The sequence below is a fragment of the Periplaneta americana genome, chromosome 17, assembly GCF_040183065.1.
Source record: "Periplaneta americana isolate PAMFEO1 chromosome 17, P.americana_PAMFEO1_priV1, whole genome shotgun sequence".
Classification (NCBI taxonomy): Eukaryota; Metazoa; Arthropoda; class Insecta; order Blattodea; family Blattidae; genus Periplaneta; species Periplaneta americana.
This window is the reverse complement of record NC_091133.1, coordinates 9,569,619-9,691,514: the sequence shown is the minus strand read 5'-3', so window position 1 is coordinate 9,691,514 and position 121,896 is coordinate 9,569,619. Positions and strand designations below refer to the sequence as shown.

At 36.4% G+C, this 121,896-nt stretch overlaps 2 protein-coding genes and 2 long non-coding RNA genes across 7 annotated transcripts; 1 reads left to right on the top strand and 3 right to left on the bottom strand.

Moving 5' to 3' along the window:
- Positions 1–22,751: 22,751 nt before the first annotated feature.
- On the bottom strand, positions 22,752–24,699 carry LOC138693025 (uncharacterized). Its single transcript, XR_011330212.1, has 4 exons — positions 24,585–24,699; positions 24,392–24,433; positions 24,124–24,168; positions 22,752–23,724 (listed from the first exon to the last, which is right to left on the bottom strand). It is a non-coding gene; the product is annotated as an uncharacterized lncRNA (long non-coding RNA).
- Positions 24,700–34,147: 9,448 nt separating this feature from the next.
- LOC138693421 (zinc finger protein 664-like) lies at positions 34,148–66,305 on the bottom strand. Of its 4 annotated transcripts, XM_069817368.1 has the most exons (6): positions 65,933–66,305; positions 62,729–62,947; positions 50,931–51,028; positions 44,710–44,847; positions 42,592–42,674; positions 34,149–35,632 (listed from the first exon to the last, which is right to left on the bottom strand). In XM_069817368.1, the coding sequence occupies exons 3-6, from the start codon at positions 51,021–51,023 to the stop codon at positions 34,912–34,914; spliced, it is 1,035 nt and encodes a 344-aa protein (XP_069673469.1). In that variant the 5' UTR covers positions 51,024–51,028; positions 62,729–62,947; positions 65,933–66,305; the 3' UTR covers positions 34,149–34,911. The 4 variants fall into 4 exon arrangements, with proteins under 4 accessions (XP_069673467.1, XP_069673469.1, XP_069673468.1 ...); XM_069817366.1 differs by lacking the exons at positions 62,729–62,947; positions 65,933–66,305 and adding an exon at positions 63,627–63,697 and having other exon boundaries at positions 34,148–35,632; XM_069817367.1 differs by lacking the exon at positions 62,729–62,947 and having other exon boundaries at positions 65,933–66,304.
- A 2,056-nt stretch (positions 66,306–68,361) lies between these two features.
- LOC138693191 (uncharacterized) lies at positions 68,362–74,554 on the top strand. The gene is made up of 2 exons (XR_011330239.1): positions 68,362–72,980; positions 73,114–74,554. It is a non-coding gene; the product is annotated as an uncharacterized lncRNA (long non-coding RNA).
- Positions 74,555–78,622: 4,068 nt separating this feature from the next.
- Positions 78,623–117,961, bottom strand: LOC138693190 (zinc finger protein ZFP2-like). Its single transcript, XM_069816928.1, has 5 exons — positions 117,845–117,961; positions 115,089–115,189; positions 108,610–108,747; positions 106,052–106,134; positions 78,623–83,335 (listed from the first exon to the last, which is right to left on the bottom strand). The coding sequence occupies exons 2-5, from the start codon at positions 115,182–115,184 to the stop codon at positions 81,982–81,984; spliced, it is 1,671 nt and encodes a 556-aa protein (XP_069673029.1). The 5' UTR covers positions 115,185–115,189; positions 117,845–117,961; the 3' UTR covers positions 78,623–81,981.
- Between the last annotated feature and the right edge of the window lie 3,935 nt (positions 117,962–121,896).

The window sequence follows — 121,896 nt, the reverse complement described above, 5'->3', positions numbered from 1 at the left end:
ACATCATTTTATTTTTGCTTCAATTTTTATTGTACCTGAGTTTTGGAATGTACTTCACTCCCACCCCTTCTACTAGTAAACTTCCAACCGTTCACGACACAGAGTCGAGGGCGCGTAAGCAGTACTGAGTTAGTGAGTATAGTATGTTCCAGAAATATGTTCGCGTTTTCCAGTGACGAAAGAGCTTTCAATATTGAATCATATTTTCGTACAGGTACTGTCGTCCGTTTGCCTACGTCGCATCCCGGTTTCCAGCACCTGCTTCTGTTCGCACCTCTGTTAAGTATAGTAGCTGGGCTATCTTAGGTCTTTTCTGAAAACATTAATTTCTGTTAGGATTTGGACGTCTACGTAATATTATACAAGTGTTTAAAATAACTTAAATAAAAGGGCCTCCTTAAGTAATTAACTGTCATGTGATCCCCCCCTTTCTACGACCCTACGACAAAACCCCTTGAACGGACAGTAGATAGCATTTCTGAGTAATTTTATCATTTCGGATCGGGAGAAGTGAAGATTGAATTTACAGTACGTAAGGTACTCTTTTATAGAGTAGGTACAGAATTATTTCAACATGAGTTACTCGTACGAAGGACGAAACTGGTAATTGGAATTAGGTACAATAGTCTATAGTGCGATAATATGCACAAAAGAACTGAAGCCTGTATCGAAATGAACGGCCACCATTTAAAAAAAATGTGTTTAAATATCCATATTATGATTATTTTTCAATTTAACTTCATTCTCTATATTGTATGCTAATGTGCTGTAACAGTACAATATACACTGCATAATTAATACGTCCGAATGGATAGCTCAATTCGTTTGTAAAAACACTAAGTGTTAATACAGTACTGTATTTTGATTAAACAAAAATCTAATGAAATTTATCAAACTCAAAATTTCGATATTTCCTAGTTTACGTAAATGGATGAACTACTTTTCTTCCCTCCTATACCTAGTAAAGTGATTTGTATTTTACGCCACTATCATCGAACTCCAGTCGTGGAAGGGATAGCAAACGGTGTTTCCTGTTTCAATCGTTAATAGTCAGGTATAGCCAGGTTAATATTAAAAATGTTAGTAAAAATAAAATGATGTCCCTGTACTATATACACTTCTTTATTCTTGCCTAGGTATCTTTCACCGATTGTTCGTAGCAGTCCAATTGTATCTCTCTACTTTTTCTTTCTCCGAAGCCAAATTGCTTTTCTTCCAACTGTCCTTCCATCTTCGAATATAAACGTTGATTCAGTATTCGCGGAAGAACCTTCGCCGATTGTGATATCTGGCTGATAGTCCTGAACTCGTAACATTTCTTGGCATTATTCATCATCGGTATTGAAAGCAACACTGTTTCCATATAAAATCTTCAGGCCAGTCGCCTATCTCATAACACAGTATAATCACACCTGCAGTTATAATTCGTATCTGATCGTGAACTAGTAATGGTACGCAATACATAAAGTCTTTAAAGTAGAAGAGCTATAGTTCTTTAGTTGTTGAGTTTCCAAAAAACTTCACTTTCGCACATCTTCGTCTTCTTCTTCCTCCTCCTCTTCTTCATTATCATCAACGTCATAGTCGTCATCACTGCTGGTGTCGTCTAGACGTATTATGAATTCATCAATGGTGTCCTCCAATATTGCGTCATTTTTCCACTAATCTTGTTCCAAACGGATCACATGATTCCAGAAACCTGACCAGTCTTCACTCGTCACCTGATTAACAGCTGCTCTAGTCGTCTCCTGTAGGTCTTCAGTGACAGATCACTAGCAGGTTTGTGTTCACGAACGTAGTGCTTAATCTTGGACCACGCCAGCTCTATGTAATTGAGATCGCACATGTATGGTGGGAGCCGAAGTACTGAATGAACATGCTGTTCCATCAGCTGGTCAACTATGAATAATTTCTCTACTGGTCAACTCTGAAAAAATTCTATTTCAAAATTACCCTTTAATAATTCCAAATAGTAAATATAATTTCATCTTCCAAAATTTGTGTCAAATAGTTCAATCAAATCACTTTTTCTCATAGATGACGAAACAGGAATACCTTTCTTATCGAGCCATGATATCATGTCCTCCTTAACAGCATATTTCGTTGGTGTCTTATCTATCTGCTTTCCATAGTACGGCGCATTAGCCATTACCACAACAGAGCCTGGTGGTAGCTTAGGAATCACTTGTGTTGACAACCATTTTTCAAAATTGTCAGAATTTCTTTTGGCCGTGATAAACTCCTGTAGCTGCTCCGGTTTTATACATCAGCAGATCATCAGCAAGGAAACCCTTCTCAGACCCAACATGTGCTATAATAAGACTGTAACCTGAATTTCCAGTAGCCATAACGCCCTTAATGTCACCTTTCTTTTGCCAATATCTGTTAAATGTCAGGTTATTATCGACTCATGTTTTGTCGAGGTAAAATATCTCTTCCCTTCACGTCTAAGTTTCGTTATATTCCTGATATAACGCACCCTCTAGTTCACAATATCTTGCCGTTCAACAAAGACGACCTGCTTGTTTTGTAACTTTTTCCATTTGAAGCCCATGTCATGTAATACTGTTCTCAAAGACGTCATACTCCTCTTCCAGGATATTTTATCCTGCAGTATTGGCAACATCTTCGGAATGGTTGGAACAACTTTCTTCACGACATGAAACTCCCTAATTGCATCGCGAATGACGCGTCTGTCGAAGTCATCCCACTCTACTTTGCCGTGTGTTCTGCCTCTGAAAATGAAAATATTAATAATAATAATAATAATAATAATAATAATAATAATAATAATAATAATTCTATTAATTTTTGTGATAGTAACGATTAAAGTGGTATAACCTAAACTAATGTCAAAACTAACGTAAATAAATGTAGTGTGAAACAGTAACTATGGTGCCATAACTTTTCGAATGCCATAGTATTTTTAAAAATGTATAAATTAATACCATTGTGTTAACCTACCTCTTCTTTCCAGGAGATTTCAGAGTCTCGTTCGGATGTTGTTGCGAATCTATCCTTATTCTTAGTATGGATCTCAGACTGACACGTGTATATCTGGCAGCTCTCTCGGTCGCCTTATTAATGTTTATTGTTAAACATTTCTCTTTCGCCTCTTGATCACATCAAACAACCACTGACCTTATTATCTCCCTCTCCTTACTATGTATAACCTTGTTGGATCTCATATTATTACCATCCATTGCATGAACCCAAAACTATTGTAAATACAACGAATTCTACTATCACAATAAGCAGTAAGCAAGCAAATGTATTTTACCTGTCTCGCGGATTGTCCTCCCCTCTCCTGCGTCGCTACCGCTAGAAGTTACTTCTCGCTACCAGCGCACCTCTCTTTTAACTGCCCAGATAAGTTTCCTGGACAGTATGTCCGCTTTACGTTCTGAGGAATTTCGCTCTCAAAACTGGGATATTAAAAACGCGCACTTCGGAGTCAATATCATCCGATGATAACGGAGATGAAAGTGTGGACTCCGTAGTAAAGCATTTCTCAAATGTGGTTATAAAATCAGCGGAATTAACTATCTTCCGGTCGTCCTGCTGGCCAAAACGCTTCTCTGTCCCCTGGTGGACTGATGCCTGCAAAGATGCAATCCGAGACCGCAAACGTGCCTTACGCCAATTTGAGCGCCATCTGACCCAAGAAAATTTTGTCCAGTTTAAACGTCTTCGAGCCAAAGCTCGTCGCACTGTGTGCGATGCTAAGATGACGTCCTGGACAAACTACGTCAGTTCATTGAAACAAAACGTCCCACCTAATACCGTATGGGACAAAGTCCGTCGTATAATGGGGAAACATAGTTCTCTAATTCTGGGTCTTATGAACAATGCAGTAATGACTACCAGTCCCATAGAAATTGCTGAAATATTCGCTAGCTTATTTTCACAGGTATGCAGATCAAATAATTATGATCAGGAATTTCTGAAAATCAAAGATGCTACAGAGAAACAATATCTAAATTTTAAATCTCAGGACAGTGAAAACCACAATACACCATTCACATCCGAGGAGTTGAAGGTGGCACTAGACACAACCCCTGAAATCTCCCCTGTCCCTGACAAAATCCATAACCTGATGGTTCGCCATCTTCCGCCAGCTGGAAAATTTTCTCTTCCATCAATATATAACAGAATCTGGACTGAGGGTGTATTTCCCCCGCTTGGCGTTCCGCCAATGTAATCCCAGTGCAGAAAGCAGGAAAGGATCCTTCATTACCTGGCAGTTATAGCCCAATATGTCTCCCCAGCTGCGTATACAAGGTTATGGAAAAGATTATAAGTAAACGCATGATGTGGGTACTCAGATCGGAAAACCGATTATCTATATCCAATGTGGTTCTCCACAGACCATCTATTTCGGCTTGAGTCCGGCATTAGAGACGCTTTTCTCAAGAAGGAGCATCTTGTGGCGGTCTTCTGTGATCTAGAAAAGGCTTACGATACCACATGACGGTATAGCATTCTGCAAACTCTGCTAGATTGAGGACTTCGTGGCAGTCTACCAACGTTTATTGCGAAGTTCATGGCAGAGCTATATTTCAGAGTTCGAGTAGGCACCACACTTTCTAACGAACACCTCCAAGAAAATGGCGTTTCGCAGGGGTCTGTATTAATCGTTCTTCTTTTCTGCATTGCGATCAATGGCATTACCCACTGTGTGGGTGACCGAGTATCTTCTCCCTTGTACGTTGATGACTTCAGTCTGTTTTACAGTTCCCAATACCTTCCATCAATCGGTCGACAGTTGCAACTGGTCATCAACGTGCTATCGGAGTGGTCTGTTCGCAATGGCTTTAAATTCTCCACTCTAAAGACGCAGTGTGTCCACTTCCACAACCATCGTGGACTGCATCCACATCCTGAACTGCGTACAGACACTGCGAGAATTTTGGGCCTTATCTGTGATTAAATAAACGGGGGAGGCGCATTACGTGATTTGATAAAGTGTTGCAAGAAATCCTTAAACATTTTACGCCCATTTGTCAGGGGTTCGCTGGGGTGCAGATCGTACATGTTGTGTTTCATTTAACGACGCTCGCAACTGCAGAAGTTATATCAGCGTCGCCGGATGTGCTGGAATTTTGTCCCGCAGGAGTTCTTTTACATGCCAGTAAATCTACTGACATGACCCTATCACATTTAAGCACACTTAAATGTAAGCACATTTTCTCGATGAAGTGCTGGCTCATGCGGTTACTGCAACATCATCTACATTAAAATGAAAGAAATATTAATACGATGGCTGCTATTACTATAGTACAGCACATGAACTTGTGTTTTAAATATGGATTAAGCTATACATAAAAATATAATTTCAAAAGGTATAACATAAACCAAAATTAATATATAAAATATATCATTCGAAAAAAACATAAATGCAGCAAACATGAATTAATAATATATAGTTAAATGTGCTTAACACTTTCACGATGAAGGGCTAGGTCACATGGTTGCTGCAACATCATCTAAATTAAATAAAAGAAATATTTATCCAATGGTTGCTATTACAATAGTACTGTACATGAACTTGTGTTTAAAAATTAATTCACCCATACATAAAACATGATGTATAATTTCAATAGATATAAAATAAACCAAAAATGATATATAAAATATACAATTAGGAAAAGAAAAACAAAAAGTATATATAGTAAATATTAAATAAAAATATATAGTTAAACGTGCTTATATTTTCGTTATGAAGTGCTCGCTCACGCGGTTGCTGCAACATCATCTAAATTAAAATAAAAGAAATATTAATCCAATGGCTGCTATTACAATATTACTGTACATGAACATGTGTTTTAAAAATGAATTAAGCCATTCTTAAAACATAATATAATTTCAATTGATATAAAATAAAACAAAATAATATATAAAATATACCATTCGAAACAAAAAAACATAAAAAAAAATAAATATTGAAAATATGAAATAAAAGTATATAGTTAAATGTGCTTACATTTTCAGGACGAAGTGTTGGCTCACGCAGTTGCTGCAATATCATCTAAATTAAAATAAAAGAAATATTAATCCAATGGTTGCTATTACAATAGTACTGCACATGAACTTGTGTTTAAAAATGCATTAAGCCATACATAAAACATAATATAATTTGAATAGATATAAAATAAAACCAAAATAATACATAAAGTATACCATTCGGAAAAAAAACCATAAAAACGTAAATATAGTAAATATGAAATAAAAATACATAGTTGAATGTGCTTACATTTCCGTGATGAATTGCTGGTTCACGTGGTTGCAGTTACATCAACTGAATTGAAAAAAAAAAAAAAAAAAAAAAAAAAAAAAAAAGGAGATATTAATCCAATGGCAGCTATTACACTATTACTGTACATGAACTTGTATTTAAAAACGAATTAAGCCATGCATAAAAGATAATATAAATTCAATAGATATAAAATAAAACAAAAATAATAACTATACCATTCGAGAAAAAAACAGTAAATATAGTAAATATAAAATAAAAATATATAGTTAAATGTGCTTACATTTTCGTGATAAAGTGCTGGCTCACGCGATTGTTGCAACATCATCTGAAATAACAAAAAAGAAATATTAATCAAATGGTTGCAATTACAATATTACTGTATACGAACATATGTTTTTAAATAAATTAAGCCATACATAAAACATAATATAATTTCAATAGATAAAAAAATAAAACAAAATAATTTATAAAATATACAATTCGAAAAAAAAAAACAAAAAAATAAATATAGTAAATATGAAGGAAAAAACAGTTAAATGTGCTCACATTTTCGCGATGAAGTGCTGGCTCACACGGTTAGTGTAACATTATCAAAATAAAAATAAATAAATAAAAATAAAACAAATAAATAATAGAAAATTTATATATATATATATATATATATATATATATTTCCAATGGCTGCTATTACAATATTATTGTACATGAACTTATGTTTAAAAACGAATTAAGCCATGCTTAAAACATAATATAATTTCAATAGATATAAAATAAAACAAAAAGAATATATATAATATACCTATCGAAAAACAAACATAAAAAATAAATATAGTATCCATAAATATGAAATAAAAATATATTTTAAATGTGCTTACATCTTCACGATGAAGTGCTGGCTCATGTGGTTGCTGCAACACCATCTAAATTAAAATAAAAGAAACATTATTCCAATGGCTGCTATTAAACTATTACTGTACATGAACTAGTGTTTTAAAAATAAATTAAGCCATACATAAAACATAAAATAATTTCAATAGATTTAAAATAACACAGAACTAATATATAAAATATACCATTCGAAAAAAAATGAAAAATTATAGTAGTAAATAATAAATAAAAATATATAGTTGTGTCGTGCCCAGGGGTCAGATAGTAGGAGATGATACGATCGGCCTGGAGGGAGTCTGGGTGGAAGGCCTATCAATCCTAGTACCAATGCTAAGGACCTCAATGAGCGAAAAATAAAGTCAGATTTTTGGAGGAGGAGGAGTGTGGACACAAGGATTAATGCAGTAACAATCAAACTGAATAATAAAATATTTAATGTAATGGTAATAAAATAAAACATTATCAGTGAATAGTTAATAAAATAAACTGATCATAGCAGTTATATACAAATATTAAAAGTTACTGATTCCTCTCACAAGTTCGGCTACAATGAGCGTAAAATATCAATTACTAAATCTCAATAATTGTTTAGGCAGTATGTGTTAACACACAGCTTTACACTTACATGAAAGAACTGCAACTGTTGAGTTGGTCATCTTCCCTAGGTAGAAGTTGATTCACGTCTAACTAACAAATTCAGTAAAATTCTCTAAGTTCAAAAATATAAAGCTATCTACACTTTGGTACAAAGTGTTGGAGAACTTGGGCGTCTATAGCCTCAGCCTAATTACTCCTGGCGTCTATGCAAGTGATAAGCTTCTAGTCGTCGTCTTCAGCAGAGTGGTCGAACTGAACCCAAGCCACTGCTTATATATGAATTTCAAACAAAGGGTGGCGCCAAAAAGGGCAACATCCATTGGCTCTCATGGCCAGAATTGTAATGAGGAGTCAGCTTCTAATTGGTTCATACAATTTGCAAAATCACGTAAAGTCGAAACGTGTATCCATATCAGGTTAGGTTACATACTGATAAACAGGATGAGCTTGTGGGATCTGTGGTCATTTAGAATTACAGAAATATCCATCAGTTCCCATCTTGTCATAGCCAGATTGTCATACCTTGTCCTGTGACAAAGTTATGATATAATGTGTTAACATTTATGCCTTATGTGTAGGGTTTAGGTAATCAAATACGAAAGTCAAACATTGTCTGGTCCTCATTTTCATAACAAACAATGAAATATTCATAGTGATTTAGCACTGACGTGACATTGGCAATGATCATCTTAGCCTTGATAGAGCAATGGCACAACAAGGTTCCTTCACATATTTTGGTGGTCATCTCATCCTTGCTGGGGCAATAGCACAACAAGGTTAACTATTACGTCAAGCTATACAGCGTGTTTAAGCTAAGCAAGCTGGGCATTACATTACTCCCAACTTTCAAAATGGTTGTATATATGCAAACCAAACATTTTTACTAATATATAAAAAAAAGAAAATAAACAATCAAACAATATTAATACTACAAAATTCTGTTTCAAATAGTGCAAAATCGAGTAAACAAAACTTAACAGATTACTTATAACATTGGTGTAAAAATAAAAGAAATAGTTCATACATAGGTTGAATTAATTATATACTTATTTGTGATTCAACAAAGTCTAGTCATATCTTTACAACTCTTTATCAAATTACTTCTCATGCTTAAACAGGATGTGGTCAATTTTCAGTCGACCTACAACTCATTTACATACAACGTATCTTATCTGTGGCTACTTCCTTGAGAAAGCTAGCAGTTAATTAATTACAAATTTAATTCTTGAGGCATCTTGACTAACAAAATTTTGTATCAACTTCCTTGCTGGCTGCTAATGTCGAATGAAGAGAGCTGGAGGTGCTGGCTTTGATGCGGTTGGCTTCTCCGTTGTGCCTGGTACTGGGTTTGACTCGTCATGCGGTTGTTCTAGGTCAACAGTTATATTGTCCCTGGTTCCACAGCGAACTCGGGGTATCGGCCTGGCACCTCTAATCACTGAATATCGCTGATGAACGCTCTGAGAACAACTCATTAATTTTTTTTCTAAATGTCACTAATGCCAATAACACAGCCAATGCAAGTAGGATAAATGAAATACACTTATGTGATTACTTGGGGTTAAATCGGGTTTATTTTTTAACTCCGACGTTAGCCCTGACACATCAAAGTTATGACGAGATTGGACTGCTTCACTTTTTGCAATTACAGTGTTCAACGTAAGCACAGCCTCTTCCGACGAAAATTGTGGTAAGTGGTTTGTAATTATTTCTGTTTCATTATTATCTAACAGGTCTCCAATTTGTGGTAGTACAATATGTAAGTCTGTACGTATTTGAACTTCAGATCTTCCCATATAATGAGGGAATAATTAAAAATATTCTGAGTGTATGTAGCAGTTTGAACTATCGTTTAAAATGCCAGCATTCTCCAACCTTAAATTTGTAACTTTATTTTCTGATGTGTCATATTCAAATCCAGGAGTGTAACACTTGAGTGTAACATCAGTAGGCTGGTACAAGCTATAGACCCAAAACTGGTTGTTCGGTGATCTAATCCATTTAGCTGGGAATGGATGATTTAGAATCAACCTGCTACAATGCTCTCGAATTATGTGTTCTTTACCAAGAAACAATTCTATTATGCAACTGGGTTGATTTTGTCTATACAATATAATTATAATCTGAACGGCAAATAGTAAAATAACTCTGTATACATTTATTTAACATATCTGGGTTCAAAGTCGTGAAAAACTGTCTGTCCTCTGATACTGCCAAATACATATCCTCTATGTCTCTTACCATATGTTTTTGCACTGCATGGTGAAAGAAAGGTAAGGGATGGACCCTATACTACTCGAAATATCTGTCTGCTGCCTTTAGCGGAATTTCAATAAAAAGCCTAATGCTATTGCTTGTAGTGGCTGCATGAACATTAGCAATATCATAATAAATATACATATCTTCAACTGTGGTGGAAGTAATCATGGATTGTCCCGTAGTCAATTTTAAAGATATCTGCTGTAGGATATCTGATAAATTATGCAGTCATATTAAAGAGGTTGACAACTTCTCTATTGAAGTCATGTCTAGTGCGGTCAATGTGTTTGAGAGTGAGAGTTGCATTTCAAGGATAGCGAGTTCCACTTCCCGAATCATAGAACTGTACCCTGTTTGTTTTCGTATAAGCTGTTTAGTGTCATGTACGTCTGTCTGAATCCTGCCTACGGCTACTGAGAAATTTGAAATGGAATCTCTAAGTACTTCCGCTAGTCTCATTGTGTTTGCTGCGTTAGTATGTGTTTCTTCATCTAATGTCTTTATCCAAGTCATTTGGTGTTCTTCTACATGTAACATCTTTTGCTGAAAACCTTGTAGTTGGTCAACTAAAAGGTTAATATTATGCAAGTCTCTAGAGTCCATAGTCCCAAACAAATATTTTAGTGTATAGCCCACTACATCTACTAGTCCTCTTTTTGTCCGGTTCCGTGTGTGAAAGGATAAATAAAAGTTCTTGTCTGGTTCCGGTAATAGTCTGACTACGTCGATTAAGTCATCTGCTAGTTTCTCTACTAAACCACTAACTCTATATATTTCGGTCTATAATACCGTAAGTCTTCCGATCATTACTCTGTCAATTTTACTTCTGGCTTCCTGTAGTATCTTTCTTAGCTGTTCAATCAGTCTGATGTACACTTCTAAGTCTATGTTCACCACAACTGTCCACCTATCTCCTGTGAGTAAAATGTCTGTCTTTAAGAAAGATGGCACCTTTATTAAAGTCCAAGCTTCTGTCTGGTTGTCCTGGTTCCCATGCCAGTATACTTGTTATACATATGGCGATCACTGAAAAAATATACGAATACATACTAATTACACTTCATATATCTACATAAATGCTTAAGTGTTACTGAAGTCTTGTTAAATCCTACACGAGTATTAATTGATTCTTTAAACTTATAAGGGCCTAGTCACCTGTCCTATAAGGTCATTATATTATCAGTCTTAGAGCTGTTCCATGAATTTCAGTAGGTTAAACCTAAAAATATTAACATAAACATAATAATTTTTTATAAAGACTTCTACTTTCAACTTAGCTCGATGCTGCGGTGGAGTATTTTTCAAGCGAACTCTACTGGCCAGCACGCTAGTTCCAATAAACATCAATGTGTGGAATGGGCATCACACACGACTCCAAAATGTGCTCTAATGACTATGTATCTTCTGACAATTGTCGCATTCTGTTACGTAACGGGTATCTCCATTCATTATCTGCATGGCTAATACGCGGAGAGTGTAAATTATGTTCCTGTTCTAATTGTCTTACTTGCTCTGGTTCTAAATTTCCTGTTGTAACTTCATTAATTTCATTATTAACATTATCATTAATACTATTATCCTCATTAGATTCTAGTACATAATTTCTGGGCTCATTTCCTCTATCTCTTAAGTTATATGGGCTTGCAGTAGCTTCTCTATTTATTTCACGAAAATCGCGTGCATTTTCTGGTTCCCAATCTTTATCATCGTCGACATAGCGTCTTTTCGTTACTTTATTTAATTTCTTCTTAATTGCGCCAATTGCTGCGTCTGGTGACCTGGTATTTTCAGGTTCCATTAGCACTGGGTTCCTTCCCTGTTCAGTGCTTTCATCCGCTTGTGTGTCTTTATCTACTGGATGCGGAGATATTATTTCTGAAGGAACTTCATCGTCTAATGCACGTCTAGCTTTACATGCTTTTATTCTATTAATATGTACATTGATACATTTATCTTCCTTGAGTTTCACTGTGTATACTAGGTTAGATAACTTGTGTAATATTTCGTACGGTCTTGTCCAATGATAGGCAAATTTCTTAGCTTTGCATCTTCAGACTACAGGGTCGTATAAATACACTAAATCTCCTTCTTCGAAGTCGCGCTCTTTTGCTTTCTTATCATACTGAGCTTTTGATTGTTCATGTCACTTCTTAGATTGCTGCATTACAACTTGGGACGCCGTGCAAATTCTATCCGCCAATTCTTTTATATGGGATTCATAAGTGTGAACTGAATTCCGAGTAAAATTTGTAAATCTATCTTCAATGGGTAGTCTCATGTCTCTACTGTAAACCAAATAATACGGACTGTACTTTGTTACAGTATGTGGGGTCGATCTGTAAGCCATAATTGCATACGGTACGAATTTATCCCTATTACGTCTGTCTTTGTGTACGTAGTGAGATAGTCGATATGTTATCCACTAGTAACTTATGCATTCTTTCACAGACTCCGTTACTTTGAGGGTGATACAAGTATCCAAAAATAACTTAGAACAAAACTGTGAACCCTGGTCAGTTAACAATATATTGGGTGTTCCATGTCTGGCAATAATTTCAACAAACTGTTTTGCTACAGTCTCTGCTGTCTGATCAGGTATGGGAATCGCTTCACAATACCTAGTAAAATGATCAATAAAAGTTAATAGGTATTTGTTTCCTGACTCAGTTACTGGTAGAAGTCCGACTATGTCCAATGAGACTGTGTCGAGAAATTCATTTGCGTCTACAGCATTTCCTAATGGAGCTATTTGGGATTTTCCTAACTTCCTTTTTGCACATTTTTCACAAGCCTGAATATATTCACTTATGTCTTTGCCCATGGTGGACCACCAATATTTTCTCTTAATAGCAGAAATAGTTCTTTTGTGCCCTGGTGAGCCATAAACGAGCTATCGTGACAGTGTTGTATAACGGTTTGAATAAATGACTCAGGTATAACAATCTGGATGTTAGGAGTTTTTCTACAGAGTAATCCCTTGTGGTTTCTATAAAAATCATCCAATTGAATCAATCCTGAAATTTTATCATCTATTAACTGTTCTTCAAGAATGTTATCTTTGGTCAAATTGAAATGGTCAGCTACAGTCACACCTACATGTCTACTCAAAGCGTCGGCATGTGGTAATTTCTTTCCTGGTTTATGAATGACTTCATAATCAAATTCGGATAGTCGCAGACTCCATCGGGTGAGTCTCGAACTCGGATGCTTCAAGTTTAACAACCACCTAAGTGCTGCGTGATCTGTTTGCAAGGTAAATTTTCTTCCATAAATATAACATCGGAATTGTTTTTTTGCAAAAATTACAGCCAATAACTCTCTCTCAGTACAACTATAATTTCGTTCTGCCGAATTTAATTGCCTACTGCAATATGCAACAGGTTTTTCTGCACCATTAATTTTCTGTGAAAGAACAGCGCCCACCGCTTCTTGTGAAGCATCTGTTGTCACTATAAAAGGTAACGAAAAATCTGAATACATTAATAATGGTTCCACACTGAGTTTTTCTTTCAAAGTCCGAAAAGCTCCTTCTTGGGTAATTTCTCATTTAAATTCTACATCTTTTCTTGTTAATTTTGTCAATGGTCTAGCAATCTCAGCAAAATTTGGAATATGCCTTCTGTAATACGAGGCTAATCCAACAAAGGAACGAATATCTCTAACTGTTTGAGGTACTGGATAGTCTCTGATAGCTTTTATCTTTTTAGGATCTGGTCTGACTCTTTCCTTGGATACAAAGTGACCCAGATATTCTGTCGCAAAGGTACACTTGCTAGGTTCAATTTTGAAATTTACCTCTTCTAATTTTTTAAAAACCCTTTCTAGGTTTTAACATGGCAGGGATGTCTTTACCTAGGATCAAAAGATCATCTAAGTATGCAATACAAATAGTACCTTTGAGCCCCATCGATAAGAAATCAATACACCTCATGAAAGTGGCTAGAGCATTTTGAAGGCCATAGGGCATACGGTTATACTGAAAATCTCCCATGTGGCAAGTAAAAGCAGTCTTTTCTTTATCCTTTTCATCCATTGGTATTTGTAAGTATCCGGAAGCTAAGTCTAATACTGAAAAAGACTCGACACTTTCCCAGTGAATCAAGTGTTTCTACTATATTAGGTAACGGGTATGCATCAGATTTTGTGACGGCATTTAAACCTCTATAATCAATGCATAGTCGATACTTCATACTTCCAACCTGTGATTTCTTAGGTACTAATACAATTGGACTTGCCCAAGGTGAAGAACTTGGTTCGATTATATTTTTATCTAACATGTCATTTATTTGTTCCTCCACAACTGATTTGAGTGAATGCGTTATTCTATATGGATTCTTCTTTACTGGTACTGCATCACCTGTATTTATACTGTGCTTAACTGCTGTCGCACATCCGATTTCTGCGCTCCCTTCGATATAAAATAAATGGCTATAAGCTCGCAACATTTGGACCATTTGTCTTCTTTCCAAGCCCTGTAAATGCCCTAATTTTTCTGCCAAGAATTCTTCAAATTCCCTAGAATCTTGTGCATCTCTTACATTATTACTTGTTCCCTTAAAATACTTTCTGGTTTCCCTTTTTCCTTTGTCCACTGAATTCTCACACATATTTATATTATTAACGACTTCTTAGTTTCGTTCTGCAGCATCTAGTGCTGCTACACAAGCCTCTCCTATCGCTTGATGCTTAGGTATAGTTACTGATTCGGGCAATAAATTAACCATCTGTACCGGTACATAACCTAGTACGCTAGTACACTTTGCAATTTCCTTTGGTTCGTTACATATACTGCTACTACTACGAGCTTCCTGAGCTGTAGTTGATTTTACTTCTGCATTTACTTCTGATTTTACTCTCAAATTCCCTTTAAATTTCACATTTGAATTTCCCTCTGGTTTTACCTCCTTTCTAGACGATAGTGAGCATATCAATTCGGTAACAACAGGATTCTTAATTTCGTTACACTGTCTAATTTTATGGCTATCAGCCTGACATAAATTAACACTTTCACTTTGTAAATCTTCTAGAAAATCATCTACAGGATCGTCTGGACTTCTTACGGGACAGAGATTCCGTTCACTCAGCGCCGATCGGCCTACTAACGACTCCGTCGAAACAGCCGATTCTGCCGCACCATTCGCAGACAATATCTCTAGGTTGGTTTCATCCGAGCCGGCTACTTTACTAATTGAGGAATCATTACATAGGGAAACTTTAGTCTTACTTGGTGGGGAATCACATTGGCCAGGCAATTTTAAATTTTTGGAACACTCTTGGCCATCCATGGAGACTTGTCGAACATATCCCGACCTGTGCTCAACCTCAAGGGAGTTACTTCTCCGAGCATTATGGACGATCGTCTTAAAATTTCCTAGTTTACTTACACTGCGTGCCACGTAAATTCCGGGTCAGCCATCATGGTCACTTATCGGCTCTACCATAATTAATTGAGAGGTCTTTGGGTCACTTAGATTGTGGCGTCCCATAATCTTTCCTCGGACTATTTTCACTGTATGCGGAGGCAAGACTACGGAGTCTGCTAGCAAAACTGATCTGCTCCACTCCAACTGATCATTATTCAGTGACTGCGAGCTCAATGCAGCCACAGAACACGACTCTCCAGACATCACTGAAACATCGCACGACGACGGGAAGTCGCGTGGTTTCAATGTCACAGTCTGCCTGCATAATCTCAAGGAGTTAGAGTGGATGTCTATGCGTACTCCGACATAGCGTAAAATATCAACCCCTAGGATACCTGCGGCGCTGATTTGTATATCACTGGTAACAAATTTAAACTTAGATTGCTCACTTCCCAATTGGAATTGTATCTTCTGGGTACCATAAGTTCTAACTTTTTGCCTATTTGCATCCCTAATCACTATATAAGTATTTTCTAATAGCGCTTCACTAATTGTGGGCTTCACTAACGACACTGTGGCGCCAGTATCCACGACAAATTCCCAACTTTTTCTCTCGATAAACACATCCACCCGAGGCTCGCTAGTTACCTCGTTCAGAGCAGATGGCGCTATTAATACTGCGTGCGACTGTCTTTCGGTCTCTACGCTGGGGTTTTCCGCGTAGTACCGGTCCCGTTTGGGAACTGCTTGGAACTCCCCTCCTGTCCCTTTGCATATGACCTATTGTCCCACAATTATAGCATTATAGGTAGGGTACTGACTACACGCTTGAGGGGTAACCCGTGCCCTCGCGATCCATTATTCTCATAATATCCTCCTCGAGAGACAGGCATTCCGTATCCTCTTGATATCATGTTTTCGCGCTGCCCTCGAGAATAATTTTCCCCGGATCGAGATACTCGTCCGCTAGCAAAACCTCTGCCACGGTTTGCATCATCTATGCGGTTATTGCTTCACATATGATTATTATAACTACTATTATTATTATTGAAATCCTGCCTATGAACTGCTTGGGTTTGTACAGATATACTTTCTTGTCTCTATGCTCGCGATTACCGAAGGTAACTTCATCCTTTTCTGTTTGATACACCTGATTAGCTATTTTCAATGCTTCTTCCATACTGGCTGGCATCCTAACCCTAACTTCTCGTCCTACGTTTCCTCTTAACTCATGAATAAATGCTGCGACCATGCGCCTATCAGCTTCTTGATCCAGTATAGCGCGCTTTACATCGTCTTTTTCGTAAATAATTGTTTTCAAACTTAATCTTCTCACTGTATCGCAAAATTCTTCCGGAGTTTCATTCTTCTCCTGTATCGCATTATGCAACTTGGAATAGTGGTACTGCATAGTTTTCTTGTCCTTAAATCTTTCAACGAATTTTTCCTGAAATTTATCAAATTTAATTGCATTATGCAACTCAATTGTGGTATCATAATACGTCCTAGCTGTCCCCCTTAACTTCAAGATGGCTATCTGTACCATATCTTCATCAGATAATCTCCTCATAATTCCATTCCGCCTAATTTGATCGAAAAAAACTGGTGACCGGTATGCTATAAGAATCTCCCTTCCATGGTTCTACTAGCTTCGCAACGCTCAAATCCTTGGGTGCTAAAGCTGATGCAACTTCATGTTGGCTTCCTGAACTACCATCATGCGTGTCTTGTTCTGCAAAAAGAATTTTGCCACCTATTTATTTTTTAATTATTTTACAGATTATCTCTTCTCCTCAGTGTCTTACACTACGTCAATAATAAAGAAGATAATGGCGATTTTTGTGTCTGTGTGCGCGTAATCAGCTAGACTGTGGTCGAGTGGTGCATAATTATATAATACTCACATGACCTGGCTAATTATGTGCGCATGGAAATTCTAGACCCTACTGGGAAGTCTTTGTCTTGTAAATACTGGGGCAGATAGTCACTACGCTTAATTTCTAAAACTGGGTAGTCAAATATTGGAGGCACGTAACTTGTCACTAGTCTGACGTCAACTTCAAAAATAACCTCTAGTCCCTGTGAATGTTCGTACCTACACGTTTTTAACGCTGGAACTCGAAACCTTCGATGGGGTCTATCTACAAATGCTATATCAATTCGCGAATCTGCTTTCAAAGCTACAAACTTAGGACGATGTTCTTTTATTAAATCCACATCAATCTTAGTATATTTTGAAAAGAACCGTTCTAATAATCCTATAGCGAAATTACTTGATCCTTTAAGCGCTAAGGGATGGGAAACACCAATAACATGTACCAACAAAATTGTAAATTCAACGTCAGTAGAAGGGCTGCTACTAGGACAATGAGAGTAAAACAATCCATATAATACAAATAATCAATTGCAATATACTAACATGCATAAAAAAAACACAAAAAAATCAACACATGCAAATCTACACAAAATATCACAAAACAAAAGACACCACCCCCTTTTAAAAATCTAGCATTGCTGCCACCAAATTGTCGTGCCCAGGGGGTCAGATAGCAGGGGATGATAGGATCGGCCAGGAGGGAGTCTGGGTGGAAGGCCTATCAATCCTAGTACCAATGCTAAGGACCTCAATGAGCTAAAAATAAAGTCAGATTTTTAGAGGAGGAGTGTGGACACAAGGATTAATGCAGTAACAATCAAACAGAATAATAAAATACTTTATGCTCGACCATGCCGAACTGTAGTAATTATACACCTGGTAGCAGTCCTTTAATGCAAGTCATTAAAGTACACCTATTCATTAAAGTTCAGGTTTTCGATTATTCTCGGATATGCAATCGAAAGACGAGGGAAATGTCACGGAGGCTGGAAATCCAATACTGTTGCAGAAGGTTATGTTCTGTTACTATAATAATTAGCGTTAATTGTAAATAATATTCAAATAAATTCAATTTGTCATCTCGTTTTTCAATTCTAAATCAATTTCCAGGTTATATCAAAATTAGTTCATGTTATTCTGAAGATTATAACAAGGTCAATGACATTATTGTTCCTCGGAAAAAATCAATACTTTCGGGTCTGCGCACATCTCACAATTTACGAGCGATGCACAAGGTCACTTCCACTCTTCAGTTGGATACGAATAAAATGAATACTTCTCAATATTTTCAAGTTAGAAATATGGTCGAGCATAAAAAGTCGTATGCGAAGAGGTGTTGATTATATCATGGCAGATGTATATGACTTGGTGATGGAAACGAAGAAGAAATATCCGGCAGCTGGGATCGTCAGACGAAGGGACATGAACTGGAGAAAAGTGGGTCGTGTGAATAAAGCATTCGAGTGGGTAGCGGAGTGTCTTGGTGAGCGTTTCGTCGACCCAAATTCCTGGATAGACGACAGATGCTTCGGAAGAGACGGAATCCACCTAAATCGGAGGGGGGCTGCAGACATGGGCTCCCTCTTCGCGCGGGTAGTCACTACAACATGGAGCGGCGGGATCGAGGACCCATCAGCGGGCAGCGGGACCGAAGGACCATCAGTGGTTGGCGGGGGTGAGAGTCTACCAGCGGTCGGAGGGGTCGAGGGACTAACAGCGGGCGGTGCGGTCGAAGACCTATCGGCGGGCGGCGGAGATCAGCAGTGACGACCAGGTGTCACGGTGATTCCGAATGTTCAAGTAAGGACAGGCCTATTAAGACTACTGCAGGCTAATTGCCGAAGTATTAGAAATAAACTTATTCCGTTTTGGAACTTGGTCGATGTTTATAATCCAGATGTAATAATTGGGACGGAATCATGGCTTAGGGAAGACATAAATGACTCGGAAATTTTTAGGTCGGATTATAGAGTCTTCAGAAAGGATAGAAGTGAAAAGGGAGGGGGAGTTTTCGTTTGTACGAAGATAGAAATAAGTAGCAATCTTCTGTGGATACATGAGGAAGTTGCAATATTGAATTTTCAGATAAGAAATGGGCGGGAAACCTTAGATGCAATAGCATGTTACAGACCACCCAGTGAATTAAACAATTTAACTTTGCACAAACTAAATGAATATCTTAATACAGTATCAGAAGACCGAAACGTAGTAATTGCTGGGGATCTAAACCTCCCGAAAATTAACTGGAACGGGATTTCAGGTACGAATTCAGATGCACAGACTCTTGTTAATGAATTGATCTGGCGTAAAGATTTCACGCAGGTAGTAAATGGTCCGACGCGTGACAATGCCCTCTTAGATGTTTACCTAGTAAGACCTGTCTCTCTCTTTGTCAACTCTGAAAGTCTTCATAAAATAAGTGATCACAATAGCGTCTTATTAGAAATCTTCTGGGAAAACACAGTAAATCCGAGGTCAAGTCCAGTGTCTGTCTGCAACTTCAACAAAACAGACGTCCATGAACTACAAACGTTTCTACGACAAAAGCATGATGACTTTCTAAGGACTGAAGGAAATATGGAAAATGTATGGCATAAATTTAAGAGCATAATTTTCGAGGCATTAGTAAAATGTGTACCTTCTAAAATAATTAAGAAAAATCCGGACCCTGAATATTACACTAATTATATTCGCTACTTAAAGAAAAAGACAAGGCGCGCATTTAGCAAACGTAAACGAAGCCATGAGCATTGGGAAAAATATGTCGAATTAATTAAGAAACTAGAGTGTGAAAAAAGGATAGCTCAGGAAAATTTTCTAAAAACCATTTTAAAAGAAGATGAAAGTAACAATTGGAGACAGTTTTATAATTATGTACGCAGGAGAAAAGGAAAAAATGAAGGAGTAGTGCTTTTACGAAATCAAAACGGAGAAAGTATAACTGATGACAAAGAAAAGGCCGACTTATTAAATTTCTATTTCATTTCGGTTTTCAATAATAATAATAATAATAATAATAATAATAATAATAATAATAATAATAATAATAATAATAATAATAATAATAATCCCGCTGATAGGAGTGGTTGTGTCACAGACCGTAAATGTGAACCAAATTCGACATTCAAAATAACTTCCAAAGGGGTTAGAGAGAGACTAACGAAATTAAAAAGCCGGAAGTCTCGAGGACCAGATAGTATTGCTACAGAGATTCTTAAATTAGGTTCCGAGGCCATAATTCCATACTTAATGCGTATATTTCATGTTTCCATAAACAATGCAGCTATTCCATGTGACTGGAAATCAGCTATAGTGGTACCCATACATAAAGGTGGAAATAAATTAGATGTCGGAAACTACAGACCGATTAGCCTTACATCTGTCGTATGTAAAGTCATGGAGCATTTGATATCGGATTATATTCGTCATGTTCTAAATGCGAAAGACTGGTTTTACAACCGCCAGCATGGTTTTAGGGAAGGCTTCTCATGTGATAGTCAAATTACGTCGCTGGTTCAGGATCTAGCTGAAGAGGTAGATAGAGGCGGAAGAATCGATGCAGTTGTGATTGATTTTTCGAAAGCATTTGATTTGGTGTCACATGACATATTAATAGATAAGTTAAGTAGGCTAGGAATAGATAAGAGAGTGCTGCTATGGATCCAAGAATTCTTAAACGGTAGAACCCAGAGAGTTAGAGTAGGTCATGAAATATCGGAAATTGGAAATATAAGTTCAGGGGTGCCACAGGGCAGCGTTCTGGGTCCATTACTCTTTATAATATACGTAAATGACCTATGCCAGAATATTACATCACATGTGAGGCTATTTGCAGATGACTGCATTATCTATAGAAAGATTAGATATAATTCAGATGTAGATGCTATTCAAACAGACTTGAATAAAATTTATAACTGGGCATTAATGCATAGGATGAAAGTAAATGGTTCTAAAAGTAAATCTATAACATTTTGTAAAACCCGAGAGGAAACTAGTCTTAATTACGAATTCTGTGGTGTTGTAATTCCGCAAGATCAATGTTGTAAATACCTAGGAGTGTATTTAAACTCCAAACTTTCTTGGGGAGAGCATGTTGATAATGTTACGGGTAAAGCATGGAGGGCACTTCACTTTATTATGAGAATCTTGAGAAAGGCTAGCCCCAAATCGAGGGAAATAGCATATCTAACGTTAGTGCGACCGTTAATGGAATACGGAACTACATGTTGGGATCCCTATAGAATATATCAGATAAACTCCTTAGAAAGAATCCAGTATAGGGCAGCTAAATTTGTTAAAGGTAAAAGAGAAGATGGGAACGATACGATAAAAGAACTTAAATGGGAAACTTTGGAAAACAGACGTAGGAAAACTAGAATAACATCACTGTATAGAGCACATCTAGGTCAGAAAGCATGGGTAGACATAACGACTCGGTTAGAAAAGCCAACGTACCATGGTAGGAACGATCATGATTTTAAAATCAAATGTAGGAAACAGAAAACGGATGTAGGTAAATTCTCATTTTTAAATAGAACTATAAATGATTGGAATGACCTACCTGCAGCAGTCTTTGAGGGGTGTCCTTCCTTAAGAAGATTCAAGAACAATTTAAAAAGTTGTGTATAAAGTGCAAATTAAAATTAAGGTGACATTTAACATTTAATTTTTTAAGGTGACATGTATTTATTTAGCCTGACGAGTTACTTCCTTGGTTTGAATTGTAAATTATTTAAAAATAGCGTGTAAGTGGGTCTCAGACTAGAAATGTTTAGTTTAAATGTAGTTCTGTTTATAAGTACAGTATGCATAAGGGTGTAATTATTTGACTTATTTGAACTGTTGTATCAGTGAAGCGAGGTGAGTCAGTGAATTTATGGTTTTACAGTGCAGTGAATAGTTCCGATCAGTGATAATTTATAGCGTCAATGAAATGTGTTCTATAGTGTCAGTGAAATGTGTACTAAAGTGTCAGAGAAATGCGTCATAATGCCACTACAGTGAGTGAGATGAGAATAAAGTGAAAGACTATTGAAACTTATGTAGGGCCAGTACATGATGATGTAGGTTGTAATGTAAAATTAGGTGTTTTATTTATGTTTTATTATTATTGTGTTAAATTATATTGTGTATTCTTATTGTATTGTGTATAAAATTGTAGGCCTATTGTGTTGTATAATTGTATTGTGTATTGTAAATATTGCTTATCATTTCTTTATTGTGTATTGTTTATATTGTGTATACCACTGCCACCGGGTGCATGCCCACTTGCAGTGTAAATAAATACATACATACATACATGAAACTTGCCTATAATGGTAATTAAGACGCTCGTATAAAAATTATGAAACTCGCTTTCGCTCGTTTCATAAACAAACAAACTCGTGTCTTAATTACTATCATTATAGGCTCGTTGCATAATGTACTATAATGTAATCGCAATAAAATAAAACATTATCAGTAAATACGTAGTTAGTAAAGTGAACTGATCACTGCAGTTATATACAAATAATAAAAGTAACTGATTCCTCTCACAAGTTCGGCTGTAATGAGCGTAAAATATCAATTACTAAATCTCAATTGTTTAGGCAGTATGTGTTAACACACAGCTTTACACTTACATGAAAGAACTGCAACTGTTGAGTTGGTCATCTTCCCTACGTAGAAGATGATTCAAGTCTAACTAAAAAAGTCAGTAAAATTCTCTAAGTTCAAAAATATAAAGCTATCTACACTTTGGTACAAAGTGCTGGAGAACTTGGGCGTCTATAGCCTCAGCCTAACTACTCCTGGCGTCTATGCAAGTGATAAGCTTCTAGTCGTCGTCTTCAGCAGAATGGTCGAACTGAACCCAAGCCATTGTTTATATACGAATATCAAACAAAAGGTGACGCCAAAAAGGGCAATATCCATTGGCTCTCATGGCCAGAATTGTAATGAGGAGTCAGCTTCTAATTGGTTCATACAATTTGCAAAATCACGTAAAGTCGAAACGTGTATCCATATCAGGTTAGGTTACATACTGATAAACAGGATGAGCTTGTGGGATCTGTGGTCATTTAGAATTACAGAAATATCCATCAGTTCCCATCTTGTCATAGCCACATTGTCGTACCTTGTCCTGTGACAGTTATAATACATTATGTTAACATTTCTGCCTTACACATAGGGTTTTGGTAATCAAATACTAAAGTCAAACATTGTCTGGTCCTAATTTTCATAACAAACAATGAAATATTCATAGTGATTTAGCACCTGACGTGACATTGGCAATGATCATCTAAGCCTTGATAGAGCAATGGCACAACAAGGTTACTTCACATATTTTGGTGGTCATCTCATCCTTGCTGGTGCAATAGTACAACAAGGTTAACTATTACGTCAAGCTATACAGCGTGTTTAAGCTAAGCAAGCTGGGCATCACAGTTGAATGTGCTTACATTTTCGCGATGAATTGCTGGGTCAAACGGTTGCTGCAACACAATCTAAATTAACAAAAAAGAAATATTAAACCAATGGCTGCTATTACAATATTATTGGACATGAACTTGCGTTTTAAAAATGAATTAAACCATATATAAAACATAATATACCATAATTTGAATACATATAAAATAAAACAAAAGTAATATATAAAACATATCCCACAAAAAAAAACATAAAAACAAAAGAAATATTAATCCTATGGCTCCTATTACACTATTAACTATTACTGAACATGAACTTGTGTTGAAAAATGAAATAAGCCATACATAAACATAATATAATTTGAATAGATATAAAATAAAACAAACATAATATATCAAATATAACATTCGAAAAAAAAAACATAACAAGTATATATAGTAAACATGAAATAAAAATATATAGTTAAATGTGCTTACATTTTCGTGATGAAGTGCTGGCTCATGTGGTTGCTGCAACATCATCTAAATTAAAATAAAAGAAATATTAATCCAATGGCTCCTATTACGCTATTAATGTACATGAACTTGTGTTTTCAAAATGAATTAAGCCATACATAAACGTAACATAATTGCAATAGATATAAAATTAAACAAAAGAATATACAAAACATACAATTCGAAAAAAACATAAAAAAAAACAAATATAGAAAATATTAAATAAAAATATACAGTTAAATGTGCTTACATTTTCATGATGAAGTGCTGGCTCATGTGGTTGCTGCATCATCTAAATTAAAAAAGAAAAGAAATATTAATCCAATGGCTGCTATTGCAATATTACTGTACATGAACATGTGTTTTTTAAATGAATTAAGCCATACATAAAAATAATATAATTTCAATAGATATAAAATAAAACAAGAATAATATATAAATACCGTATATATAGTTAAACGTGCTTATATTTTCGCGATGAAGTGCTGGCTGAAGCTGGTGCTGCAACATCATCTAAATTAACAAAACAGAAATGTTGAACCAATGGCTACTATTACAATATTATTGTACATGAACTTGTGTTTTAAAAATGAATTAAGCCAAACATAAAACGTAATACACCGTAATTTCAATAGATATAAAATAAAGAAAAATAATATACAAAATATATAATTCGAAAGAAAAACAGAAAAACAAAAGAAATATTAATCCAATGGCTGCTATTACACTATTAATGTACATGAACTTGTGTTTAAAATGAATTAAGCCATAAATAAATCATAATATATTTTCAATAGATATAAAATAAAACAAAAATAAAATATAAAATATACCATTCGAAAAAATATATATAAATACAGTAAATATGAAATAAAACAAAAGTACATATATAATATAAATGAATAATAGTTAAGTGTGCTTATATTTTCGTGATGAAGTGTTGTCAGATATACTTGACACGTCTCAGCGCACTTATATATCGCTACTGCTGGTTCCCACAGATTAGGGTTCACATATGTTATTATATGGAGACAACTAACACACCTCTCTATATGATAGGCGTCACAATGCTGCCTGAAATTCATTGTTATGAATAAGGTTGCATTCATTGTGAAATTCCTTATATCCTAGCGTGGGGTAGACCACATACATGTCTTGTTATTGCTGTATTTTTGCATGCCTCACAAACACATATCACGTTGCAGTTTAAGTCAGAGTTTGGTTTTTTAACTAATCATTCTTCCGCTGGATTTGCACCTGATGCATCTTCTTATCCCAACCAGTGTCTAAACTTGTTCAATGTCAATTATTCTACACCACAATAATTCTCCCATTACACTATTACTCAGTAATTGCGTCTTCGAACAATCGCCGGATGTGATTTAGCAAGCGTGCTCCTGGTTGAGTGTTAGAGATCCTGGTTGAGTGTTAGAGAAGGCCGTATGGCCTTAACTCTGCCAGGTTAAATAAATCATTATTATTATTATTATTTGCACACATAGCAGAGAGCGATTATGCACCTGTAATTACATTACATGACAGTCACATCATCATTGAGCAGGTGGGCTTTTTAACATTCACATCTCAATTTCAAATATACAAACACGTCTGAACTTGTGTATTTCAACCCCCCCCCCCACCAACAATTAACTATACAAACTTGTATGAACATGTGTAATTCAAATTATTACGTCACGCTCAACTTCAATTACATACCTGCACTTGTGCATTTCAAATTTATGACATCACACATTAACCTGGCACTCTTAGATGCCCCTTTATGATGTCATTCTATAAGTTACGTCCCTTTATGACGTAACACTTTAAGCGACACCCCCTTCATGACGTCATACTGGGGAGCCTGTCATTCCCTATGAACGTGTGTAATACAAATTATTACGTCACGCCCCAAATTCAATTACATACATGGACTTGTGCATGACGTCACACTTTAACCTTGCACACTTAGATGCCTCTTAATGATGTCACACTTTAAGTTACGCCACTATGAACTTGCGTATTTCAAATTATTATCCCCTCCCCCCTTTCCAACCTCAATTACATACCTGCAATACATTTCAAATTTATGACATCACATTTTAACTTTGCACTTTCAGATGCCCCTTTATGACGTTAGACTTTAAGTTACACCCTTTTTGCCGTACCACTTTAAGGCACAACCCTTTCTAACGTCATACATTGGCCACGCCCACTTGTGACGTCACTTGATAGTCCCAATTCTGACATCAATTGCCACGCTCACCTATGACATCACATGAGGATCCATGGCAGCCATGGGACCCAGTCACTTCCCATCATTTGTATTCTACTATTGGCCACTGTCATCTGACACATGGCCATCTCCTACGCGGCGAGCCTCGGCCGGAGTGTGATATGTGCTGTCTTCCACTTACTGTGGAACATTTTTTATTGCATTGAAGAAAATATGACCGTGTCCGCAGGCATTATGGAATTCGGCCGACATTACGTGACGCTATTGGAAATGATTTTATTTGTACAAATGCAGTTCTGAGATTTTTATTGAATACAAGACTGAATAAGGTGATTTAGTTTCTTATTGACACGTTTTTCTTATCCAACGGATCCTCTACTTCTGGAGGTTACATTTCTTGTTTTATATTTGATTTTACATCGTTTACATTTCGGAATTTATACCTCGGAATATTTTATAAAAAATGTATTGCTTTTGAAATGAGATACACAATTTATCTCTGGTGGTCTTAGTTTTATTATTCTAATTGTTCGTTTTGAATACCACCTAGGGTCGTAGAACCGCTCACTTTTATGATTCAGTACAAATCACCTTGTGTATACTGCATTTATGCGCCTCGTTTTACCATGACAACACATTTTAGTTCGTTTAGCACTCTGATTGTTATGTTATTTATGTTTTTCTTTTATTAAAAATTTTAGATAAGGGCGCAAATAGCCATATTAGCTGACGCGCCCTTTTTAAACTCTACTATTACTACTATTAAAAAACTATAGACGAATACTCGTGTGTTACTGGTTGACGTGGCATGTCATATCGCCATATCAACACAAAAATTGCGCAGTTTACTTTTTGCCGAGTATGAGCTACGTTTACTGCTCGTATAGCATATTATTATCTCATAAATATGTATACCTCAGTGTAAGTTTTTAAAAACATATAAGAACTTTGTTAAAAAAATATATAAATATTAGAGTGGAATACAGGTTTCTTACTGCTTGACGTGGCATGTATTATCGCCACATAAACACAAAAATTCGACAATTTATTTGTTTCCCAGTATCAGCTACGTTTACTGCAGAAATGGCATATTATTATCTGATACATAAGAATACCTTAGTGTAAATTTGTAGAACCAAGCACTTTGATATAAAAATAAAAAACTAGAATGGGATACTTGCGTGTTACTGGTTGACGTGGCATGACAAATGGGCAAATCAACGCAAGAATTGCGCAGTTTATTGGTTGTCGAATATCTGCTAAGTTTACTGCAGAAATGGCATATTATTATCTGATACATAAGAATATCTTAGTGTAAATTTCTAGAATCAAGCAAGCACTTTGGTATAAAAATAAAAAAACTAGAATGGGATACTCGCGTGTTACTGGTTGACGTGGGATGTCAAATCGGCAAATCAACGCAAGAATTGCGCAGTTTATTTGTTACCGAATATCAGCTATGGTTGCTGCTCCTATGGCATATTTTCTGGCCATACTAACTAAACAGAACATAATCTCAAGCATACAGTGGGTGGTTAAATTATTAGGGACACTTGGTAAAAGTAGGAATTTCATCTTCAAATTCACATAAAACACACGCGTCCTGTCACAAGGCAAATAAGGGGATCAAATTCCTGTCTGACAACAAAATTAGGGTTCTGGATTGGTCTGGTAACTCTCCGGACCTTAATTCGATTGAAAATATTTGGGAGCTAATGAAGAGGCAAGTTCATTCAGAAATTACTACAAATAAGCAATCTTTAATAGAAAAACTTATTAATGTGTGGCATCACGGCCAAGAAATTAAAAACAATTGTATCCAATGCGTTTCTAGTATGCCAAAGAGAGTTAAAACTGTAATTTCTGCAAAGGGATGTGTGACAAAATATTAGTTTTCTTGTTTATTTCATTCCATATTCATTATTACACAATCAAATATGTAATAATATTGTTTATAAAACACTATTTAGAGTAATAAAGCTTTTCCAGTTGAGATAATCCAAATTACTTGTGTTTTATGTGAATTTGAAGATGAAATTCCTACTTTTACCAAGTGTCCCTAATAATTTGATCACCTACTGTAATGCATTTTAAGGTAAGTACAATTTTCATTTAGTCAAATGAAATAGAACTAACACAGAAACAAATAAGTGTCGTAGATCTTTCCTGAGTTTACTCCACATCGCTACCTTCTTTGCTATAATCCAATCAATTATTGCATGTAATGCTGCAGTGTTTTCTGCAACCGTATTTTCCACAATCGTTGGATTCCAGTTGTGTTCTGTGGCTTTTCGTCTATTCACATGTGACAAATGGCTCTCTGGCGAGCTCGTCACCTTTGGCAGGAAGGATTTTCATTGAGTTAGTAGATTTAGATTTCTTAGAGATAGCTTTATTTGTCCAGGGGGAAAGGAACAAGCTACCCTCTTCCATTATCTCTTCGACTAGTAGCCTCATAAATGGTTCTTGATATCACTTGTGAGGTTCAGACTTGTCTTCGGACAGTTGACTAAACAACAATATCTCATCACCTTTTCCAATGAAGAATTTCAAATCCTCGAAATCATCAATGTAGTCGTCTTCACCAGAATCCAAGTCAATTTCAGTCTCTCTGCTATGATCCTCCTCTGCAATTGCTGAGACTCAAACTCAATATCATCTGGATTGTTAACTGGTTCTTCCTGTTCGCTTTTCTTATCTAATTTTTGAAGGCTTCATAAATGTGATGAGAATTGTGGAATCTCGTCCTAGAGAAAGGAATGGATAAATGATCACTAGTGTTTTGTGTGATAAAAATGTCGAATCTTAGTAGAAAATGTTAATTAGTAAATTTAAAGGTAATTAATGAAAAAATAACAACAAAAATTCCTGCATATATCCAAAGCAACAACAATAAACACCAGCATAAACGTAATATGCTCACTATAATAACAGTGGTGGAGTTAATGCAAGAGATATGAAAATAATATCTAGTCGAAGCTTGTAAATTGGTGAAACGTACATAATTATTTACTAAATCCATGCGAAATACCAGCTGAAAGTAGTGAAATGTTTACTTACATTTTCCCTCAGAAGATCGACCAGTATTCACGTTTCTACTCGCAAGGCCACAGATAGCCGTCCACTCTTGTCACCTTGAACTTCACAACTGACCTGAGCCCGAATGACGTTGGATAGATGTTGGAATCGTCTCCCATCTATCGGGCAATATGTAACTAGAAAAAACTATCGTTTCCCGTTGCTCCAGCTTCCTTCGCTAAAGATTTGAGCACCTTTTTTCAAAAAGAGCGGCAGATAGCCGCCCACGCGAGCGGATGAAGGTTACGTTATCTAAAGTCACCTCAAAAAAGGCTCCATTTAACCCAGATCTGCCCAAAAATTAAATCCTCCATGTTTGTTCAAATCCAGTGTACCACGTAATAATATGCCATACGAACAGTAAACGTACCTGATATCTGGCATTAAATAAACTGTGCAATTCTTGCGATGATATGGCGATATGATATGTCACGTCAACCAGTAAAATACGAGTATTCCTTTCTAGTTTCTTATTTCTATAACAAAGTGCCTACTTGTTTTTACCAATTCACACTAAGGTATACTTATGCACGACGTAATAATATCCCATTTGAACAGTAAACGTTGCTGTTATTCGGCAAAAATTAAACTGTGCAATTCTTGCGCTGATATGGCGATATGACATGCCACGTCAACCAGTAACACATGAGTATTCCTTTCTATTATCTTATTTTTATACCAAAATACCTACTTGTGTTTACAAACTCAGACAAAGGTATACTCATTTACGACGTAATAATATGCCATACTAGCAGTAAACGTAGCTGATATTCGGCAACAAATAATCTGCGCAATTTGTGTGTTGATGTGGCGAAATAACCTGCCACTTCAACCAGCAACACACGAGTATTCCTTTATAGTTCCTCATTTTTATAACAAAGGACCTGTTTGTTTTGCACAAATTTACAGTATGCTAACATATATACGACGTAATAATATGTCATAAGAGTAGTAAACGTAGTTGATATTCCGCAACAATAAATAGCGCATTTTTTGCGTTAATAGGACGATAATAAATGCGACGTCAACCAGTAACACGCGAGTATTCCTTTCTAGTTTTATTTATTTTTATAGAAAGTGCCCACTTGTTTTTACAAATTGACACTAAGGTATACTTATGTTCGACGTAATAATATGCCATTTGAGCAGTGAACGTAGGTGATATTCGCGCAACAAAAAAGACTGCGCAATTTTTGTGTTGATATGGCAATATGAAATGCCACGTCAACCAATAACACACAAGTATTGGAGGTGGTGGTCGTGGTTGCGGCAGCAGCAGCAGTAGCAGTAGTAGTAGTAGTAGTAGTAGTAGTAGTAGTAGTAGTAGTAGTAGTAGTAGTAGCGTTTGAAAACGGCGAGAAGATGCAAATGAATGAAAACGTTCTTGTCCATAGTAAGTTGGCATTTCAAGAAAGTTTAATTTTGCTTTCACCTGAATGTCATAAATAGCGTTTGAACCCTTTTCCTGGTAGTCACACGATATGCTCTCAATTTCGATGAAAGGAAAGCACAAAATTCTTTGCCTTCACATTGTTCAACAATGATCTTTAACCGCCCAAAAGCCACAGGTGTAGCTCAGGCGGCACGTTTGCCTGCTGGTGCGGAGTTGCGCTCAACCATGGGTTCGATTCCCGCTCGGACTGATTACCAGATTGTGTTTTTTCGAGATTTTCCTCAACTGTAAGACGAATGTCAGATAATATAGCGAATCCTCGGCCTCATCTCGTCAAATGCCAACTCGCATCACATATTCCATCGAAGCTAAATAACCTAGTGGTTAATAGAGCGTCGTAAAAATAACAAATTAAAAAAATTAAAGACCCAGCAGCGGCTTGCATAATTCTGTACTATCATCCTGCTTTTTCACTCGTTTTCGAGCTCTGTCTCATCTTACATGTTCACTGGCACGTTCCGTTGTTTTCATTATAACAATCAATATCACCAGGATTCCACAAGACTGGACATAATTTTTGAGGTTCAATCTACTTCAGACCACTCCATGCTTGAGATGTGCACGCTTCACGAGACAAACGACAACGAACCCGTCCACACTGCGGCAACGAATCCCTTTGTGTTCGCGAAAATAATCGATAGGGAACAGATCGCTACGCGGCATTAAGGTACGGTTTGTTTGAGAAGTGGTTTCTTTATTGACGCACATCGCTGTAGATTCTCATTTGTTTATTCCTTCATCTACTACATATGGTCAAGTAAATTAATGTAGGCCACGGACATAACCTAAAAATTATAATGAATAAATCCAAGATAATGAAGTTGCTATTTATTCTAGAAGAGGGAGATGACGATATCAAAATCTCGCATGCGTATTATAAAAGGAACAAGCTACGGACTAATGAAATATTCAGGAACAGGTTTACAGAATTCTGTTTTAACACATTGATAATGAGACATCTTTATAAAAACGCTACAAAATATAAGGAATATTTCAGACTCTCACCTGACCAGTTTGATTATGTTTTGAGTTTAATTGAAAATGACAATGTTAAATTACCTACAAATTTTGTGAAGACCCCCGTAACTCCAGTTGAAAGATTGGCAGTAACTCAGGTTATGAACTGATTATTATTATTATTATTATTATTATTATTATTATTATTATTATTATTATACTGTATTATATTACATGGTGTATTCCAAACAATAATTAAAAAAAAAAAAAAAAAAAAATTGGCTAAACTAGCGCTGAGGTAGTTCCCTTCGTAATCCGCTTATACACTTTACATGTACGAACATGTGATAGGTTAGGTTTGGTTCGTTTGGGCTTTTATTATGCCTTATATATACGATCAACTACATCTCTACAAAAAAAAAAACGCTATATTTCTGAATACCGCGTAAGTACATAGGTAGGCCTAGTCACAGAAAACTTACAGAAGAGAGAATTTCTCTGGGGCTCGGGCGTGATAAAAATGTAATATGTAATGTAAGGGTTTATTGTTTAATTTGTTTATTAATTCACAAGCTCATATTAAAAAGAGCATTATGTTGCGACACATATTCAATAATAATTTCGTCTTCAGACCGCGAAAAATTACAAAAGTCTTGATTTGTTTTGCAGCCAAAACGTACAGACGTGGTTAACGTGTACAGATTAGATATTCGATATTACCTTGTCTAAATATCGATTATTGAACACGAATGCGGCGATGTGCGTCGTGAATTTGCTTCAGAAGCAACCTCCAGCGATCTGCGTCGCGTCCAACGAACTGCGCTGGCGATCTTCGCTGTAAAGAAACCGTGCCCATTCATTTCAACTGCAAGCAACTCCGGCGACAATCGCTGGCGATGATCGCCGTAAACAAACCATACCTTAAAGGTCTGCGCGTCGTTGCCGCAGCGCGTGCTTGAGCTTGAATCGTGTACACAAGAGCGAACGAAGTTCCGAATTCTATTCGACCCTTGTTCCATTACAGCCGCGGCGCGCCAGTGTATACTCTTGAAGGAAGAAGATATACGAACCCCTAAATGTATGTGAATGGATGTGCTTGGATAAAAAAAATGTAGACACGGAAATGAAAATATGTGAGCATAAAAATTGGGTAAGAAATCAAAGAAGGCACAGAAACTACTCTAAAAGCTGAACCTCATGCCAGTTTGATGCTAGGGGGTAGTGAAGTTGAATATATGTATACCAGTACGGATCCTAATACGTCTTTGGACTATTTAAATACATCTTTGGAGCTCGTAGGAGAATCACCAATTAAAAATTAAAAAGAGAGAGAAAATGAAATTTAAGAGTTGGCTCTTACGCTAAAACTTGAATTGAAGTTAAAATGACTAGTGACAAAACTCTAAATTGCATCCCGAATTGTAGAGGGGAGAAATTTCACCAGGTATGCAAGAAGAATCATAAATTATAACAGAGATAAAACAAAGTTTTCACAATCGTCAAGTTGAAGCGAGACAATGACAATTCCGTCCGTCTTACTGGTAGCTGGACCATAACAGAATACAACCTGAGTTCTCAATTAGTGAATGTACGGCCAGAGCTGCAAAGAATTTAGTCGAGGAAAAATTTATCTACGTCAAAAACCAAGCCAGGAAGGACTTTTAGATGCAATTACAAACAGAAAACTGTGAAGTTAGTGATCATGTGATTAAAAGTGAACAATTTGATGCTGGCAGTAAAGACGGTGGTTCTGAAAATAACAATGGTTTAGATTAAAACAAAGTCAGTAATAACAAGTTTCTGGGTTCTAGAAAGTGATTCTTCTTTTCCGTTCAAATTTCTAATCGAATCTAAGACCTTCCTCTAATGAAATTAAAAACATTTGCCTCTTAATGCATTAAGTAACGACAACGGCTTTGTTCAAGATATTTGAAGCATTCTTATGTCCCTAATAACTGTTTTCAAATTGGGGTGTTCTGAACACACGACACCTACCGACCTAATTAAAGGTTACGGGAGCTGTTATTTCTGCTAATTGAGAGGAAAAGTTCATATGGAAATTTACCATTACTAAAAATCGACGAAGATCTGTGACGTTAACAGGACTTTTCATTTTTACAATGGCTGAAATTTTATCAGGGTGGGCATTAATTCCCTCTATTCCAATAATGTGCCCCAAAAATTTAACTCTGTAAATCGCAGTCACATTTTCCCTTATTCATTGTAACATTTTCCTCTTCCAAGCGACTTAAAACTTGATGAAGTCTATTGTTATGCTAATATAGAATATTTCCATAAATTAGAGTGTGATCTAATAATGTGACAACAACCTGATATCCCTCAAGTATTTCTGATATTCTTCTGGTGCATTTCTAATACCCATTGGTAACCATTTACTGTCAATTCGTGTGATTTATTACTTACAGGAATCTGATAATACCCTGATTAACAATCGATTTTACAAAGATATTTTGCCCTTCTGAGTATGAAAAGAATTTCGTCAACTGTTGGTAAAATTTATTTTTCTCTTTTCATAAAACGGTTTATATCTATATAGTCAACACAAATTCTAACATATCCAGTGGATTTAGGCACTACCACCATTCCGGTAACAAATTCTTGATTTTTTTTTAATTTCTACAATTATATCTTTCTTTATTATTCCATCTAGCCCCTTTTCAACTTCGTCTCTGAGCAGAAAAGGAATACGTTTTGGGGAATTAATGGCATGCGATTCCATGCATGACCTTCATTTTCCCTATGCCATCAAATAATTTTGGATATCTAATCAATGATCGATCCTGCTTCTACCAAATGCCCAATTTGTTTTAAAGAATGATATTTTTTCAAGAGCTGGCCTTCCTAACAAAGGTTCCTGTCTTCCTGCAATCACAAAAATATCTTCAAAAATTAGTTTTATCTCCATACTTCGTTTCAGGAGAAAATTTCCCTACGTAATAACTCCAATATGCATACAAACTTCCGCACTCCTTCCATTCCAGTGACTTCTCGTGTGTACGAGAGAAATCATAACACATACAGTATATGGCTAGTGTGTATGCTTTTTACGTTGACTCAAGTCTGTGAAGGATTTCCCACAGTCATAGCACTTATATGGCTTTTCGCCTGTGTGAACACTCATATGTCTTTTAAGATCACTAGAGCGCGTGTACCTTTTCCCACAGTCATGACACTTATATGGTTTTTCGCCAGTATGTCCGCGTTTATGCGTTTTAAGTGTACTCGAATCCCTGAAAGTTTTCCCACAGTCATGGCACTTATATGGCTTTTCGCCTGTGTGTAAACGTGTATGTCTTATGAGATGACTAGAGTTTGCATAGCTTTTGCCACAGTCGTTACACTTGAATGGCTGTTCGCCTGTATGCAAGCGTGAATGCTCTTTAAGTTGGGTAGCGTACGCATAGCTTTTGCCACAATCAACACACTTATATGGCTTCTCGCCTGTATGTACGCGTGAATGCTTTTTGAGTTGGCTAATGTAGGCATAGTTTTTCCCACAGTCATTGCATTCGTAAGGCAACTTGCCAGTGTGTATGCGTACGTGCCTCCTGAGGTTTGACGAATGTGTGTAACCCTTCTCACATACGTGACACTTGAATGGCTTCCCGTCGGTATGCATGGTAGCATACTTTCCAAGATCTAGGCAATGCGAAAAAGACTGTTGAGAAATATCACAACTGAACGGCTTCTTATGTTGTAAAATTGTGTCGCTGTAAGCTGGCACTTCAGTGTCACGGGTAAGTGTAATGCTGTGAAGAAAATCTACATTTAGAAAGAGCAATAATGACTAAAACACAATAAATAAACATCAACACTATCTTTAAAAAGTAAACATATATATAATGTTGATTAGTTGGCAAGGTTCAAGGAAAATTGTCGAAGTATATTAAAACTCCATTTAAAATTCATGATTTCTTTAACATTTCGATCAATTCTTATATCATTATCGCAGCAGTTTAGACAACTGTAGATGCAAGCATGATCGAAGATGTTTTTATCCACACATTCTTATGATACCCACTAACATGCGTTTCGATTTTAAGTAACAGCAATTTCAGGGTGACTAGCATTCAACTACACTACAACTTCAACTACACTTGAGTTCTAAGGGCTTGAAACAACAGTAAATTGTTTTCGTCTCATTGCAGGGCTCTATGACATGAGACATCTTATATATAAAAGTCAATGTGGCTATGTATGTATATAAGTATGTATGTTTGTACTCTATACAAATCTATATGCTTTGACCGATATTTGCCAAAGTTTGCACATTTAACCTTCATAACCAGGAGAAGAACATAGGCTCCATTAAAATTCTGCAAAGGACGTTAAATTAATAAAAAAAATAAAAAATAAAATTATAGACGATCAAACATTCATGTATTATATTAAAATGCAATTTTCTGCTGTCAATTGTTCTTTATTATTGTCTGTTATATTCAATATCGACTTTCACGAGGCCATGGAAATTATAACACGAAATTAAATAACATTGTTGATACACATCACAAAGGCTAAAACTAGATAATTCATGCAATAAATATCTTTACTCAGCCCAGGAAAGTATTATGAATTTCTCAATGCAGTTGTACATAGTGAGCAGACTGTGTTTTATCCAACTGAATTCTTGAATTCTTTGAAACCACAAGGATTGCTACCATATAATTTAATACTTAATATTGAATCACCAATAGTACTATTGTGAAATATTCACCCACCAAAATTATGCAATGAAACAAGAATTGGTGTGAAAAAAATCATTCAGAACGTAGTAATAGAAGTGACAATATTAACTGGCAAAACGAAAGATGTTTTTATCCACACATTCTTATGATACCCACTAACATGCGTTTCGATTTTAAGTAACAGCAATTTCAGTGCGACTAGCATTTGTAATGGACATATTAAAATTAAGCTCAAGGACAGTCGCTCAAAGTTGCAGACATTAACTTAAAAACTCCGTGTTTTTCACATTCTCAACTATATATTATACAATGACGTAGGAAAAAAAAGATTTTACACACATCAAAAAGAAATCGAATGCTAATGTAGTATGTGAATGTACGTAAGCTGACTGAAAATAACACTGTCAGGTCAGATAATAAAAATAAAAATAATATCATACGTCTCTCAAAATATTGTTGTTAATGTCCGAAAATGTGTTACTGCGAAATTCTAACTGTATAATCACGTTGCCAATGTAGTATGTTATGGTTGTGAAAATTATCTCTAATTTCTAAAAAAATCTGGTATACGTCTCTCATAATATTAGTCTCTATGTTAAAAAAGAATTATTGCGAGTTTATAATGTATCTGTATTCTGTGTATGAAATAAGAATTAATGTAGGCCTAATATGTTCTGAATTTGTGAGATATAGTTTCTCAAGTCATATTAAAAAAAATAGGCATGCAGCAGTCAAGGAGTAAAAAATCTTACAATATAAATTAAATGCTATATATGTATATATTGATCCTTTGCTACGACCGAAAAGTCTAACAACCAGTTTAATTAAAAAAAAAAAAGAAGGAAAAAGAACAACTCAGGCAACGCTGGGTACTTTCAGCTAGTAGTTAATAAAATGCATGCAATATATTTCCTGTCTAAGCGACATTTCAAAATTAGTATAGGCTCGCAACAAAATTTCTCAAGATGACTTAGTCAAGGTGCATCCTATGGTTCTGATGTTCCAGTGTCAGCTGAACTCTCCTCCCTTGTAATGTCACTGGCGTACTATCTGAATTTTATTCATATATGCAAGAGCGCATATTTTAATGAATTTATGCCAATTTCAACAGCAGTTCTAGAGAACTGTTAACACTGACATATTTATATATGCATATATTATAACTAGAAGACCTCACTGTCCTCCATTTTCTCTATTATTGACTTAAAACGCAACCCAGCCACCGGGAGGCGGACAGTACTCTCAAGCTGTAACACTCAGCTGCATTGTGTGGTAATTGAACTACTAAGTGGCCTGGCATGCATTCTTTCTACCCCCGTATTTAATGTTACTTTATCTTCTGTGAAATTAATTGAATGGTATTTATTTCCTTACCTTAAGACAGTGGTCGTCAGCACTCGCTGAAATGGGTAAAGGGTAAGAGGAGCCATCCCGTGTGCCCCGTCGTGCAGCAGGAAAAGATAGAGAGCATACCCGCTAGCAGCTACGAATGCAGCATAGTGCAGTGTGTTCTCCGTGGGTAAGAGATGCTAGCCCCAGGGTGCTCTGTGCTGATGACCGCTGCCTTAAGACATAAGATGTTCAAAATGACCTCCACCAGCTTCAATACAACGCTCACGCTGGCGAAGATGATGCTGAAATACGCGATCCAATTCCTGCCTTGAAATGCTAGAGACCACATACCGAATATTTTCTAGAAGTTTCTCTAATGTATGAGGATTGTACACATATCAGTACACTTTATGTTTTAACATACCCCAAAGATAAAAGTCACATGGTGGTAAACAGCATGATAAATTTACAGTTAAACAGAGCACAGTTCACCAGACATGTTAAGTCAAAACTAAAACTGGGTCGCACCACACACCAGGGTTTTCCCACTTGAAATACTAGCGTATCTGCCCGCTTGCTTGCCTGCCGCTGCACAACATCGCTTGGTTTTCCTGCTATAGAGCATGGTCTATTGTTTGCCCGCCTGCCATGAACAGGGTTGCGTCTGAAGTTGAAGGCGCTCTATCTACATGATGACTACACATAGTCACTGATTACTAGGGAAAGGAAGTTTATGCATTTGCATATTTGTTTTCCATCGTTGTGTGAATATGCTGAAAGATTATCTACATGAACCACACATTTCTGAATACAAAAGTGCATATTTTGCGATTATTCATAAAAGCATCATATTTTAACATTTATGCAGGGAAACTGCATATTATGTATCTTTATTTGTCTTTCCCTCATTTTTAAAAGTGTGTAACCTCGTAAACACGACTTTTATGTTTATGAATTTTGTACGTAATGATGACGCCCTCACAGGGAGCCTGTCAAGTTGCGTCAGTTTCATATGGTCTGCTGGTGAGTCACTGTATGTATTCCACGTGCAGAGAAGGTCAACACATCACAGGCTCCCAGCAGCTTCCATTGTGGCTTTGCCTAGTTTTTGTGTGTATGGTAGAGTGATATAGTGTTAAGGGGGTATTAGTTTTTTGTTCTGGCTTTCTACACTGCTATTAAATCATTGCCAAAGTAAAATTAAGTAATTCAGGTAGACTTCAATCATTTGTAAATAAATTTCGCAACGAGTTCATTTCCATGGATAATGGAATTCTATTTTGTAAGGCATATGAGAAGGAAGTAGGCAGTGAAAAACGGTTTCAGAAATACACCAACAAGCTTGCATCAGATGAAAGCACTTTGCGCAAAACATATGTATCCCATGTTACAACAGTGTAATATAAAATATTCAGAATACTCTTAGGAACCAATTTGTGTGGGTTAGTTCAGTCCGGTGCAGTGGATTGGACTTTGGCATAGCTCAATGGTGAGAGCACTTGGTATGTAGAACCAAGGACCCGGGTTCGATCCCGGCGCTGGAGCGAATTTTTCTCTTCTAATATTAATTGTTACCAAAACAGATATATTCTGTAGGACCAAACACATAATAATCTTTAGTAAATAGCCCAAAAAACTGTATCAGACAATGAACTAGAAGGCAACCTTGTGTTCATATCAGCTCATTTTCACTGTATTCCCAAAGCTATCAGGTCGTTGGAAGCAACTGGAATTCCTTTACTGCAGTCTTTAGCAGACTTCGATAGAACAATATCCGGTTTAACATCAGTTCCAGGAAAACAGCAAATATTGTTTTCAAGAAGCTTGGCTATTATCATCTTAAAGAAATTTAAGATACTCTCCAAGGAAAAACACCCCAAAAACGAACAAAATTTTCTATAGAACAGCTCATAGCTTTCGTGCAAGCCACTCTTACTTCTTGTGAAATAGAACGAAGATTTTCGCGCTACAAAGCTAAGCTGAGAGACAACAGGCGAAGAATAACAACAGAAAACATACGTCACTGCTTAGTTGTGAATTGTAACAGCATAAATGGAGCATTCAGCAATGAGGCAAGCACTTCAAAATCTATAGACTAAACGTAAGTTACCTATACCTTATTATTCTGTTTAAAAAATCTCAGACTGATAATGGATATTTTGTAGCATATTTATCTATTTTTACGGCAGAAATGCATACATATTCTTCACGTTTCTAGGGCATAAACTTCCTTTCCCTGCTGATTACACAATACTCAACAGAGGACGGCAAGGTCTTCTAATTAGAATATATAGATATATACATAAGTGATCACTGTTTCATGGCTTGACTACAGTACCACTGACACAGCTTTTGGTATGGGTCATTGTCTTGATATGGTAAGAATTTCAAATGCAGTTATTTTTTGTTTCACCACAGATAATGGAAAGAAAGGGTGGCCTTATTTGTTGCTTGGAAAAATGTATCCTACATCAAAACAATCAACAGGCAAAAACTTTTATATTACGCAATGCATGAATATCATTATGTGAATAAAATGCTATAATATATAATGCCACATAATAAGCGCATTCCATTCCCAAATGAGATAAACAATAACAGAATTGACTGGAGAGTGTAGGCATCCTTTCACCCATTATGAAATACAAGTGTCATAATAGGACCGACAAGCAACTCTAACATCACAATGCACATATAAAAATACTGTAAATAAGAATATAATTTGAAAGCTAAAGGAAAGAACCGAAAATGTAGAAAAACCAATCAAATCACAAACAGCCCTGACCTAAAAAAAAACACACGCACGCACGCACGCACACACACACACACACGCACAAAAAAAATATCAATGTTATGCTCAGAGATATTCTAACAAACTACAAAATTACAATAACCCTTAACCAAACAGGTTTCTTTGGAGGTATGAAAAATAAGTTAGTATCTGTTTTTAGGAAAATTAATTTAAGTATAAGAAGTACTATGGCTGGAATGTGTTCATTACACAACAAGATAGTGTTTTATGGCGTTGTAGATTCATGGGAAAAATGATGCCAGTGGACTCTAAAGACGTCACTTTTACCGACGAAATGCGGGTAAATTCAAATCACAGTGTTCATAAAATATGGACCGATGGCACTAAATCCACGACTGAGCGGACGTCAACTAGGTAAGATTGTTGTGCCAACATTTGTCGAATGATATGAAAACAGTTTTCGACACTGCAGTTAAAGTAATAAACATCATAATGCTCGCCATTGGACGTGAACTTTTTTCTGTGCTTTGCGGCAAAATTCGTAGTGAACATAAGCACCTACTGCTTCACACAGAAGTGCACTGGCTTTCAAAGTGTAATGTCATTGTAAGACTTTTCGAGCTTAGGCAAGAAGTTTTACTATTTGTTAATGATTATAAGAATGAGTATGTGGCTTTGCTTTAAGATAACAATTGGCTGGTCACATTGGTTTATATGACAGACATATGTTCCAAATTAAATGAACTAAATTTTTCCCTTCATGGCCCAACTGTCACTGTGACTGAAGCTTATGATAAAGTCAAGTCATTTCAGAAAAACATCAATCCGTAGTTAGAGTACGTCAAAAGTAATAATTTTTCTGCCTTTCCATGTTAGATTATTTCCTAATTGAAAATGATTTTTCCTTGCTTTCTGATTCTATAATATCCCATCTATCTGCTCTTAATAATGAGATTGAAAGTTATTTGCCAGAAAGTTGCAGTGAATTGAATTTGATTCAACATCCATTCCTATATTTCGAAAGTTCAAACTTGTCAGTGAAATTAACACAACAGCTGTGTGATACTAGCTATGATTCTGATATTGAAACTAAATTTTTACACTCAGATATAACAACTTTCAGGATATCATTAAGGAGTGAATATACTGAACTTTCCAATGGAGTATTAAAGTTGCTCCTGCTGTTCGTAACATCATATCTTTGTGAAAACGGATTTTCTTCTTTAGTTCAAGTGAAAATGAAGTATAGAAATAGACTTGATACATGCTCTGATTCAAGACTTAAGTTAACTGCACTTGAAATCAACATACACCAGCTTATGCAAGCCCATCCATCACATTAGTTCGGTGAGTACAAAATATTTCAACAAACATTCAACATGTGCTCAGTTAAAATAATATATTTTTTTTATTTACATACAATCATACGGTATTTACTTTTTCACCAGTGATTACAGTGTACTAATTTAATTTATGAATCGCGTGAAGTTCAATATCCTTCAAGGGGAGTCACAGACCATTTGAGAACCATTGGTGTAGATGAAAACGATCACAAAAGGAGCTCCCACCTAAATATTGTATTTCTATTTTCTGATATTTAAAGATTATGTTATTTCTTAAAAATTATATGTGAGATCTGGATATGTTTATGCTTAACAAATAAGTGAAAGAAGAGCATATATGACTATGTCTTCTATTATACCTATAGCTCTCTATTGAGCAATGCCTTCATAACTTTCTTCTTCCGTGATACTTCTGGTCTACCTTATCAGTGTCACTCTGGTGCTTCCCATTCGTACATAGTTCTATGCCATATTTATCATTCATTCTTATGACAAACTAACCCATTCCATAACAGATTGGAAATTAACCTTATTAATGACAATTTTAATGAAGCAATGAAAGAATGACAGTGTGAAGACTAGCACACCACACTCACCTATTGCTCAGAATCTCATTTACCTCTGTCGTAACTTCCAGTTTCAGCTCGTCCTTTACTGTGTCCAAGTTACACAACTCTTCCTAAAAACATAAAGGGTGAATTGAACAGAAAAATGGCGCAAGTTTACACAAACACTGCACTGATTTCCATGCCACCAGCCTGTATTTAAATTCTACTGAGTCCGGTAGAAATTTTTGTAAAAGAAGATAGACCTTGGAGCATATATTTAAAGTTCTTATGTTCCTAATATCCTAAGATTTGATCGGGTATTTTAAAAATGATCTGTGAGCAAATATGTCAATATTTGATAACAAAATTGATTAAAATCGACCTCAGCTGCACAATGTCCAAGGGGTTTATTCTTTGATCAAAATGTTTAAGAAGAAAAAAATAATGATTTCCATTAAGCGTTATTTACTCATTTATATGAAATTTTTTGTAGTTATTTCTTAATATCACTCGCATCATATCATATCATATCATATCATATCATACCATATATCATATCATATCATATCATATCATATCATACCATATATCATATCATATCATATCATATATATCATATCATATCATATCATATCATATCTACCATGAAACATGATGCAAACAGAAGCCGGTATAACATTTCACGCAAATATAAACAGAATGAAACAAAAATATTGATAACCTTCAATAATTTGTAACTGTTAATAGTTTCATTTCCATTTCCCCACCACAGGTCATATCTCATAATTTGTTCCTCTATGTTGAGATTTTTATTACAACAAATTTCATACATAGATGAGTAAAGTTATTTCAAGATCGCATCAGGAGCTCTGGTTATTTGCTTTCCTTAACTCGTTAATAATTAACAGTTAACATATACATTTAAGATAAAACAGCTCCTTTAAGAGAACAACACGATTTAGAGTTGTAGAAGAATGAAAAATATAATAGCAACACTCACTTTCAGTCTTATTGTACAATACAACTTGGGCCTATGATATACCACAGACATGTTAAAAATCAAGAAAAAAGAAACAGTAAGCAGGGGGATGTTTTATAGAAAGTATTAATTTTCACACATATGGCAACACTTCATTAACGGCAATCATTACAAGAATGCAGACTACAGGAAGAACATGGTAGAATCAAAATGAAAATGTGTCTTTGAGCACTACAATTTCGACGTTTATTCTAAGAATATGTTCCTTAGAAAGTAAATTTGTAGGTTACTTATATCTTCCGCGAATCTCTGCAAAAAGAACTAAGGAAGAGACTAGTGAAGTGCTTTGTGTGCAGTGTGACATGGAGCAGAAACATGGACATTATGACGAATTGAAGACAAGCGAATAGAAGCATTTGAAATGTAGACATGGAGAAGAATGCAGCATGGAAAATGGACAGACAGAATAAGAAATGATGCTATGTTGGAAACAGTAGGTGAAGAAAGAATGATGCTGAAACTGATCAGGAAAAGAAAAAGGAATTTTATTGGTTGGTTCACTGCCTGAGAAGATAAGTCTACTGAAGGATGCACTCAAAGGAATGGTGAACGGGAGAAGAGTTCGAGACTGAAGAAGATATCAGATGATAGACGATACGGATCATAAGCGGAAACAAAGAGGCAGAAAATAGAACAGATTGGAAAATTTGAGCTATCAGTGAAGGACTTGTCTTTGGGCAGAAAACTTGAAATGAATTAATATATAAATACTCACCCATAGTTGAAATACACTTTTGCTCAAGGAGTAGATAATTTTACACAGAAAATATTAATGTCTTAGTCATATCGACGGGCCTGTCCAAAAGGGAAACAACTCAAAATTTAAAGTTTTCAGACACTTGCTTCACGTTGCTGTGAAAAATCCAAACATCATTAGAATTACTCCATATTCTGTTAATGTTTTACATAATATATTACAAGTTTAAAATTAGAGCACAGAACTATGAAGCTTTAAAATGCAGTGTTCTAAAACCTTTAAATTCTGAGTTGTTTTCCTTTTCAACTGGCTTGTTGATATACTAAACAATCCCTGTGAGTGTACAGTGAGATAATAACTGTGTGAGACGAAAAATATTCTAGATTAATATTGAAAGAACAGCCAGTCCACCCATATAGGCTCAACTTACCTCAGCTTTACACTTCGTCGTAACAATATTGTCAGGCAATGCAATTTCCTCAACCTTAATCTCTGAAGTTGGATCATAGCTGTGGTCCACACATTCCGTCTTTATTCCAGCCAGGTGGAGAGCCAATAAATTTCCTTCCTGCATAAGGTAGGGACATAATGCAAATGTCCCATATAACAACGTAAATACAGTATTATGAAAAGAAATAACTTAATAGTAAGTATAGCACTACAGCGTTAAACGATGAAAGTGCTTCTAAGTGCTACATGCTGCACTCTGGTCCACATAGTAAGGTCTGATTGTTACTTGGACCTCAGAAGTTGTAAGATAGTATATGAATGAAAATACAAGTTAAACATTTTAACTACTTAGGTTGTGATGCTAATGTAAAAAATGAAACTGAACATGAAATAAATAAGAAAATATCCAAATTTCAAGTGATGTGTGGCACAGAACTTTGAACAATAAAACAAGAAAACTCATCAGAATAAACTATTATAGGACAATGGCCACACCTACTGTTCTCTAGGACACAGAAACATGGGTACACATAAAGAAAATTCAGAATAAAGTACAGAGTACTGAACTGGTTTTCTAAGAAGAACAAAGGATGTACAAGACTACACCTAATAAGGAATGAAGATAACAGAAAAGACTTGCAACTTTATAATTTGAACAACTAAATAAAGGAATAACGTGACATTTGGCATCAACACTTGAATAAAATCGCCGATACACTACTCCCAAAATAATATTTTACTACAAGGCAAAAGGAACTTGCAACATAGAAAGAATGAAAAGACGACAGAAGGGCCAAATGTGAATATGGAACAGGCCATTGTGCATATTTTGAGTACTGTAGAAGAAGAAGAAGAAGATTATTTCACAGATTGTTATTCTGTATCCACACATTCACTTGATTTTATAACAGAATTTTATGTAGTGACATAACTTCTTAGCAATCTGTTTCTTTCGATTACTAAGAAGGCGCAATTTCATCCTAATACATATTGTGGCCGTGAAGGAAGGGACATGAATTTGTTACGACTCAGTAGTGGGCTAGCCTCAACCGCGATACAATACGCCGTACTATGTTGGTGTTCTGTAAATGCGCTGCATTGTTCACTGTTAGTTTAATCAAAAGTCCATGTTTGTACGTGTTTATTTTATTTTAGTAGGTTATTTTAAGACGCATTATCAACATCTTAGGTTATTTAGCGTTTGAATGAGATGAAGATGATAATGCCGGTGAAATGAATCCGGGATCCAACACTGAAAGTTATCCAGTATTTGCTCATATTAAGTTGAGGGAAAACCCAGGAAAAAACCTCAACCAGGTGACTTGCCCTGACCGGGAATCGAACCCGGGCCACCTGGTTTTACGGCCAGACGCGCTAGCCGTTACTCCACAGGTGTGGACTGTTTGTATGTGTTACATAATACATATGTAAGTATGTATGTAGGTAGGGAAACCTCTGCAGTGGCTTAGTAGTTAAATCTTCAGCCCATCATGCAGGCCGTCAGCGATCGAGTTATGGTCAGAAATCCAGTGACACTGCGGTGGACAAGGTTACAGTTATCCGTTTTTTTTCGTTTAACCATACTACACATCTATATCATTCCATCAACATTTCTCCATTCCGTTATAATTCCACTGCCTTCCCCGAGTTTGGGAATGGGCCTAGCTTGAAGGTTAGCACAACATATTTTGAAAGGTCGCAATGCTGGCTCGTAGTTCTCCTCCCCAAATGCCATTGTATGTATGTATGTATGTATGTAACTGCCTACGTTACCACTAGTGCTAGATATATTTGCTCGTGTCCAGTTTACCAACTATTGTTTCCACTGTGACATCATCAGTACACTCTGCAAGAAATATCAGTCACCTTAAACCCGATCATTTGTCAGTGTTTCATAGTGTGGACACTACCAGATATCGAATGTTGATATGTATGTCGCCTACTGCTACTTTCTTCTCCTCACTACTTGCTAGGACATACACATGGACGTAAATATGAAAGCAGAGCTACGTCGTTCAGCAGCATTCGTATTTGTCCTGAGTGCTATGTACCTATGTATGTACTTTATATGAAATTTAAAAATTTAAATTATGGTCACATTTAACGACGCTCGCAACAGCCGAGGTTACATCAACGTCGCCAGTGTGCCAAAATTTTGTCCTGCAGGAGTTCTTTTGCATGCCACAAAATCTACTAACATGAGCGTGTCGCATTTAAGCACACTTAAATGCCATCGACCTGGATTGGGATCGAACCCGGAACCTCGAGCACTGAAGGCCAGCACTATACCAACTACGCTACTCAGGTCAACTGTATGTATGTATGTATGCAGGGCCGGGAAACAGCCGCTCTCAGAGCGCTTAGTTTCTCCCGCTACAATTGCTGTTGCATGGGTACTCAAATACCAACTGCTCTGTCTACTATACGAGTTTGCCACCCCTGTATGTATGTATGTATGTATGTATGTATGTATGCATTCATGTATGTATGTATGTATGTATGCATGCATTTAAGAATATATATATATATATATATATAATGTATTTTTGTATATAACAAGCACATTTATCTACATTACTGTTTGTGAAAAGTACGACCCCAGAAAGAATGGTCCGAACGACTCAAAACTCGGGAGGTGTGTAGAACAGTGTACCTTACTTACTTACTGGCTTTTAAGTAACCCAGAGGTTCATTGCCGCCCTCACATGAGCCCGCCATTGGTCCCTATCCTGAGCAAGATTAATCCAGTCTCTACCATCATATCCCATCTCCCTCAAATCCATTTTAATATTATCTTCCCACCTACCTCTCGGCCTCCCCAAAGGTCTTTTTCCCTCCGGCCTCCCAACTAACACTCTATATGCATTTCTGGATTCGTCCATACGTGCTACATGTCCTGCCCATCTCAAACGTCTGGATTTTATGTTCCTAATTATGTCAGGTGAAGAATACAATGCGCGCAGTCCTCCGTTGTGTAACTTTCTCCATTCTCCTGTAACTTCATCCCTCTTAGCCCCAGATATTTTCCTAAGAACCTTATTCTCAAACACCCTTAATCTCTGTTCCTCTCTCAAAGTGAGAGTCCAAGTTTCACAACCATACAGAACAACCGGTAATATAACTGTTTTATAAATTCTAACTTTCAGATTTTTTGACAGAAGAATAGATGACAAAAGCTTCTCAACCGAATAATAACACGCATTTCCCATATTTATTCTGCATTTAATTTCCTCCCGAGTGTCATTTATATTTGTTACTGTTGCTCCAAGATATTTGAATTTATGGGTTCCCTATCACCACGACATGGCGCGTCCTCAGGTTGCGGATAGAGGACACGGCCTCCAGATATGGAGGGTAGCTGCGAATATATTGAATTAGCAGTCGTGGACAGCCGATAAGGGGCGGTCCTCCAGCTTGGGGGTTGGGCGAAGGGCTAACAATTCATCACCGTAAAAAACAGCTTGTTACGAAACCTAACAGTGGAACAGTGTACCACCAATAATAACTGATTACATTTCCAGAGAGATGACGTACACATAGGGCCAACAGTGACATCTCTTGTCACCAGCAACGTCAGTGTTATGCCTTGCTCGGTCAGTGCAGAGCTTCCAAACGAAGTGGAAACGTGAAAGCTAGTGCAGATATGCCTAGTCGACGTGGAAGGGCGCAATATCAGCACGTGAGTGAGTTCGAACGGGGCAGAATGGTTGATCTCAGGGAAGCAGGTTTGTCATACCGTGACATTTCGACTCGTACAGGGCATGCTGCTATGACAGTGATGCGTGTGTGGAACCAGTGGATAGAAGAGGGCCGTACGCAGAGACGAGAGTGTACTGGACCATAAAATGTGACCATAGCACAAGATGACCCCCATCTTGTCCGTATGGCAGTGACAGACCATACAGCTTCATCCAAAATGTTGAGTCAACGTTGGAGCACTGCAACAGGTTTGGACCTGTCTGCGTCAATGGTTTGTCGCCGTCTTTGAGGGCTGGACTAGTGGCTCGCATGGCATTGCATTGGCTTTCATTGTCCAGAAACCACCAACACCTCAGATTGCAATGGGCACGTGGACGCCGTCACTGGCATGCTGAGTAGCAAAATGAAATGTTTTCGGACGAGTCCCGCTTCAACTTGTCCTACAATGATGGCCGCACACTTGTTAGACGCTACCATGATGAATGCAATCTGAGAGGCTGCATTGTTGAGTGGCATAGCGGACAAGCGCCTAGTGTGATGGTTTGGGGCGCAATTGGATACAATATTCGATCTCGCTTCCTACTTATTCAGGGCAATCTGAACAGCAACAGCGACATTAGGGAGGTTTCAGAGCCCGAGGTACTATCCCTCCTTCAGGCAACTCCACATGTGGCGAGGATACTGCAAGCCTTCTTCGAAGAACGACGGGTATCACTGCTTCCCTGGCCTGCACGTTCACCAGACATGTCGCCCATCGAACATGTCTAGGATACTGTGATATGGTGGTCCTCCAGTACCCTCTCTTGACAGTTTGTGGACTCGCATACAAACTACTTGAAGGGAGATTCTCCAGCAACATATCGAGGCCCTCTTTCATTCCATGCCTTGACGCTTAGAGGTTCTGATTGCAGCGCATGGAGGCTTCACACCTCACTGAAATCTCACGGTCACAGATCAGGAACACTTCTGTAATCCTAATCATTTGTGTATTGTTATGTACCTATATGTGGTATCAATTTCACTTCAGTCACATGTATCCTTCTTGGTGTTGCAATTTCCACAAACATTGTGTAAGTTTTTCCGCACTTAAAGAAGTTGAAATTTAAATACAAGATCAGTTGTGAAGTTTCATGGAATAATGTGATCTACATGGTAAATATTTACAATATAACATTCTTTCATAAAAATTGAGATGTGATAACGGTGAATACATTTTAATGCCAAAAGTTTACAAAAAAAAAAGTATCTCCAAACAGGAAATATTTCGAATAGAATCAATGAGAACAATGACAACCTTGTACAGGTAAAAAAGCGGCAAAATAAATACCTTTTATATAAAATGCCTACTACCCCTCTTATATCTGAGTTATAATGACAGATATTACTTATAAATGATCTCTCGGATAGGTGCTCCTTCAGTCTTGCAACTTGGGTACTTATTTGAAACACATTTTTGACTTTTAGATTTTTTCCTTCAAAGATCCATTCCAAAAATGTGGAATGATTACGTTACCTAATTTTGTTCATATGTCACACTATGTCTCACAAACATACTGACATGGTAATGTGTATCATGAATTGCACTTCGATAATGAAGCAGAATGGTTAAACATATACTGTCAACGCACTTTACTATTGCTATTGTTTTACTTGGAAATAATTGGTTACATTTGTACAGTATTAACATGGATTTGTATTTCATGAATATCGCAAACTGGACCAGCAAAGTGATAGAGGGTGACGGATCTGGAATTTACTGTAAAATAGTGACCTGCATTAATAACGACACATTCACAAGAGCTCAACTATGTTTGTTACAATGATGCTGCAGTGTAGAGCTGTATTTGCTACAACAAATGTATTTGAGAGCTACGCAAGTAGCTGCTCACGTATAGTAAAATTCAATTTTTGAGCTTACGTACTATATTCAATAAAGTATACAAGGAATTAACAAATTAAGAGCATTTATGAAAAGCATTTTATTTAAGATTATTTTAAAACACAGTTCATACCAGCGCAATCTATCAGCTCTTAAAATATTAAGAAAAAGTTACAAACAAGCACAACATGTGACATAGCAAACACAATAATCAACTTTAGATTAGAAATTTCTTAGTCTATATAATGAAAGTCTGCTAACTATAAACTAGCAGATATACTCATGTAGCCTTACGTCACATTCTACAATTTTTTAGTAGGTTATTTTACGACGCTTTATCAACATCTTAGGTTATTTACTGTCTGAATGAGATGAAGATGATAATGCCGGTGAAATGAGTGCTGGGTCCAGCACCGAAAGTTACCCAGCATTTACTCATATTGCGTCGAGGGAAAACACCGAAAAAAACCTCAACCAGGTAACTTGCACCGACCGGGAATCGAACCCGGGCCACCTGGTTTCACGGCCAGATGTGCTAACCATTACTCGCAGGTGTGGACACAACATTGTACAATGTTATACAATTTGCATATAGAAATTAGAACCAGTGAATTTCAATTTACCTCTGATAAGGGCTTCTTGTCAGCTGTATGGGTGTTATCACTCCATTGTATAGACAACGGGTCGACGTCAGGTTCCTTCTTCATGACTTCCATCGCGACTGTAACAGACATTTAAGTGTTAACACATGTGCAGAATTGGATCACATTTTGCAGAAAGAAACCAATCCACATGATACTTAAACAGAGACAATGCACTTTAAAGTTAATCGTGAGTAATAAATTCTGAAATAACTGTATCTAGATATTTATTGCTTTAAGCAAAAGCACATTATTGAACTATCTTTATTCAAAATATTGATTGTAGGAATTATTTCATTATTGGTACTTTAAATTTGGTTATCTGTTGGTTCCTTTCTGCAGAATGTGTTCCAATTTAAGCTGATGAAAAAGACTTCTTCACAGTGGTTACTATATGCACAATATGTATGTAGCTCGAACTTCCAAACTTGTTCTGAATTAAATATCATACAAAAACATACAACACCTTAAGTATTAATGAGTATGTCAGTATGAATTCTATGACGCACATTTCCCACGTATAGAACAAGAACCCGATCCTGTATAAACTCTTTAAGCAATGTTTGCATGTGTGTGGTGGGTGTGTTTATATAGCTATGCGCCTGAGTGTATAACCACAGTCTAATATATACAGTCGCGCAACTTCAACAATTTTTTGACAACATTCGCGACACTAGTGCCCAAGCAGCAGGCAAGGCACTGGTCATAGGGTTGATATAGCCAGCACGTGCTTTAAAGGGATGCGAGATGTTATAATAATGTTCTAATCATGCGTTGGAATAAAGTCAATGTGTGCAATGACACAAAATTGCAGTAACAACAAGTTTACAATCATAACAAGAGACAATCATAACTCAGTCATAACCAATAATCCATATTGTAGGTAGCCTACGTATTGTGTTCTATAAAACATGTATGATTATCAGTTACCTATCTGTATGCCAGGAAGGAGAGTTTAAATAAAAACAAAGTAAATACCTGTTACAGTATATTAGTTTTTTGAAGAGATCATTATGTGTAAATGTGTAACCATTCCAATTTTGGATAATGTATCCACAGTTTTTGTTTTTAATGCAAGTAATTCCATAATTTTTGTATTCGTGTTTTTTCCTTTATATTTTTCAAAAGTTGAATGTTATATTGCATTCAAGTTGGAATCATGGTGTTAATTTTTCAAGAATTCATGGAGTATTGTAATCCTTTTGCAAAATATTCATTTCTGAATAAATCCAGACTGTGTCGATAAATTTCTGATGTGTTGGTGTAGATTCATGTAGCAGACGTATTAAGTTCTCAAGAAATAAAACAGCCTTTTTTAATTTAATATAAAAAGCAATCTTTTCTGTAATAACCTGCATGACTCTTATTGGTGTTTATTTTAAATTTCCAGTGATTATTTGAGCCGTTCAGAGCAGAAGTGGTGTAAGTCAAAATTAGGTAATGAGGTTTAAAGTAAAAATTCTGTAAAATACAGCGCAAAGTAGCAATTAATATATCCTTCGTGCTATTCACTGACTACTAATAGTTTAAATAAATTCAATATTAAATGCTAATTTGCGCTGTAATTTACAGAATCATTACTCTTTTTTGACTTACACCACTTCTGCTCTGAAAATAAAATTAGGCCTACATTTTCTGAGTTAATTGAAGTTACAATTTTTTAACAAAATTGTGTGTTCATTTATTAGTTCTCACTTACGTCATATTAACAGTAAGTGCATGTAAATTACGTTTTATATATGTAGGATAAGTTAAAATTAAGCTTATGTGTGAAAACTGGAAATGTAATGTAAAATGCTGTAAACTTTTCATAAAAATTTAAACCATAACATCAGCACTATTTGTGACTCAAAATAATAAAGGAAATACCGGTTCTTAAGAAATGGAAAAATAATGAACTTCATAAATCATTGTCTGTCATATTAAGGTTTAAATCCTCCCTTTTTTTATTTTCAAGTTTACTTCAGCGGCCGAATTTACCCCAATTTGCGGTATGGAAAATAGTTAATTTCTCAGGAAATAGGGAGAGGAGTTCACCACGCGATGTACCCTACAATTTTGAAGCTACTAATTTTGACACTTCTCACAGGAAATATAGAGTTCCAATGATTCATAAATATATTTAGGAATGAATTGAATTAACCATCCACGTACGAACAATTATATTATTTCAAACCATGATACATGATCAGGGCCATGATTCAGTTGTAAGGAGCAGAAAGAATTACGTTTATTCCCAGCTTCTGAAACTTGTATATTAACTGCATGTGAAATTCTTCTAGGATTCTAAAGTAAAATTAACAAGAGCCTTATACACTTACTGTATAGCATAAAAATATAAAATAAATTACGCAAAACCCGTTTTCTAATGTGTTATCATTTGTCGTATGCACACTTTTAACTTGCCTGCCGCTAGAGGGCTACTGTCGCGCCAGCTGTCAAATGTTAGCATATTTTATACGTATGAGTTGCGCGACTGTATATATTAGACTTTGGTATAACCGTTGCTTACGGGATTATACAAGCTGGCGCATAGCACGATCGAGAGTATGTCTCTGTGAGTCATGACAATTTCTGCCGCTAGGTTCGCCTCTCTGCCCTATGAAATGATGAATAGTACCATTACAAAGCATTGTGCATCGTGAAAATAGTCCGATTAATTGTGCATTACTGATTGAGTACGAATATTATAAATATGCCAAGCATATTATAGTGTTATTTGAAGTTTGTTCTGCTAAGTTATATTCGAAAATTGTCTGTGTTTTGCTATGTGAAGAACTCTGTACCAACAGGTCGTATCTTTATAGGTTAAGGTAAATGTCAAAGTTCTCTCATATAACAAGCAATGCTATGTTAAAAGTGGCGAATTGCATTTTCCGACTCTCGAATGGTGTGATCCGAAATGTAAAATAATTTCATGCATTGTTTCACTTACCAAGCATTACTGATATAGGCCTAATGAAAATGTGAACGACGTGATGTAAACATTGAAGATAATGTTGTTACTGTTTTCCCTTTCTCTTTTAGAAAATACCGACAAAAGTAATTAATTATCTTCATGCTGTACTTATTAGGTAATTAATGTGTATTTGTCTGTATTTTAGACCTGTGTATTGTTACGTAATTATCAGTGAATTAGGTTAGAGAACTTAACAAGGTTAGTATGAGATTAGGTAATGCACGTCAAACTGTAACTAATAATGGCTGCTGCCGAAATAGGCTGAGGTGGTTATCGTGTGAAACAAATTATATCTGGAATATCTAGTTTTATTATATACGGATACGTAAAGTTTTTAGTTTTTGTTTTAGCATGTGTTTGTAATTTTGTGAGGTTATGTCTAGCCTAATTTCTTTTTATTCTTGTATCATTACCAATACATTAATTTATTTTATATTCATTTCAGGTGTTACATCTATGGTGGCAACTCTACTTATGTTAGGATATGAAGTAACAGTATATATTCAACTTCATCATTTGCTAAAAATTACAGAAAACTGTATGTGTTCGACTCATTCCATCGTCATTTCTTCTTATGTATGTGAACCACGTTCGTTCTAAAAGTGCTACAATAAATGAACACTATAGACAATGTGATGGAACAATTTACAAGTTACTGTTAAAATGCTCAACATTTTCAAGTGGTGCTATACCCATTGTTTCAAAATGTACATACATATTTTTACATTTCTATAAGAGGTGTCATAAATTATTTCAGCATATTTGTAAATTCTTCAAAATTAATTCTTCTAATTAATACCATAAAGTAATTAAATAATATAGCCTAGGCTTATATGTGATTTTATACTACCGGTATTGATGTTGATCTTGGTAAATTAATCCAATATCACAGTGTTGTCTTTTGTATTGTGGTTCATAACAATTATAACAGTATGTACGTGGAAATGTTTTTAAAATAATAAATTCTAGCTCATGATTTTAAGTGGTCGTTTCAATGGGAGGTTATATTGGAAAGATGATCACAAATGGATAATTTACTGCAAGATACAAGAACTGAATATAAGTGAGTGTTCCGTTGAAAGTGAAAATTTCGTTTTACAAGAGCTAAGTAGGCGTACACGCACTAAAATACTACAGCGTTTACTATTACTATGCTCAATAGATTAATCAGTAGGCCTATAGAAATGTTTTCACCACTGCAAGAAAAAATCGCGCAATAATTATACTTCTCAGTTATTGTGACGTCCGTATTTTTTTTAAAAAAGAGAGGGAAAAGTTAGGCCTTCTTGCAAATGCGTAATTATGAATTCAAGGAAATTAAAGATAATGCAGCACCTTAATTAGTTGCAATATCTTATTTAATAACAATATTAATAATATTAGGTGAAAAGGGTAGGCTATAGTGCGTATATGTAAGATGTCAAGTTAATTTATTTCCGGAAATGTTTGGTGTATGAAATGAAGTACAGAGCAGACAGTCCCTCAGTTTATATGTAATATGTTTTAATATCAAGAATGACAGCCTTTTATTGTAATATAATTGAGGAGTAGAAGTTTGCAAATTACGTCTATTGTCCATAAAATATTGTACGAAGCATTTAATAAGCAATGATGAGTCCTTTAAATATCCCAAATGTCAATGTCTTTTAAGTGTTCTGCTATGAATATATAGGGCAGAACAGCGCTCCGAGCGGCGGAATTGGCATTACGAGGGAACCACTTCAGACTCGTTTTTCAAGCTCTATGCGCCAGCTTGTATAATCTCGTAAGCAACGGGTATAACTATGCACTGTTCAAGGTTACTATTACTAGGAATACGTCATTTACTTTATTTAATCAACCAGGAGCAGCGAATTAAAAGTACTGACACAATACTTCCATATGACCTATGAGCAAGCCTAGACACTGTCCTCTGCATTTCAAATAGATATATTGTTAAAAGTAAATTGTTAGACTCTGAGAGCGATTACATTCTATTTTCAATCTCAACTCTTTTGCTACCATTTATCAGGTTGATACAAGTACAGTCAATGTACCTGGGGATGTGTGTGTATGTTTGACAGTGCTCTGCGAGAAAAAAAAAGACAGAAAAACACAATCTTATAAAATGAGGCCACTCCTAAGTTGATATGTTGAGATTTACTGGTAAGGAACAATAATTGTACTCAAAGTATAATTTTGCTGCCATAAAAACATTATTGATGGCAAAATTGAATTCAATGCGACATAAACTGTGAACTTCTTACTTATTACACCTGTGAGAAAATGTTAATAGCCATTCAGAAGCAGAACTCAATTACGAACAGAAATATTTGTTACGGTACATCAATAAATTGTGGAGAGACTAGACTTAAAAGGATTTCAGGGTAAGTAAAACAAGTGCAACAGTATGCCAACTTCTCTTCCTTTATGATGAAAATGTTAATGTGTCTTAACGTGGTAATTTCTTTAAGCATCATGTATCTTAACTAATTAAGGAGATTCTGATTTTCGATATACAAATTATACACATTCTGCATAGGCTATATTGTGCAGTACATTTCTTAGAGAAATGTATTCCAAAAGTTATTCTATTTCAATGAGTATTATTTTCTGATGTTTACTTCTTCCTTCTTTTGACTGCATATTATCATTTCTTCATTCTTAAGAATATAATGCATATGATTTACTTTAAATGGCTTTTCAGTTGCTTAGTCTCTAGCCATATTTAAATGTCCCATTATACAACAATTCCTTTCCACCTACAGCCAACTTGGAGACATCGAAAATATGGGAAATGTTGGTTGAATTAAGAATGAAAAGTAAGTACAATTTCTCGTAGTAAAACGCTATATAATATATAGGAAACCGTGTGTATAATTTACTTCACTTTCTACAAAAAAAAAAAAAAAAAAAAAAAAAAAAAAAAAAAAAAAAAAAAAAAAAAAAAAAAAAAGCGGAAATAAGAATGAAAATGTGCCTCGGTAGCCATCTTGTGGAAATGAAATGTAATTTCATTTAGAAAATATGGCGAGTTTCATAATAATTACATTTAGTTCGTTCAGTCTATGTCTTGTGATATATTAAATGTGTTAAAGTAGTAATACGAGGGTGGACCCAAAAGTAACGGGAACCAAAGTGTTGCGCGCGCATGCTTTGTAGTTACGAGTTGTGCTGTTAGGTGGTGTTAGTTTGGGGTCTCCCACGACCGTTAGTGAGCTGGTGTCAGCTGGTTTGTTTGTGGTCCTGTGTTGTTTGCATTCCTGTTTCAACCGTTTGGCGATCAGTGAGATGGCCGACCACAAGGAACAAAGAATGTGTGTGAAATTTTGTTTTCTGTTAGGGAAAACTGCAGCTGAGACCGCTGGGATGCTTTGGCAAGCCTTTGATGATGAAGATTTGGGGAAATCACAGGTCTACGAGTGGTTTTCCCGTTTCAAATCTGGCAACATGTCAACTGAAGACATGCCACGCCCCAGGCATCTTTCGACATGAAGAAATGACGAAAACATTGCAAAAATCAAACGTGTAATTGATGAAGATCGTCGGAAGACCATTGACGAAGTTTCTGAGGTGGAGCATGGTCCAGCGAATTTTAATCGAAGATTTGCACATGACATGGGTGTCTGCAAAATTTGTTCCTAGCTTGCTCACAGATGACCAAAGAGAAAACCGCGTGAGCATTTGCTGCGACTTGAAGAGTGAAGTGCAAAACGACCCAAATTTTCTTAAAAGAATTGTGACTGGGGATGAGTCTTGGTGCTATGGATACGATCCAGAATCAAAGCATGCACCGAGCCAGTGGAAAACTCCAAATTCACCACGACCAAGAAAGCACGTCAAGTGCGATCCAATTTGAAAACAATGTTGATTTGTTTTTTTTTTTTTTCATGGGAATGGCATTATCCACAAAGAGGTCGTTCTGCCAGGACAAACAGTGAACGAACATTTTTATTTAGATGTGTTACGAAGATTACGAGAGTGTGCGACAAAAACGGCCCGAAATGTGGAGAAATGGGAACTGGTTGCTTCACCACAACAATGCGCCAACCCACACAGCTCTGATGGTCCGGAAGTTCTTGACAAACAGCAGCATGGTGCTTGTGCCTCAACCACCCTACTCACCTGATCCACTCCGTCGGACTTTATTTTTGTTTCCACGGTTGAAGAAATGCCAGAAAGGAAAGCGATTCAGCGATGTGGATGACGTCAAAGAAAACACGCTAACGGCTTTGAACAGTATCCTGCCTCAAGAGTTCCACCACTGTTTTCAGTAGTGGCAAAAGCGTTGGAACAATTGCATTAATGCACATGGACAATACTGACGTACTGTGAATATAGAGTTCAATAATAATGCAAAAAAAAAAAAAAACATTCCGGTTATTTTTGGATCCTCCCTCGTATGTATGTATGTATTGTATGTATTTAGGTATGTATGTATGTATGAAATGTGTTGTGGTTGTGGTAAAAATGTTGAAAATTGGTTTATAGCGCCACATTGACAGTAATAAAAGTGTGCAATACTCGTTCAGTGGCTCGTGAATACTCTACATTGACCCAATGAACTGTTTTGGTTAAATCAGAAAATATCCTTCCAACATGTAATATTTCAATTCGTTTATTAGGCCTACTCATATAGCCTACGTATTAGTAATTTTCTCTAGTATGGACTACTTAATCTTTAAGACATTCCCTGTTTAGAGATGTTCAAATTTAAATTAAAGTTAAAAACTGACTACTTCATCCCTCAGCCCAAAAACTGCATTCTCTGTCGACTTTTGTTTTCTACATCCAAAATGCTTTTTAAAACTGTTGTGTTATATACTTGGATTCCAAATAGTGATAGGTATATAGTCTATTATGAATAATGGTGAATGTTACTTATGACCCGCCCACTATAGAGACATAGGTCAATTTTAAACTAAACATATTTAGCCTAGTATAACTTGTTGCTTGTGTGCCACTCCTTACATACCCGTCAGTCAAGGGCTTCTGACAAATAAAAGCAATTGACAATAGATATCTCAGTCATGACAACCTCATAAAATATCCTATGTATTGAATAATCGATCTTACTATGTACAAGATAATAATATTATAATAACTGATTTTCTTTGCATTTTTTTAACTCATCATATTAAAGAGAGAAATGGAATAACTTCACAAAGCACAAATTAATAAATATATCACGTTTAATCAATTAAATTTACACAATTCTACTCAGTAAACAATTCGCAAAAAAAAAAAAAAAAAAATGTGGTTCCAAAGCAAAAAATTAATGTCAATTTTTGGACATAATGAAATTTTGCGATGTATGTTTAGGGTTGCCAACTCTGGTAAATAAAATTACCGGCGATTTTACACTTGCAACAAATTTGCATGAATAAAAGTAAATAACTGAAAATGCCTTTGAATTATACTATGGAATAGTAGAAATTAGATGTGATCACTGGAAGAGCTGTAACTCCATCCAACCCGCCAACACATGTACCTTATTTATATACCAAAATCCTCGTCCGTGAATAAAGAAGACAGCCATATTTCATTATTGTGACATATGAGGTAGAGAGAGTCAATTGTTTCAGTGTGACAAGAGACGCGCGCAGTTTGTGATTGGAAACTGTAATGGCGTGCCAGGGATGTGATATGAATTTAATGGATTTCGCAACTATAGTGCGAAATACAGTAGAATGGAAGGATTATCTGGTTTCACACAGTATTTTCCGGCAATCAGTAGCGTGTCCAATATGTGGCGACGTAAAACATTTGATAATAGCCAGGAACAACAGATGTTATTACAGGTGCAAAAAACGCCACGGAAACGTACCAAGATGTAATTTTGAACGCAGTCCTAGACAAGGTTCTTTTGTGGGTGGAAGCAAGTTATCTCTTGAGCAAATTCTGAAGTTCTGTGCTCTATGGTGCCTGCTACCTAATCCTAGGTACAGACTATTGACCAAGGAAACTGGAATTTTGAAGAAAACGGCTACAGACTGGTCTAGCTTCTGTCGGGAGGTGTGCCTGGATTGGGTTTACAACAATAGGCGACAGATAGGAGGCCCCGGAAGTGTAGTCGAAATTCATGATAGTAAATTTGGACGCCGAAAATACAACAGGGGCAGACGCATTGAGGACCAATGGGGTTTTGGGGGAATAGACTGCAGAAATTCTGGTAACTTCTTCCTGGTTCCTGTACAGAACCGCAAAGCTGAAACTTTGATATATATAATCAGGCAGTGGATTCTTCCTGGAACGACTATAGTATCTGACTGCTGGAAAGCCTATAATGTGTTGCAAAATGAAGGCTACGTGCATCTTCTGTGGAGTTTGTTGACACTGCCGCCAGCGGTGAGATTCACATCGACAACTTAATGTGCCCGTTCACACCCAAAACATCGAAAGGAAGTGGCTGTCCGTGAAGTACTCGATGCCTGTGTTCGGCCGAAGGAAGGAGCATTTCGAGGGATACTTTGCCGAGCACATATTCAAGGCGAACTTCCCCAGGTCCCGTCTGTTGTGCGAGATCTACAAAAGGGCGGCACTCCTATATCCACCACAACCATAAATCGCAAGTAGGCCTATTACTGTCAATGTAACCCAACTTAACCTCTCATATAACACTACACACCTAACATAACCTAACCAACCTAACATACTTACTTACAAATTGCTTTTAAGGAACCCGAAGGTTCATTGCCGCCCTCACATAAGCCCGCCATCGGTCCCTATCCTGTGCAAGATTAATCCAGTCTCTATCATCATATCCCACCTCCCTCAAATCCATTTTAATATTATCCTCCCATCTACGTCTCGGCCTCCCAAAAGGTCTTTTTCCCCTCCGGTCTCCAAACTAACACTCCATATGCATTTCTGGATTCGCCCATACGTGCTACATGCCCTGCCCATCTCAAACGTCTGAATTTAATGTTCCTAATTATGTCAGGTGAAGAATACAATGCGTGCAGTTCTGCGTTGTGTAACTTTCTCCATTCTCCTGTAACTTCATCCTGCTTAGCCCCAAATATTTTCCTAAGCACCTTATTCTCAAACACCCTTAACATATGTTCCTCTCTCAGAGTGAGAGTCCAAGTTTCACAACCATACAGAAGAACCAGTAATATAACTGTTTTATAAATTCTAACTTGCAGATTTTTTTATAGCAGACTGGATGATAAAAGCTTCTCAACCGAATAATAACACGCATTTCCCATATTTATTCTGCGTTTAATTTCCTCCCGAGTGTCATTTATATTTGTTATTGTTGCTCCAAGATATTTGAATTTTTCCACCTCTTCGAAGGATAAATCTCCAATTTTTATATTTCCATTTCGTACAATATTCTGGTCACGAGACATAATCATATACTTTGTCTTTTCGGGATTTATTTCCAAACCGATCGCTTTACTTGCTTCAAGTAAAATTTCCGTGTTTTCCCTAATCGTTTGTGTATTTTCTCATAACATATTCACGTCATCCACATAGACAAGAAGCTGATGTAACCCGTTCAATTCCAAACCCTGCCTGTTATCCTGAACATTCCTAACATAACCTCAATAATACTATACACCTAATCTAACATAACCTAACCTTTCATATAATGCTACACACCTAATCTAACCTAACCTAACCCAACCTTTGAGAATACTACACACATAATCTAACCTCATATAATACTATACATAACACAACCTCATATAATAACTTTCATATAATGCTACACACCTAATCTATCCTAACCTAACCTAACCTTTGAGAATACTACACACATGTCACCTAACATAAGCTCATATAATACTACACATAACATAACCTCATATAATACCTTTCATATAATGCTACACACCTAATCTATTCTAATTTAACCTAACCTTTGAGAATACTACACACATAATCTAACCTAACATAACCTCATATAATACTATGTACCTAATCTAACATAACCTAACCTTTCATATAATGCTATACAGTTAATCTAACGTCTGAGAATAGTACACACCTAACCTAACCTAACCTGATCTGTCACAATACTACACAGGATAAACACAGAAACGCCGTATAGTAGCTCTTTGTGAAATCACTCGGAAAATGGAGAAAATGAAACGGAACATCTCCAATTAGGTCCAAGGTAAAATGCTAATTTTTACACCAATTTTTTATTTAATTATCTGGTCCAGGGAAAATACTAGTAAAAAAGTGTTTTTTTAACACTAGTATTTTCCCTGGACCAAAAATGCAGTATAAATGGAGTAAAATTAGTATTCCAAGTGGACAAATAAAAGCAATTGACAATAGATATCTCAGTCATGACAACCTCATAAAATATCCTATCAATTGAATAATAGATCTTGCTACATACAACATAATTATATTATATTATTACCCATTTCAGCGAGTACTGACGACCACTGCAAAATACGATAATTTGGTCCTGGGAGCATTCTCTTTTGGCACAAGGATGATTTCTGTAACATGTTCCTAAATGCTACGTACAACATAATTATATTATATTATTATATTATGACCCATTTCAGCAAGTACTGACGACCACTGCAAAATACGACAATTTGGTCCAGGGAGCATTCTCTTTTGCCACAAGGATGATTTATGTAACATGTTTCTAAATTATTAGTCTTTTAAATACCAGTACATTCTTTAATAAATCATTGAAAAAACAAATGTGAATATACAGTATAGGATGTGGAGTCAGTACGAATATACGTGTAATAAACAATAAGCAAACCATCTTCGATTAATCATTTCAAAACAACGTGAATATAGCGTGGATTGTGTAGGAAAATAATTTCTTATATGTTGCTCCCAATGAGCGTATTCCGAATCTCACCAGTGAGCAATCCGATGGCATCACGGTGTTCCGAATTCCACCGATGACATCATTGATGCTCCACCGGTGTCGCACCGGTGCCATCAACTTGCAGAGGTGGTGGCAGTCTCCATCAGCCGCCATCAGTGAATCTGATTGGTTCTTGTATAGGGCGGGAATTAGCAGACGAATGACATCGTGCACTGTTGTGTCATGGCGGTGTGTTCTGCTTTAGTTCTGCTGTATTGTTTGTAATGAGTACAACGTAAAAACAATATGTTAATGGCTTATGAGCGAACATGTCAACGGACCAGTTATTACTACCGGTTCAAGAAATAAATTGTTTATGCTATCTTTTCTTTGAACGAGATGGCAGTACGAAAATTTCGCAAAATTTTGATAGCGTAGCACAGACAACAACTTGTACAGTCGCCATGACAGCCATCGATCCTTCCAGCAGTTTTGTTCCTTATTTCGCTGCCACGTGACGTCATTGATGCCACCGGAATACGCTGTATGTGCATGATTGTTAACTTGCGAAAACAAATGAAGGGCGCGCTTCCGTACAGGGGCAGCGCCAAAATGGCGTCAAAAAGAAGAAGAAGAAGAAGAAAGAAACTACATAATATAGCAATGAAATATCCTGAACGATTTTGAAGAGAAACGCACCATTTCCGAGAAAAAAAATATACCATCACAACACCTCAAAAACCGCTCAAGGCAGAAACAAAAAAAAAAAAATATCATTTATCTATCTCATATCCTGTCTTTCCACTCCCGTCCCTCGCACACTCTTCTACACTCTCATTCTTCCATCCTTTTTCCCCTTTCTCTGCACACGACTACTTTATGTCTACTACCTAATTTTATTTTTATGCCTACATTACACACCTTTTCATTAACGCACATTTTTACTTACCTTGCCAGTGACGAGACTCGAACCACTGACGTTCATTTCTATCCTCCATAGCCTTAACCATTAGGCTACAAGAACACTTGCGAAAAATACGCTTGAAACTTATACAAAACCTCAATCCAATCACAAATCTCCAAATTTACGTCATATACTGCGTCACCCACTACGTCACATCTTACAAAGAAAGACATTCCTCTCCACCAGTCGCTTAATAATAAGGTATTCGACTAACCTAATATCTATATATCTCGAAAACACTGTCACTACCACTCTTCAAATGCCGACTTCAAATGACATAACTCACAAACACACCGACCATCGATCAACATGACACAAGACACGACGTCCAGCAGCCTAAAAGGCCGAACAACTTTAATAAGTCTGTCCCAAACAGTTCTACGCACAAAGGAAGATACTATACAATAGGCAATGAAAATAGGTTTCATCAAGAGCGAAGCCAGATGCCCTCGATGCAAACTAACCTTTTTCAAATACACACACCTAAACTGACGTCTAACCTATCCAAAAAAAACCTAAACTAACGTCTAACCTAACCTAAACTAACATTTTTCAAATACACACACCTAAACTGACGTCTAACCTTTCCAAAAAAAAAACTCTAAACTAACGTCTAACCTAACCTAACCTGACATTTTTCAAATACACACACCTAAACTGACGTCTAACCTTTCCAAAAAAAACCCTAAACTAACGCCTAACCTAACCTAACCTAACCTAACAGTTTTCAAATACACATAAATTGACGTCTAACCTTTCCAAAAAAAACCTAAACTAACGTCTAACCTAACCTAAACTAACATTTTTCAAATACACACATAAACTGACGTCTAACCTTTCCCAAAAAAAAAAAAACCCTAAACTGACGTCTAACCTTTCCAAAAACACTAAAGTAACATTTTTCAAATACACACACCTAAAGTGACGTCTAACCTTTCCAAAAAACCCTAAACTGACATTTTTCAAATACATACACCTAAACTGACGTCTAACCTTTCGAAAAAAAAAACCTCAACTGACGTCTAAGACTTCCAAAAAAACCCCTGAACTAACATTTTTCAAATACACACACCTAAACTGACGTCTAACCTTTCCAAAAAAACCTAAACTAACATTTTTCAAATACACACACCTAAACTGACGTCTAACCTTTCCAAAAAACCCTAAACTAACATCTTTCAAATACACACACCTAAACTGACGTCCAACCCTAAACTAACATGTAACTTATCACTAATCTATGTCAAATTTCTTTAGTCTAAAATCTAACTAATCAGCGATAGGCTATGTGGAAACCAGACTTAAATAATTTAGCGTTCTTACACACTTCAAACTCCCCATGACATCAACTGACGTCATCACATTCGACCTGTGTACACCATTCCTAACAACAGTCAATTCGTGTACACAGCTCTACGAATACCATTCCAGATAACAGTCAATCCGTGTATACAGCTCTACGTAAAGAACATACAACAAGAACCAACGTCATTACACAAGCCGTCAGTAAAACAACAAAAGCTTAAAAGGTACGTAAAGTAATATCACCCACTAAGATAAAAAATAATCTGATAGCTACATTATATTCGCAACACGAAAATGGCGTCCCATTACAACCGTCTAGTAACCTCTATGTACCATAACATAACCACGTTCAATATTATAATATACCGTGTCGAAAGCACTTGATCCTCGTAAAAAAATACGCTTATCAATATTAAGTAACTATTAAATCAGCACAAAGTACCATAATCCCAATTTGGCGCTGCCCCTGTACGGAAGCGTGTCCCAAATGAAAATTAACATGGCATATAAACACTATTTGAAGAAAGATAGGAGATATTAAGTAATATTCATCGTTCTTAACGATCTTTGGATGGGCAATAACAATGAAATATGTATAAAATAGAAATTACATACAAGTGAGCATATAAAAAAACAGTAAGTAGAATCATATCTGATTAATAAGCTTAAATTACTCCAGTTTAGTGTAAGAGTGGCCTATATCTAACGATGTCTCCAAGCAAATTACTTAATTATTTAAAAACAAAAAAAATCGTGTTAGAAGATTGAATTTCTGTATTTTCTCTGAAACTATCCAAATATTTGTAGGCAGTCCTTTACATTAGACTGCCGAAAATTGCTTTATAGCGCAACATTGGCAGTGATAAAAGTTAAATATTCGTTCAGTGGGCGTTGGATACTTTACATTGACCTGAATAACTTCCTCAAGCACTACTGGAAAATTTATTAATGAATATATGAAACCTTCAATATTCACGTGTACTTACTTATAATCTTCTACGAAGAATATAAGGAACCTTAGTCCTCACTTTCACTTTCAGAACCATACCAGACTCTGGAATCACGATCAAGTGAGCTGTGACCACGGTCACAAATAGTAGTATCTAACTCGTTGAGTCACAAGCACAAACAAAAATACTTCAAAAGCAATCATCCAGATCAGTCTATATGCAAAATAACTGTTCCTAATTTTCTGCTGTGATAGAGGGCATGGAATTAAATACCTTTTCTTTATAAAGTAATGTCCGTTTTCGTTTTCAAGTGACAGTAGTATGAAGGAAAAATGGAAGGATTCCATCTTCCAGTTATTAAAGCCTGGTTCCGACGCTGATAGTTTCCGTGATGGATTCCAAGGTGGCTGCGCTGATGGCTGCCCTGCGTGCACACTTGCTGGCTTCCGTGTTGGCTACAGTAATGGTAGTTGTTCACACGGAGCTGGCTCTTTACATAGTTCAAACCACAGTCTCGACTGTGGTTCAAACATAGACTTATTAAATAACCGCTAGGGACCATCGGCATCCTACAAGGGGATCCCTTAAGCCCATTGCTCTTCAACCTAGTCACCATGGACGCCAACAAGGCTGTGTGAGGAAGGACAAGGTAAAAGTCTTCGTGTACGCAGACGACATGGCAATTTTCTCCGAATCGCAATGTTACCTCCAAAAAGCCTTTAATGATCTTGCAAAGTGGGCAACCGAAACCGGCCTGAGAATAATGAAACCAAAACGGTGACGATGGTTTTCAGGAGGTGAGGCAGAACAACACCAAACGACACGATTTATTATAATGAAACCTCTTTATCATGCGTAAATCACTTCCGGTACCTTGGCATCACCCCGCAGCCGCAAGGAACAGCGTTCACAAAGCACGTGAAAGAGAAATCTAGAAGTGCCATATTGGCCATCAGTGATATACGGAGCCTGAATAAACTGTCCTTGAACACAGCCATCGCTTTTTTCAAAATGAAAATACTGCCAATATTGTCCTACGGCATAGAACTCACATCGCCACACCTCACAGAAGGGAACATAGCAGAACTGGAGAAAGTCAAAGCGGTCTACCTAAAACGAGCACTATGCCTGTCACCATCAACCCCATCGAGGCTGGTTTATGAATTAACCACGCAGCCTTTCCTGGTCGAAGAATTAAGAATCCAGTATCTGTTACCAGCTACCAGCAGGGGGTGCTCATACGGCTATGCGCAGACACGTAAATTTTAGACAGTTGACGCATGACGTCACCGAGGAAGCTAAACAATTGGCAGTATGAATTAAAAGCAAGCTATAAGTTGTTTTCTAGCAGTGATTCTGGTTACGTGTGCCCTAAATGTGACAAATCTGCACTCATAGTGGAATATTTCCAAATAAAAATGTGTTATAATGAACTGAATTATATTTATAGCAGTTACTGTTGTTAATTCGGGCTTTCACGTGTTTTATAATCGTAGTATATAGGTTATGTATTTAAGTTAGCCCACGTGGTATTAAGTTAATTAGTTTATTGTAAATATTTTGTGCCTAAAAACATATTGCATTATTTACCATGCCCGGTTGCGCAGTGTTTTCGCGTAAAAATTATAATCGTAAGACTAAAGGTTCAGATTTGATTTACCACACCTTTCCCAAGGATGACAGTGTTTGTAAGCAATGGATTCATGCTTGCAGAAGGAAAGACAAAATCAACATTAAAAATGCCACCGTGTGTAGTGTTCATTTTCTACACGAAGATTATGAGAGGGACCTGAAAGCCGAGCTCTTGAACATTAAACCTAAAAAGATGCTTAAAATTTCAGCAGTTCCTTCATTGCATCTGGACATCGATTCAAGACCAAACAAGATGAATATAGAGGCTTCATCTTCACACCAGCCAGAGTCACCACAAATTACGGTAAGTGACAGACAGACAAGGCAGATTAATCGACATTCAAGAAAGCGAGGGCTTGAGAGATTGAAGACACTATCACCCAAGAAGAATAAGTTTGATGTTGGTACAATTACAGATAGCACTAGTGACTCAGAAAGACATTTGAAAGCACGGTTAGACAAATTAGAGAAAGATAATAAACAAATGCAGACTGAAATGAATAAGTTAAAACTTAAAAATAAGTCACTGACCTTGGCTCTGAGCAGGAAAAGTAAACATATACAGCAACTTGAGAACAGAATTAATGCAAAGGTAAAAGAGAGAGTTTCCATTGTTTTGAGAAAAATTTTTACAGAAAACCAGATCAAGAACTTGTTGGTGACAAAAAAGAAGCCAAAATGGACGAGAGAAGATATAAGCAGAGCCTTGACACTCCGCTCAATATCGAGGAAATGCTACATATATTTAGGGCAAAGTGTAGGAATCCCCTTACCATCACTGTCAACTCTAAGGTGCTGGGTTTCCAATTCCTTTAAGTGCAGGCCCGGCATATTAAGTGATGTTTTATTTATGATGCAAACTCAATGCAAGAATTTAACAAAAAATGAACTTTTATGTATCCTGAGTTTTGATGAAATGAATGTGGATGCAAGAGTGTGCTATGACCAAGATGAGGATAAAGTTTATGGGCCCCACAGCCAGGCACAAGTCGTAATGGTTCGAGCGCTATGCAGTAATTGGAAGCAGCCAATATTTTTTTATTTTGACGTTACAATGACAGGATCACTGCTAAAAGAAATCATTTTAGAAGTGCAAAAGGTGGGTGTTGTTATTGTGGGAGTTGTAAGTGACATGGGTGGGAAAAACAAGAGAGTCTGGAAGGATTTGGAAGTAGATCACAAGAAAAGTTGTTTTGATAACCCCAGTGATGACACCAAGCGCATATGGGTTTTCCAAGATGTGCCACACATGATAAAATTATTGAGAAACCACTTCATTGACGATGGTTTTACTTTACCCAGTGGGAAGATAATTAACAAAACCATTATCGAGAATATTTTATCTATGGATGGAGGTGAAATAAAAATCTGCCCGAAACTGAAATATAACCATCTAATGGTATCAGGTAGAGACCGACAGCGTGTCCGTCCTGCATGTGAATTATTTTCAAATCACGTTGCAAAAGCCATTAGTTACCTCTTGTCAAATGAACATGAAGCATCAGAATATTTCAAACTTGTTAATGATGTTTTTGATATTTTCAATTCTAGGATTCCGGACAGTGAACAAATTCCCATTGCAAGTGGTTTTGGCATACATTTTAAAGACCAAGAGAATATCCTAAGGACATTTCATACCATGTGTGAAAAAATGAGAGTTGGCAAGAACACTTCACTGCTTCCTTTTCAGAAAGGTTTTATAATGTCCATTAGATCTTTATTAGGTTGTTTTTCTGACCTCAGAAAATTGTATGGGCTAAGCTACATCTTAACTGCTAGACTGAACCAAGACTGCCTTGAAAATCTTTTCTCTCAAATAAGAGCATTGGGACGCACTTACGACCATCCCCTTCCAGTAGAATTTAAAAACCGTTTGAGGCTGCTTATAATGAGTCGCAACATTTCAGACATTTCGTTCAATTCCTCAGCTGTTGAACTAGAAGCAGATACAATTGATTATCTTACTTCTAACCTTTTTGCAGGACTTCTACCAGACATGACAGAGGCATTGGCAATGATAGAAAATGATTCTGAAATTTCAGAAATTACTGTTGAAAACCTTCCTGAAGCAAGAGTCATACAAAATGTTTCTGAATTTTCCAGCGAAGGTCTACGATATTTGGCTGGCTATATTGCTTTTCGCTGTCGTGAAGTAGATAGATCATTAGGGGATCCTACAGGCCAATTAATTAGTGTTACACCAGATGCATTGCCGGTACATCAGGGCTGGATTGAAAAACTGTCTCCAATATATAACAATCTAAATACTTTTACTTTTTTTAAACAATACTTTATATTTTCTGTTGGTGAAATATGAATCAGCTAGCTTAGAATAATCTATTTTAGTACAAAATATAAACTTATGTATCGATAGCAGTAAAAATACAGCGGCTTTAGCTCTGCTCCTTAGCGATTTTTGTAAACTGTCGTTGGCGATATTGTGTAACCAATAATGCGTATTTCTAAATTTCTTTAGCTGATTTTGTAAAGTTCGTTAGATTTTACAAACTAATAAAATAGCATTGTGAAACACAATTTACAAGCATTTGTAATCTTTTACTTGTTATTTGTAAATTGTTAATTTGTAATTTGTCAGGATTGTGAAACGGGCTCCTGATCTCTGGACTCATGGGAACTACGAGCTGAACATCTAGTAACAAGAATGGATGTACATGGTTTTCACCACAAAGTTTGCAGCAGTACACACTACCACTCACCAGATGGAAACTGCATGTGTCTATAGTGCAAGAAATCTTGTGAAAGATACCATATCCTATGGTGCACCGAAAGAACGAAATCATTGTTTCATACAGTGAAGACAGCGCACTTAGGGAAAAGCCCTAAAACTCTTTCTACCGTCGAGGTGATCGGGTGTATGTGCCTTGTGTTCTGATACAGTATTGATTTCTGAGTGTTTTAATTGTGATTATTTCAACTTGAAGCGTCAATATTTGTGTTGATTGTTTATTTTGTTATAGTGTTGTTTAACTACTTAAAATAATGGTTTAATTAGTTTTCAAATTAACATTATTATCCATTGGTGCGAGTACGTGAAAAACTTTCTTCAAGCATGGACACAGTTCAAATTAGTGGTTCTCCTTTAGATCCTAGCACAATTGGACATGATTTTCATACTATGGTTGATCGAATGGAAACTGTGAGTAGCGATGTAAATATTAATAATTGTGGAAATGATATAGGTTCTGTTAACATTTCCTTGGTGCCCAGTAACAAACAAAAGAAGATAAAAAAAACAATATTTATGCAGCTACCTAAAAAATCACTGAAAACTCTTTTTGCTAAGCATGTTAAGTTGACTCCTCTTGGAAGTAAAAATGTTACTATTTTAAATGCTACGAACAAGAATGCTTCTTCAGTACCTAATCTGAATGCAACGTTTTCTAATATGCAAATTAATAAGCGGCCGTGCACAAGCTCAAATACAGAAATAGCACGGAATATGACGTGTTATACCAAATTCCCACTCAATACAGATTTCAGCCCTTAGCTACGGAAGACAGTATGGAGGAACCTTCTGCTGCTTCTACACTTCAAAAGGAAAAAAAAAATTCACCTATCTGCTTAAAGAACATTGAGAACTATCAGCTCTTATTACAAAGCATACAGAATCATGTATAATCAGAATTTCATACAGAGTTGAAAGGTTCAATCATAAAAGTTTAAGCATCACCATCCCATGATTTTAGATAACTTACTACTTACTTTCATTCAATTCGTCAGCAATATTATACTTATAAAAAATCCCGATGAAAAGAAAGCAGCCATCCAAGTGGTGTACGAAGGAAGGCAACATCCAACCAGGTGCAGTAGTGTTGCTGAAAGAAGACAACCTTCCACCTATGCAGTGGAAGCTAGCAGTGATTCAAGAAGTGATCCCAGGAAGGGATGGACTGATTAGGGTAGCAGTCATTCGAACTAAAGATGGAACATTCAAACGGCCTATCAGTAAATTATGTTTGTTGCCAAATGTTAATTCATGTTAATTTTGCAATGTTTTCAAAGGCTGTCAGACTTTCAGTGATTTTCAGTAACAATTTGTGTAACTATTTTGTGTTAAATGTTATACATTTAAGGTGGGCGGTATGTTTGGGACTTCAAAGGTTGGCACTTCGCCAAGTTTGGTACCTCAGGGTTGGTAATCCTCGATTAGGGGGGCGTCAACAAACATGATGATGGTGTACTGTTGCGGCTAGAACATCAAGGACAATAAAGCATATTATTCTACAGTCCACGTGTGTTTTATTCAACAATAAGAGCTACCAGGACTTTACAGTGGCAGAGCTCAATCCCGCATACAAATTACCCTGCAGAAAGACCATCACATCAACGTTGCTACTGGCAGCCTGTGAAACATGTTTAAATACTATCACAGAAAAATTAAGCTCTGCAAATTCAGTTTGCATAACAACAGACTGTTGGACATCGAAAAATACAGAGAGTTATATTTCTGAAAATTTTGAAATAAATTCTGCTTCTGAAGTGTTCTTCCATAAATGTCGCTCATACCAGCATAAATCTTGCAACAGAACTGAAAAGAGTAACAGACGAGTTCAACTTAAGTGATAAAGTGCTGCTTGCTGTTTCCGACAATGCAGCAAATATAAGAAACGCTATCGTTAATGAACTTGGCTGGAAGCACTTGGGATGCCTTGCACATACGTTGAACTTAATTGTGCAACATGCATTAAAAGAGATTAAAGTGCTACAAGATAAAATTAAAAGCCTTGTTAGTCACTTCTAAAAAAGTCCAGGCGCCAATGAAAAGTCTCTGTACCATCAGAGAAATTCTGGTCAGTAAGTACTAACGAAACTAAAGCAAGATGTCCCTACAAGATGGAAGTCCACATACTACATGTTCGAACGCCTCATTGAGCTTGAAGATGCTGTGAAGGTGGTCTTCACAGCATCTTCAAGCTCAATGAGGCGCTTATCAACAAGGATCTCCCAGTGCTCACCGAGGCTGAATGGGAGACATGTAGAGAATTGTGCAAGGTGCTCCAACCTTTTGAATAGGTTACGGTGACCTTAAGTAGTGAAAAGTATGTCTCAGGCAGCAATGTCTTTGTAATAGCAAGTGGGCTAAATTCAGTCTGTAGCCAGTTGCTCGAAGAAAATTTTAGTGATAGTGTAAAAGCTGTGGTAAAGGATTTACAAAAGGGCGTGTCTGAAAGATTTGAGAACATAGAATATAGCAAGACGATTGCCCTTAGCACCTTTCTTGATCCACGACACAAATTATTGGCTTTCAATGAAGAAATGGCTGCTGACAGTATTAAGAAACTTACAATAGCATTAGTTACTAAAGAAATAAATATACAGGAAAAAAATAGAATCACAACAGTTCAGCAGGTCACTCCCACATGTGAGGAGGAAAACAAGTTCTCAGTCTGGGGAAAATTTGACAGTTTGGTCCAGAAAACCAAACCAAAAGGTAAAACGTAGGCCTATTTAATATAATGTGCTAATAATAATGTAGAATCGAATTTCTTAAATTTTACAGATTCTATTAGGTATGTACTAATGAGATAATGAGGTTAATGGCAATTCTCACTTAATATTTTCAGGCACTGCCATGTCAGCAGCGATAATAGAAGTTGGTAGATACTTAGACGACAGCTACCTCTCAAGAGAACAAGATCCTCTTTTATGGTGGAGAAACAACAGGCACGACTGGTTGTGTCACGATTCAATGTCATGGCAACATCTGTTCCTTGCGAAAGATTGTTTTCCAAGGCAGGAACAGTAATAACAGAAAGGCGGACCCTGTTAAGTTCCCATCATATAGAAAAGATACTCTTTTTGAATGCAAACATGCCAGATTAGGAATGTTACTAAATTACTATTCACATTATCACTAACATACTGTACAGTGGCACTTATAAAAATGTTGAGAAGAAATTGATATTGTATTCTATGGACTCCGGGAAACATGATGGGCTAGAGAGTGTTCCCCTAAAATTAATTCTGAAAAAATGTATTTCCACTTCTTTTCGGATTTTAAAAGAATGCCAGTATACTATAGCTCTAATTTATTAAATTCAAATGTAACTTAATGCATTAAATCCTCACATTTGGCATTTCAGCCTGATAGAGGAGAAGCTCGTCTTGGGCATAGTTCAGTTTGGTTACTTATACAGGATATTTTACAGAAGTGAAGTGTGTTCACTCTGTACAATAACCTTAATACAGTGTAAAATACAGATAAAATGTAAAAATATAATCTATAGAAGATAATAGAAATTACAAAAGTATATACGTGTATTAAACTTCAAATTTAAACTCAAGTAAGTTGTATAAGAAAGTAAAAGATTAAAATAATTAATGCATTTTTTCTTATACCTGTGTGTGTCAAGTGTACTTAGCTGAGGTTTGGCTCTAAATAATGTGTTATACCTTCTGGGTCCAAAATCTCTGCTGTGTTTTAATCCAGTAGTTGTGTGGCATTTGGCAGCTTTCTGTTCTTGTACTTTATACAGTGAGGTTAGTTGGGAAACTCGAGCGTCCCCAACTACCCTGTATACTCTTGGTTTCACAAGTAAAGAACCTTCGTTGCAGGGTTGGGTTCAGGAAGCCATAAATCTGACTGACACGCTCCCCCAATTAGTGAACTGTGGACAAAGATACCGCCAGGAGACCGTCGAGAATGCTGTGCTGTGAATTTTCCATTTTTGAAAGAATCCAACCAGTTGCAAAAGAAAATACATTTAAAGAGTCCAGCCAAGAGCAAACGTGGCAACAGCTTCCCGTAACTGGCCTGTCAATCACTGTCATCTGTGCAGAAGTGGTGTGAGGCCAGGGTTCTTTACTTGTGGAGCCGAGAGTATTATACTTTGTAAATGCTTTTTTTTTTTTTCTAACAAAGTCTTATGTAAGTTTATTCTTAATACATACACGTACATTGTGTAAATTAGTTCTCCTTTATAACTTGTTTGATCACTATATTTTGTGATTTTAAATAATTATATAAGAACTTAACCCTCACTATGTTATATTTCGTATTTTTTTTTAAATATCGTGTAGTTTTTGTAAACTTTTTTGTTTGTATACAGCTGTCATAGGTCGGGCCATTATAATTTGCAGGCAGAAATACTTTCAATTTCAAAATCGTTTGTTAGGTACTTACCTGTATATTTTAATGCACTGTTGAACCACCCCCTCCATCTCCATTAGTTATAACAGTTGGGTGAGGTTCAGGACGCAATAATGGGGAAACTTATTTCCCTAGTAATTTGTCCTCGACCTATTGCATATTACATTGGTAATTACTAACAAGTGAGGGAGGGGCTACAACACTGCATTAAAATATACAAGTATCAAACGACTTTTATGTTTAAAGTATCTGTGGCTGCAAACTGAAACCATGTGTTTGTCACTATATAGGCTACATCTTAAAAAAGCCACTGAAGCTAAAGAAAATTCTGCCTCCTTTGGTGTAACTTTTCTGAAAAAATACCAAAATAATATTTTTACTTCATGCTGAACTGTTGGAAATTAAAGTATCATATAACTTAAATAGTAAATATAGACTACTAAGGACTTGTTTGAAAAATTAGCACATCATCTTGAAACATGTTACAGAGTATAGATTACACCAAACAGAATTATTTAATATATTATCTGTGTTACGGTACAGTATAATATGCCTCTTCCCATGTGACTACCAGTATCACTCTCCTAAGATTTCACCTCAGGTGATAACTTTGTTCATGTGATTTCATTATCTTGTTTTGATTTTAATCTATGCCATTTATTCTAATTTTTGTAACATGTCTTTGTGAACTGAAATTTATTATGTATCTTGTTATTTATTGTGCCTTTTGGTAGTTTTACTAGCTATTTTTTTCGAAGAATTTCTGTTAACATTTAAAATCATATTAGAAATCTTATTTTGTGTTTGTGTGGGTATCTAATCACAAATCTATAACCTGCAATACATTGTAGAAGGAATACTGTATTGTAAATTTAACAAAGATAGATGAAATATAGTTACATTTTATTATCAATTCTTGAAATTAAATTAAACTGTGTTCAAACATGATTGCATTGTAAACCTTAGTGAAACAGCAGAGGTTGTTACAGCTTTTATTTATTAACACATGTTTTTTTCCTATTTCATTACAATGCATTTAGGATTCTTTTTACTGCACTCTTCACATATGACAGTATTGTGAACTTCAGCAATACACAATTATATTTACAAATGTCCATGTTTTAGTATCAAGTTTTGGAGAAATTAAACACTACTGCAAACCTGAGTTGGGCAGAAGAGGAAAAATTACTTGTTTCATTTAGCATTTGTATCCACTTCGATTTCGTGGCCAATTTCTTGAACTAAGGGTGCCCATAATTTCAGTGAGCCTATCTACATACTTTCAACGTTGGCGAATTCGAGCAGTTACGCTAGTACCCACAAAGTAATATTTATTTTGAAACAAATAATTTAAAATTACATTAAATTATGTGCTTCGAACAAACTTGATATACGAATTCTGTTTGGTATTACAAAACATTTATATTCCACGAACTCTCGACTCAGCTGATTAGGATACAACCACAGTTTAGTATATACAGTCGCGAAGCTCAATACGTAGTAAATATGCAAACATTAGATAGGTGCTCACCACTAGGATCGCTACAGGCAATGCCTCATTACAGGCAATGCAAAATAGTACCGTCACAGTCTATTGTTTCTAGCACCCTCAAAACTCAAGCTTCGTGACTGTATATAGTAGACTGTGCTACAACGTAATACTGGATAACATGGAATACACTATACAGAGAAGTATGTTGTTACCAATGTGCGTCTCTGTGTCAATGAGCTAGATACTGGCACAATCTAATGTATACAGTCGCGAAGCTTGGGGTGATTTTTTGCATTTCTCGCGATAGTTGCTAGCCGCTTGGAGCGCTGTGTGTACTAGGAACAATAGACTGTGTCACTGCCATCGTGATCTAATACAGGCCGTAACGCAGACCATGTGACTCGCTTAACCCGATCACGAAGGGCGGCGTTTCAATCATATGAATTAATTGGAATGCATAAAAAGTAACATATATTTCTCTAAAATGTAGTGTAATTGCATTAATAAAATTTAAAACAATGATTAGGAGACTCTTCAGACATAATTCCATTAATAAGGAGCTACGTGAATGGCTAATAAAGTAATTGATTTCACAATATTCAATAATGGACAGGGTGGTATATATATAAGGCTCTCTAGAACTCTTTATACTTTGATTTTAATACTGACAACCTTGTACGTTATGTTCATAATTTAAAAAAATTAGAGAATTCTCTCTTTTCCATAGGTATGGGCCTCCAATTCTGCCAGCTTTTCCTACATGTGGGCATGCTACAAAAAGCTTTTGATGTTCAATCTTATCTATGAAGCATGCTTAGATTTCTGTAAGCTATTTATGTGAATAAGGATCGATCCAGTCAAAATATCTTTTTATTACAGTATTGTAAAGTGTCCTCCATAACCCGAAAGAGATCGACAACAGGTACTCGCAGAGGAAAATATTTCCAAACAAATTACTTTGTGAGGAAAAGTGAGAGTAATAATCTAGTCCCTGTATGCCAGAAGGCTTTTCTCGGAATTATCCAGGTAAATCGAGCAAGAGTTGAATTTGTAACCAAACATTTTTTTAGCACTGGAAATGTTCCAGCTGAAAAACAAGATCACTGCTCTCAGAAATTCCAGGAAAAAAAAGAGGCTATGATAAAATTCGTATCCTCTTTGACTTGTAGTGAACTTCACTACTGCCATTCACCAAGAGGGAGAAAATATTTGCCATTTCAATTGAATATTGCACTACTTCACCAAATGTACAATGAACAGACTGATTTGGAGTTGCAAGTGAAAGAAAGTTACTTTCGGAACATATTTAATTCTCAATTTAATATTGAGTTTGGGAGTCCCAGAGTTGATATGTGCTCTGCAGGCATTGAATTCAAAGAAAAGATTAAGCTTGAGAAAGACCCAGAAATTAAACTTCAAATTGAAGCTCAGAGAGAGATACATAAAAAACGAGCCAAAGCCTTTTTTTCTCTCCTAAAAGAGAAACCCGAAGACACTATGACCCTCTCATTTGATGTCAGAAGAACCTACCTCTTCCTCAAATACCAGACCAAGAAGAATACTACCGTCGGCAGATTTATCTCTACAACTTTTCGGTTGTTGTTGGCTCCTCTGATGACAAACTCAACCCTTGCAACTGCACAAGTTAGGTATGGACAGAGATGTACATAAAAAAGGGTCTAATGCAGTTGCTTCATGTCTGTTCCATTCTCCGCAGAAACTAAACGTGGAAGGAATTAAGATAATCCGTTTATTTGCTGACGGGTGTGGTGAGCAGAATAAAAACAAAACTCTGCTCGCCATGGTTGCAAACTGGCTACTTCAAGCATCCTCAAGTGTCCAGGAGGTTCACATGTTTTTCCCAATTCGAGGCCACTCTTTTATCCCGCCTGACAGACTCTTTGGGTTGTGTTCAAAAGATATTTAAAAAAGACAGGTAATAGAAAATCCTGAGGAGTATCTCGAAATAATATCAAAATATTCGAAAGTAGTAAAAGTTGGAACACAAGAGTGTGAAATATTTGACTGGAAGACTGAAGCAGAAAAGATATTCAAGTCTATAAATGCTTGGCATTTCAAATGGAAGAGATACATTCTCAAGAGACCAACCAACAATAATCGCAATATCCTGGTGACAGGTGAAAACTTTTACATACATGACACAGGCTGCTTTAAATACATAACAAAAAAAAAAAGAAACTCTTGTCACTCAAATGGTTCCAAAACGCATTCCACCTCTACAACCAAATCTTGTGCATCCTAAGAAAATTTCTGATGTCAAACGACTGCTTCAAATCCACTTCAGTGAGAACTGGCGTCAGAACGCAAAACTGAATTTTTACAAGCCACTAATTGAGAATGTTGATGCATTGGACTTATCTAATGAGGTAGACACTAATGACTGTGCGTGTGAACTCATGGAAGAATCTCGAGAATTGTGTGTGTAGCAAGATGAACAATAAGACTTTTCAAATGTTGAATATTGTGAAAAAAAAAAAAAAAAAATTGAATGCTTTGTTATCCCTAAAATAATGTTTATAATTCAGAATTAAATATGATAATTACACATGACTTCTGAAATCTGCAATAAAACCTGGTAATCTTCCTCATCTTACATGCAAAGACTATAATATCCACATCTGAGAAGCAAAAACAGCAATCTCCATATCAAAAGCTTTAATATATTGTTCCACAGTTACTTTGAAGGAAAGATACTATGTAAAATTGCTTTCCGATGTCTATTTAGATACGAAAATAGTTTTTGATGGAATTGTCGTTCAGTGAACACCTCAAAAAGTTTCTTGCTTCTACTGTAAAATTTTTCCAAAGAGAAGATTGCTGACTTTGCTTCTAGGCACCTCAATTATGTTAACTGCTGGGTTTATTAGTGCAGAAAAATTACCAAATTCAACCAAACCAGACCATTATAAACCAGAGTATGTAAAAATTTGTGCCCATACAATGAAATAGGATTAGACATTGCCAGAAAAAGCTGGATTCCATTTCATCTACTCATGTGGAGCTATAATTAGCATGTCTGACCGTGAAACTTTGGGACAAGGGTTCAAATAGAGGTTGGTAAAAATTGCCCTGCTTTCAGCAGGGTAGACATAAATAAAATAGTGATCTTAACAGCGGACCTTAACTGTAGAATGGACGTACAACAAAAGGAGAATATCGTCACCGAAGCTATTCGGCAGGAAGGCCTGTCTCTAATAAACGATAGAAGAGAGAAGACGTTCATAAGCCCAAATGGATGCAGCACGATAGACCTTGGTCTTTACAAAGCCCAATGGAAGAAAAGTACAGCAAAAGGTTATGAGAAATATTGTGGCAAGGGAACACCTGCCAGTGGACACCACTATATATGGTCATACTTCACCTACAGGGGATCTCATTCACAAAATAACAACCAACCCGAGAAGCACAACAGACCCGACCATACTACTGGGAAGAAAAAAACAAGAACTAGCGAACAAAATAGGAGACAGGAATTTGAACGAAATATTAAGCACAATAACGCAGCATATCAAAGAAGCTATTGTTCAGAAAAATCATGTCCCCAGAAAGTCTAGACGGTGGTTCACACAGGAATGCAATGAAGCAAGAAAAATCGTCCTTAATGCGCTCCATGAAGGTATAAGATCACAAACTCCAGCGAATCTTCAGGTCTATGCCCAGAAAAGAAGACATTACAAGTCAAAAATAATGGAAGCAAAACAGGACTTTCAAGCCAGAGAAGAAAAGCAGGTAGAAGTAGCAGAGCAGGCAAGGTACAAAACAACGACAAAGCAGCCACACTTCACAAGAAGCGTGCCAATCAAAGTCTGAGAGGTCCACTTCACAAAAGTCCTACAAGCCAAAGAAACACGGCCAACAGAAAGCGACTGAGAAACTGATCCCCAGTCCTCACCCTGGTTTACGACGGAGGAAGTCGAACAGGAAATTAAGTCACTAAAGGATAAGAAGGCTTGAGGATGAGACGGACTATATAAAGAATATGTAAAGAGGACAACTCAGTTCCTAAAAGAAGTTTGGACAAGCATATTCAATAAGTGTTTAGAACAAGGCAACATACCTGAGGACTGGCGACACACCACATTGAAGGTACTCCACAAAGGGAAAGGAGACGCCGGTGACCCCAATGCATACACAGTCATAGCACTTGAGTCAGTGTCGTTCAAATTACTATCAAGACTACTAACAAACAGACTACTCAAAATCACTGACACAGCGGACACACCAAGGGTGGTAGCTACAGAGGATGTAAAAATATACATGTATGCAGACGATATGGTACTGTTGTTGCCTAAGCTAGAAAGCCTGCAGAGAACCTTCGACAAACTGGCAGACTGAGCAGAAGAGAACGATTTAATCCTAAGCGAAACAAAAACAGTTAAGATGACGTTTAGAAGAGGAGGCAGAACGGCTCGTTCAGATGTCATACGCTACAGAGACAAACACTAGCAAACGTGACAACTTTCAGATATCTAGGGATAACTTTCCAAACGAGAGGCACCGCGTTCACAACACATATAAAGGAGAAAATTGCATCAGCAACTATTGCGACGAACAGCATAAGAAACCTACAAAAAATCTCGCTAGACACTGCCATGAAAATATTCACACTGAAAATCACGCCAATAATTGCCAACGGTCTGGAATTGATCAGGGATCACCTCACGAAAAGAAATCTCGAAGGTATAGAAAAGATAAAATCGTCATTCTTGAAACGAGCATTATGCCTCCCACGATACACTGAGTCACGCTCAGTATACGCACTGGCCAGACAGACATTCTTCATAGAAGATCTACGCTTCCAGCTACCACAGCCATCTACCAAGGCCTACGCAAAACTAGTAAACGAACGAAGCAAAAATAGGAAGGAAATATGGCCAGAGTTCTGTACAAAAAATGCAATGATGAACAGTGACTAGATTCGAGCAAATTCTGACCTGCGACATATAATGACACAGATGGCGGTACATGGGTTCCATCACCTCGTATGTACAAATGAAAACCACCAGCCAGAACAGTGCACCTCCGTTTTGTGTGGGAATAAATGTGTACACTACCACGTTTTAAAGTGTAAACAAAGGAAACAATCTCTGACAAGCATATGCGGAAGTTAGTGACTTATCTCAAACTCTGCACATTGTGCGCTCTTTCCTTTATTATTAAAAATTGCCCTGCTGAAGATTTTTCTCGGTTTATCCCTCAACCCATTAAGACCAAATGCTGGGTAATTTTTTACGATGGACTCTGGACCTATTTTGTTAGCATTATGATGTTCATTTCACTCAAAAGATAGATAACCATTGCAGTTTATAAAGTGTTGTAAAATAAAAATAAACAATTTAAGAAATCCACCAAATTTGTATCTTGAAACTGAATTAATCTTTCACAGATATGTCCTGCAATAAGGACAGTAGTGCAATAAGAAAAGCAAAGAAGTATCCCATGAAAAATCACACCCAAGAATTCTTCCATTACCTAAAATTCTACTAGGGACCAAAACGATTTAAATGCAATTGTGGCGTCTATATTCGTTGCGCTTTTGTTTAAATAAATCGATTAATATCAGTGAATGTTTTCCAGATATTTGAAAGTCCTTTCGGCTCTGAGCAGGAGTTTATTTCTTTTAGACTATCTGATTCACAATTATTACGATATTTATCTCATTTGAACGGTCCTTTCCCCATGTGTAGGCAGGAGTGAATCTTGAGGTTACAGGATGGTAAAAAAACTATGCACAGATAACTGATTTGAGTGGCTTTTCGCATGTGTCTAGGCTTGCATACGTTCTTAAAATCACCTTCATTGATAAACACCTACCACATTAATCGCATTTCAATGGGGTCTCTCCCGTGTATAAACGGTAGTGAATCTTGAGGTAACCCGAGATTGAAAAGCACTTTCGACAGACATTGCATTTGAATGACCTTTCATCTGAGTGTGTGTACGTACATGACTTTTCAAAATTTCCTTCTTCGCGAAACACTTTCCACAATCATCACATTTCAATGGTTTCTCTCCCGTGTGCAGGCGGAAGTGAACCTTGAGGTTTGCGGATACTGCGAAACACTTTCCACAGACATCACATTTGAATGGCCTTTCGCCCGAGTGTATGAACGCATGCCTTTTTAAAATTGACTTCTTTGAGAAAAATTTTCCACACTCATCACATTTAAATGGTCGTTCGCCCGTGTGCACCAGGGAGTGAATTTTGAGGTTACCCGGTTCTAAGAAACACTTCCCACAAACATTACATTTGAAGGGCTTTTCGCCAGTGTGAATTCGAGCATGTCGCTTTAAAACCGAAAATTCTGAGAAACAAATTCCACAGACATGACATTTGAAAGGTTTTTCGCTTGTGTGTATCAGCATATGTCTTTTTAAAACAGCTTTCTTTGTGTAACATTTTCCACATTCATCACATGTAAATGGTCTCTCGCCCATGTGTAGCCGGAAGTGTATCTTGAGGTAACCCGCATTTGAGAAACATTTTTCACAGACACTGCATTTGAAGGGACTTCCATCTGTGTGTATGAGCGCATGCCTTTTTAAAACTGTCTTCTTCGAGAAACATTTTCCACATTCATCACATTTAAATGGCCTCTCGCCCGTGTGTAGTCTGGTGTGAATCTTAAGGTTACAAGAATATGAAAAACATTTTCCGCAAACATCGCATTTGAAAGGCTTTTCGTCTGTATGTATGAGAATATGCTTTCTTAAAACTGCCTTCTTTGTGAAACACTTTCCACATTCATCACATTTAAATGGTCGCTCGCCAGTGTCTTGCTGCCAGTGAATCTTGAGTTTTGGTGTTCCGCCAGTGTGTATGCGTGCATGTAACTTCAAATTCCTTAATTGTCTGAAAGACTTCCCACATACGTAGCAATAATATGGTACCTCGGCGGTGTGTACGAGTTCATGTCTCTTTATATCATACCATTTCAAGAAACACTTCCCACAAGCATCGCATTTGTAGGACTTTTCGTTTGTGTGTATAAGGAAATGGTGTTTCAAAGATTCCTGTGTTACAAAAGCCTTGTTGCATATACTACACCTGAGAGAATTGAAGCTTAGGTCACTAATATTTGAACCGTGTGGTCTGTTGCTACCCCACTGTGTCAATGTGTCCTCTTCACAAACTATGCCAGAGCATTCTTGTGACACAATCTTCTCAACACTATTGGCGAGGCTGAAATGAATACAGAAGTTATTAGCATCCAATATAATCAAAGTATTGAGATCAGATTATAATATGCATATTATATATATATATATTTATTTCTCTAAACAATAACAGATCCCTGTATTAACAGGCTGCCACAAAGACAGAGCATATTGTACAATAAGCAGTCGATAGTATAAAGAACATACATATGTTTAAATTTAATGATGTCAAACAACAGTGACAAGAAATGATTGAATAAATAATTAGGTACTAATTAATTATTTGAAGATCACTGTTGACCGTAGAGATGGTTTCACAGTAGAAATATGGAATCTCTCAGAGCTGCAAGAACTATGTCATCAATTGCCGTCCTCTATAGGCCGAAACATTGTCAGGTTTGGAAGAAGAAACAGGGATTATTTCCGCACGCTCCAACCATAAGGCCATTACTTCAATTTGTTGTAGGCCGTATTTGTGCATGAAATATGGAACGGTACATATATAGATGCAGTTTTTTCCTATTTACATCTTCAGGTTGGCTATTTTGTTTTTCAAATCTAACGGTGGGATCGATGATGTAGCCATTGTTGGGCAACTTCGAAATTTCAAATGAGAACATGGGTCATTGAAGGAACCATTGGAAGCTACTTTTGAAAAGAAACAACTTTTATTGAAACTTTTTTTTCTAACATTTGTTGTTTACTCAATTTTTTTTCATGAACAACCAGTATCACATAGTTTTCGATAAAAAAGGCTGATACAGGTGGTCTGAAATACCTGGTATATATAGAAACACACAATAGTTCCTAGTTTTGAAATCTTGCCGACACCTAGGATCCAGAATACAAAAGCACAATTTCATTTGTGGAGAGGATACAAAACAAAGGTAAACTAAAAAATTAAGTACAATTTGATATGCTGAGAAACATGAGATAAAACGTAGATTGAAGAATAACTGAATTGAATGAAATAGGCCTACTATTTAGTGAATAATTTCAAGGGACAAATTGTTCCGGGGCCGGGTATCGATCCCGGGACCCTTCGCTTAGTGCACGAATGTTCGACCGACTGAGCTACTCAGGAACTGTACACGACACTGTCACAATTTTTCCCTTGAAATTATTTAAGTCTGCTTCACAGGGAGCTACAACCTGAAAGCCAGATTTGCATAATATTAAGTAGTGTTATACAAGAGATCGAGTAAAATGGACAATGAATATCTCAATACCATTAGACAAATTTTGTTAATGACCTCATTAGGAAATTTAGGAGATAGGGGGATGATATAGTTAACTAAAATATTCATTTTGTATCTCTCACATCTTTATGCCATTGGACCACTCTGAGCATGATGTTCCTCTTCTATAACTGATCTAAGAGTTGCCTTTTGGATCTTCACTGTATATCACCACAGCTTTATTTTTTTGTGAAAGACGGCACCAGTTATCAAATGATCTCTGCCATAACTCATATCTGAAACTCCATCCTATCATCGAATGTACTTCTACATTGTTGGGAATGTTTAATTGCGAAAGAATATCTTGTCTTTCTGTTTCAAAATTCCTTACTTACTGGCTTTTAAGGAACCTAGAGGTTCATTGCCGCTCTCACATAAGCCCGCCATCGGTCCCTATCCCAAGCAAGATTAATCCAGTCTCTATCATCATATCTCACCTCCCTCAAATCCATTTTAATATTATCTTCCCATCTACGTCTTGGCCTCCCTAAAGGTCTTTTTCCCTCCGGCCTCCCAACTAACACTCTATATGCATTTCTTGATTCGCCCATACGTGCTACATGCCCTGCCCATCTCAAACGTCTGGATTTAATGTTCCTAATTATGTCAGGTGAAGAATACAATGCGTGCAGTTTTCCATAATACAACAAATAATCTCCTATTTGTGTTATACCAGTCCCATCTAACCTAACCTCCTGTACTCCCACAAAGTCCATTCTATAACTAGCTAGTTCTTTTGCTACTAATGTTACCCCTCCTGTTCTATATAGACTTGTAACATTCCAAGTACCAAATTTCAAAATCTTATTCCTTTGCTGTGGTCGTGTCAGAGAATCAGTCCCATTCCGAGGCTTATTTGAAGGATTCGTAACAAGCTGTTTTATTTACGGTGATGCGTAGAAATTAAAACGTCTGCCATTAATTTTTAGAAGACTTCTGGCAATGTTATAGTATTGGAAGTGTACTTCAAATTCAGCATTAAATAAACCAAGGCCACCAAGAATCTTCGAAGCATTATGGCATGTCATTCGGACAATCATGCAGTTAACTCGCAATTTTCTTAGCTCCTGTCTGGACAATTTTATTAATAACATGCAAGACAGATTTTGAAATCTCATCCAACTGTGTACTTTGGTGCCAATGAATGGTTTTAGGTCATTCAAAATATTCAGTTTCGATCAGGTTTAAGTAAATTATTGGAGATTAACTTGTTAACATTCTTACCAAAAGTTCGAATAATATCTGGTTTATCAAATACTATTTCTGTAGGAAATGTAATTCCTACTTTATTTTACGATATCATCTGGTCCAATAGAATTAATTGTATTTCCACAATTCAAGATGATAGTGAGCTTATCTTGTTGAATATTAATGAGATTACATTTTTGGGGGTTAATATTCAAGCCAATATTGGATAAATCTTGAATCGTCAAATCCATTAATATAAAAACTAACTCAAGATCCTTACTAATGAGTGCCAAATCATCGGCAAAGGCAAAAATTTGAGACATGACTAACAGTTGAATATAACGGGTGATCATATTCCTAGGGTATTTTAGGTTCAGTTAATTATTTAAGAATATTATCAGTAACCAAATTGAAGAGAACTGGGATAAAGGATAACCCTGAGCTACTCCCTTATAAAAGTGTATGTCACCAATTTTATTTAAGCTTGTTTCTATTTTATAACGTTATCTTCGATCATATTAACAATTAAGTCTCTAAGATTCTGTGGTATATCCCTGTGGTACACAGATCGTTTTAAATGCTCATATCCTATATTATTGTAGGTTTTACTTATATCAAGGAAAGCTACGCAACAATTTTTCTTCTTCTAATTTTTCACCCTGAACACATCCATTGATAACTGATGAATTTATATGAGTGCCATATATAGATATAAACTGCCATTGCAGATTTGAGAGATTAACGAAATTTTGAAAATATTTATTACGAAACTTTCTCTATTACTCTTCTCACTATTGAAAATATTGATATCGACCTTCAGTTTGACAACTAGTCTTCTTCACTGTCTTTAAGTAGCAAAATTGTCCTAACTGTCTTAAGAACATGAGGACATTCTTTAAACTTCAACTTGGTGGTAGCTAGTACACAAAGTGCTTTACTCGTTTTTAGTTACTTGATTGTTCTCACGATTACACGATCCAGACCAGAAGATGTGTCAACTTTATCCCTCATTACTACGTATGCTAGTGGATTATGTTGATTTTCTAGTTTGAAGATTGAATTTTCTTTTGCCAACCTCGTTTCAAATTTCGATACTGAGAAATACAACTGGTAGTGATTTTGTAACTGTTATGTTGAAAGCATGAACAGCTGTTGTCAGCAGTGAAAATTCTTAAAATTCAAATTGTTCTAGATTTCTGAGCCGATTACTGGAAGCTAGTGTCATTCGAACATACTAATATTCTTAAGCAGACATTTCAAAGTGTCATAGGGTTTTCGGAGTTCATACTAATCATTTCACGTGATCAAATATATTTTTACGTTAGGTCTTGAGAATCGTAAACTGTTCAGTTAAAGCAGTGAATTTCATCTTGTCAGACAAAATACATTTTAATGTTAGATCATATCTGGGCTGTTCCATGTGAAATCGGACAAAATTTCAGAAAATTTGACCTTGCATTAAAAAAAAAAACGGTGCTTCTGTCATTGAAACGCCTTCACTGGACAAGCCTAATGGTGAGTTAAAATATCCCCAACTAGTATTACATTTAATTTTATAGAGCGTCAGATTTATCGTTCTTTCATAAAATCTTAGTTTTGGAAGAACATTGCTCAGAGACATTTAGTGGTAGAATTTTCAACGACATCTCTTTTTAAAGCAGACTCAGGGAGGATTTTTTTTTTTTTAGTTGTTATTCACTTGACTAGGCAGATTTATTTATTTTACTTTTTTTTCTTGACGAAATAGCTCAAACATAAAAATACGACAATATGGGCGACTTAATATAGAATAAAACACAGTTTACAGATCCAAAATTTTCTTTGGGTAAGGGTGGAAAAAATATAAATAAAAGAATTCTCTTCGTGGATTTCTTCACCACGTGGCTCCATCCCACAGCAAGCTGAGCATGCATGTAGTTGGCCAACGCTAGCAGCTCGTAAGTTGCGTCATGCGAATAGTTCACACATTTGAAAACAACTCGAAATGAAATATGTATTTCTCTGAATACTAAAATAATTATATAATCACTACACTAACCTATTACTGTTTACTGATGGTTACTTCAATACTATTGGTAGCATGCGAGAAAAGTTTCATTTCCAGCTTCGATGTGGAGACAGGTATGAAGGCATGCGATGTTCTTGTTCCAGACATTGTTCGGGCGAGTTCGAATCTCTGTTCTAACTCTTTTAGTTCACTGGCATACTCTTCATTTGTGCAGGAAGAAAATGCAACTGCTTGGAAATTCGTTTCAACCCATTTGAATAATTCAAGTGGAGTTGTTATTTGTTTATCGATGGGCCTTTGCAGGCTAGCTCTTGCAGCTAATCTCTTAACAGTACCTCTGACACCATTACACGGTCCTTTGCCATGTGAATTTGCGAAAAAGTGGCACTGCGCCTCTACACTGAATTATTTCTCATGATGGCACAAATTAATGAACTGTTTTCTGTTTTTGTATTGGGAGGCCGCACCGTCACTGACATAATAAATTTTTTTCACATTTGCAAATTTGTGTTTAAAAAATTTACCAAACGTTTCTGAAAGAGGTGAACTGCGACAGAGTCGTGTTTTATGCATTCAGATATAACAACAAAAGACACGCACTGGAGAGCATCGTAGTTTCTATGGTAAATGACGAAAGGGTGTAATGTGGCCTGAAGGTTGGTCCAACGAAATCCGTGCACCTCGTCCTGTACAATAAAGGCATAGTTTTCTGAAAAGTCTAAAACTACTGCGCATTCCCCTGGATTTAATTTGTTTTTCACATCAGAGTAATAGTCATTGTGTTGTGCAGCTATGAATGAATGCGTTTCAAGCATGTCCGGTTTTTCGAGAAGCACGTGTATAAATTCATCGGTGTCCTTTTCCATTTGTTCGAGATTAGTTCTATCAACACAAATCCACTGCTTGTAGGCTACTTTGTCAATCATAAACTTCTCAAAAATAATCCCTAACTGTTGTTTTAAATTTTCTGTTCCAGGACACACTATGCATTTGTTAAAGTAACATGAGGGACGCGCAGGATTGCATATGATTCTAGCAACACAATCTTTATAGGATTTTATGGGCAAATCCTCTTCCTTTGTGAGTGCTGCCAAATTTGCTCCGTCCATCATCAGTTTAACATTTTGGTGGATTAGGCAGACACAAACCGTGTGTGTACCAGAGGAACCCGCTAACACACAATTCTGAGGCCTCAACTGTTCAAATTTGCAGAAGCCTACCTTAACAGAAGGATATTTACCTTTAAATTGCTGATACAAATCCATCAGATTGCACAGAACCAACTTCTTTCGAATATGTTCTTTTTTGCAGTCTTCTGTCTTCACTGTCACAAAATCCTTTTTCCCTGACATTGTTCGACTTACTTCTTCTGAGTGGTAAAATTCATGAACCAAAGTTATTGTTTCTTCTGTCAGAGACTGTCCCTTCTTCTTGTCTGGGCTACACATTAAAAGTCCCCTCTTTGCTAAATTTTTAGCTACTCGAATCATATGTTTTGTTGCTGCAAAATGTTGTTTAATCTTTGAAATGGGCCATGACAAAGGGAGCAAAGTTAAAATTTCAATTTTCTTATTCCTACTGTCAGCGGATGTGAATGCTCTTTTAAGATTTTCTAATATTTCGTCTTCAGGTTCTTGCTGAGTATCACTGCTTTCTGATTACTAAAAAATGTTTCTATTTAAAGCTGTTGCAATTTTCTTGACTTTAGTTTTCGCGTACTTCTTTTGTGTCATTCTTCTTTTTCTTAGTGGACTTTTCCCAATAGAAACGAACGATTGATTTAATTTTGGAATCGCAATTTCTTTTTGAAAGTAATTAGTAGTAGTAGTAGTAGTATTAGTAGTAGTAGTAGTAGTAGTAGTAGTAGTAGTAGTCCCGTCACTTGTATTATCAGCACTATCCACTTCAATAATTTCCTCTCCTGTTCTTTCCTCTGTAACACTTGGCTTACGTGCGCTTCCTCCTACATTAGTTTTATCACTGTGATAGGTATCAGAATTGGGATTTGTAATTTGTTCCGCACAATATTTAAAAGTACCGGTAATATCCATAGGGAATAGTCTAGTCTTGTATAATTGCACGGAACAAGTTTTACACATTCTCACAGAGTTTTTTAAGTTAATGGGAATGTTAAACTTTTCCAATATCCAATTTGGCACTACCTTCAACTTTTCTGTGGTCCTTTTTCTATGTAATCGTTGGAAGGGGTTGAAGCAGCGATCTGTCCTAAAATGATTTTCCATTTTGGGCACCCTATAAAAAAGGATTTGACTTTTCAGTAACGATAATGTGCACACGTATTTTTGTAACGCGATTCTGTAATAGCATAATTGATAGCTATAATTCTTACTTTTAAGGCAATACATAATCATTATTTTACCTTAATATAGTAGTTTTTGTTGAATTTTCTGCAACACAATAAAAGAAAACTTTCAAACACTGGAACAGAATATCTACCGTCACCCTGTAATAATATACCCAGAAGACTGGCTGGTGGGTCACGTATTCGTCTCATTCCTTGTGTTCTGACTACACACCATCTGTTTCAAGGTCAGCTGATAAGAATATTCTGACTCCTCTCACATCACCTCATGACGCTGCAGGGAGCGCGTATTTTTATAGCGAGATTTGAAATATTTATTTTAAGGCTTTTCATTTAAAATAGCTTTTTAAAAAAATTGTATGATTTTTGTCTCAAGAATAACTAATATAGTATTTTTATATCCATAGCTTTTTGGTGGTAAGTTATAAATCACAAAAAACAGTATATCCATTATTTCCATAAACAATAACATATACATGTTACACCCCATTAATGCACTTAAATGTGCACTACAAAATTAGCTATAGCTTAATTTTTTATTTCGAAGCCAGGCATAGTAGTACGTGTTTAAAGTAAGAAGAAAATACAAAATACGCTAAATTTTAAGGAATTTTATCTAAACAACTACTGGGCTAAGGAAAGCCAAAATTTGTACATTTACTAGTTCCATATATTAAACGTCTGTACGAATTTTCAGACAATTCTGACATGTCATGGTATTTCGTTGTCCGATTTCATATGGAATAGCCCATCTACTAATTTACAACATAATGTGCGAGAGTCCAGGTGAAAATTATAGGCTACTTTTTCAGAAATTATTTAAACATTTAGAAAACACCTCCCAACATAAAGATGAGATGTAATAAATAACTAAATAAGCAAAACATCGTTATTGTAATAGTATATTATTATTATTATTATTATTATTATTATTATTGGCACTGTGATTTTACCCTCTTTGGTAATATCTGGTATTAGTGGGCAACACTGAACAGACGGCCAAATTAGCCTTTTAGGAACTACTCTTACGTGATCCTCACTATATATATGAGTCATTCCACGTCAAATCGCACAAAATTATACAAATTTGGACCTTCATATTTCTGATTGCGTTTATATTTTTTTTACCAACTCTATGGGTCTAATAAACCAACAAGTGTATTTTTATTTCCTCCTAAGTCCAAATGTTTTTAAAATATTACATGTTAAAATTCGTTAAAAATGTCGCACAATGCAAGATTTAAAGCGTCATATTTCTGACGATAATGATGTTAAATTTTTTTTTGAAAAATGCATTTAAAAGCTTGCAGTATTGTCTTTTATTAAATATTTACTAACTAATTTTAATATAATTATTACAAATATTTTTTATAATTTAATTTTTAAAACATATATATAAATGTGAAATAGCTCTATTAAAAATCTAAAAAAATGCCTACTAGGTGCACTGAAGTATTCTTAATAATTCCAGAAAAAATCAGAATGGGATCTCCAATAGTTTAATGAAAATTTAATTACTTATGACAGAATATGTAGCGGTTGGCGCAGCAGCAGTGGACGGGAAGCATTAAAGCGTGCTGGATGATTTACTGAACATTGCAACATTACACCCAGTATGGATCAAGTCACTCGAGGAAACACTGCTAATTTACTTATTATAATATCTTCAAATAATAATTGTAAATTATGCTTTTTAAATGTCTCTTTTCATTCACACTTTAAATTTTCATTCGCCTACCTTGTTTCTTGAAAGAAAACTGTTTTACTAAATCTTCAGTTTTTGACAATGGAATGAAAGAATGTAATTTTTAATGTACCAGTTATTGGTTTTAGATTATGGTATCTGGCCTGCAAATTTTCAGTGTGGTTTTTATGCTTATTGAATGGACAAAATATAAATGACACATTAGAAATGTTTTTTGTGACCAATCAAACACTTTTTTTTTTGGTGTTGTTATAGGATCTTGTATAGGCTAACTCTCGTGGTAAGTCTTTTAACAGTATCTCCAATGCCATCACATTGTCCTTTACCATGCGACGTTGCAAAGAAGTGTCATTCAGCACTAATTCCATAATTGTCTTCATGTAAGCAATTATTTTTTAAATTCGTTTTTTTTTTTTTTTTTTGTATTGTGAACTTGATTCATTGGAAAAGTAGATGATTTTGTTCATATCGTTGAATTCCTGCTTTAAGAAATTGATTGCTTCGGATTGAAAAAAGTGAAAGGAATCGGTGTCATGTTTCATGGTTTCTGAGATGACAATATTTTTGTAACGAATTTCTGTATCTCCTTTGAAATATACTACGAAAGGATTTATTTATTTATTTAAATATACAGAATAAAGAATATAATTACAAACAAGAGAAATAAAAATAAAATAATACAATCAATATAAAACTCCTTTTTATATTGATTGTATTATTTTACAGTAGTATTAACAAAATTTGAGACCGGATGAGCAGCACTCGTGTTCGGTCGCTGTTCAGATATAATATTAATAGGCCTATAAGAGAATATTAAAATAAAATAAAGTAGGAAGTAAAATTAAAATTGTATTGTATTGCGGCTTTGCATATGTTCCAATGCACACCTTTATTGAATCTTGTATTACAAATAAATAATTTTCAGAAAAGTCTGCAATAACTATGTAATTTTCTGGTTGTACTTTTCTTTGCATTCCGTCAAAAATAAAATATGGCTGACTATTGAAGGGATGACGATGCATCTTCTACATGAAAAACTTTACATGCTAGGGAGCCTTTTACTTTTTGAAACTTTTCACGGGGATATCGTTTTTGTTGTAGCTTTCTTTTCTTGATAGGGGATTCTATTGACATCAAACTCTTGTTTAATTCCTCATTATTAGTGATTTCTAGCACTGTATCCATAGAAATGCTAGAAGAAGAACTGGGATAATCACTTTCTCTGTCCGCACTTTCATTTGATTCATGTTTATTAATATCACAAGAACTACCGGCTTCACATATAATTTCACCTGACCTATCTGGAAATTGATTGATTTTTATGGAACGAATCATATATTTGCACATTCAAACACTCCTTTAAATTGGGCTTTATCAATAAGTCGCGACTTACGCGTCTTAGTGTACTTTTCTTTTTAAATGCGTGATTAGGAATGTAAATGGATTTAAACACTTGTTATATATTACGTGATTTTTACCATCACTCATGTTGTATATAAGTCACGTCACTGCGTGAAATTCAAACCCAAACTGATTATTTTTCTCTTCTATATTTTGTCTCCTGCCATCTGTTTACTGCCATAAAGTTTACTGCCTTACCCAGCCTTGCTAACATCAAACACTTGGCTATATTACAGTATAAACATATAGCACTGTGAAGGGCTTCCCCTCTTACTTGAGCTGACAATAATAAAATAATTTTAGATAAGATATTTACTGTTCCTTAAGGTATTAATCATTTGATGATTAGTATGGTGACATCAGATGCAATGGGGAATTTTGTAAAACTTTCCACGGGCAGCATTCTAGCCTATGGCTGCAAGCAGATCATTAGCTGGGCATTGCGAGCACGTGCATGCCTCCAGAAAATAAATTGTTACAAATGTATGGGTACCGATCCCATATTTATAAATGCAGTAGTTTACAGATAATACATCAGCGAACAAGTCTATATTTTTTTTCAGATTTTTAATTTGGCTATTTAATATAGTAATTTTGCTTTGAAAAAGAAATGATTAAAAAAATATACGAAATTTTAAATTTATTTGTGATAGGCCTAAAGTAATAAAAAGTGTTGTATTTAGTCTTTCAAATGCGCCAAACCGCAAATCTCAATTATATGTAGACACAGAGTTCCAAGTGAGTTTATGTAACAGTGCGCGCATAATTTGCGTAACTTCAAATAGTCATAACTACACAAATAATTAATAATTGTGAAAATAAAACAATATGGGTCTCCTTATTTGATGTCTGGAATTCATGAAAACAAATTCGACCATTTCCGAGAAGGTCGTGTTTTATTGCTGTGCGATTTGACGTGGAATGACTCATATCCTGTTTAGATATCTGAATATGCTCTTCTAAAGATATAGGGTCAATATGCTCTAGTGGTTAAAATGTGTCTCAGTGAAACATACAGCAGAGTCCGTATAGGTCAGTTTCTATCTGATGCTTTTCCAATTCACTGCGGGCTAAAGCAGGGAGATGCACTATCACCTTTACTTTTTAGCTTCGCTCTAGAATATGCCATTAGGAAAGTTCAGGATAACAGCCAGGTTTGAAATTGAACGGGTTACATCAGCTTCTTGTCTGTGCAGATGACGTGATAATGTTAGGAGAAAATACACAAACGGTTAGGGAAAACACGGAAATTTTACTTGAAGCAAGTAAAGCGATCGGTTTGGAAGTAAATCCCGAAAAGACAAAGTATATGATTATGTCTCGTGGCCAGAATATTGTACGAAATGGAAATATAAACATTGGAGATTTATTCTTCGAAGAGGTGGAAAAATTCAAATATCTTGGAGCAACAATAACAAATATAAATGACATTCGGGAGGAAATTAAAAGCAGAATAAATATGGGAAATGCGTGTTATTATTCGGTTGAGAAGCTCTTATCATCCAGTCTGCAGTCCAAAAATCTGAAAGTTAGAATTTATAAAACAGTTATATTACCGGTTGTTCTGTATGGTTGTGAAATTTGGACTCTCACTCTGAGAGAGGAACATAGGTTCAGGGTGTTTGAGAATAAGGTGCTAAGGAAAATATTTGGGGCTAAGCGGGATGAAGTTACAGGAGAATGGAGAAAGTTACACAACACAGAACTGCACGCATTGTATTCTTCACCTGACATAATTAGGAACATTAAATCCAGACGTTTGAGATGGGCAGGGCATGTAGCACGTATGGGCGAATCCAGAAATGCATATAGAGTGTTAGTTGGGAGACCGGAGGGAAAAAGACCTTTAGGGAGGCCGAGACGTAGATGGGAGGATAATATTAAAATGGATTTGAGGGAGGTGGGGTATGATGATAGAGACTGGATTAATCTTGCACAGGATAGGGACCTCTGGCGGGCTTATGTGAGGGCGGCAATGAACCTTCGGGTTCCTTAAAAGCCATTTGTAAGTAAGTAAGTAATATGCTCTAGTGGTGTTAAATAGTTTGTTCCACCCAACTTTTTTTGTGAAATATTAAGAAATATTACGTATAGGAATATTAAACATTTTATTTTTAGACTATTCATTATGTTTCCCACTAAATTATGCCGTTGGTTAAAATACTGGTATAAGCCACTTCATACTGATATCGCTCTTTGTTTTGTTTTAGTTTTCTTGCAGCTAATCGATCAGGATTTTTCGTAAATAAGTGGGTAATATGCTTGTTTCCTTACGGACTGTACATTTGTTACAATAGCATACTGCAGGCTGTGTAGGACCTAACAAGTTGTTAACAGCAATTGCCAAAATGCATTGAAATCAACGACGATTTACTTAAACTCCTCCATGTCACAATTATGTATAACACACATAAACTTATTCCCAAATTCTACAATACCTTGAGATTTACCATCTGGTGGACTTCCGTGTAGAGAGTGTGAATTAGAATCCTGATGGTCATTTACATTTTCATCCTGAATTAGATGCATAGGAATGTCTCTTCGATTGGTTAGTAGTTTTGTTCACATATTTACATATATTGATCTTGTGATCAACATCAGGGTGCGGTTTACTTACATGAATGGTTAATTTAAATTAAGGTTTACTTAACGACCCTCGCAACTGGAGAGGTTATATCAGCGTCGCCAGTGTGCCGAAATTTTGTCCTGCAGGAATTCTTTTACATGCCAGTAAATCTACTGAAATAAGCCTGTAGCATTTAAACACACTTAAATGCAATCGACCTGGGCCGCGACCGAACCTGCAACCTCAAGCACAGAAGGCCAGAGCTACATCGAGACTACGCTATCCAGGCCGACTATATGAATGTTACACATTTGAAGAGTTAACTACAATATTCACACCGCTGGGTACTTCGAATATTATTCATTAGTATGATTGGACAAGGCATGCAGCAACTATGGGTAATCCCATAAATGCATACAGAGTGCGAGTTGGAAGGCTTGAGGGAAAACGACCTTTGGGGGTCCAGACGTAGATGGGAGGATAATATAAAAATGGATTTGAGGGAGGTGAGATATGATGCTAGGGACTGGATTAATCTTATGATGAAAGAGTAATGGAACGGAGAAAAATTCTCTCTGGCAATGGGATTTGAACCCGGGTTTTCAGCTCTATGTGCTGATGCTTTATCCACTAAGCCACACCGGATTCCACCCCATCGTCGGATAGAATCGTCTCAGATTAAGTTCCAACTCTTGGGTTCCCTCTAGTGGCTGCCCTCTGCACTAAGTCATAGATGTCTATGAATGTAGGACCGAAGTCCACACATGTGCTGAGGTGCACTTGTTATGAGTGACTAGTTGGCCGGGATCCGACGGAATAAGCGCCGTCTTAAATCATGAAGTGATTCACACATATCATATATATTATTTTAATGTACCGAAGTACATATGATATTTCCATGCAGATATTCTGCGTCATCATACGATGAGACGATTCTATCCGACGCTGGGGTGGAATCCGGTGTGGCTTAGTGGATAAAGCATCAGCACGTAGAGCTGAAAACCCGGGTTCAAATCCCGGCGCCGGAGAGAATTTTTCTCTGTTCCATTACTCTTTCATCGTATGATGACGCAGAATATCTGCATGGAAATATCATATGTACTTCGGTACATTAAAATAATATATATGGATTAATCTTGCTCAGGATAGGAACCAATGGCTGGCTTATGTGAGGGCGGCAATGAACCTCTGGGTTCTTAGAAGTCATTTGTAAGTAAGTATTCATTAGGATGATTTACATGGCTGATAATAAACAAACGTAAACTGTTTACAAATAAACTGAAGTTATCATTAATTCACTAAGTTATCAATAAGGCATGTCACACTATAAAATGTCATATTCAGTATCTTAATAAGTAACAAGGTCTTGATTCATATATAACTGTACATGTGGAAACTGAATACAACTATGGCTGATAAGAACTACTATTTCTGCGTTAATTCCAAGACAATCGGCTATGTTACATTTCCTTAAATTAAAATTACCACAGATAGATAAGCGTTGATTCTAATTCTTGAAGCAATTATAGAAATGTATTAGTTCCGGGAATGTTAATTAGACCAGTCTATTATATAAAGTCGCGAAGCTGAATATGTAGGGAATATGCATCCACAGATAGTTGCTAATCATAGGATCGCTACTATTGCCTCATCACAAACAATGCAAAATAGTACCGGCACAGTCTATTGTTCCTATTACCCCTATCACCTCAAGCTTCGTGACTGTGTATATTAGACTGTGATTATACTGTGAAATAACATGCTTATACAGTGAAACCTCTCATTTACGGACATCGAAGGCACATAACAATCTGTCTGATTCCAATCTAACATTAAATTTATAATATTCATTATGTATCACTTCACTATTTAAATGAAATGTATTACAGAAGTTTAATTCTAAATACAGTATACAATACTACAATACTATGGTAAATTCTTTGCAACTTTGAACTACAGTAGATAAGATCAAAAAAGGAAAATACAGTACTGTGCCATGCAATTTTATTCTAGGTCTACAGTTATGCAGTACTGTAATTTACAGTTTTCAACTTAACCTTTACGTTCAGGTGCCATGTCTCCCGAAACAGAACAACCGTTGAAGTGAAGAGAATAATCCTACTAACCCTATCATGTGTCGAATACAATTTCACGATCACGGAAAGCTTGGACCCAACAGACAGGTTCAATTTTATGATTTTGTGTATCCTCCCACTTCCATCTAACAAGGGATAGCCGGCTGGGCTAGTGGTAGCCTACGAGACCCTTATGTTATGTTTCCTGTTAAGAAATTTCTGTACAGTTCTCAAAACTAAATTTTTCATTTTTGTAACACATTAGGTCTTGATATCCAAGTTCTGTCCGCAGTCAGGAGGTAAAGCAAGCTTTAGGACTGTGAAACAGCTGTCCGTGTCCATGTCTGTGAGTGTCCATAAAGAGAGTTTAATTTATCGTTATTTCTATATTATTTCAGTTGGGACATAAAAATCTGTCCGTATATCTTGGGGGTGTCCATAAGGAGATGTTTCACTGTAAATGTATTAAGTGAAACTAATGTCAAGACCTACTATTCTCCAAAAAAAGTTATTTGGGGCAAATTCAGAAAACGGCTTTGGTTATTTCTTAGATATTATTGAATTTATATAATGATTATATAATAAAATATATTATAATCCTGATCTATTTCATTATCTATCAGGAGAAGTGCCTCTTCGTCTATGTTAGCGTAATGTATACAGATTAGTTAAAAGTCCCATACCACCTAAATAACTTTTGAAGCATGTGGTTATGTGACATGAAACTCGTTGTGTGGTGATAGTCTTATACGAAGAATTCAATAATTCTATTACCTAGATTTTTTTTACTTTCGGTTTAACCGGAAGTAACTCCAACTCTCGGATTTTAAATAGAATACAATATTTTTTTATATTTTCGAATAATGCTCATTAAGGACTTTTGAAGAAGTATCCACACGATACTTCTGTACAAATATATTATTGCTAAATAAAGAAAGCAGAAAAATGTAGATGTAACAAATAATATGAGTACCTAACACGCTTCTTTTGTTTACTGTGATTTGACTGTACTTTGTTTATATCCATGGAATACGAGTCAAACTTTTTTTGTTTCCTGTGATTTGATTCTACTTTGTTTATATCCATGGAATACGAGTAAAACGCTTCTTTTGTTTACTCTGATTTGACTGTCCTTTGTTTATATCCATGTAATCATACTATTGATACAGAAACATCTTAATTAAGGGATTGAATTTGACACCTAGTATGTTAAATAATTCTATCTGATTCTGAGCGAAAAGGAAATAATTCTAATTTTAATTATTGTTGGCTATGGAGACAGAAAATGATGTCATCGAGACGTGGTGAATTTATTTAAAGATATGCATCAAGATTGCAATCCAATTCCATATATTATAACAGTGACAAGGATTGGAAGGAAATTTAGTGAAACTGGAAGTGTAAAGAACTTACCAGGATCAGGTCACTCAAAAAGTGCAACTGATGAGAATACTTCATTGAATGTTCTCATTTGTGTGCAAAATATCCAAGCTTCTACTGCAACTTTGGAGTTACAATCTAATATAAGCCAAAGTTCTGTGAAGAAAATCCTCAAAAGTGCCAAGGAACATCCTTATAAAATTCAACTTATGCAAGAACTTTTGGAAGATGACCCCGATAAAAGAATGCAATTTTGTGAATTAATTATTGAGTGCATTAACAACAATCCAATTTTTCTTAGACAAATTGTATTCTCATATGAAGCTAAATTTTCCTGAATGGATTTTATCAACAGACACAAGTGCTAATACTGATCATATGTAAAACCACAATGGATGGAGAAACAAACGCAATATCAACAAAAACTTAATGTTTGGTCTGATATTGTTGCTGATCATATCATTGGTTCTTTCTTCTTTAGAGAAACACTAAATGCAAATAAATATTAGGATTTGCTTCGAAATCACGTAGTGCCAGCTATCGCAAACTTGTTTCAAAATTCAGTCAACCGTGAGCTACCTATAAATGACACCTATTTTCAACAAGATGGAGCTCCAGCTCACTATGGACAGAATATTTGTCAGCAGTTAGACCAGGTTCTTCCACAACGATGGATTGGTAGAAGAGGTTACAGAGAGTGGTCAGCAAGATCCTTTGGACTTCATGTTGTGGGGACATTTGAAGTCAGTAGTATTTCGAGAAAAACCAACAACTACGAAGATTTGGAGTATCGAACAATGGAAGTGGTGCAAAATATTTCTAAAACCTGGTTAATTAATTCCTTAAATGGTTGTGGGTTACCAGTTCGAACACAGAACTTAGACGGTGCGCTACCTTTGTTTTGGTTTTGTTAGGGAAGGAGCATTTTATTATTCGATACACTTTTCTGTTTTCTTGATTTAGCAACAATAAATTTGTACAGAAGTATCTAGTGTGGGTACTTTTTGTAATGCTATTAATGAGGATTATTCGAAAATGTAAAAATATATTGGGTACTCCATTTAAAATAAGAGTTGGAGTTACTTCTGGTTAACCGGAAGTAGAAAACACTCGGTAATACAAATATTCAGTTCTTAGTATACAACTATCCCCATGCACCGAGTTTCATGTCATTAAATCACTTGCTTCAAAAGTTAACAGGTGTTGAGGGACTTTTTAACTAACCCTATATAATTTTATGTCGTGCTAATAATTAATATTAATTATAATTTTAATTTTAATTATTACCGATGCTGTATTTCTAAAATAAAAGCTCTTTTTCTCAGCTGTTATGAACAGCATTTAGTTGTAAAAGAGTACCTGTAACTGTTCGTGTTTGGGAATAATGTCATCTGCTGTGAGTGCTGAGCGAAGTGGTATCTATTGCAATTTACAATGCTGCAGAGATGAATTCTCTTCTAGGACATATTTTCCGTGATAAAGTGATGTCACACAGTGAAGAACAATTGTGTATTTGTTTGTGTGAGGTGTGATTCTGAGTCTTTCAGTTTCAGTTATAGGTGGAGTAACCAGTTTCAAGATCTAACAGCACTAATAACAGAGAAGAGTTGAAGCTGGTCTCCAAGGTTGGGGGCTACTGTTGAAGGACGGTGGAATTTTACAGTAGGCCTATGTAAAATATTTAATCTGAGTCGAAAATAGTATCCTCACTCCTCGTGTCCAAGCAGCCACCCCTGTAACTGTAGATTAGCTGGCTTAATATTAGTTTACCAGGAATACACCCCACATACATTCGCAAAGTTGAAAAGATATTTTCCCACTGCGTGTATTATTTCTTTTCCTGAGTCCATGACCTGGAGAGTTATGTTCCATCTCTTGCATTGGAAAGTTTAACGCGCGCGTATTATACACATGTAGTTTAATAGTGCATACAGAAATATTAATAACTTCTGATTTAATGTATAGTATTTAGAGTACCAGTGATAAGTGTATATAGTGCATTAATCCTACGTCATAGTGTATATTACATCTATATGTAATATTACAGTGCTTATTATATGAATACCTAGGCGCCAGTACATAGAAAATATTCATAAGTATGTGAGAAATATGTATCCGGAAAATTACAGTTTGAAATTTATTAGAAACGCCATTCTGTAGATTTAAATGTGAAGATAAAAAAGAAAAAGATGTTTTAAAGTCTGGATGAATTACAGTTTCATTTGTGGTTTGTTTTTAAAAACTGCCAAGAAACTAGAGAAGTTGCATAACATAACTAAAAATTCTTCCGATGGAAGAAGTTTTCTCTTTGAAAAGATCGAAAAATTTCTCTCGGAATGTTACATCACAGGAGAGACATTCACAATTAGCCCCATAGCTTTTAATAGAGATATATTGCCCACTCTTAGTGAAACTCGTACATTTTATGAAGACATCGACAGATCTGCAGCACTGAAAGTTATGAGGATTGATTTAGTATACAAGTAATAGGGCGAGTGTCGAAATAAATTCATTTTCCTGTCGGCATGTGCTCAAGAACTAGTAAAACTGTACACAGTTTACGAATAGTAAGTCTACTCATGGTATTGATAAAACTGTGCATGCATCTGTGTATGTGAGAACACTTCACCTATATGTTTTTCTGCTGAGCTGCTGCTGTTATCTATAACTCCATAACAACTTCTAACATATGATTATTATGGTTTTAGGAAACTACATAATTTTGGATTTCATCTTTATAGACAGTTGTGCATCAGAGTTCTTCTTCTCATACCTAGTTTGTGTTTTGCGTGCATACAAGTTTGTAAATATTGTGAGAGTCTTTACATGCTACCAACTGTAATTTCACATCCGAAACAGTGGATTGTGAAATGTAAGTTCTTAATTATATCATAGTTATGATCGTACAGTAGGTGTGTATGAATTTATTCCCGCTCATATTGTTTCATGTTTGCAGATGGAGTCTCACAAAGGAATAGCTACTCCACAACAGTCGAGCTTGAATCATCCCGACCTATTTTGCTACATTTGTGGGGACTACATATGTCAAGCAAAACAGCAAAAGTATTTCTGAAAGAAAGCATATCTAGATTATTCTGGTGTCCAGCTTGGACCTCAAGACAAGCTATGGGCTCCAAATATTGTATGATATTGTATGAGGATTTGCTCCATTCAACAAATGGAAAGAGATGTATGAAGTGTAGAGTACCAATAGCCTGGAGGGAACGAAAAAAAAAAAAAAAAAAACGTTTCGACGATTTTAATTTTTTTATTGTTAATAACTAAGGGGCGGATTTCTATGACATGTCATATTTTTTCCTATGTGATTGTTTCGGTTTTCAGACTGATTTAAACTTGATTCCAAGCATTCTGAAAACGAAGTGGAAGGGTTTTTATTGCGAATATAAATGCATATTTGGATCGCTTTTATTTTTGTAGCATATTTAGTACAAAACTGCATATTAACATTATATTTTGGGAATAACTGTATGCATATTTAGGAATTTTTTTAAGTTTTACAGCATATTTAGTAAAAATTCGCGTCATAATGTTATATTTTGCATATTTCTCATATTTAATACATTCAATAAAATCATAACGAGCTGTGGTAAAATGCAATAATATGAAAGCTTTTTCAAGATAGCTCTAAAATACCTATATTTTTGGATAAATGTATTACTATGAAAGTTGATGTGGAAAGACGTTTCTCTCGCTGTAAGACAATACTCAGACACAATAGGACAGAGTTTTCATTTAACAACCTAAAACACATGTTGTCATCAATTGCAACAATCCAGCTGGAAATGCAGAATGAGGTATGATTTTTTTCAATACTTTCATATGCTTAATATACTTGGTGATCCGTTTGGGTATGGATAAAATAAAAACACCGTAAAACATTTACTATTGTTATTTGTTGAAACTTTGTGCTTACAACACTGAAAGATGGAAGATTCCTCGGAGGTCAACTTGACTCGTATTGTGCACACTGCACAACTCATAACGGTGATGCAATTCAGCCCATGTCCGTTGTAACATAAGAGGGGTGATTTGTTGAAAAGCTTGAGTAATTTTTACTCTAAGATCATAAATGTTCCAGGGTTTCTGTGAATAGACAAAGTCTTTAACAAAACCCTACAAGAAGTCAGGAGTTTGATCTGGGGAGTTTGGGGATCAAGCTAAGAGATAGCTGCTTCTCGTACTGGGTTTTGCCTGCGAACTCCTCTATGTTTTTTTTTTAATACAGAACCTCTACAAATGTTCGACACCATAACATTATGGAATCGAATTTAGGTACATTACGCACACCATACTCACGTCGAAATACCCTTTGCACTCTTTTAACACTCTCAAATTTAGCAAACCAAAGAACACATTGTGACTGCTGCTGATTTGTAGTAGCCATTTTAAACATCTACGATTTACATTTGCCCTTTCAGGTTATGCATTGTTGATTGTCATATATGGAAACTCCCATCTTTTAATCATAATATAACCAGCAAGAAATTTTTCCTACAATCATAATAGCTTTATAATAATAAATTAATGTTATCCATATCCAAACAGATCAGACTGTAAATTAATTCTTAAATGTTGACGAGGTTTCCATACGAGTTTTAAGCAAATATAATAAATTAAAATTTCCCCTATTTTGCAGAAACTATGAATGTTGTGTTGTGTTCCTATTCTAAAGACAGAGGACATTTGAAATAATTTGCTTAAATATAATACCCAACTGGTTAGACACTGTATTGTAATTAATGTTTAATGCAGAACGTTAAAAAAAAAGTCTAACATACATGTGTTATTGATAGTCATATTTCGAATTTTATTGGTCATATTTTTATGGTTTTCAGGTCATAAAAGCATGCATATATCCTGTTCTTTAGGGCAAAGAAATTCACTCCCTATTAATAACATAGGCATCGTAAATAAAATCATAAATTCTCGCGAGGTTTCCTAAATCAACATTTCCATTTTCTAACCTTGATCTGCCACATCGTACATTGTGTTACAGAACACGCAGAAACCATAATAAATATTGTGAGTAATTCAACACAAATCAGTTCACAGAGCAAGGCGCACTGTTTTCCGATGTGGACATTATGGTGATGCTTACGACAATGCTAAAGATACTAAACAATACCGTTTTCAAGTGAACAGAAAAATAAATATAACACGCTAATGAAATGAGGATACAAGTGAAGTTCTGCTTACTTGAATTAAATATGGAACATTTTCAAATCCAGAAATAAATTATTTAGAGCATAATTGATACAAAAGATCCACACCTGTGGAGTAACGGTCAGCGCGTCTGGCTGTGAAACCAGGTGGCCTGGGTTCGAATCCCGGTCGGGGCAAGTTACCTGGTTGAGGTTTTTTCCGGGGTTTTCCCTCAACCCAATACGAGCAAATGCTGGGTAACTTTCGGTGCTGGACCCCAGACTCATTTCACCGGCATTATCACCTTCATATCATTCAGACGCTAAATAACCTAGATGTTGATACAGCGTCGTAAAATAACCCAATTGACACAAAAGTCACCAAAATAGTTATGGTGAATAACGACGAAATGACTTTATCTGAAAACTTATAATGAAGGGCTGTAGCAGAAAAGGATACTGTAATAGGTCAGTAAATGATACGGCTTGAGGAAAACAGACAGGAAATACGCAGTCAGATGATCAAGTAAGCTGATCAGAAATGAAAGCTGTTCATTCTAAGGAAAAAAGCAAAAGAAACGATGCAGATGTCTAAGAAAATTGAATACCGCAACATGTGACCAACAATCCAACTCGGCAATTACCACCTAAAAAATCCTTTATGCTGCACTAAACTACAGTTATGTGATGATGTTACAATTAATTTTTATACTTTCGATAGCATAATTTCAAACAGGAAAGTTGGTGTTACAACAAAAATGTGAATTTTCACTACTAGTCAGAAGAGAAAAATAAATAGACCAACTTCAACCAAAAGAGTTTTTCTGAAATTTCTGCAAATTAATGCTGATTGCCGCAGAAATAATAAATCTGCTGATGGAATGAAAATAATTAATGATATTGTTCACAATAAATTTCACACTCTTTGTTTTCAATAGAATAAAGGACTGTAAAAATAAAAAAATAAATATTGTTAACAATCTAAAGCAGTTTGTATGAAAAAGATCTTGTAACTACGTAACCGTTCTCAAAGGCGATTGTAATTCGCACTGTTCTCTATTTTTTTAGTAGGTTATTTTACGACACTTTATCAACATCTTTGGTTATTTAGCGTCTGAATGAGATGAAGGTGATAATGCCGGTGAAATGACTCCGGGGTCCATCACCGAAAGTTACCCAGCATTTGCTCATATTGGGTTGAGGGAAAACCCCGGAAAAAACCTCAACCAGGTAACTTGACCTGACCGGGAATCGAACCCGGGCCACCTGGTTTCGAGGCCAGACGCGCTGACCGTTCTGTTCTCTATTGTTATTCAGTTCTTGACCAAGCCACGTCCCACCTTATCCTTCAAAACTTTGTTCTTCATTTCATAATAAAATTGTCGCAATTTTTGCAGCACGAAAAGCAGTATACTAGTACAACACACAGGCATTGCAGTCTCAGTAGAAATGTCGCCAAAATAGAGACATGTGATCGTGGGTTTGAAATTAGTAAGTTAATTGTCATGATAATGACAATTTCAGTGAATCTTATGTCATTTCAGTACCAAAATATATAGAGGCGTCAATGTGAATAACCACATAAATACCTCCGAAACAAAACGGTGCTATACATTATAAAATTTGTCCTATGTAATTATTGAATAAAGCTGTGAAAGACTGGAAGAAGAAGCAAGACCAGCACACTACACTCACCTCTCAGTCAACACTTCATCCTCTTCTGAAGATACTTCCACTTTCTGTATCAGCTGAAGTCTGTCCAGATGGAACAAATCTTCCTGAAAAGTGAGAAAATAATGAATAGAGCTTTAGTTGACCATCTGCGTCAGAGACATGACTTTTCAAACCTACTGCATGAATCAAATCTAAGGCTTACATTAGAGCTGTAATCACTTTTATACAAAACCAAATTGACTCCCGCAGACTGCTTTCATTTACATCCTTCATAATACAGGGTTATTATAAAGTCTCGATCCATTTTCGAGTTAATGTTGGAATTAGGTTTTCATTTCAGGTTGATATACTAGTACGTTGACTATTAAAGAATGGGTGGCAGTTGTCGGTGCTCATTTGTGCAATTTAACTAATGCATAGGTGCAAGAGGAGTTTAGACGTAAATTCCACAAACCGGCGTCAACATGAGCAAATATCAGACTCCTGGTCAATCAATTTCAAAGGACAGGTAATGTCGACGATGCTCCACGTTCCAGTCGACCTGCCAAGCCTGAGGAGACTGTGGGATAGTTCCGAGAAGCCATTGAAAGAAGTCCTAAAGCATCGACTAGTCGTTTAAATAACGAGCTAGATGTGTCCAGAGCAACTTTGTTGAAGATTTTGAGGTTTACATCGAAGAAGCATGCTTATCACATTCATAAACCAGACGTAGAAGATTATGCAGTTCGTAGGGCAATGTGTTATGACTTAATGAAGGATGTGAACATCAAAAACTTATTCCAACATATCCTGTTTAGTGACGAGGCCACAGTCCACATTTGTGGTAGAGTAAATAAAAACAACTGTTGCATATGGGGTAATGAGCCACCACACGCCATCTATGAATGGCAAAGGGACACCCCAAAAGTGAATGTGTGGCTTGGGCTTACAAAAGCCACTGTTTATGCTCCTTTCATGTTCGCAGAAGGTACCATTACAGGTAACACTTACCTAGACATGCTTACAGACTTTCTGGAACCTCAGCTAGGGCAGGATGGCACTGTTGACAGTATTGTCTTTTAGCACAACGAAACACCCCCGCATTTTGTGTTAACTGTTAGAGCGTACCTCAACCAGCACTTTCTTAACAGATGGATTGGCAGAGGTTCATCAAGAGTATGGTCATCACGTTCACCTGATCTGACTCTGTTAAACTTTTTCTCCTGGGTGTTTATCAAAGCAAAAGTGTGCAAAATGAAAGTACAAGATCTAAAGAGCCTGAGGAATCATATTCAGGAAGCATATGCAACGATTACAGGCAACATGCTGACGATTGTCTTTAGGGTTAATGTTATGAAATGGCTGGTGCGTATGTTGAATTATGATAAATTTCTTATATATCTACCATCACGATAACCCCATATCGATTTCATGTCTGCATGTCCATTATTTCTATAAAATGGATCGAGACTTTATAATCACTCTGTATATCCTTCTTCAAATGCAGGCTATTTGCTTGTATTGAAATGCAAAGGACTCATGTTTCAACCTTGAAGATATCCATGTGATGTATAGAGATTCTGTAAAATACATCACCAGTATTTGCTAAAATATTTGATGCACATAAACAGTAAACAGTTATACTGATATTGAAACAATATATTTCGTTGTATGTATCATAGTTAAAAGTTTCTGTTTCTTCAAAATGCAAACTATCTAATATGAATTGTTTTTAGATAAGATGGCAAAAATTAAAGGTTTTGTATCCAAACATGCAAATTGAGTTTAATCATTGTCACTATAAAACAATATTTATCACAGATTGTTTCAGGGGATTGAGAAGATTCGTAAGTCGAAATCGATTAAGGTATAACCTGAAATGTGTCGTCGCTGTGGCACCTTGTGAAATATTGTAGGAGACTAATTTCATGGAAAATAAATAATGTTATGGCAGATCACAGTCCGTAATAAAAAGTGTAATTGCTCATTTTATAACTTTAAGTCCAGGAAATTAAAAAAAAATAATCGAATATGGAGCATGCAGTATGGATGAAGTCATGAGGGGACAGCAGATGAGCTACTCAACAGTGTGGCATGTTTTCAGTGGTTTCTTTATAGCGGAATAAATCTATCTCTTTTAAAAACAAAACATTATTATTATTATTATTATTATTATTATTATCATTATTATTATTTGTTGTTGTTGTTATGTTTTTCCTATAAAATAACTTCTTAGCACAGTTAGAGGACTTGCAAATCTTTCATCAGGTCTAAATAAATCTAGATATCGAACCTATTGTTCAATGTCTAACTAAGTAATTTATAGATGACGAAGTACAAAATAAAAATTTTGTAAAGTTAAAATGAAATCCTCCTCTAGGCATAACGTTCTCTATGTATTCGAAACAATTGTGCGTTAACTACCAGAAATATAATATATTTGCGAATTATTATTTTATTTCAAATCAAAATAATGAAGGACGACAATGTTAAGGTAATAAAAAAGTGTAACAGCTGATATTATTCCTGATTGTTATTGCTCTGATCTACGTAAAATGCTCTGCTGCTATATATCTGTATATTCATAATGAACTCCTTACATCAACTTCAGACTTAACCACAGGAAAGCAGCCAGGCACTGGAGTGTCTTCAACCTTTATCTCTGTTTTTATATCATAGCTGTGACCAAGGAATTCTGTCTTCATGCCCGTCACTTCCAGATGTGATATATTTTCTTCCTACAGAACATAAAGACATCATGGTTAGGTTTACTAAGCTATTTTAAAGCTGACTTTATGTGCAATAACCGTCAATATACTTCTGCATGGCAGTCATTGGTTAACTCTTAGAAGGATAGAGAAAAAGATTGAGAAGAAAGTTTAAGGCAGAATAGGAACGAGACATTAAGGCCCACAGGAAATGACTGATAATAGGCCAGGTGTCACTTACGAACATAATTTGGGTACTGCAATGTTTACTTACATACTTATGGCTTTTAAAGAACCCAGAGGTTCATTGCTGCCCTCACATATAAGCCCGCCATCAGTCCCCATTTTGAGCAAGATTAATGCAGTCTCTACCATCATATCCCATCTCCCTCCAGATCGATTTTAATATTATCCTCCCATCTACGTCTCGGGCTCCCCAAAGCTCTGTCTCCCTCAGCTCTTCCGGCTAAAACATCCATTTCTAGATTCAACCATACATTATACATGCCCTGCCCATCTCAAACGTTTGTATTTAATGTTCCTTTATTATGTTAGGTGAAGAATGCACTTTGCGCCATTCTGTGTTGTGGAACTTTCTCCATTCTCCTGTAACTTAATCCGTCTTAACCTCAAATATTTACCTATGTACTTATTTTCGAACAGCATTAACACCTCTTCCATTCTCAACGTGGATTCCCGGACGTATTTCTGAATCCTGTTTTCCAAAAGGTCTTATTTCCGAAATCAGTCTATTCCGAATGTGTTATTTCCGATACAGCAATATATCCGAAACCAAATATTTTCGATTCCGAAATGGAAATCCCTACAATCGTATAAACAATGTTTACTGAATCCATTGTTCCTCTTTACTTAGTAACAAAATTCTTCAAAATTCGACTTACATTCTCAATTTTTAAGTAGTTCAGCGCTAATAATGCAGGCAGGACCAAAATAATCCCATAAACGAAAGGGGGAAAGATGCTGTTGTTGGAAAGATATGTATATTATAAAAGCAAAATCGGATCTGTGAGGACGAAGTATTGGGAATGTTGCAGGGTCTGCGTAAAGGACTGCCTTTCTCGAGTAGTCACCACTGCCACTGGTGGAAATATTGATGTCACAAAAAGCCCTTTCAAGCACATGCACCCTCCAAATAGAGAAGAGGTGGAAACTGAAACTGTGAAACAAGGACTGAAGCAGAAAGCAGAAGAACATCCTGAGCGCCATCCAACTTAAGTACTACACACCGAACTGCGGCAGTTCCATTGGGAGTGCTGATATTTCTGCCAGAAAGAAGTAATTTAAACAAGGCGATGAGAAAAGAAAGACAACACCACCTTTAACTTAATCCTACTGCATTGAACAACCTTCCACAACCGATTCCAAGTGGTTGTTGGAAAAGAACACCCGACTTTCTATTACGACATACAAGAACTGCAGAAGGAGCAAGGAGACACGGAAGCCATGGTTAGGGAATTCAAAATGAGGCGGAATGTGCAGACACAACCAAAGAAGAAGTGGTTTCTCTTACATCAGTGATGTCAATGAGAGCGCAAACGTGCTCATAGCCCGTATGGGCTGATCAGAGCACGTAAGGCATGCAGGTACTTTTTAAAATTTTAGTAGGTTATTTTACGACGCTTTATCAACGTCTTTGGTTATTTAGCGTCTTAATGAGATGGTGATAATCCCGTGAAATCAGTCTGGGGTCCAGCACCTAAAGTTACCCAGCATTAGGCATGCAAGTACAAGTCACTGGTGAACACAACGGTTGTGCATTACATATTGACGAAGAAGTCGTTCACTAAGTTTCAGGTTGACTGGATGACTCTTGACTTCTTATGGAAATGAAAAGTGAGGTGATGCTCTTTGTTGCTTTGTGCAAATTATTTAGTTACATTTGACATATTAATACTCTTTGTAAGAATATTTATTACTTACATTTAAAATATTGAATCATATATTTGCACATTAATCTATTGATTTTTTCTTTGGAATTCTGTGCTTGTGCAGTCAGTCATATGACATTGTTTTTAACCTACTGATTTTATATTTTTGTCATGTATTTTGCAAGTTCATACTACATTTGTACATTGTTAATGTTTTTATGTTCATAAATTACACACATTATGCTTTTAGACCTGATGATGCCATACATGACGAAAGTGCTTGTCACATTGCAATTGTAAATATGATCTAATGTTTTTTATTTGTATCATTCATTAAGCCAATTAAACTAAGACAGTTATTGAAGGATTTTATCAATTATTTTTTATATCATGTATTTAACTAGTCAAACCAATTTTGTCTCTTAAATTTGGAACTTCACTTCTCACTTCTGCTGCTTCTGGCGGCAGGGCGGAAAATGCTAGTTCCTCTCCACTAATTATCTCCTTGATTGGATATTTCTTGGGAGTTTGGACAAAGTTGTCTGTGACGTCTGAGCAACTGTTTATTTTGGTACATATGGGCCTGATATCAAGGCCAAAGCTGTCGTCTAAGTCCTCAGTCTGGGTGTCAGTGTCCACATACATCTGGGATGCGATCTCAACTTGCTTCCCAGTTATACACTCCGTTTCTTGTTGTAAAACAGCAGCATTGGATTTCTTTTCTTTCTGTTTCTTATTGAGATCAAAATAATGTTTACGTGCCTCAAAGAGAGTAACACTGTCTCTGACTCAGAGCTATGTATTGCTTTCTCTACCTGGTACTTCGGACAGTCCCTAGAATTTGCGGCATGGTCCCTTTCAAAATTCACACAGTGAGCGACTGAGACATGGGGAATCCACATGGTCACCACCGCCGCACTTTGCACATTCGCTTTCGTTCGTGCGACGTTTCTGCATATGTCCGAAGCTTTGGCACCTAAACAGTGCATTTGATTCGGTACATACGCACGTATAGGGACACGCCCGTGTCCGACAAACATGTATACACGTAGAAGGGATTTCTCGAAAGTCAAGAAAACAGTGCTCAGTGGATAAGTCCGTCCGTCCTACTTACGCAACAAACAGTAGGCCTTGGACATAGCATCCTATGAATCACTCCAAGCGTGGTGTTCAGCGAAGAGTGCAGTTCTGCCTTTATAGGATATGACTCCAGCAACTTCGCCTTCACTTTGTTTGGAAGACAAAGTTTCGACGAGTAGGCTACCGTTGCGGAGTCTAGTGGCATTCTTGACTTTGCTCACGAGTCCATCGAGTGCACAGCTGATGTAAAAAGGGCTGATGATTATCATCGATTTTTCCGTTCCTGTCAAAGTAATACTAATGAACACTGGAGGCGACATATAAACATTAATATTTTCGGGAACCAGATCCATAGCTGTGTTCGTCATAACTTTTTTAGGTACTTTTCTCGACTTTTTATTAGTGGGAGGAGAGGAGCACGAAGAGTACATTTTGGATCTGCCCCCCCCCCACCCAACCGTCGGCGTCAGCTTGCCACCAGGGGGCGTAAGAAAAAGTCACCTAAAAATTCTTCTTGATCTGTGCCGGCCAAGGGAACCCCCCCCCCCCCCACAGCCCGATTCCAACCAACCCACCTCACGCAAATTACCTTTCAAACTGGGCATTACACATCTAACGGCAAGTCGTACACCAGAGGTGATACGCAATTTTATGCCCCTATCACGGGAATAACCGACCGTGGCTCTCCACTCTACACTGAACAATCCCAGGACTACCCAGGTTCCACAGTCCGACTCGCAAAAAGATCGCCCGATCATCATAAGCAGAATAATACGAGACCGCAAAGCTTCAGGGGACTTGTGGTTGAGACACTGCGTAACCCTTTTGTTCTTCCCTGCGAGCAGAGTTGGTCTAAATCGCCACGGGCCCCATTGGAGCTCTACATGGATGTACATGACTACTGGTCCAGGCTCCACACCTAGACTTGCATATAAGGGCAGTGTGAAGGCTCCACTATTGCTTCGTTGCTGGGGGTCCTGTTGGGCCACACAATTCGGAAGTCGCGCTCGAAACCGTGGGACAGAACAATAGACATAGCACCAATCCCCACTGGTAAGACGGGAGTTGCAAACCTAGGAAATTTAAGCTACTAATGATAGGCAGACGTGGCAAATCTGTACAGCGGGGATGGAAGGGTGAAAATGACTGTGATGATGTGGTGGGCGTTACGCATGCAATTTTGGCCGGCTGAGAGAAAGATAGAAATGAAAAAGAAGTGAGATCGCGAAGGGGCTGGATGGTGGTAATACGATAAATGTATGGAAAGGAGTGCACGAGCGCCACTATTGCACTCTCGGGTCACCAACTTGGCAGAACCCACCTCGAGCAGTGTATGTATGTATATATGTATGTATTGTGGGCGCCATGTTGGAAGATTCTGGTCACGTCAGGGGGTTGCGCGCCCATCTAGCGAGAAGGAAGGCGCGAGAAAACGGAAACACGAACTTCGGTAGGATCTACAGCGCGGTAAGAAGAAAGGGAAGGAGAACTTCGGTGACGGCGCGAAGTGGAGAAAGCGAAGGAAGCATCTCGACGCAGATTTCTCTCGGAGATTCTGTAAGCCACGCGAATAGAAGGTCCGAGATCATGTGGTTTAATAAATAGAAGCGCGAGTCTTCAGAAGTCAGTCTTCAGTCAGCCTTCAAGTCTTGGGCAACAGCGAGCAAGGTGGACCTGAGTTCGACGTGCAGTGAACTTGAGTCCGTAACTGTGGCAGTATCCAGGCGAGTGCTACGTATCCTGAGGACTTGTGTTCGACGTGCAGTGAACTTGAGTGAGTCCGTAAATGTGGCAGTATCCAGGCGAGTGCTACGTATCCGGAGGACTTGTGTTCGACGTGCAGTGAACTTGAGGAGTCCGTAACTGTGGCAGTATCCAGGCGAGTGCTACGTATCCGGAGGACTTGTGTTCGACGTGCAGTGAACTTGAGTGAGTCCGTAAATGTGGCAGCGTCCAGGCGATGGCGACGAGTCCGGAAGGCCTGCGTTCGATGTGCAGTGAACTTGAACAATGAGCTAGAAGAACTAGCCAGGGCAAGTGAACTGTGAATTGAGAAATTACAGTTTTCTTCTACACATAGTGCTTCGTGAACATTAACTGAAATTAGGAGTACCTTGTTGTTCTTCTCAATAATATACTTGTATTGTCATTATCGTCGTGTGGAGTGCAATGCCCGTTGTTGTAGGGTGAATTATTAAGAAATAAAAGTCGCATTGTTGTCGGGGTGTGGTGGTTAAAAGGAAAATCAAAAGTCACAGTATGCATGTATTACACAATCTACTCTTTGCTAATGTTCAAGTTGCGTTTCCCTTTAGGGTAAACAATGCTAATTGTATGGGCAGATAACTGAAACATTAATAGAGGGACTTCTAATTGAATACGAAGAAAAAAAGGAATACATGAGCGACAGTCCTACTGACGATTTGCACATTAATGGCAATAAATTTGAACAATGCAAAGCTTTAGGTACCTTGCATCAGTTATTTAAAGAAATAGACAAACTGATTTAAATATGGACACAAGAATCATCTTAACAAAGCAAGCTATCAGTTCACACAATTCAATTTTATTGAGGGAAAGCATTAAAAAGAAGACTAAAATTTTAACATATAACACGATGGTAACAATTACTGTATTTAAGACGCTCGAGAAGAGTAATAATATATTTATATCAAAAGGAGATAAAGTCAGAAATATTACAATAGGATATAAACTGCAAGTGAAGGTCGGTAGTCAAAATTATATGTTCATATAATATTAAGTGAAAAAAATGAATTAAATAAATAAGTTTTGAAATGGAAGCTACATGGATGAAAGAGGCGAGGAAAGCCACAAATTACGTGAAGAAGAGGGACTTAGAAGATGAAGATTTTTGGACTCAGGCATCTGGGAAAAAAAACTGTAGCTATGGGCTGAGGAAACTACGTATATCACAGAAACATTCCTGTATAGATAAAATAATCTATGGCGCAAAATTCAAAATACTACTAAGCCCAATCTGCTGACAGTTGGTCTAATACCAACCTACCCGCAGCAGAGGTGGAAGATCCTCCAATCAGTGGTCCTCCATGTGGTCAGCACATTTATCCCAAGACGGTTCAAGCTGAATTCTGAAGTCAGATCACATTAGACCTATTCACTGTGGCTCTATATTCCTCGATCATGATGCAGGGTGAGCATCTGTCACACAGACTAGTGGAACTTCACGTGAAAATTTCTTCCTATATCCAGATATGGAATCCATAGGCAATTCATACCACCAATCCAAATGATGACACATTATACTACACAGCTAATTATGATGTGGGAATCTAATTCAGTCTACACGATATAAAGTGGAAAATGTATGCACTTCTCCCACTGTTAGACAAGAAATCGAAGAAAGAAGGAAATACATCCTACCTCTGAAAAAGCCTTATTCTCTTCCGTTTCATATGCGTTATCATGTGGTTGTAAGTCCAACGGGTCCACCTCAGGTTCCAGCTTGATCACATCCATCACAACTGAAAAAAGTGTTCCGTAATTGAAAGTGATTTAAACAAACAGGCAGTGGTGTTATGAACTACAACTTCACAAGTTTGTAAACACGTCGCAAACGAATAACACTTTACACGAAAATTGTGAACATATTTAGTAGAGATGTTATTACGACGAAAAATAAGATATTGTATTTGAATCGTCCCATGCAGAAAGGGCTTCAGTCACGAATTTTGAAAAACGAGATATCGATGAAAATCATATCTTTATGTGTGGCTCCATCGGCCTGTGCGGAAAGGTATTCAGTCCAATGCTTGGAAAGCTAGAAACTGAAGCATCAAGCTCAGAGTTCTATGCAGAAAGAAATATAGTGTACATAGGCCCTAATGTTTTATTTAGTTTTCTCAAAACTAGGTCTAATGGACTGAAGCCCTTTCTGCATGGGGCAATTCATTTATTTTCACTAAAGAAAATATACTAATCTCATACAGTATATTGAAGGTGGCCATCTTACAAGGACACTCAAGATGAGTAGAAACGTATTTTAAACATAAAAGAACTCTGTGGTAAACAGGGAACCGTTATTTTTTATTGTGCCTAATGTTATGAAATCGGCTAATGCTTGCCAAACTGACACATGCTAAAATAGTGTTAAAGGTAAGGATATTATACTCTGCTTACCATGGATCAATGTTGGTTCTAACATATTAGACCTTTACCAAAATCATTAATAGTTATTCATTGATGCTTTAAGCATTTATATTGAAGTACCTAATTTTCCAGAACTTAGAAGTGCCACGGTCATTAAAAAAAAATCAAATCTATGCTTGCCAGGTGTGGAATATCACTTGTGCTCTACACTGATGGACGCTCTTTCCTTTGGTTCTAAGTTATTCAAAAAATTCTATGAGTGAGCTTTTGTGCATATTATGTCCAGCTCACATTTTTCGCAGTCCAATGGACTAGCTGAGGTGCGGTTAAATGAGTAAACAACATTTTAAAGAAATCTATTGATTCAGGGGAAGATCCTTATTTAGCCTTACTGAACTTCCGTAACACACCACGAGAAAGTATCCATTTTCCTGTCTCAAATTTTATGGGTCGGAATCTTCGTACTAACATTCCTAGTTCATTCAATTATTTCAAATTCAAAATTCATAATCATAAAAGGGACCGGGGTTACTTGTTGAAAAAAAGACATGAAATGAAACAATACCATGATAAATCGGCTCGCTTAAGATCCCCATTCAAAACTGGCAAGTCAATTATGTTTAAAACAAGGCCAAGCTCATCTTGGCTACCAGGAGAAGTGGTTCGAGTCACTGAAAATCCCTGTTCTTATGTTTTTAAAGGGGATAATGGTTTGGAGTATACTAGAAATGAAATACTTTTATATCCGAGATTGTTTCACAGATCGATTGTAGCTGAAAGAGATGCCAGTGAACGATTAATTAATAGTAAACCTAACCAAAACATTCAGTATAACTATTAGACAGTCAAAGAAAGAAAGAAAGAAACAAAGAAAGGCATCATCCATAGCTACTCCTCTCATTTGTTTGATATAATCGCATTATTGAAAGCAAAACAATTTTGTTTCAGTGTTGTATTGAGTAAATATTGGATTTTGGAAATTATATTATTATCTGTATTTAATGTTGTCAGTCGGTTAATTGTGATATGTATGGTTTCATCTATAGGTATATTTGTGTATATCCATAGATGAAACCAAACGCATCAAAATTAACAGACTGACGTATGCCTACAAGAAATTGAAAATAATAACATAGGCGATACAGAATAAAACAATAACGTAACATTAATGCATACCTATCATACGTAGACGATACTTTGGTAATGTATGAAAACAGTAGCATGATTCCTACACATATATATATATATATATATATATATATATATATATATATATATACACAATGGAGTTAAGTTCGAATATCTTTCGAACATGTAATATTTCAATTAATTTATTAGGTCTACTCATATATTAGTAATTTTGTCTAGTAGAGGCTACTTAATATTTAAGGCGTTCTCTGTTTAGAGATGTTCAAATTTAAATTAACGTTAAATATTAACTAATTTGAAGAACTGAGTACTTCATCCCTCAGCCCAAAAGCTGCATTCTCTGCAGAGTTTTGTTTTCTATATTCAAAATGCTTTTTAAAACTATTGTATTATATTCTTGGATTCCAAATAGTGATAGGGGAGAAACTTTAGACCATTTCCCACTGACATCTGTTATCTTTTTTTGCGTTACCAACAGAAGCAACTATACTTCATCAATTTCGAATTAATGTAGGTCGTGGAAATAATTCCTATACTTCCTCTATCGTTATTTGTTTTCAGATTTTTCGAATAAGAACAAGATCTAAAACCCTTCACAAACCAACCTAACCTTCGTCATATTAACGAACGTCCCCTACCGAATTTAGTATTTAGAGAATAATTATTACATATTAACATTACTTATGACGAGTTGTTTCTTATGTTGGCGACACTGATTATTTACACTTGCTTGCAAAAACCATATAACTACAGTTGTTGAAAATAGTCTACAGAATACCCATGAATATGCGTACAATCTATTATGCGTAACTTGCTGAAGCACTATTGAAAATGTTATTACTGATCATAATATGAAACCTTCAATATTCACGTGTACTTACTTATAACCTTCTAACAAGTATTGAAATGATAAGGAACCAAAGTCATTCATCGATGTCCTCACCTTCACCTTCAGTTCAGAATCATTGCACACTCTGAAAACACGATCAAGAGAGCCATGACAACGGACACAAGTTTAAAAATACTACGAAACACGAGCAGACGCAGGGTTGCCATACGTACGACGACATACGACTATTTTGACTAATTGTACGAGATACGACCGCACTCCAATCGTACGCAATTTTGTACGATTATTTTACTGAAGGAAAGAAATACAGTAGCGTGCAAATTAATCCGAACAACGTAATTACTAATGCAAAAACACTCAAACGGGATACAAAAAAAAAAAAGGATCTAAGACATACCTCAGTAATCTATGTGGCCTCCCTTGTTCCTAATAACAGCTCTGAGACGATTTGGCATGGATTCCACTAATTTCCCACAAATATTCTTCATTTCTTCATCGCGAAACCATACACCAATGGGGGCAGAAATCATCTTCTCCTTTGTAGAACAATCCATTTTTGCATTCTTCTTTTGCAAATTTACCACATGTTCTCAATGGGGTTGATGTCGGGTGAGTTGCCTGGCCAGGGTAGTACCTGAATATTCTTCTTGTTGAAGAATTCTGTAGTTTTTCGAGACGTATAGGATGGTGCCAGGTCTTGTTGGAACACACCTCTGCCATCCAGAAATGATTTTTGCAGCTGGAGTACGCTTCTGGTTTCCAATAAGTGAATATATTTGTCAGAATTCATCATTCCCTTGATAGGTATTAATGATCCAGGCCCTTCATGTGTAAAACAACCACAAAACATTACTTTAGGGGGGTATTTGGGTGCTTGTTGGAGATGAGCTGCTGTTACTTTTTCGGATCCTTTCCGTACGTAAGAAATACGGTGGCCGTGGACCTCGAAATGAGACTCATCGGAAAAAAGTACATTCTTCCAGTCATTCACTGTCCAGTGTTGATGTAATTTTGCCCACATTAAGCGTTTTTTGCACATAACAAGGGTTAGAAGTTGCTTCTTCATAGGCTTACGAGCTCTTCGTCCAGCTTCCAAAAGCCTACGCCGCACTGTTGGGACGTGAATATTCGCCCCAGTGGTGCCATTAACTCGCGGGTTAAGTCGACAGCAGTTAGTCTAGGATTTAATTTACTTTTCCTGACAATTAAACGATCATCTGCAGGAGAAGTCTTCCTTTTCCGGCCACAGTTTCCTTTTTTCTGGGGTGTGATGGATCCAGTCTCCCTGTATCGTTTTATGATCGAATTAACAGTAGCCAAACCGATGTGACATTCTGCAGCAATTTGCCTCTGTGTCATAGAAGAATGCTCTGCTAATGTTATAATTTTAGACCGTTTTCGTGGAGTTGTAACCATTTGTGAAGACGACAGAATGTACACAGGATTGCAGTATTAAGTCTTCAACACAACTGAAATGCTTATAAGTACAAAACGACAGGCAAAATGTCACATGTTATAAAAAAAATAATAACGACAGACCTTCAACAATGGAATTACACGTACTACAGATGTCAATTAAAGCGGTATGAGCAGCTGTGAGGCCAACAATGACATAAAATGTAAAAATATGTCGTGTTCGGATTAATTTGCACGGTGCTGTAATTGGGAATTTATAATGTTGGTTTATAATTAACATAAAATTGATGATTAATTCGTCCCTTTTGGAAAAGTTTTCTTCATTTAGTATGTCTTGGATTAATGTGGAGAAAAAAACATGCTTGGCGGGGGGGGGGGGGGCATGCTTTGAAAATCGATCTGGTAACTATCCTTGCCATCGAAGTCATAATTTGTCATCTTGAGCTCTAGATTTCATGTATACAGCGCAGTTATATCAAAGTAATACAGTACGAGTTTAATTTTATGAACTTCTTTGTTTGTTCGATGAAGGAAATCTTTTATCAATTAAATAGTACCAGAGTAACATTAAAAAGTCCTAACGCGCCGACATTATAGAGATGTCGGGTTTAAGTCGACTGTAGGTGAATTAATTTGATGTAATTCTCAGCCGCAGGCCAAAGATCAAATTTCTGTAGATTTTAAAAAATATAATAAAGTTGTTTCTAACCAAGCGCCTTACTGCAATGACAGTGTTGATCATGAAGAAATGGGTGATTTGTTTCAATGCTGAATGTCATTGTGGATGTGAATAATAATTAATATTTTTAATTGGAACTAAAATTTATTGGTAGACATATATTATACAGTATATATAGTCTACATATTTTGCGATTCTTTATCAACTGCGTCATGACATGAAGACGATAATGCCAGCGAAATGACTCCAGCGCCGAAAGTTACCCATCATTTGCTCTTTATGAGTTGAGGCAAAACCTGTAAACAATCTCAACCAGATAACTAGTCTCATCCAAGATTTGATTTTACTACACAGCGGTAAACTAGAAATATATTACGAAGTTGCGAAATGTACGACAGTTTTATGCTGAAGTACGACAATTGTCATAAGTCGATACGGAAGTTTCCATTCCTTTATCTGGCAACCCTGGAGCAGAGTCTTCTTCAGTTACAAGCCGGGGCCATACGTCAGCAACACTGTAATTATCTGCCAAACAGAGGCGTTGGTGCTAATGCCGATTTTCAATGTAAATTAATGTTACAATATACAGTAAGTGTGTGTCGATGGAATTATGTTTGCCGCCGTACCAAACATTAATTGAGGCACTGACATGGGAAAGGTAGTAACTGCCAAAAACAAAATTTTTCAGGGGAAGCAAAAAACAAATTTATGAACACTTTCTCACTTACATTGTTACAGAAACTGCTTTAAATGAAAGGCATACACTCATGTTTGTGTTACATATGAAATTTGAAAAGTCTGGCACAGATATATCTGTGAAATCCTATTTTATGAAAATACAACATTGAAATCACTCCTTAGTCAAACTGAGAATTAACGTTTTTTTTACATTATGCACAAAATTTTTCGGTAAAATGCATGATACTTTTCATCGAGGAAGTCTAACATAGATAACAAGTCTCTCTTTTTGGCATCAGGATGACTGGTCTTCTTTCAAGGTGTTGCAAGCACTGCAAGTTAGTGATTGACGTTAATGACTGTCCTTTCTTAAAAATCCTGTGCTCTGTCCACATTTCAAGGTCATTAAATGACTGTCTTGTTTTTATTAGAGGAAAATCAGCTCTTGAGAGTCTAATCCAGTTGAGGGTGCTGATTTTGATAGGAGCTGTATTCAAAAACTTGTCACATTCTGCAGAAAAGTCGAAGAAATCCTCATCCTTCATCATTATTACATTATTTGGCCTTACTTCTTCTGGAACCATGGTCTTGCATCTCTTTTTTTCTTTTCTTTATGATGCCAAATTCCCTATCACATGACATGTAGGAATGTTCTGAAACCAGGAATTTCAAGTCCACTGAATCAAAATGTTTCTTGGCAATAATGTAAATCAGGACCATTAGAATCACCAGATTCTTATTCTGCCCTGCACAGTTATCAGCCCATATTTCTCTAGACACACTCTGATGTAAAAGGAGTTACTACCTTCTCCGCGCCAACAGCTGTGCCCATACAACTTACAACATCTAGTGACTACGTTTCCAACTTCGTTTCATTACATACGGACATACTACCTTCTCTGTGCCATTGGCATGGCCATTTACTACCTTCTCAATGAAAAACCTAAAAATTCGAATTTTTGGCAGTTACGACCTTTCCCATGTCAATGCATCAATTGTTGATGTATTATAAACGAAGTGCATGTTGGCGATAAAAAGAAGTTAATAAATGAAAATATGGCTGAAGTCTTTAGCAATTTTTACAGTTGTTATTAATGACAAAGTGATTGACAATTCTTCTAAATATTAAATATTGTATAAACTACATTTTTATAGTCTTACTTGTGGTTTATCGTATATCAGAATTCTAGTCAAATTGTTGGTCTCGCCTGCTACATCAATAAAGTTACGCCGTTGATTTTCGAGTTCATTGTAAACAACTGTTTTGTGATCCCATAAATGTTGCAGTTTTGTTGAAGATTCGAAATGCC

Coding starts and splice junctions, on each gene's coding strand:
- LOC138693421 (XM_069817366.1), bottom strand. CDS start 63,687: ATGGTTAAGGCTATGGAGGATAGAAATGAACGTCAGTGGTTCGAGTCT. Junction 44,848..50,930: donor ACAAGAAGCCCTTATCAGAG/GTAAATTGAAAT, acceptor TACCTTATGCAG/GAAGGAAATTTATTGGCTCT. Junction 35,633..42,591: donor AATGAGATTCTGAGCAATAG/GTGAGTGTGGTG, acceptor TTTTCTTCACAG/CATTACACTTACCCGTGACA.
- LOC138693190 (XM_069816928.1), bottom strand. CDS start 115,184: ATGGATGTGATCAAGCTGGAACCTGAGGTGGACCCGTTGGACTTACAA. Junction 108,748..115,088: donor AGAATAAGGCTTTTTCAGAG/GTAGGATGTATT, acceptor TATGTTCTGTAG/GAAGAAAATATATCACATCT. Junction 83,336..106,051: donor GATGAAGTGTTGACTGAGAG/GTGAGTGTAGTG, acceptor TATTCATTTCAG/CCTCGCCAATAGTGTTGAGA.